The sequence below is a fragment of the Myripristis murdjan genome, chromosome 13, assembly GCF_902150065.1.
Source record: "Myripristis murdjan chromosome 13, fMyrMur1.1, whole genome shotgun sequence".
NCBI classification, from domain to species: Eukaryota; Metazoa; Chordata; class Actinopteri; order Holocentriformes; family Holocentridae; genus Myripristis; species Myripristis murdjan.
Genome location: NC_043992.1, coordinates 32,033,737 through 32,141,825, shown reverse-complemented (window position 1 = coordinate 32,141,825; position 108,089 = coordinate 32,033,737). Strand labels below are relative to the sequence as shown.

The window sequence follows — 108,089 nt, the reverse complement described above, 5'->3', positions numbered from 1 at the left end:
ATGGGTATGTGGATAAGTTAAGTTGGAGAAAGAAAAAAAAAAACCCAACAATCTGATTCATGCTCTGTGACCGTACCAATCACGAGTTTGGCTGTGTTTGAATGTGAGTTGCAGCGTAACGCAGAGGGAGGAGATAAGAAGAACAGATACAGAAAGGTTTTTTTTTGAGAGAAGAGGAGGTGGTGTGTTCATGTCCTTTGTTCAGCCACATGAACTTTTTTTTGCTCGGTAACACAATGCAAATTCATCGGAGCAGATGTTTATCCAGTGTTCTTTTATGCTTATTTGTGTATCAACAGTGAGTTATGATCACACAGGAGCCCAGAGGACATGGAGGCTGCGAGAGCTACGAAAAAGCCTTCATAAAAAGCATAATTCTGCCATCGCTGGGTCTTCACTCCGGGCATAAAAGACCAAGCCTGAGATGCATTACAGATCTAATGTTAGTGCGCTCTTACTATGTCGCTGTGATGTGAACACTAGCAGCCTGAGTTGTAATGAAAAATGGGAAAATGTAGCTCATGGAAAACAAACGCACAAGCCAATGAAAACACAAAAAATCCATTTTTTTTTTCAATAAAAGGCAGATGATTGCAGCTTTATGCTTAATAGTATCAGTCTGAACAATTTATGTTATTTCAGTGAATTTATATCAATCTTGATCAAACTGATGCCTAACTCTCTCTCATTATTTTGATGCAAGTGTAATGACATTGATAATGCAAAAACATCATTATATCCTTTGCCTTTATTCAGGAGAATAGAAAGATTTGTTAAACCAGAGAACTACATGCAGTCAAAGTTTGCATATACAACCAAACATTTGCCACCCAGTTTTTGAGTGTCAGTGAATCAAAGCAATATCGCGCTTGAGTAGATCTGGCCATGTTGTTATTTTAGTCGTTTTAAATGTTAGTGATGTAGTTTTCTGTTGATGCTCGGTGGAAAATCGATTGACTATCTTCTGCTAGGAGAATTAATTTATAATCTGGAGTCTATAAGGCCAGGCCAACACAAATTACATTTTGTCACCAGCATCATGAACGCAGACATCAACAAGAGCTGAAAAAAAAAGAAAAAAAGAAAAAAACTGGGGGTGGGTGTATAATTGTTGTAAGCCAATTAAAATAAATTTCACATCTCAGCACATGGTTTGGTGGTTTGGTGGTAAGTGGTTTAGTGTTAGCTGACACCTTTAATATAAGTTGTTTGCATAAAAATACCCTGCCTCTGTGCTAAAGCATTAATTTGGTCCAATTTAATCCCTTGAACACCAGTTTTCCCTAAATTTCCCCAAAATGGCTTTTTCTCCCCATAATTTCTCCCCATATTGCATGACAATGGCACATATATATTCTGTATCTGCTGGTTGAAACACTTCACTGGAGCTGCATCACACATGGAGTGAAACACTCAAACCCAAGATGCCATTGTTTCATGGCATCTTCAAAATAAATAAATAAAATATGCAGATGTATTGAACATCATTTTATACACATTTCCCTGTAAGTCAGTGGGGCCTATTTGGTGTCTTTGGAAACCTTTGGATCTCTACCAGAATTTCAAATAAATTTTTGTGGGTTTGAACAGAGCTTGGCCATACAGCAATGACAAACCCACCCGTGGGAGTGGTGGAGTTGAGGAGGTTAAAAAGGGGCATGTTGAAGTAGCTACGTTGTAATCAAGCGTGCTTTGTTCCTCAATATAGCAATTAAATGCAATTCTTGGAAACATGGAACATGGAAAGGAAATACATGGGAAAGCATTTTAACAGCAACAATGGTTAATGCAGCTTGATTGCAGTAGGGTAATATAGCAGTTGGGGTATGGTGTGGTGGTGGTGGGTGGGAGTTGACATTAAGACAGCCTGAACCAAGAGTCTTCCTTGACTTACCTGTAAATCTAGGCCGACTATATGAACATCTTCTAAATGCTAAATCCTAACTTTCTCCTCAAAGCTCTTCATCACATACCTATAGCTTATATAGATTGGTGTGTGACATATTTCATATAATCAGGCTCACAAAATGATAGTCAACAAAAATCCACACACCCACAGCAGTGGCCAGGACAGGATGCCCTTCCATAATTTCACTAACAGACAACATGGAGCATCCTTTGAGTTTGCTCAGGAACTGTTAGAGGCTTGTTTACTCTGGCCTTTCATTTGATGGGCAGAATAAATGTTGAGTGATCCAGATGGGGGCTTTACACAAACATTTATTTATGGGTAAAACCTCTCTCCATAGCCTAAAATCTGCCTGTTGAATTTTTTGGCTTTGTTCATATTTGCTCATTAGTCATGCCATGTGGTTTTAAATTTTCTGAGATTCAAAATCATAGAGCCGTATTCAGCACCACAGAACCATGCCCGAGTAACAGGTGTATCATTTATAAGTAAATGCCCCAAATGGATTCACATGGCTAAGGCTTATTCAACTGGTGATTACCTTTTGAACCAACTGTAGTGCCATGGATAACTGCGTTCTGTTTCTCAGGCTATTATTCATCAGCTAAAGGTCAAGAGCATTATTTGCAACACAAGCTGAGACTTGTATTGTATGGGCCAGCAGATTGTTTTCTTCTCTGATATGCATGTGAATGTCAAATTAGAAAACTGAGCCTAAATAGACTGCTATTAGCGCAAGTGAGGAGCCTTTTGTTTAAACCTGAGGTCTAATCACTTATTCAATCAATAAGCATTGTGTCCCTGCTCTCCTCCATCCACCCCTGTTGCATCCAGCAAAAAGCAGCTGATTTTCTGTTTCAAAAACCATGGATACACATGAATAAAATATATATTTCTGCCCGTAGCCAGAGCTTAATTGGCTAACTCAAGCACTAACAAGGTTCTTTGAGTTGTTGTAATTAAATTACAACCCATTGTCATGTTAACTAAGTAATTATGTGAGGCATAGATGATCTCTAATCATTCTTTGTCCCTCGTCAGTGGTAAGGACACATTGACAAACAAGTATTGGAAAGATGCAATAAGTGAAATACACTTAAAGATGGATCCACTTAGTTAGTCAAAAGCCCAGTTAGTCAATTTAATACTGATTACGGTTAAGAAGGCTGCAGCTTCATTAACAACATAATTACTGAGATGTTGAAAAGATAACAAGATTGTGCCTAAAAGTAGAGGCTTCCATCTAGTCCTTTAGCTCTTGTAAAACCCATCTCCATGCCATCAACACCAAGGACAATGTCGTGCTGTGTGAGTGTGGCAGAGATCACACCTACTAGAGTCACACAGAAAGAAGTACCAAAAAGTGTTTCTTTGATTTGCAATCAGGAACCAGTTTTGGTGATCTGTAAAACCCATTTTAAAGCACCACAGAAAGCATGGTAAGAAGTGTGGTGAGAAGCACTTTCACATGGTGCTGAACAGCATCATTTTAAAGACAGTGGTTTATACAGATTCCCCAGAAAATAATGAACCAGTGTTAATGTAGAGACTTGGACCATTTCACCTCCAACTTACTTAAATATGTGGTTTATGGTTCTGAGTTAGCTATCAGAGGCGAGGAACCATAATACATGTAAGACGCATAGTGCCAATAATGTTTTGAAATGGAACATTACACCCTGATGAACACCCAAAAATGGTTCTTGATGGGACCATAACGGTCTCATGAACCGTAGAATCATTGTTATTGCTATGTGCTGTAGGAACGACCAATAGTTCTTCAAATTACAGTTAAAAACCATTAAGGAATTCAATCTCCAGGAGCTAAAGGTTCTATAATGCACCATTTAGCTCACCAAAAACTCTTAAGAGCCATCTTTTCAGAGAGTATAGGGCAACTATTATCCTGCAGATCACCTGCCCCTGGAGAGGTGACAGTCCTTTCACCTAGCACCTGCCGGTGTTTGGCACTAGACTCCTTGCACATCCCATCTCTGCATCTGGACTGCACCAGATGTTCTTGAATAATTTCACTTGCAGGTTAAAGTTCCTACCCTTCACAGCTGAACTCCGCTTGCTCTACATTTCTTCCAATCGAGAAATCTCAAGACATGCGCTAGCAATTTCTGCTCACATATACCATTTCGTACATTCAACCTTCACTGCAAAGTGGGGGGCAAGCCTAGAAGGAGAGCCATTGGAGAGCCATTTTCCACTCATTTCATTTGCCCCCTGCTGAAAAATAAGACTTTAACCTGATACTGAAAGGTAGCGTGTCTCAAATGCATCACAATGTCCAAAAAGCAGATGGCTGTCTAGCAGGCCAACAATTCTACCTCAGAAATGCTGAATAATACATGCATATCTTGCTGTGATCCAGCGAATTCAATAGCCTATAGAAACGGATTGCTCTAAACATAAACCATTTTGCTTGAGGCCGTTCTCTTTCCTCAGGTCCAGTCTCCCATAAATAATTTGCCTTCAACCTTCACATGCATAAAAATTGCAACTTGTTGGTTATGAGAGAGAACAGTGTGGATGCACCTTGAATGCCAATGTGGCGATGAATAAACAATGGCTCACTGCTCCAGGAGCAATGCAGAGCTGCCAGGAGACATTGCTTTGAGTCCACAGGCTCTCTTAATGGTTTATGCCAGAAACCAAGCCTTTCAGTCAGCTGTGAATGGGGGGCTGTTTTGATGGGGGGCGGGCAACTTTAATAATTTCTAACAAAGCAATAATGCTCAAGACATTTAAGATGTCAATTCACTGATTCATTTTGATTATCCACCAACTGCTCAAATCAGTTTAAACGAGTCTTGAGAAACATGATGTAGTAACACAGCTGCCCACATTATGAAGAATGGCCTCACTCTTACATAGCATGTCTGAGTTATTATCTATGGCAGAGGTCAAAACTTAAGTTAACAAGAGGTTGATATAATGCCCACTGACACAGGTCTTACATGTGTTTTTTTTTTTTTTTTTTTTTTTTTTATGGCAAATCCAAGTAGGTCAAAAACTAGCATTCCCAAAATATGAAAAGGCAATATGAATTGGAAACAAATATATATATATATATATATATATATATATATATATATATATATATATCAGGATTCTCTGTTTCTGTAATGGTCCTCGACGTTTGAAACCAGTCTTGGGTCTTCCATTCCAAATATGTAAAGGGACAATGTCATTTCTGTGGTACAACAACGCCATCTGCTGGTGGATTTGGCAAAATGCATCAGGCTTACACCAATCTCCCTCTTCAACACAAAATATCCATATCACAAGACTTCAACAAAGTATAATCAGTTATAATATATCTTTATTTTTTAAGACTCTCATTAAAATAAACCATTTATTATGTCTTAACAGAATATCATCTTCTACAGGGTTGGATCTGAAATAGCATATTTAATGAATAAAACATCACCATATGTAAAACACCACATTGTTAAAAGATCCCTAAAAGGAGGAAAAAGAGAAACTCATTTTGTGACAAACCACAATGGCATACAAAATATACTTTCCTAATGAGTAAGTTGATTCTCATTTATGTCTAGCATATTTTACCATGGTATTTTTCAGCTTAACAGAAATCATTGTACTCCTTGGTATTTTATGATTACATTAGTCAATGTCCCCTTTGTCATAAGTTAAAAATAATGTGATCAGTATCTTCCATTTTACCATCAAAAGTGCTGATTTACCAAACTTGTCACATTGATTATGTTGCCAGAAAAAATATCAAGGAGCATCATGTACACCAGATTAAGTAAGACAATGTGTTTAATACACAGCCTCAAAAGTGCATGTTCAAGTCTGGGCCATAATTAACTTAATAAGGTAATTACAACCCAGGCTAAGATAGAAAAAAAATAATGTACAGTACATTGGCCACATATGCTAGCTATTTATTATTTATACAAATATGATACATTTAAAATGACAGTTATTTTAGACACATTCCTAGTATTTTAAAATCATAATCACAAAACCAGTTGTTACTGCACCTTTTCATCTCATGTTGTTTAGACAAAAAATAGAAGATGTCAGCCACCATTTTATCAAACATGCTTCTTTCTGTAGCTCTCTGTTCCAAAAAATCCCTAAATTTATGACAGTATCTGCATAGGATTTATTTACTCTCTTTGAGCTCCCTCAATTCCCATCTCAATATATTATACTACAAGCGTTATGAGCCCCAGCATTGGCCCCACTTCACACTATCATTCAGTGGCTCCTGAAGGTTAAAATAAACACGCTTTAAACACAATAGTCTGTTGGTCTGGCAGAGGATAAAGTGCTGTTCTCCTTTGGCCCCGGTGTGGAATTAGATAAAAACAGTGGTGAGAATCACTCATAGACCCCAGCCTCTGATCTCAGTCCAGCATGATGAAAAGCCCCATGACCTAGAGCCTTGGACAGCAGTCTGTTTCTATGGGGAGACATGCAGCCCTGACCAGGGAAATATCCAGCCACAGCTTTACCAGATCTTGTGGGTTTAGGTTTGGAAGCTGCATAATACCCTTCCATGTGGTCATAGTATGTGGGCCTGACTTTAGTGCTCTGAGTCCTTCTGTTGGGCTGAGTGGAAAAGGATCCTTGGTGTTCTGGATCCAGAGGGGATTTAGCGTGGTAATGGTAGTAGTGACAATTTTCTTTGATACTTTGTGATCGCCCTGGTCTCCTGAGGATGCTAGGTTTCAAAATACCAGAGGAGCTGTTGACAGTATTGGTCATAGTTAATCTATCCTGGCCACAGCGTCGTGAATGGCTTCGGTCATTGTGCTCAGCATTCTTGAGATTTGGACAGCCCCTCTCTGGAAGTGAGGGGACTTTGCGCAGCTGTGGCTGCTGCTGTGACTGGACAGGCTGGGAGGAGCTCTCTTTGATCTGAATCCTCCTGGACACACACTCTTGCCTCTCTTGCCTGCTTGGGACTGGTTCGTCAATAGACTGGTGACCACCCTGTTGCCTGATGACCTCAGGGTCTGCCTGTTGGAGCTCTGAGGAGGTTGGGGATGTAGCTACTACCTCGTGTTGGCCTTCTGCCCTGTTAGTGGAGAGAAGGCAGGCATTTCCTGGGTCTGACTTGCTCCTCGTGTGCATTATCTCTCTACTTCTGAAATCAGTTGGTGAAAGGGGACTCTCATAGGGACACATAGCTGGACTAGTAGCTTTATGCCTGTATCTGTTCTCTTGCTTGACTGGTTGATAGACAACTCTTTCAAAAACTTCTGCATCTCTTGCCTTGTAAACAACTGTGTCCCTGCTCTCGATGTAGAGTGACCTGTTTGCAGGAGGGGCGTGGTGTGGAGGGTAGTTGTAGTAATCAGACTTTCCACTATCCCTTGTGGAACGCATAGTATAGGACTGACTGTGTCGAATACCACTTGGTCGGTAGGGATCCACATAATAGTGAGAACTATCTACCGGGCTGATATCTGAGTAAGGGCTGTAGCGGTACTCAGCATGCCCCTTGTCAAAGTATGGCCGAACAGGCTGCAGGCCAGACTGTACCAGCCACTGATAAGGTGCCTCCTGGGTGGCTGGCTGTTGGACATAAAACATGGTATCAGGAGGTAGGACCTCTGTTTCTGCCAGTTCATAGTGACTAATCTGAGGAGCATGGAAGGAGCGAGCCCTCCGGATAGCCGGGTGCCCAACTATTCTATCATCTGACCTCTGCCATTGTCCTTGCTGCCTGTGGTGGTCACTGACAAGGTGCTCATCTCTGGGGCAACGTCTGTACTGAGGTGACAAAGGCTGCTTTAAGCCTAAAGTGCTGTAGCGACTTTCAGAGGCATGCTTGTACATGCTTTTAGGCCCTGAAAGGTGAAGGGGCAGAGCGTCGGGCCGAGGGCAGTGCGGTGCAGGCATCCGACCTGCCAGACTAGGTCTATGATGATTACTGTAGACATCCTCAACTGCCCCGAGAGGTCTTTCTTCCTCTTGGCTGTAGTGGTGGGTTGACGGCGGCTGCAACGGACGTGGAAGGACCTCCTCTAATGAGGCAGGCATTGAGGTCTCAGCCAAAACAGTCCGGAAGTTAAAGACATTGATAGAGTCAGTGTTGACATAGACAGGAGAAGCTGAGGGGCTCTGAAGAGAGCAGACTGGCTGAGTGGGTGTTGACACGCCAATACTGTGATAGGTGGGTTCTGCCACTGTGTCATCAGGCTTCATATCTCTAAGCGGTGGTTCTTTCCGCTCTCTGTGGTCTCTCATCTCTGTACTACCTTCATCTAAGCTTCCAGACCCCAGTGGGCTTACATTAGGCGTGAAGTTACTCATGGATTCTTGCCCATGAGTGACCTGTAGCGGTTCTGAGCTGAGATGCGCAGGCAGGAAATTAACAGGATGGGGGCAGCAATGGCTCTCAACAGGGGTGCAGGCTGAGGGTAGCCACTGGGAGATAGAAGAGACATGAGGGCCACAGTACTCCTGGGAGTAGGGTTGGAGCTCGAGAACAGAGGGCCGAGGCAGTCTGTCCTGGGCATGAGGAGCTTCCTGTCTCTGGAGAGGATTTGAGGGGGCATGGATGTGGGTGCATCTCCTCTGTGAGCTGTCACTAGCTTTCTGGGCAGATTCAGCGAGAGCCAAAGCCAACTTGCGTGCAGCACTCGTCAAGGGAGGGTGAGGAGGGAGAACAGACACTGAACTCATAAGTCTATCTGTTCCTGGGGGGGGATAAGACAAACAACGCTACAGTATGACAGGACAAACAAAGCTATGGTAAGACATGATGGGACAAGACACAAAAGCTTTGATAAGAAACTACAGAATACATTATTATTATTATTATTATTATTATTATTAGCATTGTTAGTGGTTGTAGTAGTAGTAGTAATGGCATTTGCTAGGTGAACAAGAATATATTCAGGCTGAGTATATGATGTTTGATATGTTAAATAGGAGATACCACTGACCTGGATCAGGCAGGTTCTGAGCAGACTGACTAATGTCCGTGAGGGCTGACGCCTGGCTCACTGTGCTGAGTGGGCTGCAGGGTTGATAGGAGACTCTGGACTCCTTCCCATCTGTCACTGGAGCTTCACACTTCTCCAGTGGAGGTGAAGAGGAAGGGACAGGTGGAGGAGAGGCAGATGCTGCCCCCTGGGGTTTAGAAACACTGTGTTGTGTGGAGGCAGATGCAATATGAACATCTGCTTCAGCCATAGGGTGGGTCTTAAAGGACTTCTTCCTGAGTTTAGGGGAGTGCAGTCTGGTAACCTTCTTTCCACCTTTACCACAAACCAGACTAATATCTGGAGACTGAGAACTGCTAACGATTTTGTTAGGGGAGGAAATGGGCTCTGATTCACTTGACTCTCCTACACTTTTCCTCCATTTGCTGCTCTCCTTGTTGTGTTGCAGTCCAGGTATTGCTGCGGGTGGGCTGCACTGAAAGGACATGGGGTCAAAGTCCAAGGTAGAGATGCCTGGAGCCGGCGGGCAAAGGTCAAGGTCATCTTCCTGACGTGGAGGTGAATCACGTGGTGTAGTAGGAACATAATCAGCACCATTATGGCTCTTATTCAGCAGGTGAGCACTGTGGTCAGCTTTACTTCTGGTGTTGCGCAGGTCGTCTCTACAGGCGGCAGAAATGGCCTCACTGGTGGAACGAGGTCTAGGGGTTCGGTAATTCTGAGGTTCCCCTGGGAATGGAGGAAAAGAGTGTTTGAGTGCAAAGAGAGATTGCAGAAGTAACATTTAACAATAAAATCAGATTATCTATTATGTGCTAATATTTATATCTAAGGGAATAATGAATTACCTTCCACATTGTGCAAAGAGGTGAGAGATTCCTCACTCTTGGTGGAGCGCAGTGTGCCACTATCTCCTCTCCCACCTGCATGTGGTTTCAGAGCAATTATATCTCATTACAACAAATCCTTAGCACTTTTTGTAAAAGCGCATTTCAGCACACTGGACACTCAAGATGAGATGAAGAAACTGACACATCCAAAGTTCACCTAACAGTGCAGGTGGTTTTGACTGTATAAGGTAACAGTGATCTGACCTGGCAGTGCAATGCTCTTTATCTCGTTTGGCTCGCTGGGGTGACGTTTCAGCTTACGCTTAGACACAGAGTGGGACTTGCCGAGGTGGAAAAACGAGAGCCAGTTTCCCACAGGAGACTTCTTAGCCTTAGCAAGACCCCGCTTACTGCAAAAACACAGAAAGGAACCATCTCAGTTGATCAATAAGCTGGAGTTTCTTTCCAACAAAAGTAAAGTGATGAAATGTAGTTAAATTGAATTAAATTTAACAATTAATGACCATTTCAAGACAGATTTTAACAAAATTTAAGTCTTAAGATATTTAAACATGCATTGCAGATAAATGTAAAGGTAAGAACTCTATATTTGGTCAACTGCAAGGGTAAGTTTTAGGTAGAAATATGATCATTAACTACATGATTCCATGAATTATCATAACAATTTCCATTTGTCAGATCATAATATAGCACTGCAATGAATCTAACCGTTACTTTTTTCCACAGACCTTGTGACAGTTTAGTACGACAGTTAAGTGAGCTGATCTAGCACAACCATTTACAACAGGTAAATGTGGCAGGGAAGTAGGCTATAAAGGCAGTATGAGGTTTGAATTAGACTTTTTTACCATCATGAATCTGATGCAGAGGAACTTGATTAATTTTGACAAGAGGAAATAGTTGGATAAATGAAATTAGATCAAATGTTTATGTTTAAATGAAGACCTCATAAATTCAAATTCAAGGCTGCAATTACTTTTGAGGTATAATATTTAGACAACTGAATTTAAGACATTTTAAAGCATCTACAAAAAAAAAAACATACTGATTAAAAACAAATAGCAATTTGTATGTGTAGTAAAGGCTTATAGCTGTCTCTTCACAAAAAGAAAAAAAATGAACCAAACAAAAATATCAGATCATTCCTTCAGGGGTCCATTACAGTACCTCTCCATCGGGAGCTCGATGACTGTGTGGAACTTGCCCTGCAGAGCTCCGGGTCCCTCGCCAACCTCGATGTAATCGCTGTGTGAGAGGCAGGGGGTCGTGACTGGGGAGCCCAGCTGAGCCTGAGTACGGGCCTGAGCCTCCTCCAAAGACAACAGCTTTGTCGAAGGGGAGCAGACCAGCAGCGACTTGGGTCTGGATAAGGTGTTGTTACCTAAAGGTGGAGTGTTGGAGAGTTTTATTCAATGTCCTTCCATAGGTCCAGTAACATTTTTTTCTCTGCTGAGGTAAAGATGACAACCAACCTGTGCTCTCCCGTATGATGGCATTGAGTTTGGGGCTGAAGAGAGCCTCTGTGTTGTTGAGGATGAACTCCACCACCACAGACTGGATCCGCACCTCCATGAATGCCGCTGTGCCACTAAAACAGGCCGACTCAATCTGTCTGGACCTGAAACACAGTTCCAATACAGCATGACCTATTTCACTGCTGAGGACTGCTGGGACATGCCCCAGTTCACTGTCAAAGAAGGATTAGAAGGAAACAGTAGTGCTGGTAATGTACTAATTTTACAGTTTGTCTTCAGTCCTACACAGCTAATCACAGTGCTGGAGGTTCAAGGGTCTACCTGAGGAGGTTGGGGGCCCAGACGATAGCCAGGTTTTTCGTGTGCATGTTGGTCACGGAGCTGAAGGTGGCCAGGCGGGAGAGATGTCTCATTAGGAACTCCAGAGTCCTGTGCATTAAGAAAAAACACATGTGGAATATGACATTCACCTTTCAGTTTCAAAATATTCCAATTTACAGAAACAAGACAGCAAATGCAGACATAATGGAGAGAAGTGAGAGCTTCACTGGTACTCTTACCCCTTTTTTACAAGATGGAGTCATATTCCTAGTGTTTTCATGCATTCAACAACATACTGTATCAATCTCCCTCTATTCATTAAATATGTTTAAAGAGGATTTTTTTAACATGATCCAAAGTGATTTTACTGCCACTTGGAATGTTGTGCTGTACTATTTATCGTTACATTTTCTAAAGGCAACAATTTTGAATTAATTGGATGTTCTACACAGTTGGGAGGTAGGAAAAACACACATCACACATCAGCACAATCTATTTCCTTGTATGCTCAGTGGCTTGGGATACTGTGATACAGGGTTTTATTTTCCAAAGTCAAGCAGTTTCATTTCTGGCCACCAGGATGCAACAGTGAGCCTCCAACTTGACCTGTAATGTGGGGGAGGCAGCTGCTGGATGACGTTGTGGATTTTGACCAGCCTCTGATCATCAGTGGCTGCAGACACGGCCTCCTGTGAAGACAGAAGATAAAGCACTCATCAGAGAGGCGGCTAATCAGAGCAGAGGGAGTTGTTTCTCCTTGACATTCCCACTCTCTTTTCCTTTTTATTTTCAGAGGAGAGCTGTTGTGTCAGTTTGCTTAATCCCCCGATTATGTTTTAGCATGCATATCCCCTCCTGTTCCTAGAAAGCTGAGTATAATGCACTGACCCCATTTTGAGAACAGCAGCGAAATTAACTAAAAAAAACCAGACACGGTTTCTTCAGTCCTTCAGTCTTTAGATTATCAATGGGGAATTAGAACCGCATTCTCTGCAGCTTTTTAACCCATTTCCTGACCCCTGTGCTGGTTCTCCTCCAAACGCTTATCAACATCACAAGTCCACGCCCCATTTCCTCCAGTCGGCTCCTTACCGAGAATCTGTCATAGAGCTGGTAGGTGAGGAGGGGGTTGGGCAGCTCTCTGAAGTACAGCTTGCAGAGGGAGCCCACTGAGTGGATATCCTGTCTGAACAAATCTCTACTGAGATCTGGAATCTGTTCTGAGTCAAACTCGTGCCTGGATAGAGACAGAGAGAAGAAATCATAAAGCTTCTATGTTTGAAGTATTTTTTCTGAGTAGGCGATGAGTGGAAGCCCCCGCTTGTGCCCATCTGTCAGCATGAAATAACAAAAGTAAGGGAGATATTTCAGTATGAGCTACAAGCTATACATAATGGAGCTACGATTTAGCTTTCCAATTCTGATATCCCCTATTCTACGGACATTTATTAAGTATTTTAAATAATGATATTTATTATTTAATTCTAATTCATTGTTAGATGTTTTAAGGTGATTCTCTGACTTACATGTGACTTAGGCTTACAAAGCAACAAACCATTACAATTTTACAAATGAAGAGCGCTGGATTTCCCTCTCTTTAATATCCTCATCATGATTTCACCTAAAAATGTCAAACAAATAACGTTCTACTGGTGGTACTCTTAAGTGGGGCTGGTTGAGCAAGCGCTCTCACAGTACCGTTACCTTGTGTTCACACTGCAAGCAACACGACCCATAGAACAACAGAAGTTCATTCATTTTCCATAGAGCTGAGAGACTCGGGAAGTTACCCCCTAAGGAGCGGCAGTTCAACATGTTTGTTGTGTGAGAAATGTTAGCCAAGATGAAATTATTATGTTAATCAGCAATCAACAACCAATCAGATGTTTCCTTGTTTGTGCTCCCTTGTTTCCCCTCTGATGTGATTTGTTTCATGAAAAACAGCCTCCTCTGGCAAAAACTGATGAGAATTTGATTAAAGCCATTCAAAGCTTCCACATTTTCTAGAGTTTTTATTTGGAGGACTTCAGAAATAAACTCCTCAAAAACACTGGTTGGAAAACAGTTTCTTCTATCGTTAGAAACAGTGGTACACTGATGAGTGTAACCATTATTTTTCCAGTTTATTTTGTTTAATTGTGCTGCACCCAATTAGTGACTGCTAGCTGGCCATGTTAACTCATGAACATGATGTAACATTATGAAAGGCGATACCAAAGCAGTGAAAAATCCACGATTTGTCATGATTGTGAGCCTCCTGCTAACAACCAAACAGAACTGAGTGACCCATCAAGCATGTTTCTCACAGTGTGAATGCAAAAGTTTAACATCACAACCTTTAGATGTGTACACACAGTACAACATCAAACCATCCTGTCACAAGAGGCACATGAGCTGCTTAATGTCCCACCACAGTAGAGCTGCTCCATTATGGCAAAAATTATTATCAAGGTTATTTTAGTCAATACTGAGATCACATGACTCACTGATTTTGGGAAAAATCACGCATTTATTGAACTAAAAAAAAAAAAAAAAAAAACCTGGAAAACTTGGAAAGGGGTGCGCTGGATTTACAACACAAGACAAAATAAGCGCATCATTACAAAACAGAGAGCAGCTCAATAATCAATTTATCTTGACTGTCTTGTTGTCATAATCACCAGAAGCCAAAATCAAAGTTGAAATAAAAAACAAATAATTGTCCAGCCCTACACCATAGTCACCATAATATATTAAACATAACTGGTTATGGTTATGAGGACATTAATGGAGCTAGCCATTAACCAGCAAATATTTCTACATGTGTATTTGTGTGTTGACCTTTCTTCTGAACTCATCACACACCATCCTGACAACACAGTGTCCTGCATCACTTGCACTGTGCAGGCGGGACCAAAACACATTATTGTGGTTGATTTCATCAACTCATTTTCAACAACAAAAGGGGCACAAACCTCAGTTTCTGGATGTTGGAGGAGATTCCAGAGAGTCTGTATATCCCATCCACAACTCCATGCTTCTCTATGAACTCGGCGCAGCTCTTGATCACCTGGGGCACTACAGGACACAAGACATGAGAGATGGCTGCGTCATTAGTTCTCTGGAAAACACATGAGGGTAACAATTTACTTTACACTGGTGATATCACACACCACTGTTGCCTATACTTAAATACTGAATACTTCATAGATTCGTACACAGGTTAATACACTGGAATAAGGCTATTCTAAAACAAAGTGTGAAAAAAAAGCTTAGTGCCGGTTCCATGTTTGCCAGTTGTGAGCATGTTGGCAAATCATTGTCCGTGTTTTTCTACAACAGTCTTGGATGCAGACAACACTGATAATTTTCTACCGAGACAGTCTTTTAAAACGGCAAAGCGTCTGGCCGAGGAAGATGTTACAACTCATCTGTTTACACTGTTAGATAACAGCTGAATACTGTTGTGTCAAGTACAAAGAACAACAAAAATCATTTTTTATTTATCTAGGCCAACCCGATTGGACATGGGTTTTCTTTTGACCCTATTCTGTCTGTTTCTCTGTTTGAGAGATAACTCAAAAAGTTATACATGGACTCTCACAAAAGTGCACTGAAAAGCCATGGCCAAGGTCATGGCTAAAGGCTGACCAAAGGGAGGGATGGGGCGGGCGTGGCCTCTCATTAAAAGGTACATAACTTCAGGACTGATTCAGAAAACACCACTAAAGTTTGCGGAGAGGTTGGCCATGAGGTAGGGAAGACTTCAGGCTTCTGGATGAATTCATGTAACACCATCAAACTTTGTGTGCCTATCAGCTGGCATAAGACGAGGAAAACCCTCCATTATTTGCCCAATCAAAAAACACCGGGGAACCAAAGAGCCCATTTCTGGTTTATATACAAAGACCCAGCCAATTTTATCAAAGCATGTGGTCACTGAATAAATACAGTGATTACTGGCCATGTGGTGTTGTGAGAATTGGATGAAATGCTTAAGAAGGTGCTAGAAATTGAGAATCTCCAGATGAGAAACAAGTTGGTAATGCGGCACTGAAGACAGCATCAGCTTTTGGAGAGAATCTGACTTATACCTGGCAGATCTTGACAACTGCATAGCATTCAATTCAGTTTTGCTTGTTCAACGTCAAATCATAACACAAGTTATCTCGAGGCTCTTCAGAGAGACCCAACATATTTTGGCTCATGGTGCAGCATGCACTGGCAGAGGTATGCGCTCTGCTGACTGCCATCTAGTTTAATTATTGTAAATTAGTTTTATAGTCTATGCATGTGTGATAACAGAACCTACTTGAATAGTCTAGTGGTTCGATCTTAATTATAAAGTACTTTAATAACTGTGCATATTAAGTGAGAAGATTTGTTGAGAACTTAACAAATGTGGGTAGTTTTGAGGTTCTTAATGTATTATAAATCCATTACACAGGCAGCAGAATCACTGGGTAATCCCTTCTTTGGAGATTTATAAATTGTAAAGGAAACTAAATCCGATGAGCGCAATCTGAGAGGCAAAAACAGGAAAGGTCATTGCTGCGTCACACACCTTCATGTCCTGAGTTGTGTAGGTGCTCTCCCAGGTCACAGCCAAACACTCTCTCTCTGAGTATGCCACGCTGCCGCAGCTTCTGTGGCGGCGGCCGGGACTTCATGAAAGACCTCAGGAACGTAACCAGCTTCCCGTGCTTCTTACACACTGATCGAGATTGGACACACATACACACACACACTTAGCAGGCACTTTAAATCAATTGTTTTTGTATCCCCGCAAGTGAGTCTTAAATAAAAGATAAAGAGCGCCACAGAGGCACTCTTGTGAAAGAGAACTGTACCTGGCTTTGGCACTGAGCTCTGAACACTGGGGGGAATCTTGTCGTTTATCAGCTCAACGCAGTCACACGGGAAGAATCCAACCTGCAGGTTACAGACGGTGTGATGGGCAGAAGAAGAGTAAAGAAGCGAGAGGGCTGGCAATGCAATGCATATTGTTCAAATCTAAAAACCAGTTAGGCACGCAGCGCACTACTGCAGAGCGCAGAATGCAGAAATAGGTCAGTGAGCATGCCATGCCAAACGGCCTTTGCATTGCCATGGTGATCTTATTAAACAAGGGCTTCAACCATTCAGTCAGCACTGATAAAACCAAGCATCAGCCTTCTCAGATAAGAGTAAACCTGTGCTAAAATAATCTTTAAATGTTGTGATGCTTGTTCAAATGAGCGCTCCTAAAAACATTCATCCAATATTTCACTGTTTTATTGTCTATGTCTCCAAAGTGTCGAGCACCTGTCCCCTGTTCACTGTCTGACTGAGGAAGCTACACACAAATCTGTTAAAAGGTCTGTCACTCTTCTATGACTGCTAATTTTCAGTGTATGTGAGGTCATATACTCTGTCAAAATGTCAAACACATTTGTCGGGAATTATCATAAATTAATTATGAATCGTCACATAAAAAATTGGCCGCACAACGTTTTCTCCCTTTTCAGACCTCAAAATGTCAGTGACAAGAGGAAAAGTTTTGCTTGTTCATAAGTTAACTTTCATCAGAGGACAACTAAGCAGCACTTTGCACCAGTACTTGTGAACTTCACCGCTGCTGTCACACTGCATACTGCCAAAAGGTGAAAAAGACGTTTTACCTGAAAGCCATGCTTCCCTCTCCACCAGCCAGTGTCTTCTTTAGGCGGCATGTCAATGACTGACACAATGTCCCCTACCTGCGGCACAAAGATTGTGATTGGAATAAACATATCATTGTGAAGTGCTGAAAGATTCAAGGTTATAACTGTTCACAAAAAAAGGGCATTGGAACTGAATGAATAAGAAAATTTACACAACAAGAAAACAGTAGGAGGCTGGGGAGGCTGATTGATGCAGTGAGAGGAGATGCACTGATGCTCTTCAGGTAGGTTAAATTATACTGAGCAACAAAAAGCACACATTTGCATAAGTACCAGAAATTAAAAAAAGAGAGTTCCAATGCAATGCATCTTTAAGAAGTGCCTTTAATTATTCATTGGCATGCAGCAGGATTTCATCAGGGTTGGACCCTGAGAAGCCACTGCTGTTTCTTACATGCCGGAGACAGCAAACTGGAACTGGCTTTTTTGGAATAGGCTACCGATACAAGTCGATGCGTTTTTGTAAACCTACAGACACAATTTCGTGCTCAAAAGGGAGAGAGAGGGCACTTATCCCTAAAACTGAGACTTTGTTTCTCAAATCTCTCACACCACAGACGTTACCTCAAAGGTCAGCTCATCTGTGGCCTGGGCTGTGTAGCGTTTGGTGACGTGGGCAGCAGCGATGGCAGGGACATTGATTGAGGCCTCCTCAGACACCAGAAGATGATTCCCCTTGTTGTCAATCTGGGAAAGACAACAATTACTAATGACTTAAGGATAGAATAGTCAATAATAAATACTGAGTTAACTCAATGGGTTCCATCCATGATAGTACAGAGCTGAAAACAACTGATAATAAGTACCTCCATCCATGTTAGTACCGGGCCGCAGTTGATCTTGTTGTCAGCGATGGCTGAGAAGCGGGACAGGTAGGCTGCCAACATCGTGGTTACTGACTGAAGTGAGACACAATGTCAAAATTTGGTAGAGTCTGAAAATGCACGCGTCACATTCAGCAGAACAAATCGTTTATTTACCAGATAAATTCCCAGTACTCATGACAGCTTCACTTTTAATCTGCAGTGAGTCATTTCCCTGACAGATGACAGATAGTGGAATCGGTACCTCAACGGTGTCCTTTAACGTGTCGTATCGTGGCAGTTCAGCGAGCTCGGAGAAGCGCCGGTCATAGATGCACAAGTGCAGGTGTTTGTCCAGCACGCGGAAGTCTTCGTAGGACCTCTTCACCAGCCAGTTTCGACTCTTCACAGACCAGCAGAGGACAAACTCGCGTAAGCATCTACAGTAGTCTGCTGCATGCTCTTCGTTTAAAATGTGCCTCCACAATTATCCGGTATGTTATAAATAAAAGTCCTGCTTTATGTAATTGTACCTGGCAAGTGATCTGCACTAGGAAAAACAGCTCTTTGGAGTCGAGACCAGCCTTCTGTCCCTCACCTTGTCCCTCTGCAAAAGCCAACTGCACAGAGAAAAAGAGAGAGAGATACTTTAAAATTGAGAGGGACCATGTTGTAAATAATCCATGAGTATGATACAACAACCACTCTGTATGTGACCTAGTATACAAGAGGAACATGATGTCCGACCCCATTTTTTCATGAAATAGTAAAAGCGCTTCCACACTCACTGGCCTCTGTAAGTTGAGTGCAGCCATCTTTCAAACTCAAGCAGCAATGAACACTGAACCCCATAAAATAATGACCGGAAAAAGCGTGTTAATGTGCATTCACAAAAATACAATACAACAAATGTTTCTTTAAAAAAAACCATAAATCTCATTTAGTAATTCAGAGACATTTCTTTAAATTTAACTGAATAGGTCTAAGCCTACTGGGGAGAATGTGAACTGTAGATTTCCTCAATCACCAACATGGGTGTGCTTAAATCCTCTCACCATAAATCCTGCAATATGAAATGTATAATACATAAGCTGCTAAGAAGTCAGCCCCTGGAGGCGGTGTAGATTTAGCACAAATTTCCTCTTCCTCTCCCATCTTTCTTCCCAATATTCTATACGGCCCATTACAGAGAAGATCAGAGAAGATCAAAGCCACATAGGAGTTTGGGAATACATTGATAGGCACAGAAGAGACTTCAAAGACCTGGAAGCCAAGGGAAGTTTTGGTTATTTATAACTGTTAGAGGCTCATCTGGATACACAGTTACACAACGCACAGCGACCTAGTTCAGCTTTACTGCTCAACAGCAATACAGCAAATTAGCCCAAAAAAAAAAAAAAACCACCCTGAGAAATTGTCCTTGAATAAGTGATTAAGGAAGAGCTGTGTGTAGATGTCCTTTAAGAACTGCTAGGATTTACCCAAAATGCTAATCACAGCCCCCAAAAATTAATGAAAAGTAATAATACTGCGGGGGTTGTGTGGCCAAAGGGCTGATGGGAAGCTAGAGCTGGTTCCAGAAAAGAAACGTGACGATTTCAAAAGCCAGATAAAGCTAATCAAAATTCACTTTTCCCTCCAAGACGCTCTTTGAGGCACGCTCGAGCATCTGACTTCACGATGATCCATACCTGTGACAGCGCACAACAGATCTGAACAAACTCCCACAGTTCAGGCGCACACCTCCAACATAAACATGCCTGCAGACATTATTTATTCATGAACATCTGGCATGAAAAGCCGAAATTAACACATAACCATCCACGCATTCAAGTTACCTGCCACTACAGCATCTAAGACATCCGCCCACAATAGCACAGCTGCAGGAAGCTCTCTCATGGTGTGCAACCGCAGTCCCGGATCTCAATAAGCTGCTCCAACAAGCCAAGTTAGGGACCAAGGGCGGGATGTGATTTGCTGCTGGCGTCCTAAGAGTTAAAGTGATGCTGCTCGCCCGCCTGTTTGCCGTCCCCTGCCGCCTTATATAAAATGCTCGTTCACAGGGCAGTGGATCATCATGTACTCACTGCTCTATTCAGAGGAGAAAATATGAAAAGAGGATGCTACCCACTGTTTCTTACACCCCTCTCTCAACCCCCCCCCCTCCTCCTCTTTCTCTTGCACTCTACCTCCATCTCCTTCTCCCCCTCCCACTCTCCATTTTGCCCTCCCTCTCTTATCCACTCTCCATTCTCTGGTGACAAAGGAGCTTGGCGGTAAACGGGCTCAACTGGCACACGCAGACGCACACACTCATCCATCAAACACGGGCGAAGCTGCAGGAGATAGACGACCCCTCTTCATTTCAAAACAATCCTCATTCGTCCCATTCTCAAGGCAAGAATGGCGCTAATCCAGAGTGCAATCAGGTGTGTGCATGTGTGTGTGTGTGTGTGTGTGTGTGTAAGAGAGAGACAGAGAGAGGCTGGCTGCTGTCCTTGTGCTATGTTGCGATGAAATCTGATCTAGACTCTCCCTTCCTGCCGCCACATTCTGCAAATACAGTGACAAGCAAATGCATCATGGGAGCTACAGCACCACAAGAACAAAGACTCATCTGTCAGCCAACTTCCTGTCGGGGTTACATCGACAAATAAACAGTAACATACAGTAGTAAGAATAAATAATATCTTTAACAATCAGCATAAAATCGTATAATATATATTATAATAACATATTTATCCTATGAAAATGGTATCTGCCCACAGAGTGATTGTGGGTATGTGTGGGTGTGGGTGTGTATTCACCGATATGATAAAGAAAATATATACAAAAAAAACGATACAATAATTATTTTGATGGATATTGCAATTATGACATGACTATAAATTTTAGTGGGAATAAAAAAAAAAGAAATGTGTTTGCGTCTGTAGAAGAGGATTTGTAGGCCAGGGCAGCTCTGTAGCATCATAATACTTCTATAATGATATTTTCACACATTTTAATTTTTTCAAGGAACTGTAGCTGCTTTGATGTGGATGCTGCACTTGTCCATATTGCGATTTCAATAATATTTTGATTTTGATTAAAATGATTCAGCCCTATAGGCATAAGTGTATCAGTCTGCTATACACAGCAGAGCAGAGCGTCGGGGGAAGCATTGCCCTGGTCTCCCTCGACAGATATTTCTCTCCTCAGCTTAGCTTAGCTCATCTTCTCCCTGTGGAGTCTTCAAGGTCACTCAAACTGCTGTGCAGCTTTACCTCCCACCACTCCACTGATGGAGCCATCACAGCCTTGGCAGCCATTACAGCACCGAGTGCATCCTGGGATTCCCATTTAATTCTCATCCAGCCTTCTGCAATGTAGTCCATTAACACTATATGTAATGATGCAGCCCCTCAGCATGCATGCAGCATGCACACACTCCTCTGTGTCAGGCTCCACCAGCAGCCTCCCAGTATGGAGGAATAGAGGACTGCTGCCCTCTGCTGGCAGGCAAGGTGAACTGCACAGGTACACTGGGTGGCCAAAAGCCACTCCAGCAAATGACTCAGTAATTTTGGCTTCATTGCTTCTCATTATCACTGTAGCAAACAAATTCTTACTTAAATACAAACTTCTATTCCTCCAATTTCCCAGTTAGCCAGAAAGGATCCATGAATCCCCAACAAATGCAGCCAGAAATTTGGCTCTATAGTAGAACCCACCGTCAGGTCCTACAGGTGACCACTGCAGTTTCAAATTAAATCCCTGCACATTAGGTTTGCTCCTCTACATACATAAATATACATATATATATAATGCTACATATACTTTGAATAAAAAATACCTTGAAGAAAAATGTAGTCTAAAAGGCATTAACATCATTTCAAAAGTTGGACTGGTGACTAAAGTTTGCTTATGATGTCTCCGGTGCTGTCTGATTGTTTGAGGGTGTAATGCAGTTTTTCTGATGGTAAACTCAAAAGCTTAATGGGAGAAAAAAAAAGTAAAGAAAGCCCTTGCTCTTTCATAGAAGGGCGTAGGCGAGCAGGAAGACGCGTATGACACACCGGTTTCAGAAACATGTGGTCCTGGTCTTGTCGCCATTTACATGTTTTGAAACTCACTTTTACACTAATTCTAGAGATATGGGGCTTGTTATCGACTGGTGGATCATACATTGTAATGCAACCTTAAAATAAATACTGTTCTTCTTATCTGTCTCAAAGATTTTTTTTTATCTCAGCATTTCTTTTGTGGCTCTGCTAGCACAATCACAATCTGAAGGCTGCACATCCAATAAAAGCTCCACACACTCTCTCTCTGCAGTCCTTCCAGCATACTGTAACTTCTGTACTGTAACTTTGAATGTCCGGATGAGCACACACCATCTGATTCGTCCATGCAACCCTCACAGTGCCACAAAGGATATGTATTTTCTGAAAACTGACAGCAAACAGGACTTCAAAGCTTACATTACATTCTCAACATAATCTCACATTGTGGTAGCATATGGTAGCTCAGCATTTTTTCTCATTACACTCCACTCCACAAACCATCTGCTTACACCTGATCAGGTTCCCATTATCCTCCTCTGTTATGGCTATGCTGTGAAAATCTTATACTTGTTCCAAAGGTCCTATACTTCCAGGGCCCTGTGATCCCTGAATGTATTTTTTTCATACTCTTTTTACATATTTTCAAACACCATTTTAGATTATATTTACTGAACCTGTATTATCGCATTATACTTTTCTGTTAATACACCAGAGGGCATGGCCATTATTCTTATTTTTATGTTGTGGGAAGATAGGATTGTGTATATTACTGTCTAATGTTATGTGCTAATGTTAATGCTAATGCCAACTCTGCGACTGTTAATGAATAATTGTATTTGAATAAGAGTATCGCGACCATAAACACCATTTCAGATATTCAATAAACACATACAATCAAAATACATATATTTTAATGCTGAGTGAATAAAGGACTTAGGAAATACAGGGCTTTTTTTAGTTTTAAAACATCCACTGACAGAATATTTTTTCAGACTGAAAAATGATAGAACATCGGGCCCTGGGAACTTACTGGATTCACTTTTGCCTGGTTAGCAATATCTTAACCAAAATACACATCCAAACAGAAAAACAGCAATGATCCCTATTTCTGAATGGTGTTTATATGTTTCAGGCTGGATTTATCCTTTAAGTTTCTTTGTATTTAAAGAGGTTATATCCTCTGACATGCTGCCATTTTGACATTCAACAGGGGATTTTATTTTCACAGCAGTGAATATTTTTGTCAAAGTAGGTTTTAAAATGAACTGAAATGGTGGATATCTCCTTTTAGAATGAAAGTCTTCAACTATTTCTCCTCTGTCCTCTGGGACAGTGAACTGCCTCAGTCAGAGGCTGCTAGGAACAAAGAAATAAGGTCAAATGAGGATGCCGCAAATGGCACAAGCTAAGTGTTGCCAGTGAAACCAGTCACCCGTCTAACCAATAAAACCATTCTATCCCATTTACTCACTGGTCTGTTTGAATCCGACTGATAGAGAAGACTGCAGGTTTTCCGCAATCAGATGAGCTTGGCATCACATGTCAGTGGATTAATGCACTGATGGGATGATGACTTAAAAATGAATGAAACAGATGTAACTGAGATGTAATGCATAATTGTGCCAACACAGTGCAGGGTAACACAATACTGTGAAAACCTGCTCTCCGGCTGCCTGTTTTCACTCACGTTAAACAGTCAGAGAAAAAGCAACAGTGAAGGTGCGACTGTTCGGAAAAGACAAACAGAAAGGACGGTGGTACAACTGCCCCACTACGTTTCCAGAATTTGTGGAGCGATTCATCAAAATGGCCACTGAACGTGAGCCAAAGACACAATTACTAAACATAGCTCCCCTAGTCATGCAGTGTAAGTATTTCAGCGCGCTCACCTGCACGTTGCCAAAGTCAACATTCTCATAGTGGAAATGGGCACACTCTGCCAACCTGGGAAAGTGACCTCTCGGGAACGTCAGCCTGGAAATACAGTACAACAGCATCTCATCAGTATTCTACCGGCTGACACTTTGATGGAGAGAAAGGTGAAGGGAAAGAGAGAGAGAGAGAGAGACAGAGAGAGAGAAGAAAGAGAGACAGAGATATTAGGCCTGCATGCGAGAGAACAAGATTAGAGATCCAACAGGCTGACTAGTCTGTCTTTGCCGCGCCCATCATTTCACAGGTCCTCATTTTACTGCCCTGGATAAGAGCCCTGGTTTACAGCCTATAATAGTAGCAACACTGTCATGGGGAGCACCTACTTCTTCATGTTCTTGACCTTCATGCTCGCCGTGCTGACGCAGGAGCGCAGGAGGGGCTCGACTGGGTGCTCGGTGACCTCATCGTTCATCTGCCAAACAAAGCAAACATCAGTAAGAGTCAGTCAGTCACCAACCTGCTGAACGATAACACACACACACACACTGTAGCTGTTGCAGTCAAGAGCAATTACACGGTATAAATAGTAATCACCATAAAACAGCAGTTGTGCGGTAATAGACAGTGATAATACAAAGTTAACGGTCTGATGTGTGAATAAACCAGTCAGCCAAAGCTGTGGGTATGTGCGAGAACATGTGTGTGTACCATGGCAGTGGGTGTCTCCTGTGGCGGTTTCTCTCCTGAAGGATTACAGCTGATAACTTCAGGTAAGGCATCGTCTTTGTCCAGTTCAGGAGGAGGTAACGCAGCTCTGCAGAGAGACAGAGTGAGAGAGAGAGAAAGTCAGCGAGGAATAAAAGGCAATTGTCATGCAGCAAACATCCATGTAGCTTTTCAGACAAGACTTGTAATTCCTATCATATACACCAGAGGGAGCAAGTGAAAGCGAGTGATCCACAGTGTGTTGCCAGGGCTGGAATCATGACACTGCACCAGCATGGCCCAGAAAACACATTGTACTAGGATTGAGGCATTTCGGACCCTTGATATTCAGGTGGTAATGCAAAAATAAAACAAGAACAAGGAAATGGTCATCTTGTTCCAGCTGAATATCGGTCGGACTGACCGCAGTTAATTAAAGCACCCTCAGGAAAGATAGCCTGAAAATGGCAGCATCTCACTCTTGGTAGGGTCAGGGCAATGCCATGGAGGCTTTTGTCTCTGCTTGGGTAAGCAAAGCTTGCTATTCAGAGACTCATAAAGGCGATCCACCCACGAGGGAGTGCTTCACAAAACCCTCGGCTGAAATGTGAGTCAATGTATCGGGGAGTGGAGGGTGAAGTCCATTCAGCTCAACTTTTATGAGCAACAAAGAGAAGGGAGACAGGCTCAGATTTGTCACTCCATGCAGGGATGCAGCCCAACGAGGCCAAGAAAACTGACACACAGCACATACTGTGTGTGATCTACATTTACAGATCTACTTAGAGAGACACAATGTAAATCTGCGTCTCAGGATAGCTTCTGACCTGATCTAGATCTTTACCTTTTTATTCCTCTGCCACCCTTGAGTCTCTTTCACACAGGCACAAAGAACAGGGCCATGCTTTAGTCTTACTCCCACCAACCACAGCACTGTCCCTACTTTCAGCCATGCATGCTCTCTCTAACACACACAAATGCACACATGCTCATTTTCATGCACACACACACACACACACACACTCCTCTTTTGTATGCATCTATATACTCTGAAGAATCCTGATCAGCTGACAAGAGTGCAGCGAGAGTAACTCACCCCTCAAGGACGTCACCACTTCCTGGTTCTCCCTGGGGTCCTGAGGCAGCATTCTCAATCACCGCGGCAACCACACATCCAGCCTCCATGATACTGCCTTACCGCAACTGCCCACTGTGGAGGAAGAGAGTGGGAGGGAAGCAGAGAGCGAGGGAAGGCGGGTGGGTGGAGTGGAGAGGATGCGAGAAAGAAGAGGAGTCCAATGCAATGAAGCCGCCAGACATTAACCCACTTGAGGCTGCAGCAAGCGCCTCTCAAGGCTAACATCCACAGAGCCCAGACTGTAATCTGCGATGACATCATGCTACAGTGCCGGGGAGCTGCTCCAGTCATAATGAATGTGAGGCTGATTTGGTGAATTCCTTGAGCGTTTCAGCTTTCACAGCATCATTTTAAACGCAATGCTGACAGTTTTTCCATCACAACATGTACACATTAACCCCTGTGGAAAATGTCACAGCGTCACTAAGTTTTATTATTTGAATCACTGGAGCAGCTACATAAGGCATCTGAATCTGAGTCCACCTGTTTGTAGATTTGGGAAATAATTGTTAGCTTGCACAAACCTTGATAAAAGGGCTAACAAATGCAGAGTCTGATTTGAGGTGGGTGGAGACCTGGGTGATACTGACAAGATCGCATATCACAATGTTTTTGGCTGAATACTTCAATATAAATATTTTAATAATATCATACAAATGCTGTTGTATTCATAAGATATTTACACACAAGAGATTTTTGGGTAGCAGCGTATGTTCAGACAATTACATCTCTTTAATGGAGCCTTTAAAATCAGGACAAGACCACACATATCACAATATATCACAATATATCTCAATATATAGCGCCATAACACAATATTACACCATTCAAAATACCAAACAACGACTACTATCATATAACAATATTTATAAAATATTATCTAAATATTTTTGATATATTTCCCCAGGCTTAAGTGGGTGTTTTTATGTGTTTGTACATGCTTCTCCCCTTATAAAAGACTGATGAACAAATGATGACAGTAAGGCTAAAAGAAAACCACAGAGGCTGACAGACGTCTACAAGTCCTGTTCCTCACAGGCAGAGCCCGTCCAAACCCTGCGGTTGTTGATGTTGTGTCAGCCCCTATCAGGGCGCTCCACCTGTGTGCTGTGTGAAGGAGAGCTGAGTCGATTATTACTTCTGTTCTCTTTATGTACTGTAAACAACTAAGGAATGCCTTGACAAAGCAAAACTAGATTCTCTGAAATGTCTCTGTGCAATCTTCCCACAACCACACTCCAACCACGCAGACTGAAGATACAAGACAATGAATCTGCGGCATGTGGGGGCACAAAAAAAAAAAAAAACAAGACTCTTATCACACCTTCAAGGTCCAAACTCAGCAGTAAAAAATCCCTGCAATCAGTAGTGAGGCAGTTTAACCTCCTCCCTAAGTGGGTGCTCTAATCAACATAGAAATGTTTAGAGTAAAGAGTAAATTCATCAGCCCAGCCGCTGCTGTAGTAGCATTTCCCCCAACAGCCCCACTGGCTCATCGCCACACTCAGTGCTGCTGTCGGACTTCCACAAAGCCGCCTGACTCAGCAGAATGTGACCAGGCGGACACACAGGCCAAATCTCTCTCCACATCTTATGTCTCCTCTTTAATAGACACCATAACCTTGCCAGAGGATACCCAATACATTAGAGAGATGGATAATTCATTTACCATTGAGAAGTGTCACATCAAATACAAGTTTCTATGGGTCATGTCGGAAAGAAGTCACTGAAAGGCCATGTGAATGAACGCAAGTGTGTCAGCAAATAAAGCACTTGCAACTGGAAGTGTTAGAAGTTTTTCTGATGATAAAAGGGTTTTGTAATCAGTGGCTCCCAGTATATCTTAAATATTCAGAATAAGACAATGCCATTGCTGTACTGTAATATCATCAAGACATTGCAACTATCATTAAAATGTAGTTATCACGCAGAAAAGTGAAATTATCTGAGACCTGAATTACAATATTTCAACTATGCTGTGCAAACGGAGCCGACGGATTCCAAGCTGCTGTGTTCATACCGTGATAAAGTGTCTTACAACGTCTGACCTTGCTGACTGTACCAAATGAAGAATGAGTCTTTTGAAATGTAGGAACATGTTGTACTTCACATCGCAGAGGAGTTTTTGTTACGTACACCCTCGCAGCTGTCTCAGTGGTCAAGGAGTCATGGGCTTGTGTTTCCATTTCAAAGAAGCTGGGAGAGAAGAGGTGAAAGCAACATAAAACAACACGGAAACAAGTGAGTGTCCTGACAACGCCCGTTGGTATTATGAAAACCACAATGCTTGAAAAGTACACTATTCTGGAGACGGCCTTAAATAGTCCAGTCTATTTTAAGCAATCAAAAGAGAAGATGTTGAGGGGAAGCTGGCACTATGGTTAACAGCCAATATTTTACAGAGTAATTTTACTCTAAAGAAGCAAACACACAAAAAATAGGAAACTAGACTGTTGTCAGCCCAGACAACCACCATTTTTATGCAGCTGGTCTCTTGGTAGAAACCTTGAAATCTCAGGAATCTTGCGTTGGATGCACATTCCGTAGAAAAGTGACATCTACTGTAACTGTGGCACTTAACAGGAGAAATGTGGTTCCCATGTCAAGAGACCGGAGCGGTGCGTAGATGGAGCTGTGGTGTCTGGTGGCCTACATGGCATTTACAGGAAAAATAGGGCAGCCTATGAAATCTTTCATTGTTTCTGAAACCTGAATGAGTAAATATATGTAAACGTGAAGAACAGTTGCCTACCTACAGCATTTGTAGCTTCAAACACACAACCCACAACTACAGCCAAGTACAGCAGGAGGGAATTTAAAAACGGCCATTTCATGAATACTGTATAATCGTTTTCTGTATTGGTGCTGTGACTAGGATGCAGCAACACAGACTCCACCCACATAACTAGGCTTAGCTGACAGCAAGTCCCCGTGAAATTAACTCCCATGATGTTTACTTCTTGGAAAAATCGTGACCTTATGCTGCACCAGTTGGCGTAAAAAATGTTCAAAGCAATAAAGCCTCCATACATTTTTGAAGAATCCTGTGCCTCCACTTGTTCCATCTAAGCAAAACTGATATTCTGCTGGTATACAGTAGAAACTGCACCAACATCAACAGGTCTTTGGCAGAGCTCACAATGGCCTGTAACTATCGCACATAACAAATCCACATTTTTCCCAATAGAGATGAATAACCTAGCTAATTAGAGCAGAGAGCCAACAGAGACATCTAGTAAAGAGGTAATGTGTCATGGTGCAATATGCTGGAATAATAATAGTGCTTTGTCATCATGATCGCTTTTGGCTTGAGAATGACATGTCTTGTGATGCCGAGCACTCGCTCCTCACACCATCCGCCACCTCTGACAGGCTGAAAAAGCCAGTAAATGGAGTGGGATGGGGGTGGGGGTGGGGGGAGGGGAAGAGTGGACCGGGAAAGGGCTGAATTTCCAGTGGGCTGGAAGTTTTTGGTCAAAAACAGAGTATGGCCCAGAAAGTGAGTTTTGAAAGTAGGACTGGGTTATATAAACAAAATTTAATATTGTGATGTCTTTGATGGAATAGCTTGATATTGATATTGTTACAATAATGCAGGGACAACTACTGCTGCTTTCATAAGATATTTACACAAAAGAGATTTTTGATTAACAAGCATTGGCACTGGTAATGTGGATATGATGACCAAGCAGGAGGCAAATAATACTACTGTTTAATAAAGTCAGATGATTGCCATGAAAAGACTTATACCCTGTCACATCACAATATCTAAAATCCCAGACAATATCTAGTTGCATAGTCTCATGATATCTATATAATATCAATATATCATCCAGTTCTATCCAAACATCTCAGCGCCTGGTGATGCATTTACTCATTTTATGGAAGTGATCACAACGTTAATTGAGTTGGTGGTCATTTTGTGCTACGCTGCTATGAACACCATCCTTGCTGCACTTTTAATATGTCATGAATTCACTGCAGATAAAGGACAGCGCAAAAACACCCTCCTCCGCCAAGTACGAGACAGACCTATCTACGTGTGGCAACGAGAGAAAGTTGGTTTCGTGCTCTTGCTCTTATTCTGAGCTCTGGAATGCAGTCAATACAAGCTAGAGACGCAGTGGAGAAAGGCCCACGGTTGCTATGGTAACCTCTCCCGTCCATCGTGACTTGATGCTCCTCCAGACTGAGGATGAGGCATGCAGCAAGAGGAGGAAATGAAACCTTGGAGGAACCTTTGACCAGCAGCTTTGACTCATCAGCCAGTCTGCCTCAGGCGATGACATCGATTCGTTTCTCCAGCCAGCAGGAAGCCGTACTGCAGATACTACACAGGCAACTTAGAGCAACAACCATCTTTACTAGAGCTTTATTTCTTTGGGAGGGCGTGTGTGTGTGTGTGTGTGTGGGTGGGAGGGGGCGATCATATGATCCCGTAATCTGCTTGAAATCTACCAGAGTGAGATTAACTTTATTTCATCTCAGGCTGAATCAGTGTCATGGCTCAATCTCTGTCCCACAACCTTGAGACAAAGAGTTATCACAGATGAAGGGCAGAAAGCAGGGTGAACAGCAGGCTGATTGAGCTGTGCGCACACACACACACACACACACACACACACACACACACACACACACACACACACACAGCACCCAAACATTTAATCAACGAGCGGGTTCTTCTGTCACTGAGGGAAATTCCTGGGATGACATCCTAAGCCTTACAGTGATTATATCCCATTCTGTGTAAAGCCTTGTCAAATGGGCCGATGATGCTCCAGCAGAGAGCCACAGTGTCTTTCAGTGAATGGGACAACACTGCAATTACAAAATACTGAAAATAAAATGAGGAGCTATTGCAGGAGAGAAACATGACTGTGGTAAAGTAGTGGGTGAGTGTGTGGGGGGGTTGGGCAGTGTGGGGGAGTTTACTAAATAAATACATGTCATAAGTAGTAATCCTATAATAGCCTTTGTGAGGATATTATATAAATATCATGTCCCTGTGGAAGTACAACTGGAATATGACAAGGATTTCATAGGGGATAAAAAAAATCACTGTTATTGGTTCACAGTTAACAATTACAAATAATACTATCAGTATTATTAGGAACTTATTAGGAACACACAGAGAATATCACAGTGATATTTCCTCAAGTGGACTGCCATTAAAAAAATCATTTTGACAGGTGAACTCAGATTTTGTTTCATAGTAATAAAATACGATAAATAATAAAGTAAAATACACCCTGGCAGTCCTAAAAGTAAAAGTTTGATCCAAGCCACTGGTCTGCTGTGACCTGAAGGCCTGACAGAGCACCAGTCAGCCTTTTGCCGCTCACACACACACACACACACACACACACACACACACACACACACACACACACACACACACACACACACACACACACACACACACATTTTTCAACTTCCATATTCATTGGCTGATCAATTAAACAACTTCCAAACGCGTCATATGGATTGAGGTGTGATTATGTGGAAGGCACTGGCAGCACATGATAAACAGAGCACTGGTCGGCGTGGCACGGTGTGGAGCTACAGTACGTGACAGTTCCCGACAATTGCTTTGAGAGGAGCGCCTGCCTACCTGTAACTGTGCAAGCCCGGCACGCCGCTCCACTCCGCCGCTTCCTCTACGCGGCACAGCGCACAGCTCCTCGGCCAGGAAACATGGCTTCAGCATCGCACTCCGACAGGCGCAGGGCTGTACCGACACATGGGCAGAGACGAGCCGCCGTGTTGAGGTAGATGGTGTCGAGGTTGAAGCTAGACCCGGCTGCGACACCGCCGTGGCAGCTCGGGAGTCCCTCTCTCCTCTCCTCGACTCTCCGCCGCCGAGAAGCTGCACTCGTCACCGGGCGCGCGCACTACTGGTTGCTCGGCCGCGCGCCGGGCTGCTTTGCCCCCAGGGGCTCCCAAACCTTTGCAATGTCAATGACCTCCCCGTTTTATCTTTATATCTGTGAGAGCATGGACCCTCCCCGCTTTGATGGTGTGCACCCCGTACTGTATGTAACCCCAACTGAGAGGCTGTTTGCTGTTAGATAAGGCTCGGTACAGAATTACATAACTGCCTGTGGTGTAGGTGGATGGTAAGAGTGGGAAGAGTGAAACCTATGAACAAGCCAGTGATCCTGAACACATAATCTCTCTGTTTGTGTAATGCGGAGAGTATTTTTGAATTTTAACTATTTATTATTGCACTGGACACCCTTAAATCCCTCTCAAGTTCTTGAATTTAGGGAATCACTACATTTGATACTGAATTTTAGGGTCCTTCCATCTTCAGAGGCACTGCAACAACCTATTTTTAGTCTGTTACTTTTTTTTTTTTTTTTTTTTTTTTTTTTTTTAGACTTATTTTCCCTAGCCATTTGTGGAGGTAATTTCAAAATCAACTGAGTCACCTCTGTGTATTTCATGAACTATATAGGTCATGCAGCTTATTTATAAGACTTGAGATTAATTTTCCTGCATTTGGTCCGTGGACTTAACTGCACTTTCCATTTCCTCAGGTGTAGCTATGCAGATGGCTGCTCATGTGTTTGTTTCCAAGCCTGCGAGGAGGAATTTGTTTAAAAGTACAAAGGTCATTCTGACAGACCTCATCTTTTCATGTCAGTGATTTTTTCCCCCCCTGTTCTCTGGTTCGCCCACTACACACCGCATATGGCAGAGAGGGGGAGATATTAATCATTTCACATGCAAGTTGTTGATCTACCTTAAACAAACTTGCACGTTTGGTCTGAGATTGTGTTGTGGCTTTAAAAGAATAGTTATTTGCAGAGAACAAATTGAAAACATTGTGCTTTAGCTAAAAGTAACCTGCTATGTGTCTCAGAATAAATAAAAATCTGACCTGATTAAAGTGCTTCCATCATGATGGTATCTTCCCCACTCTCTACCCAACACTTACACCCTGTGTCCAGCATTTGAACTACACCTTCACCGCCTGGATCAAAGCGAAGCAAAAGACAAAACGACACACAAAAAAAAGAGACTCTTTTGATTTTTTTATTATATCAAAATACAAAAATTTGAGAGGAAAATTTTGCATGGGACTAAGCATTTGAAATGATATGGTGACATGAATACAACACTGCTTTCATATTCTCACAGACATGCCATAGATAGAGCATAGATCATGTGCTAGGCCCATGTCTACGTCATGATGAGCCACCAGAAGTAAGCCTATGCATTTCCCTAAAGGCTTGTGACTGTGACTGTCACTATCCAGGCCACAGCTGGTAACAGGCCAGAGGGTTTTTACAGTTTTGTTTGTTCGGTATCTATTTATTCTGAAGAACAAAGTTCCATGGCAGTTGAACATGAAGAGTGAGTAAGACATGATCTCAGACGATACAGAATTCACTGGACAGCAGTGGCAAACAAGAAAACTAATACAAGTATTATACATAAGGCTTTGGTACAGCACCATACAGTATGAGTTAATTGCTCACAAAAAGTTAAGTGAAGCGTAATACCTGATGTGAATGACAATAACAGAATGACAAATCTGGAAAAAAAAAAATACAAAGAAAAACCATCAGGTTATCATTTTAAAATAAAAGTAAAAAAAAAAAAAAAGAAAGAAAGAAAGAAAGGAGTTATATGTTTTTGCTTTGAAATATTTACATATGAACATTGTCGAAACATGTTTCAATTGAGAGAACATCATGAAAACAGATTATGCACAAAAAAACAACATAATTCAGAATGTAAACATGTGATGTACAGCACAGAGTTCAATGGATGAAAATGATATGAAATGTAGTAAATTTTCTTCCTTTAAGCACTACTTGGTTTGCTTGAGTATGAGCAGTAGCTAAAACAGTCAACAATGTAGTGCTTATTGTAGCCTACGATAATAATACATTCTAGTTTCTCAGTGCTGGTACACATGAAAAAACAGAGAATATAGAAAATACTACATATTCTATTTTCTGTCCAATAACAACCAGTTTGGATGTCCATGAATGATTGCTAAATAGGCGTTTTGTATTGTCTCTACATGCAAGATTAATACAATAAAAATCAAATCGGTTCTAAGTATTATCCTACCAGCACCTAGTGATGCACTAAAAGCTGTAAGCAGAAAATTGGAAAACAAAACTTGATCTAACAGTACGTCCAAAGCAGCCCTCTTAAACACTGTACATGTTTTTGTTGAATATGCAAAAGAGCCCGGAAGACTACATCCATTTGTAAAATCCTACATGGAGAGGATGTATGAGTAATAGCTTTCCCAATACCTTTACTAGGAGATTCAGCATAAATACAAATGTGGTCTTGATGAATGCTCATGGCTATACTGTACAGTACTAGTAAGAGTTTTTATCATCAAAGGTGTTGAAACAATGTGGTAAGATTATGCCCCTGCAGTAGTGTGCTTGAAACAGTGCTGTCAAACCACTTGAGACCTATAGGAAGTGTGTGGAAAGATCCCCTCATGACCTGACCATGCTCTCAGATTCCCTCCCACTTGTTTTGTTGCGAGTGCCGACGCTAAATCTAAATCAGGTTACTGGTGGTGACAATCAGTTATGTTTCTCCTTTTAGGCTGGGTTAATATTCTCAATATCAACACAAAAGATATTTTAGAGAGGGTACCTTGGAAGCACAGACAGACATTGCAAACACACTATAGAAATAGGTCATCTTGAGTTCATTTGAATGTAGCATCACAAGTCTCTATTATTGAGGTTATACTAATATTTTGTTCAGTATTGTCTATCACTGTCATTACACCATGATACTGTCATGATAAAGACCTAGTGTCTCACGGAGCTAGATTAGTTTTGTCAAACACAGAGGACCGAAGAGTTGCTTGTGGAAAAACAAACAAACAAACAAACAAACGAACCAAACAAAAAAAAAATCTTAGACCTCTATTCTACAGCACCACAAAGTTAAACATAGCACCAAGTTGTAATGCTCAAAGCAACTATGCCCTAACACACTTTTTTTTTTCTTTATCAAACTAATGTAAACACAATTTCTTCCACAGCACATATTGTACATGACTATGACATGTCTGTGACTCTTAGAAAAGTTTCCTTCAGTTTATTTGCTTTGGACACCTGAAGGCAGGAGATCTCGAGTGAATCTACATGTGTGCTCATGAGAGGGGAAAATACTGTATTCCTTGTTCCAGAAAGGTTATAGAGGGCGACACGTTTCTGCTTCTAAAGCTTTTAGAATGGGCATTCACATACTATACATCAGAGAAAATACTACTCAACTTGTGCAGCCAGCGGGCTATGGCAATAATACATTGTACGGTACTAACATTTAGGTTTATTTTCTTCTGAGTTAAAATAACGTCTGCTAAAGTATGACAAACGAGGCACCTTAAAATGTTTTAAAAACATTGTCCACTTAAAGCCGTACTGTAAGCAAATACTTTTTATATATAATCTAATTTCTTTTTCCTTGGAATCCACCCATCTTTTCATACATCCTTATACACGGAACATCTTCCTGTAAAACATGGTTGGATTTATCTTTACAAATACAATACACACCATGTACAGTACATAACAAATATAGATTTTTTTTTAATCTCCCCCGTATCTTACATGAAACCAGTTCTTTAAGTAGAATATGCACTTTGATCCATCAAATTCTAGCAACTCACTTTCAAGCAGTCATCACTTTCTCACTTTTCAGAAGAGTTTGGGATTTCAGTGTAAGCAGAAATTGAATCAGTTCAATTCAGGTGGATATTCGTTAGAAAGCCTCTGATTTGTTTGTAGTATATGGAAATCTATATCTTGATATGTCTTTTAATGGCTGACCTAGCTTTAAAGAAGTAAAAGGAAAACAGTAACGATGGCGATTTGTTTTTTTGTAGCTGTTAAGAATGAAGGGAGCTTGGCTCAAAAGCTGTGTGGGCCCACCGGTTATTACTTCTTGTTCAGTGAATACAGGAATAACAGAGAGAAGTAAAACAATTTAGAGTTATTGTGCCAACTGGTCGTCGTGCCAATCACAGCCGCACTGTCAACAAAATAATGGGTCATTCAATGTACTGTGACATCGGGACATTCATTTCCTGTACAGCAAAACATACATTCATTATCGGTTAGTGTTGAAAATCAACAAACATACAGAGAGATAGCTAGCAAGTAATATACAGTTGTTAAAGAGATAAACAGTCAGGTTGGCCACCATTTAAATATTTCCCATTATTTGTAATTACAGCAAAGCTCCTCGGCAATAGTTATTAATGTTTGTTTTTTTTATTTTGTTTTTTTTTTTTTCCAACTTTATGAGGCAACTGCGATCAGCAGCTGTTGCGAAACATCAGTGCCTGCACCTGCTTTTTCCTTCTGCATGAATATTAACGTACAGCGCTCCTGTACTTCTCCACTCACATTATACGTACGCGCCGATTTATTTGCAATTTCAAATCTAAGCTTGAAGGCTTATGTTTTGTAACCCACAACAATTTTACTTTTCACTATTGTTTTCACGGGTATGATGGTTGTGTTCTAGTACTGAAATATACACAGTCAAAGCAGGTACCCATTTAAAATATATTTAAAAAAGTAATGCATCCTCTGAAGCATTTTCTCTCATGTGTCCTTGGCAGAGAAAATAAAACCGTAACACAGATATCACTGGAGTCCCTCACTCCCCGAAGAGACAGATATGAGAAGGCGAAGGAAAAGGCAGTTGATACTTAGATTAAAAAAAAGAGAAAAGGCAGAAAAAGGCACACAGAGATGTGCCACATTTCACAAATGATCCCGTATTAATGAAATACATACTACAATACACATCACAAGTCATCACCCTGTTCTAACCCTACAAGTCGAACCCCTTTTGAGCGTGTGAGTCCCAAATTATTTCAGTGAGACTGAAGGCTGTGGTCTGCGCCTTAACGTTACGCCACGATGACGAGTGTGAACACACACGGCCATCGAGCAGTAACGTCAAGACCGTGTCATCTGATGGTTGGTACTGGATAACAAATCAAAATAAACAAAACATGCCAGTAAAAACTGATAATAAAAAGCTTGGAAATCAGATAAACCTTAGGCCGTGTTATCCTGTCATGAGTGCGGTGTGTGATATAAACCTTTTTACCCATACGTTTCATATGCAAAAAGGTAAAGTACGTACAGTATACCACAAGAATTACAGCAACTCTGCGTTTACTCTGAGGTATATTTGTGATAAGAACCCTGTGTTTGATACTGACACTTTTTGTATTGTAGGAAAGGTAGACTCATGTCCCTGTCCAAGGACGCACCAGGCTTAACAGTACACTGTATCACTGAAAAACCGAAAGATATGGACCCCTCAATGATCAGTGAGTGAAAATTTTACGTGTTGTGACATATTCAACCAACACATTTTTATTACTGTAGGAGGAAGCTTAATTCCCTTGTTTTACTATTTATGTACATTATATATTTTCAGAGCATTTTCAAGTGAAATTCCTTAGAGACAAGTAGTGGTGACAACTCAGAAAAGCCATTGTTCTTGTCTTCAAACAAGTGGAAAGATGCCGGAGACAGGTTTCCAACCCTGGAGTATTCAGCTTGATGTTTCCCACTCCCATACAACGATGAGTATTAGAGATTAAAAGAAATGTATTAGCTTGATAGAGAGATCGGGGTTGAGGCGGGACGGAGGAGATGGGGGTCGGGGGGTTGTGGGGCGGGAGATCAGTTTTAGTCGAGTCCAATGGCTTGGCCTGTCAGTGACAGTGGTGGGCAAACGGGTCAGCGTAGAGTCCCATAATTTGGGCCCTCGGAGTCTGCACTGGCCAGAATGCCTGTCTGGTCCTCCTCAGACTGCCTGCGATGCAGGAAGGAGGTCAAATACAGATAGGGGTTCTTCTTGTTTTGCCTTTTCCTCTTTCTGTGGAAGTCGAGATGCTCTCCCTCTTGGGGTGTCTGAGATTGCTGCTGGGTCTGAGAGGCAGACACACCTGGTAGGGAAACAGAGAGTCAATAGAGCCATGCACCCACATGTTCCAGGTTAATCTGCTGCTGCTTTGTTCTGATTGTCACACCGACCTGTTCTCCTCCTGGAGGTTGTGTTGTTATTGTTGTTGGCAGCCACTCCCTTGGCTTTAGTAATACAGTGGTGTAGCAGTGCTGGTAAGCTCTCAGACCCGGCAGGATCACTAGACGCACCTAGAGGTTCCCTGAGAAGAGGAGAGAGGCACAGCATACAGTGTTTTACATTAATCCTGCAGCCACGCCTGCTACCTCCTCAAAGTGAAAAGCAAGAATGAGTCTTTTCAGTCCTATTTCCATCATATAATTTGATGAGCTCTTGTACTTCTAATGAGCCCTTTCACTAAGACGAATTTCCATTTCTACCTGCATTGATGGATGATAAAATTTAGACAAAGAAAGAAAGAAAGAAAGAAAGAAAGAAAGAAAGAAAGAAAGAAAAAAAGACAGAAAGATGGAAGGACAGAAAGAAAGATTGATTGATCAGTTCACATTGGCTGGCAGAGTACTTTATCAAATTATTGGCTTTTTGAGAGTTACTTCTCAAACAAACAATAATTTAAAGCCCCAATCCACAATTTATATCAATTCTGGTGACATGCATTGATTCTTGAGGGGCAAGATTTGATACAAAATATCACAAAGTCCTGCAACTTTCAGTTCTCATCACAACTCAAAAGCAGGAACATTTTGTAATAATAAACATGTGAACAGATAACTTTAGCTTTTTGTGCCCATTATATCGAGAGTTTAGTCAATAAGTGCACTGCACACTACTTGGGATTGGGCCTTTAAATAGTGACTGTTTTGGAAATGTGAGGAATATTGTTCTCTTTGCTGTGTAAAACCCATAAAATGAAAATAATTTCTGGAACTGTAAAATCTCTGTCCCCATAGTAAGGTGAATTCTGTGTTAAGTTCCTCCAATATCGCTGATTACAGTTTATCTTCTCTCAGTGCACGAGAGTCTTTCTGCCAGTTTTTTTAGGCGTCCTGGCATAGAAGTATATGTATGGAAAATAAACAGGAATCGCTTTTTTTGAAACCTGCAAGAACTATTTTCATTTCATGAGCGACATGCTAGATTGAATGGAAAATAATCAAAAGAAAAAAATCAGTCTATTACATATCACGTTACAATATCTTCATTGTCATGGTATGCAGTCTGTTTTAGAAATAGCTTTACCTCATACCGAATACTCTTGTTTTGTTGTCCATCTCTCATAGAAAGATGCGAACAAATTAATAATATCCAAATGACCTCACAAACACTAAACATGTAAGTTCAGGTTCATGAGGCTCAATGACAGCTCAATGTCTTTGCCTTTCAAAGAACGGAATACAACAGCGTCAAAACATGACTTAATGATTCATTAAGTCAAGTTGTTGTGCCAAACATGTATTGTTTCAAAAGGCATAGAAACACAAAGCTTTCAAGATGCTGTCCATCATTTGTCACTGTGGAGAGAGAGATTGAGAGCCATTAGCAGAGAGGGGGAGACAAATCTGAGAATTACAACAGTCCTGGACAGATAGAGCACATTTCCTTTATCACAAATACTGTGTGCAGAGGCCACAGCTTGTTAAGTATAGTACTTTTCAATAGACATGAACACTGTACAGCACACTTCCATAAACATGAACACTGCGTACAGAGGCTTCACCATGCTGACGGGAGGAGATGGCAGGAAGAGGAAATGGCCGTTAAAGAACAGTCACATGACAGGAAGAGGAAATGGCCATTAAAAACAGTCACATGACAGAAAACGAAAGCACTTAGGACAACAAATGTGACAAAGAATTTAGTTTGAGAATTGTTGTTATTTGTTTGGTCAAAGAGAGAGATTTAGAGAATGCATGCATGGCATTTTGCACATGGAACAAAACTTTAAAGGGGAATACTCCAGTCTATCAGTCATATGGGTCCTCTATTGATTCAAGGCTTTTTTTGTGCAGGGAAACATGTGTGTAGTCCACAATAACAGACAAAATCCAATGCTTCTCCACAGTCCAAAACCGCTCCCCATGTTGCTCACAAGCATAATTACTGTAGCCTACACTACAGCAGGCTTACTGTGCCTTGGATCTGTATTGAGAATGTGTCCTGCAACCATTACCATTAGCTGTACTTCACTTGAATCCAGTACAGAGGCACAACCCAAAGCGATTCCCCTTTAAAGGAGAGAGTGATTAGAGCCCTCCCCCTGCTGACCCCTCCCCTCTCAGACATGGGTCCGACCCTTACCTATTGCGGCGTAGGGGACCGGGTCACAACAACGCTGCCCAGATAGCTGAGATCAATCAAAAACAAATCAGGTCAAGACCCTTACCCTGTATAAAGCAGCAGCCCTAAATGCTACTTTCCCACAAAGGCCAGTGATATTGCAGGAGCAAGTCCCTGCTTGATGGCTCAAGCTATGTTCGCATTTTGTAGCATTCAAAGAGGGTGGTGAGGTGGGTGTGAGGGGGCGCAGGAATGTGTACAGTATAGAAATACTATGGGATACAGCTGTATATTTCTCAGGCGCCTTTGTATATCTGCAAAGGCCTTACAAAACATTTCCTGGATTAATAACAGGTACATGTGGGCTTTGTTCTCCCCAAATATTGGATGAAATTGAAATTTAAAAATTGCCCTTCCACTCATGTCTAATGCTGTTCCTAATTAATAAATAAATAAATAAATAAATAAATAAATAAACTGGCTTAAACTGAGGTAGCATAGTATCTCTGATTTGTTTAGGTTAATATAACATAATAAGACGTACATAAATGTTTATCAAATATGAAGTGGTTATGATGTGTCTTCACACATTCCATTTTCACTTTTATGATTTTACTGATTTAGAATTTCACACTTCAGCAAATCTAATTTAAACCTAGCTACAAAAAAGATGCCCAATTTCAAAGTGCTGCAGTGGGGGACAGAAAAAAAAATATATGGCACAGCCTAATACCAGTAACTGTTAGTTAATAGGTTTTTTCCTCCTGTCATCATACTTTTATGATATTTATATTTCTGCTTGCATCATAAATAAATATGCTTTTATGAGTTTTAGATACGAGACATTAAATCAAAAGGACAATATTACAGAAACTAAAGATCAAATTCACCTTTCACATGCCATTGAATCGTCAAGATTTAGGAACTGTCATTTTTATGAACTGTAAATGTGTGCTAAATGCAATTACATGCTTTCTGCATATTACTGTAAAATATGCATCTTTGCTATGCCTAAATAAAAACATCAGGTAAAACTGTAGATAAATACTGAGGAAATTTAGAATAGAGAGCTGATGAGGAGAGAAGTCTCCTCTGTAAATAAATATGTGACTATTCTCTACTGGAATGGATCACCTACCCTGAGGCTGATATCTGGAGCTGAGAGGGCTCTGAGGGTAGCATCTCCTCCTCTGTCCTTCTCTGGGATGGCCTCTGCCCGAAAACATCCCTGCCCTCCTCAGGGGGAGAAGGGGACTGGGAGGGGTAACTGGCTGCAGTGGAGGCATAGGACATGTGGGCGTGGTAACTGGGGCTCGGCTGCCTGGCACCCTGGCCCTGAGTGGGAGAGGTGGTCAAGGAGGACCTCCGGGAGAAACTGACAGTGGCCGAGGGCTGGAGGGTGATCTCGGGCATCTCCAGAGACCGAGAGGTGCGGAGGATGCTAGGACGGGGAGGGGGCCGCACTAAAATATCTGGGGAACCTGGCTGGGTGCTAAGGGGGCTTTGCGAGAGTGGAGAGAGACGGGAGGGCTGGAGGACTAACGGGGGGAGGCTGGGGTCTGCCCGGCGCCCTGCCCTCGGGCTGAGCCAGGACTGAGGGCTACTACTGGGGGCTGTGCTTGGGCTCCCTGCACGGGCTGCCGGGTCAGGGTAAGGCAACACTGGTACACCCACACCGTGGGCCGTGTGTCTGAGCTGGCCGAGACTCTGGGCCTGTTGCATAGCTAAACGCCTAACCGGAGGCCCTGGGGGCCTGTCTCTGCCTGGGGGAGCCACAGGGACCTCCAGCTGCAGGAGTCCAGGGCTAGTTGGATCCTTTAGGGGAGGGAGGTGCAGGCGGCTAGGGGGGAGAGAGTGAGGGGGGTATGGGGGTGGCTCGGGGAGGTCCTGGGGATGGTGTAAGGGATGGTGAGGTGGGTATATGAACCGTGGACCCTCTAGACCCAGGAACGGGAACTCATGTGGCTGCCAGCTTTCAGGTGAGCGAGGAGGAGGGCTGTGTGTGTGAGACAGAGAATGGCCAGAGGCAGTGTACTGATGGTGCTCCATCTCTCCACTCTCCTCCGGGATGGAGGGGTAACCAAATGGCCCCTCGGCGGTGCCTGGGGGGGAGGACAGAGCAGAGCTACGCGGGCTGATGTCAGGCATGTAGAATGGTGGCGGAATCCCTGATTCACCGCGGCTGCCTAGATACCCATAGAATGGGCCTTGGGGAAAGCCCCTGTAGCGGGAGGCTGGGGCCTGCCCCGAGGCGTGAAGCACACTGCCCTCCGCAAAGCTCATACCTTCCATGGGCCTGTGTAGGCGGGGGCTGTAGGTGGGGGGCTGCGTTGACTCCAGGCTGGAGGACGTTGGGGAGAGCTGGGGCCGCAGCGTGGGCATGATGGGGGGCAGAGGCCCGGGATCAAAATCATTCTCCTCGTCAGACTGCCGGAACTCGGGGTACATGTCAGACTCCTCTGCGAAGGGGAAGCCCTGGATGCGGCGGGGTGGTGGGCTGGTTTCCATGACGAAGCGGCCATCAGGCCCGCGGCTTATCAGCTCAATAGGCGTGGTGACCTCTGCCTCATGTTTGGACACGCTGTATTTCTTGCTGGCTATGGCACGCTTGGTTTTCTTGTAGAAGGAGAGCTCTTTTTCCTTTTCTCGCTGAGGGCTAGGCAGCTTCCTGACGTACAGGCCTGGACCTTGGGAACCCTCTGAAGAAAGAGAGCGGGGCCGAGATGGAGGGGAGCTCTCTGGACTTATCTTCCCTGACGATAACCTAACAGAGAAAACACAGACAAAAGACTCGGGTATTATTTAACAAACGCCTAACGAGACCTTAAGGGAAAGGGAAACTACAAGGGAAACTTAAGGGAAACTACAAGTATTAAATATGAAGATAAAGAACTTAAGTACAGCTAATTCTGTAGCAAGTTTCCATAGAGATTTACTGCTGAGCTAAACAGATGAGACAATACACAGCCGTAGCACTAAATCAAGGCAGCCATAATGAACTGCATTGTGAAAATGATCAGCTCATGGTGGCGGCAGCATCCTGATAGGACTGCAGCTAATGAACCAAGCCAGAGTGACGGGATGACAGGAGAACCAACTACGCAACCATGACAACCGTATCACAGGTACCAATTTGCAGGTATCACAGAGGCCAATTTGCATATGCTGCACCAAAAGCTGATGTGAGAAAAGCAGATGACATCTAACCAGGCCTCATTTGCCCACACCAGGAGCAGCATAGTCAACATTACTATGTCACCGGATCAGTAGTTACATAGATACATACATGTATTAAGAGAGCATATACACAGTACTGTACATGCAGCTGAGCCAATGCATATTTAAACTCTGTATGGTGTGTGAAAGTCTGTGCATGCAGTTAGGCCAGCAGTACACTGAAGCGAATACTCATTGTCAGTTGATCATTTCTATGCAATGCATTAACCATGCAGCCAAGCCAGTGCAGCGCAGCACACTCTGTATTTTGGTGCAGGCAGGCACTCACAGGGGGCTGGCGGGGGCAGGCAAGTAACTGCTCCTGGCAGGTTCGTCCCAGCAGGGCTCTACCCCTGGCAAGGGGGTGAGAGGAGGCCTGCGATGGGAGACAAACGACATGGGCCTGGTTCATCTTTTGCTATGCTAAGACTCCTTGCCAGAAGGACTAAGTATGGATTCCCTGACCTGCCTGGACTGCCTAAAAAAAAATAGACAAAAACTTTGACTCTCTACTGAGTCTAATCACAAGTAACAGTTAATCTGGAATGGAATTTCACAGAACATTTGTCACAACTGGTTTTCTTTTGATACTGAAATGCAGTTATACACATACATGACAGACACACATACAACACACAGAGCTGATATTGTACATTAAATGTGCAGCTTCAATGATACACATAAATGGTTAATGTTTTAACACTAAACATCATGCAGAAAGCAGACAGCCTTTGGAGTTAAAGAATTCAGATAGATCAAAAGTCAATATAGAGACTACAGCTTTGGCTGTGCTTAAAATGCTGACTTGACTATTCTGAACTCTCTTCAATCTGCCCCCGATCCGCTAGAGGTTGCTACTATACATGTTCCTGCACGACTAGTACCAGCTCGGGTCAATAATCACTGTTTTGCTTCTTCCACCTGGTTTTCTTCTGTATGTCTACCGATATTTTACTTCATCCAGGATATAATTAGAATTCTTTTATACAAAAACTTCCTCTTACTCAAAAGCACTGAAGAATGTGTGCTGCGTAAAATAGGCAATCCCACTAAAAAGGTAGTGTTTTGCTAGCAAGTTGCCAGCTACTTCACAATGAAAGTTTACTACTGTATATTACTCAATTGTATGCTGTGTAACAGCACATCGCAGGGGAGAGTTTTTGAGAAACATGTAAGATGCATAATAACATGCACAATACTAGCCACCTCTGGTGGACTGCAGGGGCTCTAGTGTTGGCTTTGGCGGCTACAAGCTACTTACGGTGACTCTATGCTTTTCCTGAAGTGTGTCACCGACAAGGGAGGATCTACAAAGACAAAAAAAGAAGAAATTTAGTGTGTCTTGTGTGATACATCATGTACAGTAGTGTGTATTGTGTGCAGTGTCAGAGAGGAGGGCCAACCTGGTTTGCGTTTGAGTTTGCGGCGGTGTTGCTTATTGACAAAGCAAGCTGCTAGAGTGCTAAACAGTACAGCTGCTGCCAGGAAACAGATAGTTGCCACGACGCCCGCCACCACAGGTCGTGCCAGCCCCTCCTCAGCCACCTCTGCAGGGGGGAAGGGATCTGATGAGGCGGAAGTAAACCAGTTTAAGAGGGGCAGGTGAAACCTAGCGGCTACAGCGAGGGACAGTCTCAAAGCTATTCTTCAGAAGGACCTTACACATAGACAATTTGTTAGATGAGTCAAAAATCTAAAAATGCAGTATTTCAAATACATATTGCATTTATAATACGTGTTTTTCCATTGTAATGCTGATGTTTAGTTTGTGATATTTCCTTGTGTAGAAACTGACCTGTGCTAGACACTCCCACTACGTTGCTGCTCTCACTGATCAGGTCGTCCATGACAGCCATAACCCGGAACTCATACCAGGACTCCTGCGAGAGAGAACCCAACACACTCGTTTTAAGACTGTCTCACATGTGTACAATTCACTACTTCATGACTAAGCACATCTGATAGACAAAAAGCCCTTCTTCACAGTGTTTTGAAAAGTGACACATGATGATAATGATGATAGCAATTAATGCTATTATTATTATATACTATGATTATTATCAGTATTATTATGCCTATCTTTGGGCTCCATAGCAGGAGCATGGAAATTTGAGGCTAGTTTAATAACTAAAAATGCTTACATATTGTTATTTGGTTATTTGATTTATTTAAGTATTATAAACTACCTTTGTGTGAATTTGAGCAAGGCAGAGTCTATGGGTGAGCTGTGATTGAAATACCCTGAAATGCAAAGAGGCCGGCAAGAGGAAATGAAACTGGCCAGAGTCAGTGTGTATATAAATTTCATTCTCTTAGAAAGCACCGCAGATGATGAAGAATGTGGATTACATAGAAAAATGACCTCTTAATTCAATATAATGTTATGGCCACAAGAGAGGAGAGAAAAACGCTGGATGCCACCTCAATGCAAAGCGTAGCCATGTATTAACTGCTTTATCCGCACAAAAACATTAAGCAGCATAAACAGAAAAAGAAAACACTGTGATTAGCTTGTATATTTATTACAGGATCAGCAATGCATTTCAAACGTAGGGCTCTTCCTCAGGCAGGATGGATAAATTATCCACCTTTACAATAAGTGGCTCCCGAGTTTTTATCCTCACAAATACTTTCGGCATCAGGGAGAAAATGTTTAGGGATTCTGAACCTCAACTCCTCAGTATAATACACCTTAAAATTAGACAGTCAATTAGCCAATAAAACCTAATTCCCATGGCGTCAATTCTAAAAAAAAAAAAAAAAAATGTCTGACTGTACTTCTTGTATTTAGCTTCAAACAAAAGTTTTTGCTAAATGATGTCATGTAATTAGTGGGCAATTTGAGGGCCAATGAGGGGGGATGCCAGCCTCCTGGTTAGCAAAATGACCAAAATGCATCCCCTTGTTAACCTGCTGTACCCCCTCTGTATCCCCTCGTAGCAGAGAATGGTTGTTTAGTTGAATATGAGCCGACAGCTCTGAAATATCAGCAGCCTGACTGTGCTGTGTATTGATAAATCCATGGCGCTGTCCGTGGTGCTGAAGTAGCAGATGAATTTGTCATTGTGCCTTTTTTCTGTTGGTCCTGCTCTTCTGTTATTTTCTCTTCTGTTATTTTCTGTTATTTTCCTCTTGGATCTCTTAACTACATACTAAAAATACTCAATTCTATTCATGATCAAAGTGACAAGCGGCAGCGTGTAGTTGTGGAAGACACATTGCTGCCTGTAATATTCCTGCGATATTCCTTTAATATTTCAGTAGCATCTGTGCTGCTGAAAATACACCCCAGACCAAGCCACCTCAGTAACAAAAAATATTAGGGGAAACACGACGACAGATGTAGTTTTTGCTATAGATGTTCAGTGTAACCCGAGAGTGGAGCAGGTAATGTGACTGATGAAATTAACCTGCACTGACTACACCACACCCGGCTGCAACAGTTACATAATAAGAGGTCATAACACTTAAAAACACAATTATAAGAAGACAGTTGTACTAGGGAGAGAGGGATGATAACTGGATCATCGCTCCTATTAGGCCATGACATCTGCTGAAAAATGACAAATCACCTACTGTATGTCATATCATGTTAAACATCAAGTACTTGTTTGTGTCAAAATGCGTACAAAGCTCACCTGAACAAGGTCTCTGGCTATGAGCTCAGTCTCAGTGGACGGGATCAGGTCGTCCAGGACTTCCCATCTCTCCCCGAGGCGGAACTCCATGATGTAGCGGTCGATGGGTGAAGAGTGGTTGGCTGGAGGGAGCCATGTGAGGAGGACACCGTGCTGGGTGCGATTGGCTGTGAGGCACCGTGGTGGAGTAAGAAGCACCAGTGGTTCTGGGGTACTCAGAGGAGAGCCTGTGGAGGAGAACACAGACACAACACAACTTAACACAAATTCAGACATGGTTCAGACAGAAAACTCTTGAATGGTGTGCTGCAGTAAAATGCTCCGAGAACCAAAATGTGGTCAAAACTGCAATGACTAACTTGAGTCAAAGCTCAGACACTGATGGTTGTTGAAGATGGAACTGTGTCCAAAAACTTTTTGGCGACAAATAAACGGCACACTGATGCACTTGATAAGTTTTGTATGCCCTGAGAGAGTTGAGTCACCCAAACACCGAACCACAACTGAACCCTGTGTGTGCCTGAATCCTGCCACAACTTTCTCTTGAGTGTATACTCCCAACTTAAATAAAGAATAAAAATGTTAAAGTTGTATGGACTACCCACTATCTCTCTGAAATAAATAAATTCTTTAAATGGAGAAATTTTCTTTATCAGGCATATAATGCTGAATAGAAATATATATGTATACACCTTCTGCTGTAAATTAGTCCATTTCACAATTTTACCCAAGGGTCAAATATATATTTATATAAAACATGACCTAACCAAAAACTGAATAAGAAATCTCTTGAATGTCATGACAGACTGCCAATTTCTTGACATTAGAGGCATTGCACAGCAGTAAACAGCAATGTATCATAAACATAAAAACTACTCTGTGAGCTAGGTGCATTAACTTTAACCAATCAGTTTTTCAAAATCCTGCTTTGTCGCAATGCAGAGTGGGGTTGGAATTTAAGAAGTCTAAAACAAGGCCATAAATATTAGGAAGTTGTCCTCTTCAAATCGTTGGGATCGATCTTCCTTAAAACACCAATTTTCAGGTTGGTTTCACGGCTTTTCTTGCTTTTAAAAATCCATGGAGTGTCACACTCTCAGTGGTGTGTGGTGAGATGCAAAGCATGAAGCAAGAACAATCACTCTTCATAGAGGACATCATGGAGCTTGCAGACCAAAAAGTGTTTTAATAATTCATTAATTGCACAATTCCTCACAGCTCACACTTTGATTGGTTCATAGTTCGCTCATATATCAGTTTCTCCATTGTGAGTTAAAGGCAGAGTGAGCGTTAATCTGCATGTTTTACAGTGTGATCCTGCACTCAGTTGTGAAGGGCGGTTCATCAGTAAGCACGGCCTGGCTTCTTTCATGAAGCGCTAGATTCAGACTGCGTAAAGTTTGAGCCGTTCCTATTCAGACGCAGAGTATTCAATGCATGCACTGAGGATTTTGGGTGTGCCTCGATTTGTGCAGGGGTTTATGTGAAGCCTTGTGTTTTCTGTCCCTTCCACTGGTAAAGAGGAAAATCAGGCCATGGATTTTTCTCCCTTTATGCATTTTTGCTGAGACGTTACTTTTAAATGCCATGCGCCTTTAATTCAGTTTCAGTTACAATGACGGTGCACAGAGACTGAAATGGCAACATGCCCTTGGGATATAAATTGGATTAAAACACAATAAAATAAACTTGAAAAACAAATGTGAAATTTGTGACCCTAAAATGAATATGGTATTTAACAAAAATAAGGTCCATATCAAAAAATGAGTTTCTTAATGACAAGCCAATCTTCACTTGCATTGCTCCACTGAAACCTGTTACCTCAAACAACACAGGAGGGATGTCAGCAGTGGAGTCTGGCTCTGCAAATCAACTCAGTTAAATAATCAAAGTCCTATCCATGTGCATGTTGCATGTCTCTTAATTTCTGCAAATTGAAATTATTTCTTGACACCCTCTGTGTACCTTTGCACTGCACTAGTTTCCTGGTGATCCCAGAAAAACTCCAGCACATAAATGACAGGATACATCATGATTGCCTGTGTGTTGAATGATTAAATCATTGCTTGTTGGTGTGCTTATTTGTGTGCAAACTTCTTGTTTTACATAATGCAACTAATGCGTGCACTAGGTATATCCTAGAGTTTTGTGTGTGCAGGAAGTCATGGTCTGAAGGTCTAAATCCAAAGCAACTATATATATGTATACATAGTTGCTTTGGATTTAGACCTTCAGACCTTCAGACCTTCACACACACACACACACACACACACACACACACACACACACACACACACACATATATAATGCATACGTTTACATTCCCAGTTTAGGTATCACTAGAGGGCAGTATATTCCATATCAGTTTTTGATGGGATTACAAATAGTGTCTCTTCCAAAGACCGATAAGCAGAGGGAAAAAAGGCCTGATAGTTGGGAGGGATGCTCTAGTTAACACCCAGGAACTCTGTAGGTTCATCCTCCTATCAAATGGCAACATGGATGGTGAAAACACCTCATCTTTGGATGTGTGCTGAAGGCAGTATCACCGGTACCCACCTGCAGTGTTGACTGTCACAACTTCGCTGAATGGGCCTGTGCCCAGTTTGTTTTGTGCCAACACACTGAACTGGTACTCTGTCCTAGGCTCCAGCCCTGGCACCACCAGCCATGTTTGAGCACCAGACACTGGCATCGAATGCCAGTCATGAGGCCCAAAGTCTATTCTCTTTGACCTGCACGACAGAAAACGGATAAAGACAGGAAATTATTACTTGTTTAAGCAATACAATGTCAGGGTAAATATTTTGGTATGTTTACAGCTGTTACAGGCCATATGATCAGGTCATGCTGAAGATGCATTTTTCTTGGGACCACAAACTGGTTTTATAGCTGTTTCTGGCTGATCTCAATAGGAAAAAAAAAACACCATCATTATGCTGGCTCCCATGGCAAGATGAAAATTCTCAAAATTAGTCCTCATGTTAAAAAAAGATCAAGAGTCTGATCACAGCCATGATGCAATAGCTCCTTGAGCAGTTCACTGCCATTACAGCCCACTCATCTATCGTCCCTAAGGCTCTCAGTAGTGGTGATTCCTGTTCAGAGGCTTTTGATAACCTAATTTTATACTTAAAACATTCAATGGTTTCAGTTTTTGTTTATAATCACTGACAACAGAGGACAATTTGTGACTATTCAGATAAGACAAAATGATCCCCATGGGTAAATAGCATTGCTGCTGCAGCAAAACAGCACAAAGGTACAGCAGTGAAAAAACATTTTTAAAAAAAAGGAATATATATAGTGAATGGGAGGTACATTTTCACTTGATTTTTATGTGCATTTTGTTTGTTGTTGTTAATTGAAATAATCACTACTGACTGTTGTAGAATTGATTTTAGGACAGAGCAGCGTCTAATTATTTTTGTCCATGGTGTGTGTGCGTGTGTTTTTGTGTGTGTGTGTGTGTGTGTGTGTGTGTGTATGTGTGTGTGTACAAAACAAACCACTTGACTGTACCATGTAGTTTATTATGTTTCTTTCAAGGATGTAAATTGTTCTCCTTTAGGGTGTAATTATCACTTAACTAGGTAATTAGAGGGCTTTGACTCACAAATGCACAATGTTAACTGTGCAAAAGAAAAGTTTGCCTAATGGTGGTGGGATATGACTGTTAGCTATATGACTTGCTACAACAACGTTTAGGCCGCTTCACTCTCGCACATCCAAAAATCGAACACTGCGCCTGTCATGGAAACCAACATGTACATAAAACTGTGCCTCCATAGCCCTTCATGTATGGTGCTTAGTAGAAGGCTAATGCAATGATTTCCCATTATGTTCCATTACTTTCCCAGTATACAACATGAATTATGCACATGCTTATCCTCTAACTACCGTAAAAAAATATGCCATGTCAAAACATTTTTGCCGTGAGGACATGACTGAAGTTTATATTTTATTATCACCACAGAGGAGGGAAGGGAAAAAAAAACAATTGCTTCCATGCTGAACTGGCCTGATGACCCCCAAGCAGTCTTTTCACATCCTCAGACCATCGATTTTAAGTAAACTAAGTGCACTCACACTGGACCGTACCACACAGAGAATGTCTGTTCGAAGCCGCCATCATAACCTGGTTCCCAGGACACATTAGCAGAGGTTGTTGAGGGCAATACGTGGATATTGCCAGGAGCATGTGGGCTGGTGCCTGATGATTTGAGAGAGCGAGAGAGAGAGACATAAACACACAGTACAGTTGTCAGTTTATACTATAATTCAAAAGTAGATACCAATAATCACTATTTCATAATCACTTAAAGGCTGAACAATATGAGAAAAAAATCCTATTATTATTATCCTAATATTTTGACCACAGGTTTTAATGGTAATGATCATTTTTGCATCATAATTTTCATTTCTCGTTGAAAAAAAGCAATAAAATGATGATGATGTGATTTTTCCCAGGATATTTAGAAAAGAAACATGTTTTCTTCTGTCTGGAGAATGCAGTTTGTAGGGCATCTCTGTAGCACCACAGTACTTCATTTACAATGCTATTTTGTTACACATTTTCCGTTTGCCAAAAAATGCAGCACCAATGCAATGCAATGCAATGCTGCAATTTGGATATTGCAGATGGCCATACTGTAATTTTGATAATGTTTCGATTCATTGCTCAGCCCTAAATCCCTTACAGCCCTAAATCACTTGTGCTGTCAATATGTTCATTTGAATTTTGGTAACTGAGAGTCTGACTCACACTGATTGAGTTCAACCAAAGTCCAAAAAATGCACCATCATCCGAGTCAAATGAAGAACATTTTGCTCTTCTCTGCTCTGCTGCATAATGTGTCTGCCTGCTCACGGGATGATATCATGTTGGCTGAGGTGGTGACCAGAGTAAGGTCAAGTTCAAGAGCAGCAATGCTGTTTGTGGCTGCGAAACATCCCACCCACCTAACAGCTGTGCTGCGTGGCCTAAAGCCAGTTTCTCACAGGGATAAAAGGCAGACCTGAACCTGGTCTGAGGAACCACAGCTGTCTAGTCCGCAGCCCTGTGACACCTGTCAGCTGAGGGCTAGTCACCAGGAGACTGGTTGAACGCTGCCAGCTGCGCTATAATGACTCCATAGGTCCTGGGGCACTGGGGCACTGGGGCAGACTGACTGATTTGCTCACATGTCACACACACACACACAAAAAAAAACACACTGAAAACCACACACATAGATACACACTTATAAGCATGTGATGAAAACACTGAAACACTGAAGACTGCACTCATTCACTGACACTTTGCATAAAAACTTTACACAAACAGTTTGGTCATTCAAAGTGGCTTGCATTACTGCTGCAAGAAACATGCATTGCTGCAAGTTAGGCTGGTGAGAGAGAGTTCATGCAATTCATGCAAGAATCTCAAATCCGATCAGAGAAGGCTACAATTATAAAGGGCACATTAGGGGGCGAGGGCACCGGCTTTAGTACAATTTCTGTTTGTAACGTTTGTAATTGGTGTTGAACAGGGTTATTTGCTAACACAGTGCTCTTTTTGATGGCTTACGTGTATCACAAGTTGATTTGCTTGAATCTCTTAGTGAATAAGGCTAAAAGGCACAGAATTGACCTCATAATGCATTTTCAGTGAATCTGGGTCTAAGCTTTTTTTAAACTTCATAATCCCTTTACTGTTATCTACTGTCTGTGCTTATATCAATACCCAGTCAGTCCATTTGAGAATACACATGTCTAACGTCCAGTGCCTCAGGGCTGAGACAAAACCACAGTGGGGTGACAGTGTTTCAACAGGGGGTGCCATACTGCAGATTAGAGTTTTAAATCTACTTTGTAAAGTGACTATAGCCATAGAGATAACATCACATGAAACTTTAATGATCCCCAAGGGGAAATTGGGAAGAAGCAAAGAGCTGGGGGGGAATCAGAGTGCATTCCATTTCATGCAAGCAACTCAAAAAAAAAAAAAAAAAAAAAAAAAATCAGCAAAGGGGGATCACTACAAAATCAAAATCACTATGAAAAGTAAACAGCGTAAAACAAAGTTAAGCTCTGGCAACTGTGTGGATTGTTTGTACCAATAACTAGGAGACGCGTGCTGGCAGTGATGCTTGTGACCACATTGGTGGCTACACACTCCCACTCCCCATGGTCCTCCTTGCTGAGGGACAGAAACTGTAAGCTGCCGCTGGGTAGGACATTGTGCTTACTCTTGCTAGGCTTCCCCACCTTCAAGGAACATGAAAAATACAATTACACAGCAGCAGTGAGCTTACAAACAATGTATTTCAGGACATGGAAGGTAAAACCAGGAACAAGCAGAGTCACTGAATTGGTTTTTCTGACTTTTTTTTTTTTTTTTGAAAATATTTGTCTACTGCACCTTTCTCCAGGTGATGGTTGGTATCTCAGGGTCTCCAGAAGCAGCACAGGGGATGACTAGCTCTCTCCCAGCCTCCTGACGGTACTCCCCCCCAGGCCTCACATTAAAGTAAGGGGGATCCTTGACACACAAGCATACAGTACATGTGCACATGACATGATATATGTGCAGATAGATCAGCGCATGTTGAAGCATTAAGAAACTGAGCAGCAGAAAGTACAAACTGGGTAGAGATGTACCTTTAGCACCAAAGTGGCAGGGGGGGACATGCCCATGGTACCTAGGGCGTTGTAAGGCACACAGGTGTAGGTGCCCAGGGAGTCTTCTGTGGCCTCCGCCACCCGGATACTTCCATCTGGCATCAGGCTCCAACCAGGGTACTGAAACAGAGGAGAAGAGCATCACTAAGAGTGGATGATTTCAACATTTTTTTTTTCGGTTTTGTAAAGTCTTGGCAGCCCACACTTCTTCCTTTTAGGAGCTTACTGAGAGGAAAAAATCTTTTTAATACCATTTCCATTTAAATCAGTCGAATTAATCCTATTTTAGCCAGGCAAACTGAAGCATGCATTTCAAAGCAGCGTGGCCCTTGCCCAAACAGGAGCTCATATCACTCAGTGACCTCAGCAGTAACAGCAGGAGATGAGGAGCTCTGAGCAGAGACAGGCTACTGGCGGTAATGTCAGAGCATTTGAAAAGTATGCTGCTCTTAGAGCTCTCAAGAGAGCAAGAGAGTTAAGCTGAAATGGTAAGCATAACATGAATATATTCATTACAGCTGATGGTTGAAATCCAAGCCACGATGACTAGATAGCTACTCAGTAATCTTTCACTGAATGAAACAACTTGACAGCTCAAATAATCCATGTGCTTAAATCAGTTTTATCAGCACAATAAAAAAGCAGTCACACTGATGAACCCAGGAAAGCAGAAGCATTATTTTTAAGTAGCAAAGAATATAGCTGCGTTCATCACTTGAGGCAACATCAAGCCCTTCTGTGATTTGTTGTTTGGTACTTACTTTACCTCAATGCCAACTGAGCACTGTCTGTGCCCACAGCCACATTAATTCACACAAGTCTGCACAAATCTGCTGTTTGTCTATTAAAAAATATATAAGAAAGCTCAAGCTAGGAAACTTAATTAAAAGGGAAACTATCATGCATGCATCTTAATTTACTGTATCATCATCATGATGAAATGCACAGATGCTGTGAGGCTGAACTGAACCATTTCTATTTTGAGGGATGTGCCAAATATACAATACCACACCACCATACCTCTAGTAGATTTAGGACCCATCTTGAAATTCCAATAATTTACAGTGACTGGAGTTATTTGTTATAGTACCAACAAATACAAAAAAGCTAAAAACATAATGAAATCTGGAATTCAAAACACAGAAATGTATCAATTACAGCGATTGACTGATAAAGGAACTGGCTGTGGAGTGGAGGTTTAACATCTGGACATGTAAATGAAGCCCTGCGGCAGACTGACCTTCTCCACTCGGAGAGGGTAGCCGTCTTTTTCCCACTTCACTGACGTCACAGGTGGGTTGGCATCCACCGGGCAGCGGATGACGCCTGGCAGTTTCCGTGGGACGTAGATGACCGGGGGCATATTGATCACTCGGGCAGGGTCTGTTTAACAGTTGGAGCGGTTGGTGTTTTACAGGTAAATGATCAATAACATCTGTGTGAAATACGATACAATCCAATTTGTTTAGAAGTTTTGCAGCAGATGTAAAATGTCCTGTAACTGGCTGCTGGCGTAATCCTTGACATCAAAGATAAGAGCCTATTTTGACTGAAGGTTGATGACTGAGCTAAAGCAGCGAAGGCACCAGTTTCATCATTTTGAGGCCAATGATGAAATCGGTGCCCGGGCTGCAGTGCTGCAGATCCCCTTCTCTCCCACATACTGTAGCGAAGAAATCAATGACCAACAGCAACTTGGGAGCAAATTAGCATAGCCAACACACCAGGGCTGATGATAGAAAGTCAGATGGCCCGGAGCGGCATTTCTCTCTCATCAGTCTCAGCTGATGAACAGAAAGGTCACCATTTCAATTCATTCAGGGCACATTTAGGCAGCCAGACTCAAAGGAAGCAGGATAAATAGAGTCTGTGCTGGGCTGAGGACAAGCCCTGTGTGTCTGTGACTGAGGCTACAATCGGAATAGATAATAACTTCATCATCAAATCCGCAGAGGATACAAAAATGGTAAAATTGGTCAAAAGTCAGCGACAAAGTCTCAGTCAAAATGACGAGGGGCAAAAACTGGTCCCTCCCGCGAACGTGTGACCTTGAAATTTAAGAAGGGTACGATACATTACAATGGTAATGCAGCGGTGCTGATACTACAGCAGCCTCCAACATAAGCAGCCTCCATACTGCTGCTGTTCCCTCCTCGCCTGGCTCACACTGTAGCCTCTCCGCCCCTCCCCCTACACTGTGTTGCCATGGTAACACTCACACTGAACAGTCAGGTGTGCTGATGCTGAGGGCGAGATTCCGAGGCTGTTACTCGGACTGCAGGTGTATTTCCCAGCATCCTCTGGCTTGACCCGGAAGATGATGAGGGTGCCATCGATGAGAATGCGCACCCTGAGCTTCAGATCACTGCGAACAGGAAGCAGACATGTGTCACAACATGTCAGTGAAACACGCTCACAACAGGACAGATCTGTGTTTTTTTTTGTTTTTTTTTTTTTTCCCAAAAAAATACACGGAGGTGCCATGAGAGAGCAGCAGAGAGTCAGAAAGCAGGCAATTTTGAGAGGGCTTCAGCAAACAGAGTAGTCAAATAAATCTGCTAATTGCCATAATCGCCCAATGTTACAGCCCTCGTGTTTTCTCCCTTGCCACCATTTCAAATGAAACACTCTAATGAAGAAGCGCATAATCAGTTTGCCTTTTTGAATGGAGAGCCCAATCCGCTGCTTCCCATGTCAATACAATGACGTAATCCAACGCTTTATCATGCAACGGAAATGAAAGTTCAACTAGATTTAGAATATTCATCTTTGAACCAAATTATATGTGATTCTCTCATGCATGTCTCGTCCATTAACCGCAATAAATCACAACTACCGACCAAAAAAAAACAAAAAAAAAAAACAGATGTATAAAATTAGAGCGGACTTGAGGGTAACACACTTCAGCGCACTTCCTCTTTGAACGTCTCCGGGACGCTTGTTTTCGCTCTGCCAGTCAAAACTCCATTCACTTGTTCTCCTCTTCCACTTGTTCTGTCTGTCACTTGTTCATTGTAAACCCTCTCAGCCTCTAAAGAGCTGCTCTGGGGAGCCCACAGAGATCCTGGCTACGCTTCAGATCATCGCTGCATGAGAGGCATATGATGACACAAGGACTGAGTCATGTGATACTGTCATCTGAGCGTGCTAACCCGCCTGGCACGCTCCAGACGGACCCCTGCTAGGCCCACTCTTACCGCCTCTGGGGCCACAGCAGGACGGGCCACTGACACACACATTATGCACATGCACACGCACCTACACAAAGGCACACAAACACGCCCACACCCGACACAAACAATGTCACTCACACCACAAAAGGCTTTGGCATGAAAGCGTCAGACAGCCAGCGGGGCGGTGATTTAACTGCCCGTGAGGCTAAAAGGCAGGCGACCTGACGACTTCACATCACCCGAGCGCTTTTCCGCCGAGCAGCGTAAACATAAACGGGGCATTTACAGTACAGTAGTGAACTTGATCATAACTTTACTTCTTGAAGTAGACGTTATCCTCTTCCCAAAACCAGGTGTAGGTCAGGTTGCCGGGATATGCCTCTGCTTGACAGGTGAAGAGTGCATTCTGGGATATGTTTACAGTGATGTTTTCTGGCGGCGAGACGATGTATGGAGGCCCTGCGAGAAACAGGAGAAAGTGTTTAGCACCTTGTGCACCCATAAAAGCACTCTACTGTAATAAAAAAAGTACTATCAAATCATAAAAGACGATTGTAACACACGCAGGCCGACTCTACTCCCACTTAAGGGAATGCAGACTTCTTTTTCAGGAACGGATCAGACGGGGTGAGAGAGCGCACACGGTATGCATTATTTACAATATATCACGACAGCCTGATGTGAAATAGAGTGAGCAGCCGCGGCTATCGTAACCTTAATAGTAGCTACTGTTGGAGCTAATGCATACTTCACATTGTAACCTTCTCCTCCCCTGAGGTTGTGCAGGTTGCTCCAAACTCTCAACAAAACAGCAGAAGCCATGAGAGGTAAGCTGTCTTTTATGAGCGGGCCCAGATACAAGCCTCCTGGTTATTTTCCTCTCAGCGTGCTTGGCTTTATGCATCAGGTGGGACTACTGAGAGTGCCGCGTGGCTGTCTCACATAACAATTAAAAACAGATCACGGGAGCGAGAATCATGACTCCTCAGATATCTGCTTGTTATTGCTCTGGGTATGAGTCTTTACGTCACTTTGCCTTTTTACCTTGCACTGCTTTCTCGTCGATATTCAGCCAAACAAGTTGCGTGGTTACCATACTCATATTTTTTTAAATATTAAAGCAACCAAGACTTCATGGCATGCAATACAGCATTTGTAAATGTACAATAGGTGTATTTTTTCTGTGTTTGTGGTGTGGGAGAACATGCATGCACAGTATCTGGATTAAAGAGAGGCGTAAACCCTCTGCAATGCACTCAAAGATGTGAGGGGCTTCCTCGAGCTCATCCTCTTTATGGACTTGTGCATATTGACTAAAATAGAAGTTATCCTCATCCTAGCATGAGGCCGAGGCGCTCAGCTGCTCGTTAAATACACACACGGTTAACTTATCCACTGCTTGCCATACTGGGAGAATAGGAGCGCACCGAGGGCTGGTATCACCACCATCTATCTGATCTTTGTCTAGCAGAGAGCCAAGTTAATGGACCGGAGACAGACAGTGATGTTCTCACAGACAGACCTTGTTGTACACACACACACACACACACACATACACACACACGCTCGCTCGCTTGCAGATCCCCAGACAAAGCTATTGACTGACTGATACAGACCCAGAAGGAACGCTACATGCATCAGTTCAGAAAGCTGCATTGCTCTGTTGCCGGATGCCGCCGAAGTCTAAATAATGAAAATAACGGCCTACTTTAGCGATTCAAAAGCAACGTTTGTAGGTATGAGCTAGGAATCAGAGCACATAATCTGAACATTTTCTTTATTTATTTCATGAACAGGTGATCTGGACTGTATAAATAAGCCTGTAATAAGCACTTACTGACAGCCCTCTTCGTCTAAAAGGCATTATAGCGGCCTCTCAGTGGAATTGCTCGGCATCATTATTCCATTGACTGATTTCCTGTGTGACTGATTCATGCTCACAGTACCTTGAACCAACAGACGGGTAGTGTGGAGCACTTCTCCCTGGTCACTGTAGGCTCGGCATGTGTACGCCCCTCTGTCATCTCTAGTGATGCCAAGGATGGTGAGACTGCCATCGTGTACCTGTGGGAACATTTGCAAGAGGACAAGAGGATGAATATGAGAGCTGAGTAATACTGATCATCAAATTTCGTCGAGTACCTCCACTGCAATATAAATTACAATACAGCATAAAGGCAGATTTTCAGCAAACAAGAAACACTTTTATAACTACAGTTACAATTCTGATTTGGCTTTTATCCAAAACAACGTGCAAATTAGATTTTTATACACCTCAAGCAAAGATATCTTCAGGTTTTTTTTTTTTAATCATAACCTGTGCATGTTCCTTAAGATTTATTCTTTTTGCATGCAATGAAGGGCTATTTTGCAATGTAAAGTTTGCTGTAATTTATGGGCCAGAAATTGGGCTAAGCACTGGAATATCATAACTGTAGCCTCCTGTGATGTGGAAGCTGAAATAGTCAAAATCAAAACAGCAACTTTTGCACATCTGAGTCGCCTTAATGCAGGCGCACGTGGACAAAATATGACAAAATGTAAAAATGAAGGTAACCCCTGAACAATGCTGTAACTTCCTGATTTTCCACAAAAAATGAAAGAGACGTTTCCGTCATGGACCTTAATCAGGCATAGAAATTGACATAGAGCGATTTAATTTAATTATTTTTAAATGTATTTATGCGATTGACTGTGATAATTGTGCAACCCTCAAAATGCAATCGCAGATACATTTAATATCATCGACACAAGTACTGCAAGCCATGTTTCAGGCTATCAAAGATACTGTAGGTATTATAAATAGAATGCCTCTGCTGGCTGTGAGAGTCTTGACTAAAGAGAATAAAACAAACACTTAAAAGTCATCAAAGTGTCATTCTTTAATTAACTCAGAATCCAGTTCCTGCATGAGGTAACCTTGGAAACATCTGACTCTGTGGAGCTGTGCGTCCCTGTGCGGAGGCACTGATGAAAACCAATAAGTGGTGAAGAAACACATTAACCAAACCTAATAGAAATACCCTCATAAATTATGCAACAGGTTGTAAGGCTCTGTCCATTCAAGTCACACACAGCTGTAGCCTGTCCATTCATCTTACTAAGAGGGGAATCTGCCATGCCTGCAGAATTATTCCTATTTATCTGTTTTTCAAATGTTTTTAGCCGAGAGGGCTCGGAGCTTGCAGCAAGACCCACCAAAACAGTATTTAGCTCCCGTCGGTCTGTTGGTAAACTGTATTATCGCTCTATCACAAGATTAGGGCTTTGTGCACGGCTGCTACAACATACAACACATGCGGCAGGCTGAAAGCACATACAGCAGTTGCTGTGACAGACCTCTCAGACAGTAACCTTAATGGCAGCTGATGCAGTGTAATGGTTGTCAGTCTATTCCAGTACTTTCTGTGCAATAGGTTATACTCAATCCGAGCTGAGCTAGAAAAAGATTAAGCCAAAGGAAGAAGACGGAGGAGGAGGAGGAGGAGAGGAAGAAGGCAGTAGATGAGGAGAGAAGGGACAGAAGTGGAAAGTAGATAAGGGGGAGGTATTAGACGAAGAGAGGAATCTCAATGTGCGAGACGCTGAAACAACCACAGAGACTGAGATTGGGTTCTCAAACAGCAGGGGTTGCTGAGAGAACGACAAGGATTCCTCCTCCTCCTCCTCCTCCTCCTCCTCCTCCTCCTCCTCTCTCTGTCTCTCTCTCTCTCTGTCTCTCCCTCTACTCTTGTCTGTCACATTCCTCCCTTTCTCCATGGCATCTCCATGGAAGTGAGCATGTGGGTGAGCAAACATACCCACATGCTCACACACACACACACACACACACACACACAAACACACACACACACACACACATACAAACCGAAGCTGTCTCCTCACCACAAGAAGGAGCTTTCCAAGTCTGAGGCGGTTTGCTTGACCGTGTCTGGTTTTCATGCCTACTCCTACCAAACGCATATCAGGCACAATTATAGTGTGAAGTTTTATGAATGGGTGAACGGGTAAGGCGAGCTGATGAATGCGTCGCACTCTGCGTCTCAGTGTATACCGCTGGAGCTCGCGAAGTGAGGCATTTGGCCCTCACTACTGATATTCATTTTTCGTGTAACATTCATATTAGGAGTAATGTAATATTGATGCAGTAGAGGGAGATTAATAATGCATTGGGATGTCGTCTGATCGTTTACTAAGGCAACTGTGTTAAAAAGAGGCTGCTGTGGGCAGAGATAGTGAGGTAAGGAGGAGGGATGAAAAAGAGGGGAGGAAGATGGGGGAGCCTCTTAACCCAAACTGTGACACAGGAGCGCTTCTGTGCACCGCTGCCGCTTGCTGTACACCGTGTTACACAGCGCCGACAGCAGACTTCTCCATATCAGCGAAATAAAAGGACGTGGAAGCATGCAGAGAGGGAGGAGGCCTATGAAACGGTTACTGACACTAACTAACAATAACTGGAATATTAAAGGAATAGTTCATTCAAAACACAAATAGATATATTCCTACTTAACCCTTGTGCAGCCTATCTGTACTGATAGTTTCTCTGTGATTTACAGAGACAAAGTTTATCTATCTAATTTGTACTCCTTGGAGCAGATAGATACAGATTACCAGTGTTTTTGTTTTTTTGTTTTTTTTCGGCAACAAACAGTTCCCAGTGGAACTCGGGGCTGTGGATTATCCCAGGTAGGCCAATCTGTGTCACTGTTTCTGAGCAGAGCTGTTGCCGTTGAGTTGTTCGCATACGCACACATTTTTCGTGGTTTGAGCTCCGTAAAATGAATGCCCACCCAGCCTCACTGTATTGAAGTGCTGGGAGACCAGGGAGGTCGTGACCAACCAGAAACCTCACCGAAAAACACAAAAAATCTGGATGGACAGATTGTACTTTAGGGACAGGTGGGAAAATAACTTTATCTTTATCTTTTTATAGATTTATTACAATCCAATACAAATGTTCTGCCATAAACTTTTATGATTCCCATAATGCTCAGGTTTTCTTTTTGTCACAGTAACAGAGGTGTTCATTCAGTTCTATGTTTGGCATTGAGCTCATAGTTAGTGATGCTGTTGTACTGGACTGCATTTTATTGAGAGGTGTTTCCAATATTCTGTCCCCCCTCATGTATATAAAAAGGGAGGACAAAAAATTAGAAACACCTCTAAATATAATGTAGTCCAGCACAAGAGCTCTGCAAACTACAACCTCAATAATAAACAAATAATTTCACCTAATGAACATGAACGTGAGAGTCGTTAACTCTCATGAGAATTAACAACAGCACCCAAGGCCGTGAATTTACGGCCACTGGCATGCAGCGCGGCTTGTGCAAGTTAAGACATATATGAATATTTTTATGAACAAATCATTGCAGATTTTAACAGACAAAAATCCCACATCTTAAGTCAGAATGTGAGCCACATCATCATCGACACATGAAGTTGAAACATCTGACCAGTCTTGATGAGTGAACAATGATCACAAGAAATCCCTAACAAAGGGTAAGACCACGACAACACCACTCTGTCCTGCTATTAAGTGGTAGAATATATACACACATTCATTTTTCTTTGCCTCTGCTGTAAAAGAATAAGCACAGAGCAACTCATTAAACAAATGAATGTAAACTAGGTCATTTTTGGGACAATGAATTCAGTTCAAAATGCAAAACTATGAACTACGAACATGAACTAGTTCATTTTAATCTGTGAGAACTGAACTTTGAGCTGGCTGCGTGAACCTGCACAACACTGGCAGTAGACAGAACAAGTGATTGAGAAAAAGTGAGACTGGCACCAAAATCAGATGTTTCTCATCGATGTTTTCTATGGCAGCAAAAAAAAAAAAAAAATGTGTTCCCAAATTCTATTGTAGCTGTTTTGGAAATATCTTGACATGACACTGCACTGTGTCTGTGTTTGGACAGTTATCGACAGGAATAACAAAAATACACCCTCAAACGATAAAATGGGCTCAGAAATGCAAGGTGCATTGGCAAAAAATCTGTTTTTAGCAGTGTTGCAATGTTTTAGGGTGGATTTTTCTTTTATGTTGAGACATTACAAACACGGCAGAGGTGCCAAACACTGGGTCTGCTTCTCTACTCAAAGGATTTTAAGCTTCCTGTAGCCTGACTGACAGACCTCTCTGCCAATCACAGCCTGTCGCCCCATCTAACCAGTCAAAGGTGTGTGGCTGCAATGCAAACATGTAGATATCTGTTTTCAGTATGAGTCAAATGGCAGGTTATAGAGGCAAAAATTATAACTCAAGACTCAAATGTGCATTGACCACTTTAATGAAGCTTTATTACAGGAATATTTTAGCAGCATTAAAGTATAATAAATTAATATTAACCTGGATGAAGTAACATAATGTATATTTTTAATTTAAGTGAATCCACCGGATCAGACCATTGCTGCCCAAACATTATTAGTAGATAAGTCAAAATGACGGACATTATTTTTCCTTACCGAATATTTTGTGTTGGTTGCAAGCTCCTCCCCCTCTCTCAGCCAGCTGATCATTGGTTTAGGATTTCCCTGGGCGGAGCAGCTAAGCAGAGTGTTGCCTCCTTCCTTCGCCTCAACATATTGTGGGGGCGTCGTTGTAAAAGTGGGCGGGGCTGTGGAAAGATGAGAAACAAAAATAATAAAGATTAAAATGCACACTCCAGTAAACACCGTGACCATCATATGGTTAAATTAATGATTTCTTACAGGTAGTCTGACTTGCTTCTGGTGTTAAACTGTAAATATATTTTATTCGGTATCAATATCAGTCTTAGCATGCAGTATGTATATCAGTAATATCAGTATGCAGCTGTAACACTGGTGGTGGAAGGGTGTATTGAGTAAAGAAGACGCAAAATCTAGTATTGTGTTTATGTTAGTAATAAATGCATATCCTTAATGTGTTAATGCATCATAACTAAACTCAGATTCTATTTCCTAGATTGGGTCAAGTGCCAACAGGGTTTCAAAATTCAGTTTAAATGATAGATGAGCTTTAATGCTGACATTCCAGTTCACAAACTCTTTCAGGTCTCACTTTGTACATTTGGTTCTCGAGTTTATTTCAGGGATGAGGGTGGAGGGACTCGCTGAAAAAGGAGACAACCCTTGGGCATAAGTTGTTCAGATGGTGGGTGGTGTGACTGCCACAGTTTTCTGAAACAGGCAGACACCTGGCTTGACAGGGTTTGGTGCGATGTTTCCCGCACGCTGCTGTTTTTTTTTTTTTTCTCCAAGCATCACATGGAGTCGAGGAATCATCAAACCTAAATAAGCCACTTACTGTGTGAAGCCAACCATTACATTTTCGACTGATGCTTCAGAGCTATACTAACACCCATATGGAGGCTTTTCATCTATTTCAAGCTTAAAAAAAAAAAAAAATCTATAGCAAGTAGATTAGCGAGTCGCAAGTCCTTAGCCAGCTGCTCTCGACGTTTTAAAGCAACAGTTTGATAAACAGTGGCACTCTTTAGTTTAACTAAAGAGAGAGAGAGGTGTCACTGCACAAGTGGGTCACTGCTTGCTGCTGGGAGGATTGCTATGCCTCAGACTGCACGCAAGCACCTGGCATAAAGTAAACAAATAGCCCAATTAGCACTTTTGGACATCTGCCTGTCCATACTGCCCTCTCACTCGCCAAACCACTCATAACTTTGTTTGATAGATTAATGGAGATGGTAATAAAATGCATGATTGGTTTATGTATCACTTGGTGCCGCGGATCCTCGGGTAATTGATGGGTCAACTATTAAATTACATGCATTATGATGCTTTTTTTTCTCTGTGCAGTTCTTAAGAAACATCCTCATGCAGCATCAGTGCCATGCATTGCCACTGTGTTGTGCTGCTGATGTTTCCAGTCATTTTCTATTCAAGGAACAGTGCCCCCAAAATACAACATGTATCTTTTCCCACTCGCCCCCCCAGTGCACTGCTGTAAACACATTTTTAAGAGCAGGAAAAGCGGCATAATGGTGACGGGAGGAGAGGAAGAGACAGGGTGCCGTGTGATGTGTTTAAAGGGGAATAGTGATGACAGGCTTTATTCTGCTGTTGGTACAGAGACATCAGTACACACTCAGTCACTTTATCAGGTCCACCTGCACAGTCTAATGCAGATCAATGCAACAGCTCTGCCATAAATTCTGCCTCGAAAGTTTATAATGTTAAGTTTTTGTTGACATTGTGGAGAATGTGTCAATTTAATTCTGTGTTTATTACTGAGGTTGTAGTTTGCAGAGGTCTTGTGCTGGACTATTATACTATTATATTGAGAGCTGTTTCCAATTTTTTTTCCTCCCTATTTATTATACATGAGGGGGACAGAATAGTGGAAACACCTGCCAATAAAATTCAGTCCAGTCCAACAGCACCACTAACTATGAGCTCAGTGCCAAACATAGAAGTGAATGAGCACCTCTATTACTGTGGCAAAAAGAAACCTGAGCATTATAGGCATCATAAAGGGAAACTTTATGGCAGAACTGGTGCATTGGATTGTATTACCTTGCACAGGTGGACCTGATAAAGTGGCCACTGAGTGTACGTGTGATGAGTATTTATGTATGTGCAAATCAGTTGTATGCAGTCTAGAAATGAAGTTTCCACTTATTATGACAAAACTATATTGAATATGTGGCCAATGTAATAGTTAATCTGTGCAGTATTGATGCATTTATTGCAGAATTAGGGTTTAGGGAAGAGTTTATGGTGCTCTTTTGACACATGCTAACAAATGTGTCCCTCCTGCAAAATTTGACAGGGCTGTAAATAGTGTTATTCTTGAACAATAGATTGCACCCACGTAATCAGCCTCAGGCTACTGTCACTGAGTTTACTAACTGCACATAAGAGACAGATGTTGATGGGAATATCATTAACGAGGGGACATGTCCATCAGAATTTTAATGTTGGCATTGCGAAACAAAAAGGTCACATGCACCTTCTTCATAAGGTGTAACTATATAATTTAAAGAGAGTAATTGCTTGCACTTAGCAGTCCAAGTTACCCTTCCTGAAAATAACCTGGCTCTGGCTTCATGTGAGCTCTCCTTATAACAATGTTTCCTGATGTTTTGTGGGAATTTGCATCAGATGACAGCAACTAAGTGGCACACACACGCAGCAGTCATAGCAGCAAGCACATTGGTCAACGAGGGAGTTGTTTCACACCATCAGGTACGGCACATCACAGAGGAAGTGTCACCGTGCTCGGGAAACATGGGAGTTGTTCCACAAAAAGTGAGCTGAGCATCAAATTCTTGCCCTACTTACTGCAGCTCCTCATGCATTCTATACATTATATGCAGCTGGATACACGCTCCTCTGCAGACCACACACTACACCAGCCCATGGCCTGGATACGACCATAAAATGTCTGGCCTGTTCTCTGAAGCCTTCCTTTCTTTTTTTATTTCCTTTTCGATCTAAGACCGTCTGCGTCATCTTTGCTCTGAAGAGAAGACATTTAAATACACGGCTGATTTCACTTTATGAGCCTCAGACGTTTTAAACAGTCAGACAAAGAAAGCGGAAAGAGGTACCGAAGAAGACTCCCTTCCTGTTCTTTCCCTGTCACCCTCCTCAAGTTGTTCAGTCTCTGCGAAACTCTTAGTATCATGTTTTGGGTTGAAGAGAAGGGAGAGGAGTAAAGGAGGCGACGGGAGAAAAGTCGAGTCAGTGAATGTTAACTGCCCCTCCGTCGCAGCCAGCCACCCAGCACGGCTCCCTTTCTCTCGCACATAAATGCACACTCTCTTCTTTGGTCTTTCAATATCTGAAAAGCTTGCTGATCACTAAGGGAAGGGAAGGGGAAAAGGGAGGAGGGGAAAGAAGCAGAGAGGAGCAGAGGAGAGGAGAGGAGAAGAGAGGAGCAGAGAGGAGAGGAGCAGAGAGGAGGAGAGGAGATTATAGGAGAGGAGAGGAGAGTGGCCTTACTGTCTTTTCTCGGGCACAAGGCCTTGCCATCTGACACCTGCCACTGACTGGGCATGAATTCCCTGTCCACTTGGCAGGAAGTTAAGGGCAGCAAACAGGAACTCAAAGGAGGAGTGTATGCAAATTCCACCGGCCAAAGGAAATGGCTGCCCTTAGTGTCTGTGCGGAGGCCAGGCGAAGATGGCACCTGCTCCCCTCACAGACACCCATTTAGAGGACAACAGTCACATAAAGTCTAAAATATCAATTCCCTTCACAGATGTCTAGACACCGAAACAACCAGTGCTGATTGCTTTGCTGCTCTCCAGTGAATGCGACACTGTCTTTAAATGTGGATGACAGCCACAGGTTAACAAGGCACCAAAATAAACACACTGTTTGCGCGTGCATCCTCCTATATGCAGGCACACTTCATCCGCTAAATATGCCTAGTATATACGAAATTCAGGGATATTATTAATTCTGCTATAACCCAGACAGCTCAGTCATTGTTGAAAGGCCTGTCAGGAGTGGAGAGCAGCAAAAGAGAGAGAGAGGGAGGGAGCCGCTGGAGTTAAGAGTGAATACTGATGAGGCAAGCTACAGAGATGCAGTATGCCGACACAGGAAGACATTCAAACGAACACGCACACACGCACGCGGCAGGCGCACGCACGCACACACGCACACAAACACACACAGATGTTCGCGGACTCCAAACGCCTAGAGAGCGTGCAGGTGATGCTCGGTGGCGGAGTATGACCCAGCAGACAGAGCTCTCATTTAGCCGCAGCCAAACACACATCGTGAAATGCTATCATGTCAATGTTGATGTAATGTGCGATACACAGAACACAGTGTAGCGAGTGATTCACGGTGTGTAGTGTACAAACACACCCTGCACACATACACACACCCACACAAGTCCTGCATTCATAGTAACCATTTCCATAGAGCAGAATTGTTTTCTTTTTATTCGGAGGTGATTATGCGGCGGGATGGGCTTTGTGTTTCGCGTACAGTGCAGTGCAGCTTTTAACCAAATACAACAAACATTTCCCACTGTAAAACAAACTGTTTGCAGGGTCAAATTGAATATGCATATGACTTTGACAATGTGCTAAGTTCACAGACCAAAAATATACATGTGAATGAAAAAAAAAAAAAACAGCTATCTTACATGAGAGACCTTTGTGCTCTCTTATAGAAAACCACTACTTTTGGCCGGATATATTTTCTTCAAATGGCTGTATAGAAAATATTCCTCCACTCAGGCTATCCAGACTTACCCAGCTAAGAAATGCAGAAGATGGCAATAATACCAGGAAATAGAGGGGGGAAAAAGAGAACTGCCAGATGAATTTGCTGCAGCTACTTTACTGCGTCTTTGCCGCAACCCACATCTACAAACAACATGCATTTATTCAATTACACCTACCGCACAACAACTGGAACAGCTTAATACAATATCTGTCTGCAAAGTATCTGAACAAAGCCAAAATAACAGTCCTCATATGAAAGCGATAAAGAGCTTCATAAAGCATCGCTGTACAGTAGCTGTAGTGTCTGGGGCTCCACAACAATGTAAAGACACACTCCATGTAGGAGTTTCTGAGCCACTGGGGCATTCCTGGGAAATGCAAAGGTGCAGATTTTTTTTTTTTTTTTTTTTTTTTCCGCCTGGTCATCACTTTGATAGCTTTCAAACTATCACAGACGAACCCTGCCAGAACCGCCTTAAACAGGTCACAATCAATTCTCTCCTTAACCGGTCTCTCGCTCCTTTCATCCCTGGACATGTGAAAAGAAGCTGTGAGAATAATCTAAAACAATGTCTAATGGCCACTTATTCAAATTGACCCGGTAACGACTTGAGGACAGAGGACCATAAACCCTCACCAACAGAGAAATGTCTGACAGGAGCTGAGAGCCAACGCTTCACACTTTACAATCCATTTTGAAGACAGCAGGCCGTGCAGACATGTGCCTGCTGACATGTCTGATGTAAAAGTTTCAAGATGAAGACGTCATCTGGAAGCACCAGCACAAAAATCAGCGTTATGAACATCAACTAAAACAAGATGGAAATTAGGTGGTGAAAAATATTGCCATAAACTTAATAAATACATAAATAATAAATAATAAATGAATGAATAAATAAATGAACAAATTAATAACTACATAAATAAGTAAAATGGAATTTTAAAAAAAATGAAAACCATCTTATCCAGTAAATTAAATGGCCTACAATTAGATTAAAATATAGCCCCTGGGTGAAATCTTTTTTAGTTTTTGTCTATTTGTCATCTTGACGATGTATGAAAATGAATTCTGGATGGAGAACTTTTGGAGAACTCATTAAAAAATAAACACATTTTCTTTTCCTTTTTTTAATTTGTGGTAAAACGAGAATTGACACTAACAAACAAACGTGTGTAAATAAGTAAACTACAAAAGTCACACGGAGAACAAAAACTGAAATTGAAATGAAAAGGGGGATCAGAAGTTAAATAAAAATCAAAACTAATAAAAAGAAAAAAATCCTGTTCTGCCCTGTGAACATTTATGGTATTTACTACACGTACACCACCCTCCCACGCACATACAGTACACAGTCTGACAGACCAGAGAGCGGCTGCAGTGGGAAGGCGTGACTCACCATTGACTGTGAGGTGCACCCAGCTGCCGTTGTGGAAGGTGTCGTACTGTTGCTCCAGCATCAGGACCCTGCACTCATACCAGCCCTGGTCCTCAGAGCGCACTGGGTCAATCTGCAGGGAGGCCTTCCCATGCAGAGAGGCTCTGCCTGCAGAGGGGAAAAGCAACACTGAGTCAGACATCATCCACTCCACTACTGTACATTCTTGTTTTTCTAACCTTTATTCATTCAGGGAAGCTCGACTGAGAGGGCCTGCTCTTTTCCAGCAACACCCTGCCGCCCATTCAAACACACACGCACACATTCACACCTTGGAGCTGCCTGGTAAAGCCACTGTCTCTCACTGTTGGCCGCTGAGAAGCTGCTCTGTAGCAGCTGGGGGGTTAAGTGTCTTGTTTGAGGCCATCTCAGCCTCAAGGAGCGGCATTACCCATTCACCATCCCCTGCCACATATTTTCCCCCTGACTGGTGCAGAGGTTTGAACCTGCAATCTTCAGGGAACGATGATGCCGTTTGTTGTGTGCACCCCATTTACATTATTTTACAGAAGCAGCTTCTAGAACAGCAGCGAAAGCTATCAGGTGCCATTTCACAGCCTGAACAGCTGCACCACACAGCAGAGACATTTGACTGCTATTCCTCAAAATAAACTTGCATATATGTATAATGTTAGGTGATGAGGTGCAAAGGACAAGCTGAACGTGAACTCTCCTTGTTGCTGGTAAGGGTCACAGTGGTCTGGAGCCTATGCCAGCACTGGATTGAAGGCAGGGAAACACTCTGGGCAGGGTGACAGTTCATCACAGAGCTCACACAGACAGAAAATCACCCACAGACACATTCATACGTTTCGGCAATTTGGAGTCCACAGTCTCCCTGAATCCCCCAGCCTCCGAGCTGCAGGAGGAAGCCCACACAGACACAAGGAAAGCATGCAAACAGAAAAAGCTGTGGCCTGGCATCAAATATGTGAGGAAACTTCTATTATTACAATTATTGGTGGTGTTTTTTTTTTGTTTTGTTTTGTTTTTTTGTCAAACTTGGAGTCAGTATCACCAGATGATTTTAGAAGGGTTTTAAGATGATTTATGAGATGTGAAAACTCATCTTTCTGATATGAATTCTACCAAGTTTTGCGACAAAAGCATTCTTCTTGTGAAACGATGAACAATATTCAACATCTAACAGTTAAGAAAAGCGTTACAACTTTCACTGGGAATTTGAACAGCCTTGTTAGGATGACACCAAATATAAGGCCATTCTCTGCTATCTTTGAGTGGACTCAGGTGATTATTCTGTGGACTCGGTTATTCTAAGCGAGCCATTAGGCATTCGCTCTCAGAAAAAGCAAGGACACGGTGCAAGATGAATTCCGACAGCACTCTTTATCCTTCAGCGCTCAGGATAAATAGATCGTTTCTATCAGCGATGAGATTGGTGATAAGTCAATCACACTAGAGATTCACCTCAAAAAAATTTAATCTATGCATACCCACTTAATACTGACACACACACACACACTCCTGTGTAAACACATGTGGGTTTAACAAATACAATATTAATGCAACCAATCAAAGTGACGGTGACTAAAGTGATCCAAAATGAAAATGACTGGATTCAAATTCGAGCTGTTCCCCAATCCATACTATTTCACTTCACTATGACCAAATTCCTAACTGGACTGGCGACAGGCAAGCTGCCTATCAGTCTAACAATTGATGGACACCATTACCTGGGGGGCCAATCCTTGATGCCTGATGAGGCAGCTGGATTAAGAATTTGGTGTCAGTGCTGAAAAAGACCCCCCCCTCCCCACCTTTTTTTCTGCAAGGCTCAGGATAAATTGGAATTCTAAAAGGGGAGAAATCACAAGGGATGAGAGAAGTTTAGGAAAGCAGGCATGGTGAAATCTTCAACGGCTAAGCTGTCTGTCTCAAAGCCTCCTGCCCGCTGCTCACATGGCTGCCTCTGACAGCCCAACAGACTAAAACGCTCGCTCCCGCTCTGTTTGACGAGTGTTCTGAGATGGAGCATTTTTCCAAACTTTGATGTGTAGATGTACTGTAAGTACTGTTGCCTGTTACTTCTGTTTGAGTGTCAGGCAAATATATTGATGTTGAGGGTGGGCTGAATTGCAGCACCGGCACTGTATATAGATGCAACAGACAGATACCCTGACCCTGGGATTGCTGCTATACTTGGGGTAGAAAACTGACGTCTTTTTCTTAGCAGAAAATCAATAAAGCAAAGGGGAAGAGAGAAGAGTGGGGACTGCAGTCTTGCAGTAAAAAGGTAGCGTATCTTTAAAAAGTCAGGTCTATTTTTGCCTGGGCGTTGAAGTGCTGAGTGGGGTGGGTGGTGGCGTGAAGGGTAGGGATCGACCTCGGCTCCTATTTGTCAAGGAGTTAGAGGGTTGTGCTGTAAACAGAGTTAACAGTACTGTATCCACGTCAGGACCGCTCCCCCCTGGGCATACGCTACTTACACACTACAGGATTCGAGCAATGCTGTTGGCGGGGAAAACAGAGGAGTTAACATGTAGCTCAAATCACATCAGGTTTTGTTGGATTAGACAGCTTTAAAGAGGAAATTCTAAAGGTCTAAAGTGACCAAGTTGGCAGACAGCCTGGAACACGAAAAGATGTTAAAAATACATCGAGACAGATAACAAACAACAAACATTTACTCCCAAAGAGCTAGTATGAAAGGAGGCAAAATGTCACAAAAATGAAACATGAGACTTCCATCAAACCTCTGGTTTAGATTAGCACTGTATCACCAATGCAAATTAAATATACCTGAATATTGGAGTATGAGTATGAATATGGAGTTAATTTTTCTACAAGCTAACATGATAGTTCACAAATTGTGCAACACTGGATGCAGAATAGCAGGAATGTTAACCATGGTAACACGCTGTATACAGGGAGGAAGCAGTGCAGGGAGAATGAGATGCTTTTTGACAATAAGACTATTTCAGAAAAATAACCATAAACACATTCCACCTTTGACAAGTTCAGCCTACATTCTCATTAACATTCTGGTTTGAAGAAGCACAGAGTTGAACTGAAGAGGATATTGTACATCGACGCTCCATATTATTAGTGTACACTGAAACTGAGTTGGTATTGCCTTACATACAACAACGTGTGATTTTTGTGCAGGCTTTGATTGAAGACGGAGCTACGAGATATGATTAGTTTGTGAACAGCTCATCCCAAAACGGGAGAATTCGACACTAAAACTACACAAGCTGCATTTCATATCTGAATTATTGATTGCCTCTTTGCTTGAGTGGGTGCAAAAATAGCCGTTTTTAAATGTTATAATTTCCATATAGCCACAGGACAAACTGGATACAATTTTTCATCTAGCTGTTATTTAGATGGGGAAATACTTAGCTGTACTGACTAAAAAAATCCCTGCATCTCTCTGGGAAATCTTTTACAATAACAACGCAAAATGAACATAGTGGTGGCCTACTAACAGTTAGGGCTATGGAGCAAACATAACAACTCAGTAAAGTTCAAGGACTCCGAGAAATCAAGATGCGTTGAACCCGGACGGCCTCTGTGCCCCTGTAAACTGCAAAATGCAATCTGCAGAAATCTCATCTCCACCGTGAATATATTTGGAGTTGTACATAAGTACAGCCAATCTACTCCCTTTTGGTAGCAGCTGTGTGACGGAATGACAGTACATTTACTCTATTCACCGATATGAATTATTTATCATTGAGGGGATGAGAATTCATGGGAATAGCCCTGATGAACTCTGAGACTGTACGGGCCCATTAAGTGCCCCACAGAGCGTCTCATAAACTACAGCCCAGCGTCAGCTATTATCACACTGTCACCGTGCACATGCTATCCCCAGAATACACTTTAATCTATGTGATGAGAGTGGGCATATTCATGTTGCATCTGTTCACTCGTAATTCCTCAACAGTGGACTTCACGCCACATGGCGCAGGCCCACCCGGGCCCAAGTGAACCGGGTGGAATGCGGCGCTGTTTGAAAAGCCCTGTTCGCTTTCAGCCTGCTGCTAGTCGGGGGGTTACAGCAAACAGTGAAACGCTCCAGCAGCTGCAGTATCTACAGTAGCTTCTGTGTGGCGAAAGGAGCACTCCCTTGGCAGCGAGTCGCTACTATAAGGCACCGTTGCACTGAGGACCACATGGACACATTTAAGTGCTATTTCAATATGATTTGCACCATTTTGCACCATTTATGCAACATTTTTCACCTGAAAAATGAAATATGTGTTGTGGCTCCATTTTGAACACCGCAGCGCTGATGGAAAGTTGTGCTGCACATAATGGAGCATGTGACATTTGTACAAGCTACGCCTTGTCTTTACTTTACAGTATATTAGCAGGTCAACAAGGACCTCTGTGCTCAGTTAAAGGTACACTGTGTAAATAAGCGATGATGTTTAAACAAAGCTCACACAAACATAGAAATAAGATGGTTGAGTGTGCTATGTGCTTTTTCAGTGTTTTTGTCCGTTGAGCCTGAGAGGTTTTCACTTAAATCAAACCCTGGGCATCCCTGCATACTGCGCCTTTAAGAGGTGGGCAAGGGAAGGAATAAGTCTGACCCATTTCTGACGGCTCATCATCTTAGCGCAAAAACGGAAGCAGCACCAGAAGAACCAATTTCCCGTTTTAAGTACTAAAGGCAGTTTGAGACAAAATGTCTATGTTGTAGTTCCCGGCCTAGAGAGGGGATTATCAGGTGACGAGACGATGTGAAGAATGCAGTATATCATCATGTTTCTACTTTCTGTGATAGTCTTAGCAACCTCTAGGATTCCTCTAGTAATTAAGTGACAAAACCATAAGAGCATTAACATATTTTTTACTGTTACAGTTCAGATTTTGCCAATCATAGCTGACCGATATGTTTTATAATCACTGTTCAGGATGTCTGATGGCCTTTAAAGCTCTGTGTTAGCGCCACGTCTGATCTGTGCTGCATTGTCACTGGAGTGTGTACAAGAGCATGTATGTACAATGCAGTGGTAAATTGCTGAGGCACAGTTATTTATTTCTGTTGCCTCAAAGGCTGCAGATGCTGCAGCAGCACTGAACGCCATGTTAGAGGGGAAAGAAGTGCTGTTCAAGAACATGCCAGGGAAAGTTTGCACAGGGGGCCCAGTCTCTTCCACAGAACATAAACGGGCCTCAGTGTGCTAAACCTTACTCAAGACCGTCAAAGAACCATGATGGAGGCAAACACACTGGATCACGCTGAAATGGCAGGTTAATCTCCTTTCTGAAATAGGATTGGGAGGTAAATGTATATAGCACATTAACACTGCAATGCATTACACCGGCTGTCAGAAATGGCCTTGCTCTCAGTCACAAACTAATAATTAGGTCTGCAGCGGTGAAGAAAATCTATAGACAATAATGGAAATGTTTAGAAAATTAGGACAATCACACAGAGCCCCTAACAATACCTCATCAGGATACTGCCATCTTTCACGTATGCCATATTTCCCAAATGCACACAGTTATTGAATACATGTATTTGTGGAGTAGGGCTGGGAGATAATCCAACATTATAGTTTACTGTTTGTCAACGAAATTGAATCGTGATAATGCGGTGATTCTGGGACACACAATCCTGCCGTATAAATAGATGATAACTGGTCATTTTATTTAAAAACTGACAAAATGAGGCATATTATTTGAAAATTTCAGTTTTGCCTGACATGACACCTAACGTCACCTAATCCAGCAACCATTTGGTTCAACGGGATGTGATTTTGCACAGACCTACATGAGCCACATCGAGACAGACAGATAGATAGATACTGAAACACATTCTTATGATTATCATGGTACATATCGCCGGGCCCTAATGTAGGGTGATATGTGTGGTGAGAGTGATATGTGATACGGGGAGGTCCTGTTGTGTTTCGTTTTCGTCTAATGTTTATCAGTATCTACTGTGAAATTCTGTTGTCAACATGTCTCCGCTGCCACGTCACCAAGACAAAATCCTGTGGATTTACTGTGCTTGGCGATTAAAGTGATCGAATTTGTGATTCACTCTAAGTCGCAGCCAAATATCCATTAACTCCAACGTTTTTAACTAAATCCATCGCCGACCAGACAGCCGAACCTTCACGGTCCCGCTCCGCTCTCTCCAAACTGCATTCATTAAGGTTATCCACAGCTAGATCAGCAGACATATGAGGGTCTTACCAGTGTACTCTGGGTCCACATGAGGAGGGTAGAAGCGGAAGTTGATGAAGAAGGGAATAGGCACTCCAAACTTGAACCACTCCACCACGTAGGGGGGCTGCTGGCCGTCCAGGGGAGGGGACACGTCACACCCCAGGATCACGCTCTCTCCAGCGCGCGCCGTCACAAACCGGGGCTCCTCTCTCACTCCGTGGGCACCTGGGAGGAGCAGGAGGTGGTATTCAGTGCAACCAAGAAATGTTACCATACAGTCTCCGAGGTAGTGTAGTCTTGGCTTCAAATTCAATGGTTACATGAATTTGAAGCAATGCTGGGTACAGTTTTGCTTACCTTTCTCCATTTCATATGACAAAATGCATGCTTTGGGTTTTTTTGTTTGTTTGTTTGTTTGTTTGTTTTTGGCTGCTGGTCAGATTTAGGAAGCATCACTTTGGGCTCTGGTAACTTGAGGGGCATCTGTCATTATTTTTGACACATGACAGATGGAATGACTGATTGATCAATAAAACAAATAATCAAAAGGGGAATCGACAAAAAAATGAAAATAATCGTGAGCTGTAGCCATATTCCTATGTTAGATTATAGGAGAAGCTGCAGGAATTTGTCTCAGTGAACTTATAGAACATAATATAGCCTAATACACCAAGAAGACATCAACCACAGTCAGGTTATGTAAAACAAACATCACACCCCTCCCAGAATGAAAAAATAGGGGAAAAAATACAAACTAAATATATTACAATGTCAGGTACATTTGAAGAAACTTCATCACATACATATGACACCCATGACCTAGAATGGGATGGCTGTGCTATTTGTCAGTGGTCAACATGCACATGGGTAAACCCTTTAATCAAGTTTCCTCATCCTTCCACAGAATGGTCTCCTCTATCGTCATCTGTCACCTGCATCTGTTGGTGAATGTTTTGTGGCCGTGCCACACTGTACTGTAAATGAGCTGCCAAGGGGTTCCATTGATCATAGCTGGCTGCTGCTCAGATGAGCTTTACTATGAGCGCTACCATGGCTGGCGTTCAGCCACGGATGTCCAGGCACGCTGCCGAGCGTTGACCTATCAGATGACTGAAAGGTCGGAATACCTGCCTCAGCAGAACGCTCACTCTGGGAATGGATTTTCTCCAGCTGCCTCCCCCGCTTTCATTGAACCTGCTGTATCTCCTCCGTCAGAGCAAGCATGGCTACCCGCCCTCGCCCAGGGGGAAAATCGCTTCAGGGATCAAGAGACATGCTGACGTTTCACTCTAGAGAAACACCAGCGGAATAACTGAACACTTTCATTAGCAGTATCATTCGCATTATCAGGGCTAATTTTTACAGAGGAACAACAGCGGGACTTGGAGGTAACGCGGGCACCAGCTGGAGGAAACAGTAATGCTGCACACTGTAATGAAGTCCATGTTCTGCTTTGTGCTCCACCAGTATCACTGTTGTGTGAAATGACCTCCTAGCACCGTGTCTTCCAACCAAACACACTGGAATTAAAACCCAAATATTTTCATCCAGTTCTTGTATCGGAAAAATAAAGCTCTCGCTCCACCCCTAAAGTCCATATGCATCACTTAGTGATTGTGTTTACCAGTTTAATCTGCTTTATCCTGTGATAGAGTTAATCCACTTTATTCGATTTAGCTCGCACAGATTTTGGACTGAAACAGAGCAGATTTAATCAAATTACACTTTTTATAAAGTGGAGATGTGGTCTGCCAGTCACGGGCCTCACTCCTGGAATCTGCTCTGCCATTGTGCCTCTCTGTTAAGACGAGAAAAAAGCCATGGCTAAGCCCTAATGAGCAACACCAAACCAATGAAACACATGTACATGGCTCAGTGAACCCCACATGACCATTCAACAGCCACTGAGGACTTAGATCTTTGCTGGCCCGGCACCAGACCATAAAAAAAAAAAAAAAACTAGCTCAGTAACAAATTTTCAACAAAATTTTGCCCTGAATTTTAAAAGTGAAACAGCTTGAATATATAAAAAAAAAAAACAAGCCTGAGAGCTGAGGTTGTACATCAAAGAAAGAACAAAACTGCATGAGCTAATTTGCACACTTTAAATCATGTTGGTAATAAAATAGCATTTTTCATTAATTGGAACCACGGAGGATTCAATGTTTGCTCAAGCACACAGTGTAAAATGTCAAAATGCAGAAAGATGTCTGAGGTTGAACAACAGAGAGGGAGTTTGTTTGTTGCAGAGAAGTACTGTAGGCATGGCGCTGCCCTGCAACCGTAAACACAATGACCTTTTAATGTGCTTCTGCACAAACCGGTCCCTTGCACTTATGAACACAATGAAACCCAAAGTCTCCTGACCTAATCCTCTCACGCTTGGCAACAGCTTGAAACTTACACCTGAACATGCTCCTTTGCATCCCCATTTATAACACCCTTAAAAACGATTATAGGAACACCTTTCAACACCCCATATATTGCATGCATGTGAGCTGATTTTTATAGCAGATTTACCTCAGATAAGAATAACATAAGCAGGTTATGGATAAGATTTCGACAGATTATTTTGTGTGGCTTTTATATTAACTTGCATTAACTTATATTAACTTATATTAACTTGGTTGCAATACAACATTGTGCGATACACATGAGTAATCCCCAAGGGGTGAAATTAGTTCATCGCCATACACACTGGACGCGGCAGAACAAGCAGAATTACATGAAAACAGTATAATTACAGCCATGCTATCACAAGGCAGGGGAAGAGTAAGCAGCATATATCAATGATATCATGTCATCAACATGTAGACAGACAACTCACCAACCAATCAGATTTGTTTTTAGGTCATGTATCCATATGATATAATAAAATGACTATTTGATAAAAGCAATAACAGCTATAAACAAGCTGGACAAAAACAGCTCATTATGGCAATTCATTGATGACAAAATGGGAATCCATGATGGTGAGTTTCCACTGAAAACTGCCAGCTTGTATTTACAGAGTGGTTTCAGCAGCATTCCCTAGGCTAGTCATGACAGCATTGCTAGCGCTCCAACTTCTCCTCATTAACGCTTGTCTGTTGTCCAGCAGAGGAAATCAGGGAAATCTAAGAAACACGACGGAGAAAAAAAAAGCAAGAGGGGCAAGATTCAACTCACAGTGGACAGGCTGCTTGTTCGCTTTCATTCAGGTATGAGAATTTTTTCTTAATATGGCAAAAATTCAGCATCAGACTAGTGGTACCAAAAAAAAAAAATCTGAATATTTATAGCAGCCAAGGATGTAATTTAATCGTCCTGTCTGTCTGTCTGTCTGTTACCATGATATCTCAAAAAGTTCTGGACAGATTTACATGAAACGTTGTAGAAAGACCTTTCCTGAGTCAAGGGAGGGTTGGTAACATTTGTTCACAAGTGGTATCTGGTCATGTAATACTTGGATTGGTGTCATTCCAAAACTCCCCAAAACAGCGCCCGTGAGAAAACATTATAGAAAAGCGCTTTAGACGTTTGTGTATTTTTTCCTTTAATCTGGGCAGAACGACACAGACGGCTCCGACCTGAGTGTTCTTGGTTCTTATCGTCTCAGGAACGCTCAAGGAATCAAACTAACTACCTAACTCAATCTAACTTCTCTACGTCATGAGGCCAGCTGACTTTCACACAGGATGATGTGGACAGGTGGGTTTGTAGATGCTCAGGTCACATGGACAACTTTGCTGCCCGACTGAGAAATGGCTTTGAGCCGAGAAGAGAAGTGATTGGTGATTTTTGATATGAAAAGTATTACAGTGCTGTATCATGATGACTGTCTGGCAGGATCTTACCTTTATATAAGGAGTGTTTTTCTTTTTCTTTCTTCAACTGTAAGTTAGGTGCATTCGGGGCTCAGCAAGCTTAACGATAATTGTATTCATCAAGTTCAAGGAGTTAATTCGTAAGTACCTCAATTCTTAAGTATGCCGAGCCCATCTATTTGGGTGCGTAGAAGCTAAGTAAACATTTGTTTTTCTTTCGTGACCCATTTTGTGCAGGCGATTGCACAGAAGCGTTCTCCCATTTTTTATCAAGGTTTCTATGAACATGAAGCATTGCCCGATCTGCTTCCTTGGCGGAGGTCTGCGATCTCCTGAGCACATTTTCTAGTTTATATTGTTTCGTGTATTCGCATCAGACCTGGAGTGACCAGGCCTTAAGAACTTGTGCTCTGTGGTTTCCGTCTAGAAACAAGCGGCGAGTAAGCTCCCATCCATAATGAAACACACTGGATACATTGTTTGGTTTGAGTAAGTAGAGTCACTTGACATGAAGCACAAGCTCAAACCCTGGGGTACAACAGCGTATGCTGCTGAAATCCATTGTTTTCTCTGCAGACAGTTCAGGTTGCAGAAGTTCACCGGTTCAGGTTTCTGGCTGACATTATTTTTGGATCCTGGTGGCACGGAGAGCAGTCCTGGACAGGGAAGTGACTATAAAGACTTCAAATAATATACTGCTTGGCTAATAATTCCCCAATCCCTTCATGAGATCCTCACGAGGGAACAATCAGCACAGGCCCAGTCACTGCTGTTGCCATTTTCATTTCCTTAATGGAGACACAGTGACCCACTAGGGTTTATGGCGGCTTATTCAGGGGGAAATATTTATGCTCTCAACAAGACATAAATGCCAGCTATGAAAACTGTGATACAAATACAAGCCTTTGTGCTATGTCTCCAGCCTGAGATCTCCCAACAAGCAGCACTGTAGATGTTCAATGGATCAATACAGCCGAGAGATTATGGCAATTTAGGACAGTTGCTGGCTCAGTATTACTTTGATGACTGAACTCAAGTTGCAGAGCGAGGACTTAAGAGCAACCAAATAAGCTGAGGCAGAAATCTGTTGAGTAAGATCTGCATAAATCAGGCATCTAATAAATCCGGGAGACCAATATGTTTTATGTATCTATCCTAGACATACAGTAGATTTACTGCCATGATGATCATGAATTCCTGAAGGGTAACATTTCACTCAGTAGATTCTACTGTCTGCACCTGTCACATAAATCATCTAAATCACAGGCGGTTCATGTGCAAAAGCAAAATACAGGGGGAGTAATTCCTCATTGTTTGCCACAGGTTAAATAGACGGTGCCAAAGCGAGTTAATCATAGGGAGCACTTTCCATCTGTTGCAGCTCACTTAGTCAATAATAATAACAATAACAGTAATAATAGCAATAATAATGTGTTATTTATGGTGCACTTATCAAAGCTTGACCAGATTAAAAATGTAAGCAATAAGTAAGTAGTGAACACAAATAAACGTGAGCAACTAAATGAAGAAAAAAAAAAAAGAAGAAAACATTTACCAATACACACACCCTCAGGCCATAAACCAATAAAAAAACATCTGTTCCAGGTCAACCAACATCTGTCCAGAGCGGCACATGAATCATTACGGCGAACAGCGGGGGCACGAGGAGTTAAATCAGCAAGAGATTTCAACTCACAGTTTTTTTTCAAGTGGAAGTGCTGATAATGGCTCTTGCACGAAAAGCCCACTGCAGTGCACTCGCAGTAATAATCACAGATTTGTACAATAATAGACTCTCCAGGCAATTTTGGGCAATAATCAAGCAGATCGAAGCCTGTGAAATATTTTTTGACAGTAATGAGGTCCAATAACATACTGTATGGTATTGGGGAAAACCATGGGAGTTCAAAGACAATTTTAGATGAACAGTGTTTGGATTTTCTAGTCTGGGGAGCCTAAATCCTCTTTTTGACACCAGCACAATATTTCACACTGTAAAACTAATATCCAATATTTACCACATGCTACACTGGTTCAGAAATGGATTTGATTCTGCTGATGAGAGACCATTCCTCAGTGCAGTTAGCAATTTGGTAAAGGACACACCAAGAGCTGAAAAGCTGTGTGCGTGTGTGTGTGTGTGTGTGTGTGTGTGCGTTTCACAATGATGAGAATATGAGCACCGAATTATGCCGGACAGAGCTCCCAATGTAGAGGATGTAATGGAATATAGACTGGACTAAGGCTGGAGAGGGAGTCTCAAGGACGTGCAGCCACTGGGCTGGATGGGCCACTGACAGGGCGGTAATTGAATGCCAGCCTGCATGTGCTGAAGGTCACATCAGAGAACGGCCCTGTGTGTGTGTGTGTGTGTGTGTGTGTGTGTGTTTGTGTGCATGTGGTGGTGGTAAGAATGGGGGCGCTTGTGTGTGTCTATCTGTAGATTTCAGTGTATCTGTGTATCATCCGTATCTGTCAAATTAAAGATCATATTCAATTGCTAAAGAATCCAAAACCACTGTGTCTCTACAGCAGCGCAAGAGTGCTTCCATGTCGATGTTTCACACACGCATGCACAGCTACATGTACACACACACACACACACACACAAACACACCGAAAATCTTAAGCAGTGAGTGAAACAGTGATACAATCATAGTGCTGCTACCATGTGAAAACCTTCTAACAATGATTTTGGCCACTCGAAACTCGTTAAAAAAAAAAAAAAAAAAAAAAAAAATTGCACTGTCACTCCCTTCAGGTGCCGGCTCCCTGCATCCCTGCACCAGATCCCATCCAAAAACACACAGAACGGCCAGAAAATCCAGCTTCCCAGGACAAAGACCACAATATGCATGAACCCCCACATCCCAATTTTTAACAGATTACTAAACATGGGTTAACTTGAACCTTTTGTAATGCAGTTTTTTTTTTCTATAAATACATTGCACAGCATTTACAGGTTAAAAACACCTTATTACTTTGACAATTAACTTACAGTACTTGATAAATGACTGACAAGTGCCTGTGGGGTGTTCGTCCAACACACAAGTCTGTTCCAGCCTATCAAAAAAACATAAAGAGGAGGAACAGTGTGGACTCACTGCTGAGGAGTGAAACAGTGTTGGTGGAGAAACATTCACTGCTTTGAGAAATCCATACAGACTGAAGGTCAGTGAAGGACTTTTTTGCCTCGTCAACACTTGGCCAGGCAGTAAGCTGTGACAAGAATCATGTAAAATACAAATTTAAAATGAATCCAAAGTGGTTACAGACTTAAACTAACCACTGGTAATGTTACCTGATGTCCACAAGGGGATTGAGTTAATGGTGCCTAACCTAATGTAAGACAGCTATTCTTGTCTCTGTTATTTCACACATGATCATTTCTTAATCTAGATCGGTTTATTTTAGACAGCAGTCAGATATTTGCACAGTACTCCTCGTTCTGGTGAAGCGATAACACCTTCCTTTCCTGTGTTTTAACAACTGATATCACATTTGCACTAATATTTTTCTGCATTTAATAAAAATCTATCATGTGCCATAAGCAGTAGCAGCAGCCGATGGAGTTGGGGACCGTCTTAAAACTGCACTGATGCATGCACAAAAATCAATATAAAAAAAATCCGTTTTCTCACTTATTGAAATCAAATTGGCCTTGTCAAGGCCATTTTCAGGTGCATAGTATTCAGTCTTTTTTTTTTTTTTTCCCTTTCACCACATGGTTAAACTAGAATTTATTATTCTCAAGGGAAATTCAGACATCCAATAGCCAACACATTAAACATAAAAAATAAAAAAATAAATAAAAGGTGTATATTAAGGACCTTAACACATCAATATCTCCTCCACCTACATGGCTCATCAGCTACTTTCATACATATTCACCTGTATTTGTGAAAACATTAATTCTGGTGCAAAAAAAAAAAAAAAAAAGATGACAGGAAAACTAACTAAAATAAAATGGCTCAAACAACGTCAAGGTTGCCCACCTCTACATAGGTCTGCAACTGTTTTTTTTTTTTTTTTTTCCACTAAAATTGCAATTTTGGTACAAAAAACTATAAAGTAATAGCACAAATGTGATACTGCCTGTTTGTCAAGGAAAGTAGTACAACTGTTATCGCTGCAGCAGAACTGTCCTGTGAAGTGCAAATGAAGAGGAATGTGCAAATATCTGACAAGCGTCTAACGTAAAGCTATTTTTACCACACTAGTTAATCTCTGGTTGAGGCATTACTGCTTGTACCGAAGCTGTGAATATTAAATACACATTTTATTTGCATGTGTACAAACCTTATTTGGCCTCTGTCTGTGTTGGTTTCCAAAGATGCCAAATATGTTCTGCTGAATTACAGGGAAATGTGTATAAAATGACGCATAAGACATCTAGATATTTTTTTTATTTGATGAAGTGGAGCTGCCATAAAACAACGGCATCTTAGGCTCAAATATTTCACTCAATTTAGGTGTGATGGAGCTACAATATGAGAAAAAAAAATGTTTCTAAATTTCAATTGATTGGAAAATTGGAGTTCGAGTGGTTAAAGGCACAATGTGCAAAATCAACTCAAGTAAGGACCATTTAGGAAAAAATCTGGAACAAGCAGCTAATTTGATGGTTGAGCCTCCATTGTTCTCGCTGATAGATTACATGCTCAATCCACGTTTTGTTGTCAGCTGAGTCTAAATGTTCGCTCTTCGATTTTGCATAGTGCACCTTGAGGTACGTGTGACCCCTTCTCTGACATGTTTTACACACCTTTATAGTTCCCTAAACTGTTTTGTCCAATCCGGCGCAGGATACCATCCACTGCTACTGAAACACGGGGAGGTATTCAGCGGACAAGACAACAACCTCAGTGTCATCTACTTCTGCATCTTTCGGGACGGTCCAGTCTCTTCATGCTTTGGCCATTTTTAGTGGCACAATTTCCCCCTCAGACAAGCCATGGCCAATTAGGGAAGCAACGAATGTGCTGACACCTGTTCCAGCAGAGCTCATAGAGAAATAAACAGACAGAGAGAGAGAGAAAGGCAGGGAGAGGGACAGAGAGAGAGAGAGAGAGAGAGAGAACGGGGGAGGTGTGAAATGGGCTTGGCTTGCCAAAGGTCCAAAGGGCAAACCAACACTGCTGGGCACTGGGCTGCCAGAGGTGCACGTTACGGGGGGCATCTTTGGCAGGAGCTGGAAGTCATTGAAATTCCTCACGCCAGCAATGATTCAGTCATTTTTTCAGTAGCTCACAGCAGTTTTGTAGATGAGTTATAAATGCTTTAGCCACAACCTGAAGGTGTTCTAAATTAATTACACAGAGGCATATTGCTGCTAATACTGCTCATTAGTGCTTTCATATGGCTTGTCTAATTACAGCCGGTTATGAGAGACTGTTTATTCAGCATCAATAAATCACTTACAACTATGCACAGCTCCAAACCGGTGTGAATGATAGAAGCTGCTCTATACATTCAAAGTAAACCCAGAGCTCCTTTGTGCGTGCTGCTGTGTACCGTCCAAAGACCGAGATAAAAATCCTCACATCTTCCCATCAATCCAGCCTCTCTCCCATTCACTCTCTCTCTCTCTCACACACATTCACTTCCTCTTTCTATGACTCATAAACACATTCAGAAGCTACGCTGCAATTCAGAGCTAAGTGCACTCAGTGTGGAACTAACACCAAAACTGTACACACAAAACTTCTGTTGAGACGGGCTAGAGTAGTGGACCAGTCGGCGACCTGGTGAAGAACTGACTATTCCACAGGGCTTATCGATTTCACCACAGCCAGAAATATGTGCATCTAACACATCTTGTTTAACCTTTCAGATTAACGCATGTGTGACACATAGATCTGCCAATTATATCTTGGAATTTATGTTTTTTGTTTGTTTGCTTGTTTGTTTCTTTTTGTTTCTTTTTTTAACTTTTTGCTCTTTTTCTTAATTTAACAGGAAAGCGATAAGCACTTTTCATTAGTAAGACTCAAACCTAACCACAGTCTAATTTAACTATACTGTAGGACCAACTAATCGCTCAGATAACCAACACCAAGTTGACCATATAGAAAAATGGCCTTTTGCACATCCAACTACAACTTCTTAGGGTTCCCCATAATAGAGGTGTGCCATGACATATTTGGGATTAGTGTAATTTAACATTGCGAAAATATTGGTATTTTTACCAAATACAATCAATAATCTACATACAACGTATTATATTTATATATACTGTTGATTGCATTTTTAGGAAAACCTGTTTTGATTCATTAGCACCATTAGCGCCATTCATCATGTTTGCTTGCTATATTTTGTTTTTGTTGATGTTATTTCTAAAGCCCTTTTTATGTTTTGAAAAAAGAAAGAGGATTATATCCAAATATATTAATGATATTTGCCCTCCACCCTTCAACACAGAAGACGCTGACTTATACACTGAGTTTCAAACTTGGGCTTGCTCACATAAATTAAACTAATTTTGGCAAGTAATACGGCTAATAAATCTAAATAATACCGTGACAGGTGGTACTTGGTAATCAATAAAAGTAGGGTGTTTGATGTTGACAAATGGGCGTCATGTTGCATCTTGTATGTAGCTACTTGCATGGACTGGAGCTGTACTGGAGTGTAAATACATGCATGGATCAGAAACAGGCTAATGTATAGATCTGGCCAAGGCAAGGGAATGTGAAACGTGGTCAAGGACAGTTTGAACAGAAGATGCAGACACTCTGAGGCCGACTGATATGATATGGCTGACTGACTGAGGCTGAGGCTGAAGCTAGTTAGACATGAAGTACTGGATAATCTGATGGCTGCTGGTACAAAGGAGTGTCTGTACGGTCCTCAGAGGTCACCACTGAGGGGATGGAAGGAGTTGCTTTAGACTTTGGTCAGTCCAAGGCACGTCGATCAGTCCTCGTCCTCTTCTCTGCTACAACCTCAGGGAGGTCCCGGCTCAGCCCAGTGACAAAGCTGGCATTTGTTTGCTTGCCCCACCTTGGTGCTGCCTTCCCAGAACACCACTGGAACAACATTATAAGAGCATCACACTGGCCAGAACTGATTGATGGACTATGTAGTCTCTTGAATTCACTGAAAGACCTGAGCCTCTTCAAGAACAGCGTCCCTCTTTAATACAGTGTCTTGTTTGTTGTCGACATGAACCTTCGGACACATGTAGGTCTGCACACCCTCCACAACCTGGGGGGTAACTTCTTCCGTTATCACTCCACTATCATTTCCATCGTTTTATTGACGTTGACCACCCGCCGGAGCTCTCTGCCAGACAACCGTGCTCCTCCACCCTTGCATCCCACACAAGTGAGTCATCTGAGAACTTCCGGAGGTGCCATGATCCAAAAATGAATCAGAAGTCAGAGGCACAGAGAGGGAACAAGAGGGGTGACAGTACAGTCCCCTCAGGGAATGATCTGCAGGATCCGCACGATGTTGAAAGCAATACAGAATCAGAGCCCCTTCTCCCTGCGAATCCTTGTGGAAAAAAGGCCCTGTGGAGCAGGAATATGTTAGTGCTGTCTACGGTCCAAGGTGCTGCAGGTTCAACTTCTCAAAGGTCTTCAGTATGTCCAAGGTTCACCCGGCGGCTTGTAGTCATTACGTAGCAATCAGTGGACCGACAAGATACTACAGCTGATCAATCCAAATCAGCCAAAGAGGGAAAAAAAAGTTCCAAAACCATCCACCCAAAATTTTCAACATGGCATATTAAATAAACGCGTGTGAAAATCAACTTGAATTTGTGGAGCTGAATCTCAGTCTATCATAGCCAAGGTAACAACACAACATTTCGTTTTTTTTTTTTTCCCCATGTAAATGACTTGGAATTCCCAATGCAATAATAGCTTATTTCCCCCTTTGCTGCCTGACCAGTGTTTTCTGTTTGTTTTTCATGACATGTAGAACCCCCCCCCCCCCCCCCCCCCCCCTGACAAACAGGCTTTTCCATCTTTTCTACATGAGACCTCCAGATCATCCAATCAAGCCTAAGTGTAATATAAAACCTCAAAGTCAGTAACATTCATGCCAACATTAATCAAAAACTCATGACATACATATGCCGCTGTATAAAACACTCACTTATGCAATCACTGTTAACAGCCTGGGAAATGAGGATCTTAGAGCTTGTGGGTGAGAGACAGTGGTCCTCCAACCAGAACCACATTATCTCCAAAACTGGCTTTCCCAGAATGCTGCAGGCTTTGTCTGCGAGGAGACTCCACTGGGACCGGACTGGTTGAGGGAGGAGAGTGGAGTATAGGCGGGGGGAGGGGAGTGGGGGGGCATTAGCACAGAGAGCTGGCACATGCCCAGTGCTGTGAGTCTGCCATCCACAGCTTGAGCACAGGCCCTTTTCTGAGCGAGTTTTACAAGCTTTACTCTCACGATTGAGGGAGAGAGAGACCGTGCAGCACGGCAGCACTGACCAAGTGAGGGGACACTGATGTTTATTTTGAGGACAGGCATTTGGACCATGTTAGAGGGATATAATTACTTCCTCTGGTGTGGGCAAACTGACTCCTCTCTGCCTGTCCTGCCATGCACCCATACTCACGCCAGGTGAACTGAGAACGCTAAATTGCCTATAGGTGTGAATATGTGTGTGTTTGTCTGTGTGTTAGCCATGGGATGGACAGGTGAGCTGTCCACCCAGTGCATGCTGGGAAAGGGTCGAGCAACCTTTTGACCTTGAATAGGAGTTTAGAAAATGGATGGATGGATAAGGAGGGGCTTGGCGTATGTGTGTGTGTGTGTGTGTGTGTGTGTGTGTGAATGTGCGTGCGTGCATGTGTGCATGTGTGTGTGTGTGTGTGTGTGTGTGTGTGTGCGTGCATGCATGTGTGTGTTTGTGTGTGCGCCAATAAGACATCAAAGACATATACAATTACAGTTTTAAGCAGAAAGAAACAAACTTTAAAAAAAGAAAACTGGCTGGGTAGAAGAAAAAAATACGTAATTTGCTGCTAAAAATAAAGATGAATTACATCGATGTCTGAATGATGTGAGAGTGCCAGTATTTTTGGAGGATTTTTTGTTATTATTATGGTGAATGTTTTTACTCCATTTCCCAGGCCCCTCAGAAGCAGCAATGAAGCCCTGGCCTCCTCTGCTGATTATGTTTAGCTGCCTCTAATTAAGCAGGAGGCTATACAGTCTGTCCACTTGAAGTAGGTTTCTGCAGCCAAAAAAATCTTAACAAAAAAAAAAAAAAAAAAAAAAAAAAAAAATTGGATGAGATAAATTAAAATGTTTTCATTGAGAGCAAGAATTTTCAGTCTTTTCCAGTTTTTTTTTTTTTTTTTTTTTTTTTTTTTCTGGCTGTACCTGCTCACAGCCAGTTGAAGTGCTGCCCTTCCTCTGCTTTCACTTTGGGGAAATAAGAACAGAGGTCTGATGAAACTTGAAAAGAGAAAGGGAATGTTTCGGAAATGCAGGGACTTTCGAAAGAGGGATAAAGTCTGAGGTTTCATTTTGAATTTGAAGCTTTATCATAAGATTACATAAAAGAGCTGGGCAACTTTGGTGGCGATCAGTCCAAGCCAATAATAAATATGTTTGTGTGTCTATGTAAAAAAAAAAAAAAAAAAAAAAAAAAAAAAGCCCATGTATGTTGTAGCATCACCTTTGGGCCGGTCAAATGGACAACTAAGTTTTCATTCATCATGTAAGGGAGACAAAAACCTTCACCTGTCTGAAAATGGTCACAGCTTATAGATCAGCATGAAGTTTAAGATACATTTGTGCATGTCATGTCATAATGATAGCTCTAACAAAGCAGGCTTGTTCAATTATTTTGAGTTAAATGATACACAAGTTACTGATTTCTCCAATTTTTAGGTACGTGGAAATGTGTTCAAATCACTCTTTTAATTTGTAAATTGAGCATCATATCTTCAATATGGTCATAACCTGAGTGTAATCATAATATATGTGATTGTGCGTGTTACAAAGTAAACATGTTTACTTAAGATTTTCCCATGTGTTAACTAATCAGGTAAAAATGTTCTGAAGATTTCAAGGCCCTATAATGGCTCCATGAGAACATAATCACCTTGTATGCGGCTGTACTAGTAGTGGTGTTTTCAAGCAAAGCTTTCTTGGACTGATAACTGATGACAAGGAATGAGGCAAACAGGGAAGAGGTGCAGAAATTGGTAGCCTGGAGCCCAGGGAACAACCTGACACTCAACACCAGTAAGACTAAAGAGCTTATCCTTGACTACAGCAAGACAGGAGTCAATGACCATGCACCGCACTTCATAAATGAAGTGATGAAGTGGAGCCGGTGTCCACTTTTAGATTCCTGGGTGTAGAGCTGGGCGATAGCGACAAAATCAAATTTCAAATACCTTGATATCAATATTGTGACGATATTGTAGGGATGACTATTTGTGCTTTTCCAATATATTTACATATGAGATTTTTGAGAAACAATCATTAGTGATTTGGACATGATGACCAAGCAGGTAGAGACAAATATTAGAACAGTCTGATAAGTTCACAAAACTGCATCCCTTTACTGTTATGCAGCCTTTAAAACCAGGAAAAGGCAACACTTATGCCATATCGTGATATTATGATATATAAAATCCCAGATGATATTTAGTCTCAAATCACAATATCAATATAATGTCGATATATTGCCCAGCCCTAACTGGGTGTACAAATCTTACAGGACGACTTGCGGTTTGTCAATATGACATCCCTGCTTTAAAAAAAAAAAAAAAAAAAGCCACAGCAGACGCTCTACTTCTGACAAATGTGAACACCCAAAATCTCAATTTGTCTCAACAGCTTCTGATAACCGCCACTGACACCATCTTAACAACGTGCATCTCTGCAAGTTGCACCGCTGTCGCACAGAAAGCCCTGCGATGGGTTGTCCGGTTGTCACCCGGGATCGAGATACTGGCGCCCAGTTACCAGCCTTAGAGGACAAACACAACTCCCAGTGCTGCTGAGGAGTTGAGTACATTATAAAAGATTCAACTCATCCCTGCCATCACCTGTTTCAACTCTCTCCTGGCAGGCGTTACAGGACGACGCATGCCCTTCCCACAAGACTAAAGAGGAGCCATGATTCAGCTCAACCTCACCCATACTGCTCACGCTCCACCTTCAGCCTCTTCAACACTGCAATGCACTTTGCTATTGTAATATGGACGGTGTACTGTTTTTATGTTGTTACTACTTATTCTTGGTTTGTTTTTATTGTTTTTACATTACTATTTATTTTATTATTTTTATGCAGCGCCAGGGAGTTGCACACATAACTTTGCTGTGCCAGTACAATGACAATAAACATCCTGAACTTAAGACGTAGTTTTTGAAATTTTGCTCCCAGCGCTCACAAAATACAATATAATTATGACTTCAAGGAGCTGTAGCGACCTCTGTGTTCAATAAAGATTCATGAGGCTATGATTTACCAAGTGATTATTTGAAATCTTATAGTTAAACGCCATTTTTTAAAGCTAAAAAAGGCCATTTCTAATGGTGATGTTGGATATAGTGGATGAATCCGTATTATGGTGTGAATGTGAATGATGTGAGCTGAACAAATGACTTGAAAAAAACTAAATATGAGTGTAACAACAGAGAGCAGTGAATAAATAAGGGAGGTATGATGAGGACAAATTGCTTTGTCAGACACAAGGTAAAGTGCATGAACAGAGGTGGCACAGCTCTGTAGTCCTTAGTTTATGTGATACAATTTGATTAAAAAAAAAAAAAATGATATAACACCATTTACTGCCTTGAAGGAAAAATAATTTGCAAAGGGCAACATGGAAACTGTACAGAAAGCCATGCTCAACAATGGGCAATATATGACACATTCAACAGTTTGCAAAATATGCAGATACCAGCCCTGTTACTGTAGAAATGCATAGAGAGAGGCCGGAACAGAGAAAAACAAGTCCACCCATAAAACATATTCCCTCAACTTTCATATTGTTATCAGTGTATGCTTATGGAGAGGCCAGGACAGCAACTGATACACTCGATGCACAACAGAGGGCATCAAGTCAGAGAGCATCAGAGCTTTACACACCGTATTAAAGGCCATTTATCACTGAAAAACACAAGCACACAAACTCTCCAAACAAAATAATGATCTACGAAATAAGCATGAACAAATATTTTGGACATACATGGTGTGAAGAGAACAAGGTTATTTGTGTCTGATCCATTTAAGCAAGTAAATCCAGGAGATAAAGGCAAATTTAATTAAAGCCCATTGCTTTCTTTAAATATTGTTTTTTCTTTCTTTATTCATTTGCTGTGCTGACTGCTTTGAAATGTAATTGACCCCACTCCTGCAACCCAATCTGGCACCTCATCTTCTAGTGTCCGTCACCACCAGCAGACGGCACACACTGCTACTACCTGGGCTTGTTAGAGCTCACAGGGGTCTAGGGGGCCTACAGCCCCATCTTGATGAGTCCTATATACATGGAAAATCTACCGGCAAGAGCAGATATTACAAGTCAACTAAAATTTCCCCAAATTGTTGTGAGTTTTGTGTTCTGAGTCACAAACATTAAGGAAAATGCAATCCTAACATCATCAAATTGAGTGAGAGATTTGAAGAAACTAGACACTCATGCTCTGTTACCTTAAACATCTAGAATTGTGAAAAGACAGCCGATGTTTAAGACACAAAAGCAATGCTGTCAAAGTTTTATTTCAACCATCTGGTGGAAATAAGTGTTATACAAAGCTCCAGACAGTTACAACATACCAACGAAAACTGAAGACAGCCCAACCTATCCAAAGTTGGACTCCAGAGACAGTCGGGGAGCTCTCAGACACTACTGGGAGGCCTCCAGATCACTGAGTAACAGTTCTGACACCTTCACAAATACTGTCTGCTCTTTTGGGAAGAAGCCCATTGACAAGTACAAATATGCCAAACCATGGTTCACAAGGGAGCTCAGGATCCTGTGAAACATTAAAGAGCAAGCTCACAAGAAAGGAAATTAGAGATGAATGCCATCTGGCCAAAAGCCAGATCAACAAAGCCATTAAAAACACCAGCACAGGACCAGAGTGAGGAGTCAGTTTGCCATAAACCACTCAGGCTCAGAACGGCACAACACAACAGCTCAACACACTAATTAGTCACAGGCAAAGACTCGCTTAAATACCCCCTCCCCCACATTTACCAATGACTTTTAATTACCTCTATATTGCCATCAGGAACCCCCTCGCTGCACCCTGATTGGCTGCCAAGTCACCTTGTTGACTTTTCTGAACTGAACTACAGGCTCACTGGCTGAACGCTTTCTCCCCAATGGGCATTTGGCACAAGAAGGCTTCTTCGATCGTCCACTTACAGTGACTGGCTAGTTGCACATATTATCTAATCCCTAAGTCAGTCTGTATAGTTTACTAGTTAGTATAGTTAAATATTTAAGACCTGTGAGTTGACATTTTATGGTTCCATCACCCAGTTTATACGGTTAAGCTTTAAAAAGGCTTTGAGGAATTGGTTACTGTTTTCCAATTGTTTAAGAAAGCAAATTTTATTCATTATCTGCTGTTTAGTAAGCGGTTTGCGTCCACATTTTCATGAGTTTAATTATTGTATATTTGAAGGCACCATGGCCTAATGTACAGGCTAATGTATGGCTGAACTGCAAGCCACTCCCAACAGGAATACAGCTCAACCAAGGTTCTCTGTCATCTCAAATTATAGTTGAGCTTTCCATCAACAAAGTGAGGTGGACCTAGGGCCTCCTGAGCCTCCCCGTACAAAACCCATCACCTCTCCACCCCCCATGGTCCTCAGACCTCAGCCCATTTAGTGATGCCAGGAACAGGGCCTGAACAGGACCAGTGCACCCCAGTCTCACCAGAATCTTTACCTAAACTCTGCCCCTAGGCAAAGGTATTACCTGCTTCTCTACCTGCCGCTATCATTTATGCTACTATCATAAGGACAAGATTACCTGCCTCAACAACTTCAGACAAGTGGCGGTGATTCGAGTCATATGTTGTGATCATGAGAAGAGGGAACTGAGAAGTTATCAACTTCCGTGTAGGAAAAAATCCACATGAGCAGCTGCCAAACTCTTAATTCTCTGTTGGAAACTCAGGCTTTCTCAGAGTTCCTTTTCATCCAAGATGTACTTCTGTGATGTCATGTAGCTAAAATAAGCATCATGGCAATGCTTGTAGAGCAATTACTTGAACTACAACGGTGTATGCAAGCAGAGGAGCACACAGGTAGAGAAATAGCTCACATAAATGAAGATAAATTGCTACAAAATAATAGAAAAACAACACTAACCTCATGCATTAAGAGAGGTATGACCTGTACTCAAAGGTTTTGCACTTATGAAAGCAGCCAAAGAAGCGCAACTTTACCTCTATTTTTCGTTCCAACCTCAACCACTTGATCACTCAGAGATGGGAAGAAGTCCCAAGTCAGAAACTTCTCAGCTCCCACTTGTCATGAATGCAGCAACACTGCACCTTTCATTGCATTGCCACTATCCTACTTTTAACCTGATAGACCCACAGGCACTGCTCAACATCAGTGGAGGATGCCGTCAACATGGACTTCCACTGAAAATCTTGACACCACAGGTTCTTTTGCAAGGGTCTTGTTTGTTGACTTCTGCTCTGCTTTCATCATCCTCCCACCATCTTTCTACAACTGCGCCACGGAAAACTGTCTCGGCTCTGTGAGTGATTTTTGCTTTTTCTTACAAATGACAACAATTCATGCCTCTGGGACAGTTTTTTCGTCAGACCCCCTCTCTACGAAGATGATTACAATAAAGGGATGTGTACTGTTCCCCCTCCTCTACCCCCTCGATGTTGCCTAATGTAGCCACAGTCAAATTTTCATCAAACTGCTGATGTTTGCTGATGACACCATGCTGTTGGCTCTCATGACTAGCAATTACAAGTCAATCAATTGAAGCGAGGGTTCTATATTTCCCAACAGGGTGTGACACGAACAAAAGTAGAATTGTCATCATTCTTAATCCAAAGCTGCTGGAATGATGACTGACTTCCTGAGGAGTCTGTTTGGTCACCTCCCCTCGTCTAGTGTCCATAGTATGTCTTCCAATGTCCCACTGCAAAAAAAATTTTCAGCTGGCAGCGTACCATGTTTGTCAGCATATTGTATTACTACTTACGTTGTCAATGTAACTCTGCACAAATGTTGCCAAGACAAATTAGTGGACATTTATTGTACTTGGCAATTTAAGTGGTTTTGGATTCTGAATCTGTGCAGGGAATTAAAGCATTTCTTGCCAATACATTACTGTGGGCTCGTTGCAGTCCTTTGTTAAAGCCTATTCGGCAAAGTGCACACACAACAAAATACCATTAAAGAGAATAGCGCCAAGTCCCAGCTCAACAGAGATATACTAGCCCAAGTCTTCTGCCTTGTTTGTTTTTTAGCAAGTGAATTTTCAACCATCTGTCACAAGCCTGCTTTTATTCATGCTCATTGGTACCTAGAAATCTGACCTGCAACCCCATGCAATAGAAAAATGAACAAAACAAATTAAATGAATTTAATACTACTCTTACCCCCAAGTTTGCCCTGACTGAATCCAAGATCGCATCAAGCTTTCCCTTGATATTACATTTTTTTCTCCCCTTTTGTTATACTGGCACATGAGTCAGGTGTAGACCACTATTTTGTTTATGTTAACAGACAGGGTGGGCTCCGATTGGCTCTAAATGGAGAGGGCAGGTGCTGAAACAGCTGACGATGTGCATGTCACTACCCATGGTTTTTGACAGGAAAGCATGTAGTTAGCAGATCTGTATAACAGAGCAGGTGCATAAAGATGGCATCTTCCTCACTTAATGTATAATATACATATACATACATACATACATACATACATACATACACACACACACACACACACACACACACACACACACACACATATATATATATATATATACACACACACACACACACACACACACACACACATACACACATACATATAGAAATGCTGTATGGTACAAATCCACCAAACCAAATGTTTTACCTTACAAGATGTCACATACTGCACCTTATTTTCTTACTGCAAACCTCAATTTTGTATAAATATCAGGCTATATGTACTGCATACAGTGCTCACCCAAAGATCCCCAATTTGTTCAGTCCAACATTGACACTGACATGAATGTAGTTATTTCTAGTACAATCGTATGGCAAAAATAGCTCATATGTTGTCCAAATGCCATCACAGCTTTATCTGTCTTGATAGGCTGGTGCATAATCTTTTCAGACTTTGGTAAATAAGTGATCAAATAAATTATTTTGAAGATGAAAAAAAAAATCAGGATTTCCTGTGATTCTGTGTGGCACCAGACTGGCATCAGACAGCAAGATGTTGCAATGTACAGGTATGACATAGCACACCTTGTAATTAATGATCCGCTGTGTTTTAACAATTCGCCGCTGTCTGGGGCTGTTTGGTCGTCCACTTTCAATGTAACTCTACAATAGAAAACAGCACTCAGTAGTGGCTGGTTTATTTTATCCTTTAAACAACATCGATGCCTTAATGACCTGGACATTATTGACCAATACTATTCATGAAACCTTTCCCTTTTCTTGGTAAAATGCTTTGCTGCATTGGAGGAAGTTTTTATACTGGGCTTAGCCTGAAGCTGGCATCACAGAGGAACCAGACCTGTGAGCAGACCAGTTTTGACTGGGTATGTGGGGTCATTGGGATCAGTTACCAGGCCAACAGCGTGGCACATGTCTCCCTCATCTGGACATCAGCGGAAAAGCAAGGTTAAGTAAGTACATAGGTCAATACACAGTGCTCAGGAAAAAATGTGAACAAACGGATATTGTGCCGGTCGTTTCTTGACGGATTACTGAACCACTGAAATCAGCACTGGGCGGCTGGAGCCTTGCAGCCTGTGGTGGGATGCGTGCAACACACACACACACACACACACACACACACACACACACACACACACACACACACAGCATTTGACCCCATGTGAAATGTGAAATTCTGCATATCAGATGCATGCATGCAGCGGTGCATTCTATCAAATTCAGGAGTGCATTTTATCTGACACGTGATGCATTATTTAGTTACTTTTCCATCTGGAAGGCTGAGACGGTCACACCCCTCTCTGGAGAACTCAAATGGGACTGCTTGCTATGATACACTGCATAAAATCTCCCTCAGCGGTAACGTTATTCCAAACGGAGCAATATTTGCTTCGCGTTTTGGGCTACCACACAACTGAGCCACACAGACAACACAATACAGGCCTAACCCATCGCACAAACCAGCTGCCGTATCAATAGACTTCAGCCTATCTTTGAAATGGTCAATCATTTTGAGCATTAGCATTTGCATCACTGCAATTCCCTGACAGGTGAATATTCCCTGATTATATTACCAATGCCATCCGTGCACTGATGCTACCGACAGGCATAGCTCGGGTGTTTCAACACAATTGCTATTTCCCTGATACGAATTAACCAAGGCTGAACTTTCACGTGACATGAGATATGCAGCCATTTGTTACAATGAAAAAGCGCACAGTTCATATGACCTATCATGGAAAAAATGCCCCGCGATTCCACATAACAGCAGCCAAGGCACACGAAGACGCCAGAAATCATATGTTACGTGCGGCACAAGATATATTGCACTTCAACTCACCTTGAGCGGCCGTTCCTCTGGTGCTGAATACACTTGCTATCAGAGTGGCCACATACCAAATCATAGTACTATTGCCGACCAGCTATTACCACGCAAAGTGCCCCGTTCAACCAATCTCTCATATTCGACCTTGCACGGCACGGTCTCTTATCAACACCCCCTTTTCATATCCTATATTCTTTCCTCTTGGCGATTCCCTTCATCCCTTCCCTCCCCCGTCCTTCCATCCGCATCCTCTCCCGAAGAGACAGAGCACCTGCACCGCCGCGTTTGTAGTAGACGGAGCCGTTTTACGAGCGCATAGTGAAACCAAGTGTGAGAATGCAGCCACAGGTCCGCCTCTTCTGTCATTGGATTGGTTACTGATTGAGGCTTTGGGGCGTGTATTGGTTATTCCTACGCCCCGTACCCGAATGACAGGAGAGCAGCCGTGCACCGATTCAAGGTGAGTTGGAGCGTGCCGTAGTAGTGGAACCGCAGTATCATGCGCATTGACAGAGAGCCGTGTCCACATCTTTAAATACCTCTCCTAAGGTGGCTCCACGTGCACCATTACCGCCCATTATCTATTCATCTACTGAGCCTTTGCACAATGGGCCCATTCGTCACATCAATATTGGCATCTCTATTTATGCCGCAGGTTTATGCGAAATCAGAGGGGGAGGCTTGTGAATGTGCGTGTGTGTTTGTGTATATGTGTGTGTGTGTATGTGAGTCATCTGTCGCTCATCCATAGCCCTCGGCTGTTGTCATGTCGCTGTCACCGACATAAAACGCTCTTTTTTTTTTTTTCCTGCTACCGCACTATGTCTGGCTTATGTGATGGGTGTGGCGACAGATGCAATATCGTTCGCCTGTTTTTCCTCGACGACTGCAAGTGCAAGGATGCTGCTTAATAATGCTGCCCACTGCTGCACACATGGTTACATTGATAAGCCGCTCAGATTTACACTCCCTCTCTCTCTCTCACTGTATGTGTGTGTGTGTGTGTGTGTGTGTGTGTGTGTGTGTGTGTGTGTGTGTGTGTGTGTGTGTGTGTGTGTGTTTCAACATGCATGACCACAGAGAAATCATGCAGCCACAACACTCCACACTGGCTGGCTCCTCAAGATCAACTGAGACCTGGACGCTCATAACACCGGGGCTGGAGTGTCTCACTGAAACATAGCCTACACATCTGTCCATTGTGAGCAATTCGATGAATGAAGACCAATGTCAAAATTACATTATGAAATTGTTCGTTTTTTTTTTTTTTTTTTTTTTTTTCCTTTTTTTCCCGAATCAGTCCTGTTTTTGGCAGAATGTCACATTTCTGTCTGACACCAGAGGAAATCTAAATAAATTAACATGTGTTAAAGCCACAATCTCCACTCTTGCTGCAGCATTTGTTAGTCTTGTGCAGAAACACTGCTGAGTAACATTTTTGCAGCACACTGAAAACGATTTTCACACTATATTTTTTTTTTTATATAAATGTCTCACACTAACACTCAACTATCTCAAGCTTGGTTTTAACTGGATTTTGAGTTTCCTGTTATCTTTAAGTAGACTGGACTAAAAACAGTCATGTTTGATGTTGTATGACTGAGGCAGTCCAGTACAACCCTAAACTGTGCAATGTAATATCTTGTTTAACTTGAACACGTCACTTCGCTTGTTTTTTCTAATGATGGCCTACGTATGTTAAAAATATTAATGTTCAAAAACCATAATCAGCGTCATATGAAGTAGGAAGGTGATGACAGGATTTGGAGGAGGTGGCATGATGCCCTTCAGTCCTCTGAATCCCTCCCACAGGGCCGGACACGCCATACACGCCTCCTCTGTAGGCAGGTATGAGCTCCACCGTGACAAAATAAGCTTTTCAGCCAAAGGAAAGAGGGTATTATTATAAATGTAAATGTCACATGACACATGTTTAAAAATCCATGTGTCATGGTGCCGGTAATAGAGCCAATTATAACAGATTTATGAACCACAACTGAAATGACTGGCCTGAGTATGGCTGATGGGGAAGCTATCTATGTATGAGAGATGCTATGACTCATAAGTTATGAATCCTTGGCTATTAATTGCTGTGTGACATGGAGTCCTTGTTTAGTGGCGTAGGCATGTGATTAAACTGGAGAAATAATGATGCTACTCTAAACTCTACAAAGTGTACTTCTCCATTTAAAAAGCCAGAGTAGTTGTTACTTCATATCCAAGCCATTTCAAGGGTGGAGCATCTGTCAGGCTCCCAGATTCTTACATTTACTGTCAGGGGAGGTGCACACACACACACACACACACACACACACACACACACACACACACCCTCAACCCTTGCCTAAATTTACAGAAGTGCTGACACAACACCAGAACATTGCGTGACCCAATGGGAGCGTAAGCCTTGATAAAAAACGAGTCCGTTTCCATAGTGACACAAACATGACATAATGGCATTTGCTTGGCTTCATGAGGCTGCAGGATCATAGATATTTGTTTTATATATTCATGTATTTATTTATTTTTGTTTTTTTCAGAGAAAATGTGATTTCTTTTGGAATAGGATGACAGACTGGGCCAGCGAGCAGATAAGAATAGTTAAGATAATCTCTTACGCAACAAAACTATTAGTTTTAGAGCATTGTTATGGGAGACTGGGGATAGCTGTGTCACCTCAGGGCACGGATGAAAGAGGAAATCTTTCCAATTTTTTAAATGCAGCAGGTGCCAGGGGATGCTACAATTCTGCCCAGAAAGACAGCTTCTGAATTCATTTTTTTTTTTTTTTTTTTGCAGACAATGGTTATCTCTTTTGCTAAATGTATTGAGTTCCTGCAGCAAACTGCCAGTTAAAACATCCAACAGCCAAACATGACACAGCACTCTCATATACTGTACTTAACCACAAACTCCACACGTAGTGAAATTAAATATGGTTGATCAGATTCTTCCCCTGCAGCTACACGAGAGCTTTTGTGTATGTTTGAGTTTGCAAAATGATACTGCAGAAAAATGTGGATTGAAAAAAACAGTCTATTTTTACATCAGCATATGACGTAATGGTAAAGTTTTATGTGTAAACGACCGCAGAGGACAAAATCCATAAACAGCCACACAATGGGGGGTCTCATTAGTGTGTCCTCAAATATTTCAAATTTGAGAACAGATCTGAAGAAAAGGACAGAAGGTGTAGAAATAAGAAGTTAACAGTTGTTTTGGTTTCAACAGCAGATTCTGGGATGATGGGAATATATTTGATCCAGAAATAAAAGTTGGAAATGCTGGGTTTTATGTAACTATACAGTGTTACACTTTAGACCAAGAGTTCATAAATACATCACACTTTAATTTTCTTTTGTGGCGTGTGTGGTTGCATAAAATGAGATCAGCATTTTTTTCTGCTGCCTCTCAGGTGTTTTGCCAAAACAATATTATACAAAAAAAAAAAAAAAAAAAACAATAGTCACTGGTGTTTAGATCTAGTATGCTTGATTCTTTTGTAGGGTAATGGTGAAAAAAAATCTTCTTGAATCAATCACAAGCATGAAAAGTCATCAATATGTACTTTGGTAAATAAGCTACACAATACTCAAGACTTTAGATGGGACCTTTTGTTCATCCTTAAACACGTTGGACTCTGATTTTCCCTTAAATCCCACCTTAAGGAGCTTTAAAGCTAGAAAAAAAATCAAGTTGCACAACAGAGGCAGATACATATTTTGTATCTGCTGATTGCAATGTTTCTCAAGCCCAAGATGCCATTGTTTTATGGCTGCACCATTGCATCAGCTAGAAAATATCTGGATGGCTTGAGCATCAATTCAAACACTTTTCTTCACTATGCCATATTTGGCGTGTTTGGAAACCTTGGGATCGTCGCTAGAATTTAAAATAAAGTTCTGTGCACCCTCCTGTGGTGCGGTGATGTTGAAGAGGTTAAGGTTTTGTAGTTTTCATTTTTCCTCTAAAGGTTCATTCTTGTCAGTGACATAGTGGAGGCTGTATACAGGCAGCTGCTCCACTGAATACAGAGTGAGAAAAGAAAGAGACAAGCAAAACTGAAAGAAATATCATTGTGATGTGAGACTGTTAGTAACGGTCAAAATGTTGTAACTCTACTGCATTGCTTCAATTCAAGGTTGTAAGTCCTTGAAAAAAAAAAAAAACTCCCAGTGTGACTGCTTAAAAGACCAATTCTGTAAAAATGAGTATGTCGCTGAGGTAAGTAAGACAGTATGACAGCCACAAATTGTACAACAAGTTCCCCAGGAGATGCCAGCAACATGAGGATTAGTTCAGTGTCATCGTTACTTGTTTCACTATAAACTGACGAATCTGTAAGAACTGCGACTGTTATGATCAGAGGTTTTTATCCTTTGCATTGCCTTCACACCTCTCTACAGACATGCATGGAAAATCTTAGAGCCAGGCTCCTGAAAACAAAACTTTAATCAGACAGGCATCTGTGGTTTGAAGCACGGCTCTCTGGGAGTCACTTTGATATGATAAAAGTTGGGAAACAATCCCATCATATCCCATTATTAGGACGGAGAATTATTTGTTTTTATACCTGATATGATGATCTGGGAGTAATGGCTGGAAAAGTATTAGCTATACTGAAAACCAAGGATCGGAAAATAAAGGAAACATGGAAACATGGAAAAGAAAAATAGAGAAAAAGTGAAAAGGAATATATTATGATACACCTAATTAATAATGTTCAGCCAAAATTTTGAACTTAATCCTGTCGACTGGAGTACTGACAGACCCCAGAGGTACACTTTTTGTCATATCTGACAAGGTGCTTTATTCCATCAATCCAATTTTTCATGGCTTTGTCAATCGGTTTGTTCCTAATGACTTCATATCCTTCTGTTCTGCTTCTGTTTTAACTAGTGGCTTTTAAAAATGCCAGTGAATTCAGAACGGGGTCCTGTGGGACTCCAGTCAAAAGCACCCAATTCCACTGTGGAACTATTTATTGAATTTATGTTTGCCACGGGTCCTAATTTAAAGTAATGTTCAAAGTCACAAATACAATTAACTGTGATGTTCCTAAAATAATAATAACTTGTTTTTTTTTTTTCAAATGACACTAATGACATAAGTAATAATGTTTTGAGAAGAAATAAGTTAACATTTTTCTATGCTGGCTGCTTCTTACAGTAGTTTACTGGCTGTTAATCCGTATATGATAAATATGTTGGCAGTATGAGGTTAAGAAACACTGGTATTGGCTGGTAAAGTTTTTTTTTTTTTTTTTTTTTTTCAGCTGATCTCTGTATTGGAGAGATCTGGACATGCGTGTGTGCACACCAGGGGCCCCAGCTAGAGCCCAGTCAGTCACAGCTGACCTGGCTGCCTGTTACTGGCTGCCTGGTTTCTGTACATGGTGTTTTAGGAGCCCTGGATGCCTGGAGTCTCACTCTATTTGTAGACATTAATGCATTCTTTTGACCAGTAGTGGTCAGCAGTGTATTTCCCACAAGACACTAGCCTTGCTTCTCACTTTGCATAGTTATTTATTTTTTGGTTTGTTTATTTAATAAAGCATTCACAAAGCTAAAAGTCATTCAAAAATGTACCTCCAGGGTCAAGTCTGAGTAATACTGTATATGACAGGACACACTGGCATTTGTCCATAGGGCAATATAACACAAACAAAAAGGGTAAAGTTATTTTCTTTTCTGCTTTTATTATTATTAGTAGTAATAATAGTAGTAGTAGTAGTAGTAGTAGTAGTGGTGGTGGTAGTAGTAGTAGTGGTGGTGGTAGTGGTAGTAGTAGTAGTAGTAGTAGTAGTAGTAGTAGTAGTAGTGGTGGTGGTAGTGGTAGTAGTAGTAGTAGTAGTAGTAGTAGTAGTAGTAGTAGTAGTAGTAGTAGTGGTAGTGGTAGTAGTAGTAGTAGTAGTAGAAGTAGTAGTAGTAGTAGTAGTAGTAGTAGTTCTCCTTTCAGATTAAAGTGTAATAAAATAAATAGAATTTTTTCCTTTATAAAATAATGTGCTTGACATAGCTCCAACAAAAAAATAAAAATGTAGGGCATTTTGTAATCCAGAAAATAAGTCAAAAGAAAATAAGTCAAAAGAGTCAGTGTTTTTGTCAAGAAATTCATGCCTTAAGTGATCATGTGTCATTTCTATCCTTTCTATGAAATGGTTCAGATTTTTGGAGGACCACTAATGCATATTTATGTTAGCTCTACTGGAGGCTGTTTACAGATTAGATGCTATATGCATCTAGTTTTTACTGTCATTACACAAGAGCAAACCCTAATCTTAATTCTGACTCCAACAGTGAATACGTGGATGTGTACATAACTCTTAAGGCAGCAGACATGGGGGTTAATTCCTGTCTACACAAGCCGACTGTCAGCAAAAACAGACAAATCCTCGATTAGCTAATTTGGCTGAAAAATGTATTGCCCTCTTGGCTTTGATGAAGGACAAGCAACAGAAGCCAAGAGGAGGCTCCTGCCTTTAAGTCCTGCAGCCAAGCAAATCTTTACCTGCACTGTGCTCGAGTCTGTACGATGAAGAATGTGTCTCTAATGACAGAAGTGTGACAGTCTCAAGTGTTTCATGAGGATAAGGATAAATGTGGTCATGAGACAACTAGTAGCCCTTGAGCTGCTTCCCACTGGTCCCCAGCAACATGAGGAAAAGATTATTTTTCACTGTTAGAGAACAGTCCAATAATGACTGTTATATTGTCATAAGCAATGTTCTTTTTCTACAATTCAACCACAAATTAGAAAAAAAAAATAAATAACAAAACTCTTGGGATTAAAGTCTTGGGATGAAATTTTAACAAACTGATGGTCCACTGGGGTCCTGGGTCCACGTGTAGATTTGAGCTTCCCAGACATAAAAAATTTGAAAGTCTCTCTCTCTCTCTCTCTCTCTCTCTCTCTCTCTCTCTCTCTCTCTCTCTCTCTATATATATATATATATACACGTGTATATATATATATATATATATATATATATATACACGTGTGTATATATATATATATATATATATATATATATACATATATATATGTATATATATTATAAAGCTGGAAGACACGGTTTTGATCAATACACTTTGTCATTTGATCAACATTTTTGATCAAACACCTTATTTACTGTATGCCAATCACTCACTTTCTCTGTTATGTATACCCATGTCTGTTTTAACCCCTGATAGAGAAAATGGGATGAGAGCTGTATTGTTGAGCTTAATGCCATAGTAACCACTCTGCACCAAACTCCAGCTCAGTTCATGCACACCTCTTCATGGCTTTAGACCTGTCTAAATTAACAAATAACTTTGAAATTTATTTATCATTACTCTGCACATCATACTTTGCATTCAGGTATTTTCTTTTATTATTTGGCGTGTTTATTTTTCTAGATATATATATTTCTCTCTTCTAGTGTTGATAGGTATGTTTTGTGAATTATTGTTCCTGTGCAATGTCTGGATAAGCTGGATACCAGTCTATTGATTTGTCTAAATGGAAATTGTGAATGGGAAAATGCCTTTACTGTTTCTGTCGAGCTGTTTGCCTCAAAATCTCATTTCTGCTGTTTCTCCGTATCATCTCCCCCCCCCCCCCCCTCACTCTGGAACAACAGATGTGAGTGACACAGGCAATGCTTTGGCATGAGGACTTAGGGCCTCAAAGTCACTTTCATTCTCTCCCTCTGTTCCTCATCTGAGAATCACTTGTCATGTCCAGTGGCCATCAGTAGTGTCTGTGAACCACCCACCTAAATGGTAGATGGGTGAGGGAAATATGGAAGCACAGAAGTGCCACCCTTAGTCTATTCTGGGGAACTGAATGCTCCAGCATCCCACATGCCTCTCTGTACCCGGTGAAAGAGGTGCCATCTGTATCACCTTGGGGACTTGAACACAGCAGTTGTTGCACTTGAACTGAATGTCTTTATAGAAGCTATCTAATGTCCTGCAGGTGAGCCTCCATGTTACTAATCCTGATAATATAGGCTGTTTATATGATTCAAACTCTTTCACACTACATCTGCTTTCCTGCTAAAAACACTGCCCTTATAGCTATCAAGGTCACCGTTACACATATTAAAACATCTTATTGAAGTCAATTTCACAGCTGGAGGTAGCATGTATGGTTGCCATGGTTTCACATATCTCTGTACAGGTGTGTGTCATTGCCAGCACTCTCATGCAGTCCCCGCAATACAGCACTGCATACTAGTGGGTGTACCATTCGTCTTTCTACTACACTAGTTATTATAATTATTCCAGAGAACAATGCACAAAACAAACTACTTAAAACCTGCATTTCTCACCCTAAAAGCATCAAGCCCCCTCAACATATTTCTTCATGTATCACATAATCTTTCAGCTTACTTGTGAAGTCTATAAATACCTCAGTGTTAATTGAGGAGCAGTGTGTGCTAATTCCTGACTCTTGGTAGGTGATATAGTGCAATCATATGCAAGAGCTCCTTCTTTTTATTGTCTGTCTGCCACAGTCACTGAGCTAACTGTGTTTCTAAATGTAGAAACCCAGACACAACTACCAATAAAAAGAGCAGGCCTATTTGGTCGTGAAAAAAATGCAAGGTCTTTAGTCAGGGTAGCTGTGTGCGTGTGTGTGTGTGTGTGTGTGTGTGTGTGTGTGTGTGTGTGAGAGAGAGAGAGAGAGAGAGAGAGAGAGAGAGAGAGAGAGAGAGAGAGAGAGCCCTGCACTCCACTGTACGCTACAGATGTTGTCAGCACAAGGAGTTCTAGCTGCTGAGGCCGAGAGGAGAGTTTGTGAGTGTGTGTGTGTAAAATTAAAAGTTTTTTTTTTTTTTTTTACAAAACTTCCAGCAAGTTAATCCCTTTGCGACTACTGCAGAAATGTTCTCTCTGCAGTGCTTGGCAACAGAAACCTCCCTGATCCAGCCTGCCAACCAGATGATCAGCTATGTTTGTTTGACATGGACACAGTGCATTCTCCACCGATTACTGCTAATTATGGAAGAAGTACAAGGTCGCATCTAAAAGATTATTATTAGAGCAAAATTAAAACATTTACCAATTACTGTTTTCCTGATAACAATTGTATGCACTTGCACAATTAACAGAATAACTCAGAGCTTAACTCGGGGATATAGTCAGATTATCTCCAATTACATTTGAATTTCCCTCCAAAATCCGTCAAACATGAAGTTATGAACATGGTTTTCTTTTTCTACTTTGCAGACGATAACTTGGACAGTATCATCCAAATGTCTGATTCATAACTACAGTATTTGAAGCTGCCTTACGCAATGTATAGCCCCATAATCAAAGAGAAAACAAAGAACAACAACAACAGCAATAATAAGTCACACGCCATTTGCCAGCAAGGGGTTCAACCAGAACAAAAGTGCAAAGATGTGCTGAGATTTAAGAAGAGGGGAAAAAATGGGTTGCTATAACTACATGTGGTCAAAATGAAAAGTGCATACTGATCAACAAAAACAGATTTGCATAGAGTATTATAGATCAAAGTACACATAAGCTCCATATAGGCAGGGCTGATGACGGGTTGCCAAACAACAGCCCATGGGGACGCCTACAGCAGGCCCAACGTTTGCCAAAGCACAAATTGTTATTGCTGATGACTGCAATACAAACACAGTGACACAATGGCTTACAAGGAGAATATGGCAAGAGCCAAAATTTACCAAGCAGTAAGCAAATATTAAGTAATCCCAGAGAAGACATCCGATCAGTCAGATAGGCCCTCAGACAATGTTTTATGAGTCTGTAAGGCTTATCTAAGCATGCCTGATGGATTGGTTGCTAACTGATGTGGTGGTAACCAAGGAGATAATTGTTCTCCTGTTTTTAACACCAAGCCACTCAGTCAGGTAGTGAACCTCTCCATATCTATTCAACATCTGTTTAACCAGACCCCCATGCATGGCTGTGCAGGTCACCTAACACTTCATAAGGGTTAGTATGAGGTAGGATCTTCTAATAATTAATTTTACAAGTAGATTTCAACATTTTGTTTGCTCACAAAATACCATAATGTGTTGCTTCTTCATCAGAGAGCAATACATCGGGAGGCAAATGAAGAGCCATTTTTCATCTGCCATTTGCAACTTCTTTTTTTTTTTTTTTTTTTTAATTCAAGTGCACTCTGTCCCACGAGGCGGGTCATGAGCTCTTCGTTTGTTGAGCTATTGACACTTTTAAGGCAAATGTAGCCTCGTCAGCGCTGCTTCATATTGAGTTTGAGCACAACGTTTAGTTGAATGATGGCAGCAAATTACAAATAGATATAAAATAGAGGAGACTGTCACTGCAGATTACGTATTAATGATTATGCATGAGATTCTGAAGGCTCCGTCTCGAGTCTTTTAATGGGATTTTGAAAGCCTGTAATATGAGGATATTGTGCAAGAACAGTTTTTCCTTTGAAAACTTTCCAAACAATTCCTTTTGTGTCTCCGAGGAGCTGTTGCATGGATATGCCAAAGGGAATAATCCATATATGTACAATTATAATACATGGGATTAACATAATATTACATTATATAACTCTTTAGGATATCATTTGGAGGGAAAATTATTAACTGAAGCTCATTTTCTACAACAAAACATGTGTGCTTGCATCCTGGGACCCCTAGTGGTAAAACAAACAAACAAACAAACAAAAGTAACTCTAAATAGTCATAAATATAATGGAGTGCCAAAAGCTCTGACTCAGTAATATATGTCCATTTACCACACAGTTTCACATAATTATGAAAACAATACTTCAGAGCCACTAAATGAGTAACAAATGTATGGAACTCTTCAAAGTTTATTATCTTCTAATGCACCAGGACTGTGGTTTTCAAAGTGGGGTTCAGAGACCACCAGGGGTCATTGGGGGATTTCTAGGAGGTTGGAGGTCTTCACCATACTTTAATTAAATTGTTATTGCACACAACAATGTCCGAGTAATTATTTTAAGTCTATCTAAGTGAAGTAATCATCACAGATGTAACCCAAGGTCACTAGGTGTTTCTCAAAATCAAACTTCCTGCCACGAGCAACATTGTAGAGGGGGATCAGACCCTGTTCTGTGGAACATAGATCACTCGTCTAAATCCACAGCCATCTTGAGGCCCTGTCTGCCGTCACTGCGGTGGTTTTGACTGAAAGC

The 108,089-nt window shown here is 41.9% G+C and overlaps 2 protein-coding genes across 2 annotated transcripts; both read right to left on the bottom strand.

The window, feature by feature from the left end:
- Positions 1-5,222: 5,222 nt before the first annotated feature.
- Positions 5,223-31,682, bottom strand: arhgap32a (Rho GTPase activating protein 32a). Its single transcript, XM_030066701.1, has 22 exons — positions 31,354-31,682; positions 25,698-25,811; positions 24,605-24,710; positions 24,280-24,368; positions 23,911-23,995; positions 18,512-18,598; positions 18,244-18,381; positions 17,982-18,074; positions 17,740-17,862; positions 17,134-17,211; positions 16,324-16,405; positions 16,038-16,187; positions 14,449-14,551; positions 12,587-12,731; positions 12,101-12,183; positions 11,495-11,602; positions 11,171-11,316; positions 10,866-11,079; positions 9,942-10,087; positions 9,696-9,770; positions 8,848-9,576; positions 5,223-8,598 (listed from the first exon to the last, which is right to left on the bottom strand). The coding sequence occupies exons 2-22, from the start codon at positions 25,784-25,786 to the stop codon at positions 6,272-6,274; spliced, it is 5,196 nt and encodes a 1,731-aa protein (XP_029922561.1). The 5' UTR covers positions 25,787-25,811; positions 31,354-31,682; the 3' UTR covers positions 5,223-6,271.
- A 1,084-nt stretch (positions 31,683-32,766) lies between these two features.
- Positions 32,767-97,157, bottom strand: igsf9ba (immunoglobulin superfamily, member 9Ba). The gene is made up of 21 exons (XM_030067420.1): positions 96,948-97,157; positions 75,464-75,661; positions 69,248-69,394; positions 63,130-63,281; positions 58,599-58,716; positions 56,970-57,111; positions 55,699-55,844; positions 54,720-54,862; positions 53,459-53,599; positions 53,220-53,339; positions 52,915-53,065; positions 50,906-51,029; positions 49,376-49,551; positions 46,817-47,043; positions 44,974-45,058; positions 44,582-44,743; positions 44,440-44,485; positions 43,468-43,554; positions 41,101-42,726; positions 37,796-37,926; positions 32,767-37,707 (listed from the first exon to the last, which is right to left on the bottom strand). The coding sequence occupies exons 1-21, from the start codon at positions 97,009-97,011 to the stop codon at positions 37,499-37,501; spliced, it is 4,395 nt and encodes a 1,464-aa protein (XP_029923280.1). The 5' UTR covers positions 97,012-97,157; the 3' UTR covers positions 32,767-37,498.
- Between the last annotated feature and the right edge of the window lie 10,932 nt (positions 97,158-108,089).

Excerpts from the sequence above, each read along its gene's own strand:
- arhgap32a (XM_030066701.1), bottom strand. The coding sequence starts at position 25,786 with ATGGAGGCTGGATGTGTGGTTGCCGCGGTGATTGAGAATGCTGCCTCA. Across the intron at positions 18,075-18,243 it reads CGTTAAAGGACACCGTTGAG|TCAGTAACCACGATGTTGGC; the intron begins GTACCGATTCCA and ends GTCTCACTTCAG. Across the intron at positions 17,212-17,739 it reads CAGATGAGCTGACCTTTGAG|GTAGGGGACATTGTGTCAGT; the intron begins GTAACGTCTGTG and ends TTTGTGCCGCAG.
- igsf9ba (XM_030067420.1), bottom strand. The coding sequence starts at position 97,011 with ATGATTTGGTATGTGGCCACTCTGATAGCAAGTGTATTCAGCACCAGA. Across the intron at positions 47,044-49,375 it reads TGTGACAGTCAACACTGCAG|GCTCTCCTCTGAGTACCCCA; the intron begins GTGGGTACCGGT and ends TCTCCTCCACAG. Across the intron at positions 44,486-44,581 it reads CAAACTCAAACGCAAACCAG|ATCCTCCCTTGTCGGTGACA; the intron begins GTTGGCCCTCCT and ends TTGTCTTTGTAG.